General features: G+C 45.9%; 2 long non-coding RNA genes across 2 annotated transcripts; both read left to right on the top strand.

Moving 5' to 3' along the window:
* The first annotated feature begins 3993 nt into the window (after positions 1-3993).
* LOC135369283 (uncharacterized) lies at positions 3994-7886 on the top strand. The gene is made up of 4 exons (XR_010415047.1): positions 3994-4438; positions 4576-4670; positions 4794-4911; positions 5909-7886. It is a non-coding gene; the product is annotated as an uncharacterized LOC135369283 (long non-coding RNA).
* A 71276-nt stretch (positions 7887-79162) lies between these two features.
* On the top strand, positions 79163-142329 carry LOC135368054 (uncharacterized). The gene is made up of 4 exons (XR_010414649.1): positions 79163-79231; positions 109324-109394; positions 113441-113533; positions 142268-142329. It is a non-coding gene; the product is annotated as an uncharacterized LOC135368054 (long non-coding RNA).
* The last annotated feature ends 1850 nt before the right edge of the window (positions 142330-144179 follow it).

The raw sequence follows: 144179 nt of genomic DNA, 5'->3' as shown, positions 1-144179 counted from the left end.
ACTAAACAAATGACAATTTAACCAACAGAATAACAGATAAGAAAAAGAGGTTTTATATCTTCCCCCTCTCATTCTATTTCACAGGCAGCCCTACTATCATTCTGAGTTTGCCCATGCGTCCCTTTGAAATAACGTATCTTGGACAGAAGAAAATCTAACAGCGGACTTCTTACACATGCAACAGTCTTGAATATCTATAACCACTTGATATTTAAATGCAGCCTTGATCTCTGTGTTGTGGAAATTTAGATGCAGGGTCCCTGCCATATGTTGCCAAGTTTCTCGAGGACATCAAAAGTCTGTTCTTGGCTGCCTGTGTTTCACTATGGCTCTCAGATACAAACTACACCAATTCAACACAGTAGGAATCACAGATTTGTAAATAGCATGTGTTGATTGCACCGTACATAGTCCCCATACAAAGGATCATAGTGAACACTACATCTTGTGTGATAATATCAGGAACACAAGAAAGCTTGATTTGAAACCACTCTTACGTTGTAGTAGTAGTATTTGTGTGAAGCTACGTAATTCTTGTCCTCCAGATAATTAAAAGCATATGTTTCATCAGCCAGCGTGATGATACCTACAAAAGCAATTCTCATTTGGTTGGAACTACCGGTTCTGAAACCTACCCTGTCATGTCTAGCATCAGGGAGGAAAACAAAGGGCAGCTGTGGAAAAGACAAACACACACGAGCTATGTTCTCACTGTGTAACAGCTGCTCTGGCTACTAAAATGAACATGTTTCAAATAAATATAGCTGACACGACACGCCGGCGAAAGCTAAGAAATAAAATTAGTAGTTAAATGTACAATACATAAATACTTGCCAAAGTATGATAGTTTCCTTCCAGCATTCATGCCCTGTCATTCATCTCACTTAAAGGAAGTACTGAACTATATGATAGCATTACACGCTCGTTTGATAGAACTTGAACAACATTACATAGCATACGACAAAAGGAGAGTGAACATAATGTGCATCTTTCCATTCACGCTTAATGGCCGCAGCAGTAATGCATGAAGGCCACTGCCAAGTTCTGTTGAGAAACACCACTTTCTGTTTGCCATGTCTAAATGAAACCTACCTGAACTGATCGAAGGTAACCGTTCTGAGCCTGGAACACACACAGAGAAAAACACAACACACGCCGCAACATTAACAGATAGGCAAATGAGCTGTGGCGAGCTCCACTTTGGGACAAAGTCAACAAGTAATTCACCAAGGTCAATGGGTGCCTGAAATGTAACATCCCTGACTGGTAGCAGGACGGTCCACGTTCAATTCCTGGTGCTAGCACCGACTGGCTTTTTCATGAATTATTTGTTGAAGTTTCCATGTGCTTGAGAACATGAACCATTCATCAACTGCAGTGTCCTCATGAGGTGATGAGGGTTTGTCATCCCAAAGAGACTCCCTTTCTTGCATGTGTCCTTCTGCAGAAAAATAAAGGAAAATTATTTAATGACAAGAGATGGATAGTCATGTTTACTTTATAGTGATCCTGCACAACAGAAAGAAGACTTTCGCACAGAAGGCTGTACTTCTTCAGGTCTAACATCAAGTTGCAAAATTCCAGAATATATGAGACATGTTGTAAGGTAGACACTAAGTAGAGCGAGAGTTGGTACAAACATACAAATAAAAATAGAAACACAGTATAAGAAAACAAAAGAGGGTACGACGCCATCAGTTTCAAACAGACAAGGGATGAGTTGTGTAGCATAATACTTGAATGACCACGGCGGCCAGATAAGTATTTGGCACAAAGGCATTCACGGGCGACACATTCAAGAAACAATGCTATAGTGTCTTGTCAACTCATCCCCTGCCGACTTGAAAGTGATGGAGTTGTACCCCTTTTTATTTTATTATATACCATGTTTGTATATTTATTTTTATGTCTGTAGCAACCCCCGCTCAGTGCCTTACAACATGTTTTTGTATATTCTGGGATTTTTTAACTTCACGTTAGACAATAACAAGAGCAGCCTTGTGCATGAAAGTCTCGTCTCATTAAAATTTGGATGCACTGAAGAGTCTTCTTTCTGTTATGGATCTCTATCGCAAGATACCTGCAGATTGCTGTTCTACGTACTGTAACTTTGCAGTAGGATTATGGACTTTGGATAAAAAGACTGCACAGCACCGCTCAGGTATTTTTGCCTAGTGAACAGCATGTACGCAGTATGCACACAGTATTTGTGCAGTGGACCTACTGAAAATGTAATGAATATGGCATTGCCCACAGTAATGCACAAAATTCAACACAAGTATTCCAGAATCCAGGTATTTTATCTTGCATGCCAATCTAGTACCACTATCCAGTGTGACGTTGTGAAATTCCCATTTTTCTTATCTCTCAGAACACAGACAGTGAATAAATAAGAGTAGACAATGTTAACATCAGTTCTGGGCCGTTCTTCAATGAAAGATTCACAGATAATAAAGGCACCTTCCTCAATGGACGTTGATGAGAGTGAAAATTCTAAAACGTTATCAGAGACGACATTAGCTTCTGCGTGTCAGAGAGGATTTTATGTCCAACAGTAATCCAGCTAACAGTAACGAAAATGTGCAAAAGACAAATTAACTGAATTAATGTAACATTGAAAAATGACTAGGAAGCAAGCGAGCTGGTGAAGATGATGCATAATGTAATGTACCTTCTATATCAGACAGTGAAGCTTGTACCACCCCATCCACATGAACCAGTGTCCGGACAGCAAAAGTGCTTGAGCTGGGAGATAGCAGCTAGTGGAATGGCGACGTTTGTTTTCCACCGTGAAAGCACAGAATGTGACGTTGAGGGCACATTTAGGAGTGGTGTCGACATGTCTGCATGAAAGCGCCCATGAGAAGTGGAACATAGTGGAACAACATACTCAAATTATAACATCACATTGTCATACCTGTTGGTGGCAGCTAGAATGCTACTAACGTGTCAGCAATTTCTTCATGCACTAGATGCAAGCCAGATCCTGCTTCACTTCCGCCTTCAGCGTGCACCTGTGGTAATTCACAAGCTAGATTACCAATACTGCTGTGTTGTTAATACATAATAACATAACAGCTGTTCGCTTATGTACGATGCACAGAGGACGAAACTACAGAAGCCAAGCGGCCAAGCCAAGAGTCCATGCGAAGCCGAATGCAGATAAACCGAGGACAGTGACGTCGATGCGTCCGTGCGCCGGGTATGCCGACGGTCTGAGGGGCGGGCGTGGGAACTAACAAATATGCTTTTCTAAAAAAAAAAAAACTACAAACAGTTGGACCAAGATATTTCGCACACATATTCAGTGTTCGCTAATGAACACACAGCGCGAGTATCGCTCAGTGCTGCGGCACTTCAAAATCGGCACATGTGACCTTTAATAGCGTTTTCTGGCCATGTTGTACTGCCACGTGCTATGAGACAGAACGTGCACTAGTACTACTTGCAGACTGTTCTCCTCCTGCTTCTACAATGCAAAGATATAATATTAACCCTATCAGCTGGCTGCACAAGTCCCAATAGTTCGAATATCGTGCGAGCCGTGAGATTCCCTCATTAGTGAAAACATTATTGCCACACATATTACAGAAGACACCGTTACTACTAGTACTAGAGAGCAGAGTTGCAGAATTAAAATCCGGAACTAGAACGATTACGGAGTTATGCCCTGTTTTTACCACACCGGAACGGAATGAGAATGGAGTTAAAGGTCAGATATGCCGATTTTGAAGTGCCGCAGAACTGAGCGATACTCGCGCTGTGTGTTCATTACCGAACACTGAATATGTGTGCGAAATATCTTGCTCCAACTGTTCGTAGTTTTTTTAGAAAACAGTTTTTTTAGTTCCCACGCCCGGTCGTCAGACCGTCGGCAAACCCTGCGCACGGGCGCACCGACGTCACTGCTCTCGGTTTATCTGTCTTTGGCTTGGCATGGACTCTTGGCTTGGCTGCTTGGCTTCTTTCGTTTCCTCCTCTGTGTATCGTACATAAGCGAACAGCTGTTGTGTTGTTGCTAAGCCGGAAACAAAGCATGTGAATGTTTGTTTTTGGCACAGCGTCGTTTGGAAAGTGCACTTCCTTGTTCTGACCTTGCCTTTTATGGGCTGGAGCGATATGATTCGTAAATATGCCACGGCGAAGTTGTCGAAGATGCGAGAGTACTACGCTGTTAGAACAATTCATCGGTGCATTCAAGTGTTACCTATTATAAGCTGCCAAAAGACCAAGCAGTGCGAAGCTCTTGGCTGACAGTGGTGCCTGCTAATTTCCACTGCAAGGATTTCGTCCACGAATGTTATCATAGGTTACGCGCGACTCCAGAGGCAATTTGGAATCTCGGCACGAAATCGTCTGATGAAAATCTGAGGTGCCCGACGCATAACATTTTGAACGTGCCACGGAGGATCAAGGCAAAAAACGAGAGCAAAAAATGGTAAGTCGAGGTTCAAATATAAAAAATAGCAAGCTTAATGAATCGATTGTGCAGCTGTCCTACTGCGCTTACTCTGATATAACCACGATTAACAACACAATAGTACTATTGATAATCTAACTTCTGAATCATCACAGGTGCACGCTGAAGGCGGAAATGAAGCATGATCTGGCTTGCATCTGGTCATGAAGAAATTGCTGACACGTTAGTTGCAGTCCACCTCCACCAACAGGTATGACAATGTGATGTTATAATTTGAGTATTCATCTATGTTCAACTTTTCATGTGCACTCGCATGCAGACATTTTGACACCACTTTTAAATCTGCCCTCAAAGTTACAACCTGTACTTCCAGGGTGGAAAACAAAGATCGCCATTCCGATTAGCTGCTATCTCCCAGTTCAAGCACTTTTGTGTCTGGACACTGGTTCCTGTGGATGGGGTGTTACAAGCTTTACTGTCTGATATAGAAGGTACGTTACATTAGTTCAGTTAATTTGTCTTTTGCACATTTTTGTTGCTGTTAGCTGGATTACTGTTGGACATACAATCCTTTGACACACAGAAGCTGATGTCGCCTCTGATAACATTTTAGAATTTTCAGTGTCATCAACGTCCATTGAGGAAGGTGCCTTTACTATCTGTGAATCTTCAACTGAAGAATAGCCCAGAATTCATGTTAACATTCTCTACTCTTATTAATTCACTGTCTGTTTTCTGAGAGCTAAGAAAAATGGAAACTATTTATTTGTCACAACTTCACACTGGATACTGGTGTGGTACTGGCTTGACATGTAAGCTAAAATACCTGGATTCTACAATAATTGTGTTCAACTTGGTGCATTACCGTGGGCAATGCCACATTCACTACATTTTTAGTGGGTCCGGTGCGCAAATACTGTGTGCATACTGCATACATACATACTGTTCGATAGGCAAAAATACCTGAGCAGTGCTATGTAGTCTTTTTACCCAAAGTCCATACTCTTACTGCAAAGTCACAGTACGTAGAACAGCAATGTGCAGGTATGCTGCGATAGAGATTCACAACTGAAAGAAGACTGTTGAGAGCATCTAAATTTTAATGAGACGAGACTTTCGTGCACAAGGCTGCTCTTGTTAATGTCTAACATAAAGTTACAAAATCCCAGAATATATAAAACATGTTGTAATGTAGAGAGCGAGGGGTGGTACAGACATAAAGTTAATTATATAATCATATATAATAAAATAAAAAGGGGGTACAACTGCCCCCTCAACTCAACTCGACAACTCAATAACTCTACTTATTCTCTACCTTACAACATGTCATATATTCTGGAATTTTGTAACTTGATGTTAGACATCAAGAAGTACAGCCTTCTGTGCAAAAGTATTCTTTCTGTTGTGCACAATCATTATGCAGTAAATGCGACTATCCATTTCTTGTCATTAAATGCTTTTCCTTTCTTTCTTTCTTTTTTTCTGCAGTGATGAGCATCCATAAGGACACATGCCAGAAAGGGAGTCTCTTTGGGATGACAAACCCTCATCACCTCATGAGGATACAATGGTTGACGAATGGTTCTCAAGCACATCGAAACTTCCAACAAATAATTCATGAAAAAGCCAGTCAGTGCTAGCACCAAGAATTGAACGTGGACCGTCCTGCTACCAGTCAGAGATGTTCAGTGGCGTAACCACGAGGGGGCTAGGGGGGGCTCGAGCCCCCCCTACCTACCACGGACCGACCCACACAAATCGTGCAAATCCGAGAACATAATATATGGGGGGGAGGGGGACCAGTGTGACTATCGCGAAAGTTCTTGCAGTTCATGGCGTCTATCTAAGAAGCATTCTTGAATGGTTTTCAAAGTATGAGCTTTTCAAAATACTTCCAATCTCGTGACACCACTTCATTGGTCATGACAGCCTATACATGTAATCGTACTGTGAACGTCTAAATCAACTATTTTCGTTCCCTTTTTTAATCCTCAGTTTGAAGTGTGCACAAGTATGTGTGTGTTGTCGACACAGGATCAGCGGGGGCGGGGGGGAGTTTTCCTATCGAGCCCCCCTACCTTTGAGGTCGGGCTACGCCACTGGAGATGTTACATTTCAGGCGCTCATTGACTTTTGGTGAATTACTTGTTGACTTTGTCCCAAGGTGGAGCTCGCTACAGCTCATTTGCTATCTGTTAATGTTGTGGCATGTGTTGCGTTTTTCTCTTTGTGTGTTCCAGACTCAGAACGGTTAATTTGGATCAGGTCAGGTACGTTTCATTTAGACATGGCAAACATAAAGTGGTGTTTCTCAACACAACTTAGCAGTGGTCTTCATGCATTACTGCTACGGCCATTAAGCGTGAATAGAAACCTAGCCAGAGCAGCTGATACACAGAGAGAACATAGCCCGTGTGTGTTTGTCTTTTCCACCGCAGCCCTTGGGTTTCCTCCCTGATGGCTACACATGTCAGGGATAGGTTTCAGAACCGGTAGTTCCCGCTAAGTGTGAATTGCTTTTCAGGAGATCATCACGCTGGCAGATGAAACATATGGTTTAAATTATTTGCAGGACAGGAATTGCGCAGCTTCACACAAATACTACTACTACGACGTAAGAGTGGTTTAAAATCTATATTTTTTGTGTTCCTGACATTATCGCACAAGATGTAGTATCCACTATGATCCTTTATGTGGGGGTATGTACAGTGCAATCAACAGATGCTATTTACAAATCTGTGTTTTCTACTGTGTTGAAATGGGGTAGTTTGTATCTGAGAGCCATAGTGAAACACAGGCCCTCGAGAAACATGGCAACACATTGCAGGGACTCTGGATGCTGCCTAAATTTCCAGAACACACAGCTCAAGGCAGCGGTTAAATAACAAGTTGTTAGAGAAATCCAAGATAGTTGCATCCGTAAGCTGTCCGCTGTTGGATTTGCTTCTGTCAGAGATAATTTATCTCAAAGGGAACGCACGGACACACTCAGAATGATACTAGGGCTGCCTGTGAAATAGAATGAGGAGAGGGGAAGATATATAACCCTTTTTCTTGTCTGTTATCCTATTGGTTAAATTGTCATTTTCTTAGCAGCATATGTGTGTATATTCCAGAGTCTGCTAATAAATATATCAGTTTAGAGCTAGCAGTCGCATTGTAGATGTCTCATCCTGTCCTTGGTTGCTTGTGATTCACTATGGCCATGCTTCCTAATGCAAAAACAGAAAACAAAAAAAGACAATAGAAAAACACGGAAAGAGCGACCTAAAAAGCTGCCTGTTCTAGTGCTCACATGGAGGCAATGCAATGAGGTAACATGTTCCATTCATGAACTGTGCATAGTAGTACATATCACAACGGCAGATTTTTCTTGAAGTACTTTGTTTTTTTTTTAGCTTTGTTTGCACAGTCTATTATTGGAGCTTTATGTGATTCTCCTCTTCAGATACTTTAAGATTGCTGATGCTGTGCAGTTTGTTAATTTTGAAACATACTGTGCTGAGGTACAAAAACAGAATTGTCATATCTGCATTTGAGCACATAGGAATAATTTGTAAGTACTTTACTTGTTGACATTAATATTTGCACCAGGTCACAACATTGTTGATTTATGGAAAATGTAAATAAATATATTTATTTGCTTGCCAAACAATGCACAAATGTCTTCTTTTCTAGTGAGATATTCCCTGTTCACCAGACATAAATGTGGAAAAGTTAAAGGGGCACAATGATGGTAGAGTCTAGCGTTGCTTTTTGCCACTTCACATATATGCACTGTTATTCGTGTGCACATGTAGGAATAAGAAGGTAGAGGATGCGCATAAAAAATTTCGTATGCAGCCACACATATGGTTCAGAAGATTAATTAGATGATGTCCAAGCATATATAATTGTGCTTCATGTGCAATGGGTATGCTAACGGATTGCTTCCATGAAGCCTTTTTATTTATTTTTATAAATTCTTTTTATAAATGTTATTTTTGATTTTATATAAATTTCATATTACATATTGTATACTTATATTTTTATAAATTTTATACTAAAAACTCAAGTTACACGGCCCCTGTAAGAGTGCCCTTTGCAAATGGTTTGGTAACGTGTCTCGAACTGTAAAGGTAAGAGGCAATCGAGAATGCTGCAGACAAGGTTGCAAATTACATATTGCTTATCACGTCCTACATACAAAGTGCTTTGTACAATAATTCCTGAGCACGGAATTAATCCCGAGGCTGTCCAGTTATGTCACCCACGACGACAAGTCACATAATTGCCTTTAATACTTTTACACCCCATGGGCTGAGTTGTGAATTGAAAGAGCACTCTACAGAAGGATAAGGTGCACCTGATTTCTAGGATCTATGCTATGCCCTAACTCTTCAGACACCACATTTCTAAGTGGCAATATGTGCTCTGGTACTTCTTTTGCGTCTACATAGTGTGCAACCACATGGCTACTGGAGCTTTCGTGTGCATGATTTTGTGCGACGGTGTTCATTACAAACAATATCCAGATGTTAGACATAAAATGCAGTAGTTTGTAGCGTACCACACAACACAGCGTGACATGGGAGTGCGTGATTCAAAGAAAGCTTCTGGAAAATGCACAGAATCCCACAAAAAGTTTAAAATGTGATTTGTATTTCGTTTTACGTCTTTCGTCGTTACATACCATCGTCGACGCTGTTGCACATTGATAAATCGTACGTAAAACTTGTCCCATAGCAGTATGCGGTTTCTCAAATACATAGCACAATTTTCCTGCAGTAATAAAACGCTGTCGGCATTTTCTTGCTGACATGGCTGTCGAAACGTCAGACACTACAATGGGCAAGTGCTGTAAAGGGGCTAATGCAGACGCGACTTGATACAAATTGTACGTGCTCACAAAACACAAACGACGAATTCCAGTCACAACATCGCACAGAGGTTGGTTCGCGACTGAGTTCGCTGCTGCTGCACTGTTTACTTATCGCGGAACGGTGGAACCCGGCTGTCCGCCATCTTCAAGCACAGATACGTGAAGCCGCGAGGAGCCGTAGCTGAAATCCACTGACAAGTACGAAGGCGCGTACACCTCACAATGCCCGTTCGGGCGCATCTACGTCATAAAAATGGCTGCGCCCATGTGTGTTTCGGAATGAATTACCTATTTTTTTGACATGGTACTGTACCGAACTGAGAGAACGAAGGTGTATTTTGGGGAGAGCTGGATGTGGGCTTTCAGAATATCACAACCGTTTCTATTTGGGATATCGGCATAGCTGACCTTTAAGTCACCAGCTGCTGGGAATGGAATTTGAATGGAATTAGACCCGTTTGGGGCCAGAATGAAATGGCCAGCGAATGGTGTTACATTGCTTGCCTCCAGCACGCTGGGTTTTGAGCAGTGCCACTCAACGCAAGTGTCTGGCAACCATTCAGCAAAAGGCCGTCTATAGTTTCGGATTACAACGCAAGAAACATAAAGGCTCGTCGTGAAGCTGGTTCTTGTTTTAAGACGTTAATGTTGGAAAGAAAGGAGCATAAAATTCATCAAAATAAAGCAGTATACGATTTTGTTGTGCGTTGGCTGTTGGTGGGATATCTAGTATCCAGTTACATGTTTATTTTCTTTTTTTCTTTTGCACTGATCAGTGCACCAGTTAATAACTTATAGTGCACCACGTAAGCTCCGGAGTGGGAATGGGAATGTCCTTTTCTTGGGTGGAATGGGAATGAGTCTCACGTCTTCATTCCGGGGAATTGAAAGGAATGGAATTTCGACTCGCGACCACTCTTTGGAATGAAATTGGAATTGAATGGATCGACCCATTCCGCAACACTGCTAGAGAGTTTACTAATGCTAGTACTCTCGTTGCAGACCGGTACTTAAATACTACCAATGCTAGAAAGATGACGTTGAACTCACCACTTGAAGCAGGCTCCGTCATGCTGCTTTGACTGGAACTGTTATAGAAATACAGTATTTTATATTGAGAAAATGATACATGTGATATGGTGGGTGTTTACACCGCTAATCAACAAAGAAAGAAGCACTCGAAGCAGAAACTTTACAGGCGCTTATGTGAGGGACTGTTCATCTTCAACAGGCGCCAGCAAAGAGCGATGGGGACGAAATCCTGCACCTTGTAACATGTTGTGAACATGCCTAAAGATACAACCTGAATGGCATTACAAGGGCCACCGAGAGAGCAGGCGACGTCTATTCAGTCTCGCTTTGCTTTTTCACGTCGACGTTCCGGTATTTGCCAGCCAATAAAACTGATGGATAATTCTAGTTGGAGAGAACCACGACGGGCTACTGCACACGATATCACTGTGCTTAAATTTGTTGCGTTCCAGTCAAAGCCGTGTTATGTGCTGAAGTTATGTTTTAGCAGTGTAAGCCTTAGGCGCTTTCGTTTTAGATCAAAGCCGAGGCGAACTTGCATAATGTCCCTGTCCAGATAAGGTTCGTCACCGACATGTGAGGAATAGACGTGCGGAACGCGACGCCCTTTTTCCACTGTAGGATACCTGCCGTGATTTCCCCCTCCCGTTTTCGTTTTGTGTCATTGTTCCCCCGCCGGCGAGTTCCGGCTTGGACGAATTCGGGCAACCTGAGCGCTTCCTGTCACTCGTTAGCCCTGATACAATCTCCCTTGGGAACAAGCGTCACAGGAAGACACTTGAAATATGGACGTAGGTGACGAAGTCGGAGCAGACGGTCTCGTATATAATAGTCGACGGAGAAGCTCGCGGGACTACGCCCCTCTGACTCGTCCGTCCCGTCATGGTCCGAACCATGTCATAGCGATGCCATTGTTGCTGAGACGCTCGCGGCTGTAGAATTTAGAATCTAACTTTACCTTGAGAATCTATTTATGGAAGAACTAAGCAGTTATCCGGAGAGCAAATTGGCAAAATAGGGTGTCGGGGGTGAACATGATGGTAACAGTTCCATAGCCCTATGGATGCGACCGTCCCTTTAAGTAGCTGCAATCTTACTCCTTCTCGGGCGCTCCGCGTATCGAGCTCCTGGGGGAGTTATTAAACGGGAATTCGACGCTCGATCACGCTCACTGTGCTGCCATTTTCCGCTTTCGGTATTTTCTTCTTTCCATGCTCTGCTGCCTCCGCACATCCTGCGTCGTTTTCCTTCACTTTTCGTGGATAGAAGGGCAGAGGTCACGTGAAGGGGCACGATACCCCTTTTTTGCGCACCCGCCAAAAGCTGGGACAGGATGAGCGTGCTCGCGTACGAAACTCGGAGTACGAACGACCACATTACGGTGGAAGTGTCAAACTCTTACAAAGCGCTCTCACATAAAAACGGCGACTGTTCTCTTCAATATGTACTAAGTGAAACATTTCTTGCAGCAACAACTGCATTATTCGGAATCCATGCGAAATGTGTCAGAGATATTTACTGCTCGAAGCATCAACAAATCAGGGTAAGTATAACTCTTCACGTACGTTGTGCCATGAGAAAGCACCTTGTCGGTTTTGGACTCCATAAGAGGTCCAAACATTGTCAGTACTAGTGTGCTGTGCTTCATATTATAGGGCGCGTCTAGGGTTCCATATCATAGTAGAGCATGCCTCGTGTAATGATGACATAGAGAGCATTCTCAGACCCGGAGTCGGCGTTAAAAGCGATGTTACTATCCGTCCGATCCGATCGCAAAATCGATTAGGAGTTTTAATGGTCTATCAGAATATTTTGATGGACCATCAAGCAGACTTGACGACCCATTAGCAACTCCTAGTTGTCCGTAAGCACTCCTAGTTGTCCCACAAATAGTGTCCCACACTCCGTCAGCTGGGCTTAATGACCCACAAGACGGTCTGACGGTACAACAGGGTCCCTCGAGGTCCGACAAAAGATGCTTAACAGCTCATCAGGTGGGCTTAGTGGGCCCACAAGATAACCCAATGCTCCCTCAGCGAGGCTTGGCAGTCCAACAGATGACGCTTTGGAGTAGATCAGTAGACCCCAATCGGACATCAGAGGTGTGAAACAGCTTAAAATCGCTAAGACCGTAAATGAAAAGGAACAGTAAAGAACAAGACTACGAAAGTATATAAATGAAATATAATATTATAATTATACGAAATTATAAATTATAAGAAATTGATAACAAACTAGCCGACATTCTTACAGTATTCAATATAGCAGAACGCACTGTCCTGTCGGGCCCATAGACTGCCAACCGTGAGGCTGCTAATGGTCTACGCCGTCTGATTCATCGAGTCTCGGAATATTGCAAAGTTGCTTTAGGATTTAGTTGAATATGGTTCGTGACATATGACCCCATCAAACTGTCGCATTCGTGCTCAGAAACTGGAAGTGCCAGCGCGCAAGCGTGTATAGATGATTGAGCATCGCGTAACGCACGGAGACTACAACAGGCCAGGTTCCATTCGTCGTTAGAATAAGCATCCAGAAAACGATTGGGAGCTTCATAGATGGACGTCCCTGGTCGTATATCCGACGGATCTCGAGTGTCGGCAGCTTCAAAAATACTCAGAGTTCTCCGAATTCCCTGACAGAATAGAGCATGTCGATGTTGCCAGAGAGACAAAAAACGCGCGATTACACTGAGTTCGAAAGTTCGATTTTCGATGGAACTACAGAACGTCTCAGACCAAACACAGTCAAAAACACAGACGCTGTGTCGGTCTTGAGTTCATACCCCGAGCAATTTCTCACTTCAATATAACTTGTGTGAGCAAATGAAATACATTTAGATGCCTCTCTCTTGTATTTGACTGAGGCAGGAAACAGGACTCTCGCCTCGCGTTCAACGAAGCTCGGATGGGAAGCAATTTATGTATCTTTGCCTTTGTAAGTGACCTTTCAGGTGAGCTTGTATCGTTTGGTTTTCAAACCGCCGCGCGCATTGACCATTACAAAAACAAAGAATAACAGAAGCAAGAAGAAATAAAATATGCGGTGACAGAGGTTAGAAAAAGGGCAGGAAGGAAAAAGTATAGATTTCTACTAAGAACGTGCTTTTCGTATTGTGAATCTCACACCAAGCCATCAGACCATCAGGGCATAATAGTCCCATCAGACCATCAAACCACTAGGCTAGTGGAAATGCCCGATAGGCCTATTTACGTGATGGTTCCGTTAGGATTCGCTCCGATGGATTGTTCGATCGGAGAGTTTCGGCACAACGAGATTCTTGCTCTGGTAAATTCTGTTTTCACCATGTAGGCGAACTCATTTCTTAAGATAGTCTAACTTTTTATTCGCAGGGATCTCGCAAACCAAATTTCGTTCACGAAAAAGGTACAGGCGTGTTCAAGATTTCAATGAATAAATAAGATAAACTTAGAGTAGTTTTCCAGATCCGTGCGAATAGAGATAGTGGTTTTGTCGCCAGCTACCATTTTCTGCTTTGTGGCGCCATCACCGGGTTATCTCGATAGGAAACGTCGCTCTTCCGGTTACCTTTTTCTCCGTGTTCCGTTTCTCATTCCTTCGTCGTGGATGCGGAGACCGCAGGGGTCTCGTACGTAAGGTTTGGGCTGTGTGCATACATCTAAGCCGCTTCTCTGCGAGCTTGCTCGCCTCGGAGCCGCTTGTAGGTGCATCGTTTCCGGATGATTTGGTGGAAAGCTCGTTCTCCGGCGCCGGCGATTTGCGTCCACATTTTTTGTGAGGTTTAGTTGAGGAAACTGGTTCAGCGGGAATGATCTGTCCGACTGTCTCAAGTAGGAAGCACCAGGAGCTTCTTTTTTCTTGTGATCGCTGCTGTGGTGTAGTCGAAACGGAGCACAAATATTCGGGAGTTGCTGGTTTTTCCCAGGCTTAATTGGGCTCTCAATGGGTGGAACAGTCTACTTCGGGTGCACAAAGGGTAATAGAAATACGAAAGTGAAGTACTGAGCAGAGCGCCACCAGTTTGCAAATTCATTGCGTCCGCACCGGAACTTCTTCGCGGAAGCGGGGGGGGGGGGGGGGGGGCAAGACTATCCTCACCTTACCAATCGGAGAGCAATACGGTGCATGGTTCTGTTCAAGTAAGGCATTCGACGGAAAAGTCAGACAGCGGCGGGATTTTTAGACGTCTGTTTGTCCAACCTCAGGCCAGTTACTTTCCATCATGGTTTTGTGTTGAGAAGCGTGGTAAATACAAAAATGGCAGCCTTCGAGGCGTTTATTAGAAACGGCTCGTCCAAGCATGGACGCTGAGCTTTCCTTTTGCCGGGAGGAAGGAGGAGGCGCAGCGTGTTTCGGTCCAACAGCGAACGCAAAGTGTGTATGTGTGTGGGAGGGGTAACAAGAACAGGATTTCACCTATGTGCTCCTCTTTGTTATTCGAGCGTACCGTCGGGGCATCAGCGGACATCACCTCTGGACCCCTCATTTTTTCTTAGACCCCGTGAATTTCGAGATCGGGGATTTCCCAGCCGGGAATATGGAGGTCCTCCCGCAAACTACAGAAGTTCGAATGAATGTCTGAATACTAGCTCCCTCTGCACAGGGAGCTAGTATTGAGGCACCCTAGGAATGAAGTGTCCTGTGCTGTACGTATGCTAGCATACATGAAAAGAGGGTCCAGTAAGAAATTTTCCTTTTTCGAGCACACCACAGTTGCGGCTACATTACCTGAATTTGTTTTTTCTTTGGATACATTCCCGTGTGTGACCGCTTGGTTAATATTTTTAGGAAGTAGTCGTAGACATTTTACAGTCCGTAGAGTATCCTTATTCATGGTTCCGGCATTAAAAAGTGATGAAGAGGGCTCTGTGGTCGCTGAAATGAATCGTTGCTCATAGGGCGTGCACGGGCAAGACTAAATCTATGCACGATCCATGTCGCATATGTTATTCTTTACTTGCGCAACTGCAGGCTCAATATTTATTGTACATGTGTCCGTATTTCTGTTGGGGCTCGCACGTCATAGTTGATACTGTTACGAGCCGTTTTTCGGCCGGGTATGAAATAGCGCAGAACGAGATTGAGCAAGCGTTTATACTCGGGGTCTACACCTCCGGGATGTTTACACAGTGGCTTTTGGACGCGGCTGCTGGTGAGATAGGTCGCTTCGGCCAGGAGTGAGCACGTAACAGATGTCGCTGTAAAATAAGTTTTTTTGTCACTCCTACATCACATGCTGGAACGACATATATTAGGGATAAAATGTTCGGTATGTGAAGCTGCAACGGCATAAATTGGTTGGGATTCTGAGGGCGTGCTATCGTGTCCGGAGAGCAAGTATGATACAATGCCCAATTGTTCGTGACACATGTTTTGTGTTTTACAGATCCAGGGAGCCCTGCTTACCTGCTCCCGCAGGTGCAAACCTTACCAACAAGATTCGTGCTACCTAACCGAGCCGCAAAGGGAGCCTTGCCTCGCAAGTATACATTCTCTGCGATGTTATAGTTGTTGGTCAGGGCGTGTGAGCCTAGTACTCACCATGTGTCTGATTTACGTAGGTAACGCGAGGCGCATTAAGATAAAAATATTGTCTCTCTTTTCTTTCATTTGTTTCGTTTTTGTTGCACAGGAAGGAAATGCTTACATTTTGAACAGCTGCAGGCTTAAACTAACGTCCCGCGCAACGCTCTTCATCTTCATCTAGATCGGTGGTGCCGTAGTGCCGGTCCCTGGGCCGCATGCGACACGCTTGAGATTGCCATGCGGCCCGCGTGGTGCTCGAGCAAAAATTAAATAAATAGCTAACAAAAAGAAAAATATTCGTCCCATAACCTTCATAGACTGTAGTGTCGCAACTATTGGGCGCTGCACTTGACAGCTTACCCTGCGTTGGTTAGTGATAGCAAACTGTTGCCCAGGGAGCACACCAATATTGGGCCAATATTGGCTGCCTATATTGGCAAGCCCACATTGCCCACGTAGCTCGCCATTTTCTTTTTCTGATAACGCCAACGATGAATAATATCCACTACTAACAGTAATAACACTTACGTCTTCTTTTTTATTTTTCTGTCGATCTTTTAGATGGTCCACGTTGCATCACGTAAAAGAAAATCCCCAAAAAATCCGCGTCCCAAAAGCAAAGGACATGTGCCGTGCCTGTCTTTAGGGATTCGGGCAGTCCCAAAAACGTCGTATTGCAAACTTGGAAACGCAAAGGCCTACAGAGCGGCAACGGCTGCGCAACAGTCACGGACTGTTGCACCAACTGTGTTATCAAGAGGAGACAAGAGATCACTTCTAAATGAGCTCATTGAGCCACTTGCTCTCCAGCAGTGGAGTCGGGACATCGCTAACAGGTCTCTCATGTATTCGGTGGATCCAACTATGTTGTTCTCAGTTCCTGACCGTTTACCACGCTATTTTACGTCCCTCCTCCACAGGCTTCGTCTCAATGTAGCCTTCACTCCCCAATTCAAGTACCGAATTCGATACTGTAACAGCAGCCTATGCTCAAAATGTGGCGTCGTAGCGAACATTGAGCACCTCCTAATAGAATGTAAGCTCTACGAAACGGAGAGGCTGCAACTCTGCGCTCAGCTGAGTGGTGCTTGGCTAGCACTGCCTGTCGGCTAGCAGTGCTAGCCGACAGACGTTCAACCTGGCTGCAATTCTTGGCTCATGTCAGAGCCATGTGCAACACCGTCGAGGTCTTCTGATGTTCTTGAAGTTCCTCTTGGCTACCGGTTTCCTCCAGACGCTGTAGGGTCCTCCCCTGCATCTCAAGGACCACTGGCGCTTCTTTCATATGTTTCTTTCTTCCTTTTGTGTGACGTAGCGCGGCGCATCCAGTGGAGTGGAGTTCAAGAGTTGTACTTGCACATAACTTCATTTTCATATTTCACATCTCATGTTTCGCGTGTAATGGGGTAGTGTACTGTTCTCAAGTGGTGAATCACCCCAGGCCATAGTCATGATTTATTTGTTGTTGTTATTGTATTGCAAACTCAAGTATTGGACAAGCGCAACCATGCCAAAACACATGCCAAAACATGCGTTGTATTGTCATCAACATCCCTCACAAACCTTCATGGGGATTGCACTAGTATATATTGACGCGAGTAGACTGACTGGCGCTGAGACTGTCTTTAATGTCCAGAGAGAATGTTAGAGAGCGAGCCGAGGGGACGGTGCCACGCGCTCAGGAAAAACACCCACTCGTCTTCATGTAACAATATCCCCCTCACGGAGAGGTTGATCATCCTGATCAATTGCGGGCGAATGGTAGGGTTTCAGTCGGGAGACATGTACGACGTCTTCTTTTGAGGTTCTCCGGGATGACCGATGTGCACTCTCAGTAGCTTGGACGACGTAATTCACCGGCGACGTTTGACGAAGGATTTTGTACGGGCCGAAATAGCGCCGCATGAGTTTCTCAGACAGGCCAACTTTGTGCTCAGGTTTCCACACCCACACGAGGGCTCCTGGGTGATATTGGGTATCGGAGTGCGCGTCGTCGTAACGGGCCTTTTGGTCGGCTTGGGAGAGCATCGTATGTGTGCGAGTGAGCTGGCGGCTTTCTTCGGCACTACTCATGAGTTCGGTGACAAAATCAGTCCTGTGGCCGGCTTCGATGTAAGGAAACAATGTGTCCAAAGTGGTGTCGCTATTGCGGGCGAACACGAGGAAAAACGGGGTGAAGGAGGTGACGTCGTGTCGGGAGGTGTTATAGGCATAGGTCACGAAAGGGAGAACTGTGTCCCAGTTGGTGTGGGATGCGTCGACGTACATAGAAAGCATATCCGCAAAGGTGCGGTTCAGCCGCTCGGTGGCACCGTTGCATTGTGGGTGGTAAGCCGTTGTAGTGAGGCGGCGGATCTGGCAGGCTTGGAGGAGCTCCGAGACAATGGTCGACAAAAAGGCCGCACCTCGGTCACTTAGGAGTTCTCTGGATGCTCCGTGGCGCAATATAACCTGCTCCAAAAGGAAAGTGGCGATGTCAGGGGCGGTGCCGGTCGGAAGGGCCTTTGTCTCTGCATATCGGGTGTGGTGGTCGACGCAGACGACTATCCACCGGTTGCCATCGTTTGAAGTAGGGAAAGGACCAAGGAGGTCTACGCCAAGACGTTGAAAGGGCCAGCAGGGGGCGGGATAGGCTGCAAGGGTCCTTGTCGCGCGGACGGCAAGTGCTTGCGTCGCTGACACTCAGTACAGCGCCGTATATACGCGGAAATGAAACGTCTCATTCCAGGCCAGAAGAACCGCCGGATCACCCTGTCGTATGTACGTGCAAATCCCAAATGTCCAGACGTTGCGTCATTATGAAGAGGTCGTAGAAGAGCTGCCCGAAGATGACGCGGGATCACTATCAAATATGGCTGTCCGAAGGGATCGAAATTTTTCTTGTAGAGGACTGAGTCACGAAGGACGAAGTTTCGTGACCGCGGGGATTGCTGTCGAGAAAGAGGAGAGGTGGCTTCCAGCTTCTCGATGATCGACCGTAAAGCGGGATCGCGGCGTTGTTCCTCAGGAAGCTCGAGGAGGTCCAATGGAGTACAGTCCACCGATGATGAGATATAGGCGACATCCGGTAGGGCAGCGCGGGATAGGGCATCGGCATCAAGGTGTTTGCGACCGGCTTTGTGGACAATCTCAAAATCGTACTCTTGTAGCAAGAGTGCCCATCGGGCGAGTTTCCCAGATGGCGCCTTGATGCTGGCTAGCCAACATAGCGCATGGTGGTCTGTGACGATTTTGAAACGGCTCCCGTAGAGGTAGGGGCGAAACTTATGTATTGCCCACATGACCGCCAGACATTCTTGCTCGGTGACGCTGTAGTTCTGTTCTGCAGCAGACAAGCAACGACTGGCAAAGGCCACCGGGTGCTCAGCGTCGTCAGGACGTTGGGTCAACACGGCGCCAAGGCCGGTACTGCTAGCGTCGGTATGGATCTCAACTGGCGCTCGTGGATCAAAGCGGCGGAGCAGTGGTGAAGAAGTGAGAGCCGATTTCAAGCAGTTGAAAGAAGCCTCGTGGGCCTCTTCCCAACAGAATGCAGTGCCTTGCTTCAAAAGGTCGTTCAGAGGCCGCGCCTTACTGGCGAAGTGTTTAATGAATCGCAGGAAGTACGAGCATAAACCAAGGAAGCTCCGGACGGCCTTGATCGTGGTGGGCCGGGGAAAATTCGTGACAGCCTCCGTTTTCTTGGGATCTGGGCGAATGCCATCAGGAGAGACAAGGTGGCCCAGGACTGTCAGTTCTTGACACCCAAAGTGACATTTCTTGTGATTGAGAGTTAGTCCAGCGAGCTTCATGCACTCGAGTACTTGGCGTAGCCGGCTGTTGTGCTGTTCAAGATTGGAGCCGAAAACGACGATGTCATCGAGGTAGTAGAGACATGACGTCCACTTTAGTGGACCGAGGACGTTGTCAATCATGCCCTCGAATGTCGCTGGTGCGTTACATAAACCGAACGGCATCACTTTGAACTGATAGAGTCCGTCAGGTGTGACGAATGCTGTTTTTTCGGCGTCTTTCGGGTCAACTTCAATTTGCCAGTATCCCGAACGCATATCAATGGAAGAAAAGTAGCGGGCTTCCTGGAGGCAATCCAGGGCATCATCAATACGTGGCATCGGGTAAGTGTCTCTTTTGGTGATCTTATTGAGCTTCCTAAAATCGACGCCGAATCGCCAGGAGCCATCTTTCTTGCGAACAAGTACTGCTGGCGCAGCCCACGGACTGGCAGACGGGGCAATGACGTCGTCGTTCAACATATCCTGTACATGTTGCTGTATAACACGTCGCTCAGCGTGGGATATGCGGTACGGCTTTTGGCGCACAGGAGGATGACCCTGGGTGTCGATCGGATGTTGGACAAGTGCCGTACGACCCGGTTTCCGGTCGAAATCGAAGATATCAACGTAGTCCTGGAGAACGGAGAGCACGTCAGTATGTTGATTGGGGTCGAGACGGGAGTCGATCATCTTGGCCAGCCGGTCGCGTGCACCACACGTTTCAATTGCTTGAATAGAGAAGACAGGCCATTGCGAGGTCATGTTATCGACGGGTACACAAGTGAGCTCGGCGGAGTGTGGAAAGAAGCGAAACAAAGCGACGACGATACCATCGGGAAGAAGTTCGGGTCTTTCGCCTGTGTTCAAAATCCACAGTTTGGCGGAGTTCCCTTCAAGTGACGTGACACTGTAAGGCACCACGACGCCCTTTTTAGACAGTAGAGTGCACGCAGGTTCGGCGATGATGTCCCCGCAGGTGACCCTTTGAATATGACTAGGGTCGACAATTGCGAGTACGCGTACGGCCGACTTCGGCGGCACTATCGTCGTCTGTCGAAGTTTCAGCTTCCCAGAATGTAGGGCTGAATGGTCCTCCCAGAACAATGGGTGTGGGAACGGGGAAATGTGAAGCTCTTCGCCACCACAGTCAATAAGCGCAGCGTGTGAAGCCAGAAAGTCCATCCCCAGAATTACGTCGTAGGTGCAATTTTCGAGAACTACAAATTGGACTGGGACGACAGTGTTACGAAAGAAAAGCCTTGAGGTACAGACGCCGAGGGAGGGTAGCGGCTGGCGGTTGACTGTACGGAGATAGCGGGGCCCTAAAGGTGTAATAATTTTGTGGAGCTTTCGTCGGAAATAGTCACTCATAACAGAAATAGAAGCACCTGTGTCAATCAGCGTCGGAACGACAACATTGTCCACGGCAATATCTACAACATTGGTCTTCATGTGAAGGACTTCCGATGAAGGCACTTTGTCTGAAACACGTGGAGCGGCCTGGCCTTCAACTGTCGCTATCACTGGTTTCACTGTGGGGATTGGGGCCTGAAGGGTGGCGATGGGGTGCGGTCCCTCTTCGTTTGAGCAGGAGGCGACGATGGCGACTGTCGGCGGGAGGTGCGGATGCTGGGCGACAGGGAGCGAGGAGAGAAACTTCGTGGAGTGGTTGAGGGTCGTGTCCCTTGTTCTCGCGGTATTTGTGCACTGGGGTAGTTCCAGATGGCATTAGTAGTGCGACAGTAACGGCGAACGTGGCCCACACGACGACATCCGAAACATATGGGGCGGTCGTCTGCGGTGCGGCCATAAGGGGGAACGGGCGGGAGCTGTGCAGGCGCAGTGTGAGCAGTGAAGTCGCGTCTTTTGTAGCCCATAAGAGGAAGAGTGTGATCGCCAGTGCCGCGTATATTGTAGGGGGCGTTTCCAGGAAGGACAGCAGGGACACTGGTGTTGACGTGGGCAAGGGGCGCCGGGGAGACCCCAGTGGGAGGCAGTGAGGGCATTACCCGCTGGACTTCGTCGTGGACGGCGTTGTACAAATGGGGGACCGCCGGGGAGGCCGGAAGGACGTGGAGTAGGGCTGCCTGTACCTCATCGCGGACGATACGGCGAATCAGGGTCTCAAGGTCTTCGGACGTGTTATGACCGGCAGCTAAGGTGGGAACGACGTTAGGGAGTCTTGGGGGATGGACTGCAGCGACGCGGTTGCGGCGGAGCGCCTCAAATTTTCGTGTTTCCTCCACGAGGCCCTTGATGGAGCTAACATTCCGGATGGTCACAAAGTTGAAAACATCTTCGGCTATGCCCTTTAGCACGTGGCCGACCTTCTCATCCTCCGTCATGTCAGGGTTTACTGTGCGGCAAAGTTTGAGTACGTTTTCAATATAGTCTGTGCAGGTCTCGTTGACGAGTTGCGCCCGAGACGCGAGAATGGCCTCTGCTTCCTTTTTCTGATGGTGGCTATTACCGAAAATGGCCAAGAGCTGGGACTGAAACTCGTCCCAGGACTGTAGGGAGTCTTCATGGTTTTCAAACCAGATTCTTGCAGTCCCGGACAAATAAAATATGACGTTGGCAAGACGAAAAGAGTCGTCCCAACCGTTTACAGCGCTCACTCGTTGATATTCATGGTGCCAATGTGCAGGGTCCTCGCCCCGCTTGCCTGAAAACGTTGAGGCCTCCCTGTCCCGCCGCGGGTAGCAACGATGGGGCGGACTCGCCAGGACATCCGCGTAGGATTTTTCGCTGGCGACGGCAGATTGGGAGGACGCCAAGGGTCCGACGACGTCGTCACCGGTCATTGGGAATTCCGGCCGGAGACCGCGGAGGCGCCGACTAAACCGAGGCGGGGCCGTGGGGACTGTGTGGGGTAATCGAGCTCGCACCTCCACCAAAATGACGCGAGTAGACTGACTGGCGCTGAGACTGTCTTTAATGTCCAGAGAGAATGTTAGAGAGCGAGCCGAGGGGACGGTGGCACGCGCTCAGGAAAAACACCCACTCGTCTTCATGTTACAATATGACTCAGCAAGTTCCAACCCACTCCTGGAGTAGAAGGGAGCGAAGCACTCTCGCGACGGTTACAGACATACGCCGCAGCAACTCACACTGCCTGCAGTAACTTGAAAGCAGATAACATTACAGAAGAGACATCCTTTGCTATCAAACATTGTGTTTTTTTATTTGACCTGCCCCTTCCGTTGTCATTAGAGAAACCGGCGACATTTTAGCCCGAACGAAACGTCCGATCCGAGTGCCGCGCATGCGCATTAGTTGTAGGACGCGTGACTTCGCTCAAACGATCACGCTCTCAGTCGGTTCGACCGATTGGCATCACGACGCAAGATGGCGGCCGTTTGCAGCAAGTGGAAAGTTGACTCGTTGAGTTGCAGTGCATGCTGCAGTGGGAATGCCAGATATGTTGTCTGGTTGGAACAATGTGTACCATCTGTGGGAAGTTGTTGGGTGTAACGATGTATTGAGTTGGGCATTTCGCACTTTCAATCTTGCCGTATTAATTGGGCACGTGGTACAAGTGTCAATACGGGTACGTCCCATTTTCTGCATTTTCAGTCAATATGAGGTGCGCACGGGTAACATGTGACCCCTATTCCCGACATTTTCCCTATATTGGCCGAAACTTGGCAATATGGGGCCTATATCGCCGACAGTTTCCCCATATTGGTCTAAACTTCGCAAAAGTTTCAACCAATATGGGGAAAACCTGGCAAAACGGGTCCTATATTGGATCGGTATCGCCGATGGGCAACCAATATTGGTCCGATATTGTGTGCTGCCTTGTGTCAATCCGTGTTGAAAGCTGCAGACCCCGTCTAACACCAGGGGCTTAGGCTTATGCTCGGTGCATTCTGAATCTCTCCAGTCCAGAGTTTGTATATGGAATCACATGAATATTCCTTAAATAGAAGACGACCTTATCTCGGGCTGTCAAATGCACTAAGCTTAAGGAGTTGTCCGCAACACCCAGCACTTACTTATGTTAAAAGTACACGCTTCAAACAGCTCTTCATAACAGGCCCTCAGTACTCCCTCCTCTTTCTATGAGAATTGAATTGGATATTGAGCATCGCAATTTTTCTTCTTATAGATCCCAAGTTGTAGAGTGTGGTAAGATGGTCCTACCCTGGGAACCACGTTCAACGTATGATACCACATTGACGAAATACAGCAACACAAAGCCTCCACAGAAGTATTACAACAAGAATTTGATCACTTCAAAGAAAGCTCACACAATCAAATCTAGGGGTCGAAATCTAGGAGTGACCTTTGCCATGATTTCTGGCACATGTACGAGGTCACATCGTCCAAACAATATCATTAGCATCCCTAGGTAACACAGATGTATGCATTTTTGTACCGTTTTAAGTTTTGTGTCGTGTCATTTTTACCAGAAACAGACTAAGCCCAAGCCCGTTGTATGTGGCCTGCTTAATTCTTCCATGACTCAATGCGACTCGCGGTCACGAATGAGTTCGCCGCCCTGATCTAGATGGTCGCCCTGAGCATATATTAATATTTCCGTGTGACGACCGATATTATTAAGACGGAAACTGTTACATTACAGCTACGTGACAACCAGTTCGTATTTATTTGTAGTACTTCGTTGTGCACAACCAATATTCAAGTATCCTTACCGATATTCAGACCCAAATTCGTTACGAGTTGAACTTTCCCGATCGAATACCGTTCATACAGTGTACATCCGATTTGTTACATATTCCGATGGTCTCAGAGGCATACTGGAGTATATTGCACGTATTGACAAAGAAAGTGGGTTCGGGTGTGCATCAAAAGCATTGGTGTTCCAGATGATTGTCATATGGTTATACTCGGTACTACTGTGCAGTGCTCACGCCTCACTTTTGGCGAACTCTTGATAACAAAATCAAGTTTTCATTTCAGTAACTCAGAGCCGTCATGACAAACTTTTAATGCGTTAGCATTAGGAGTGTCATGGTGAAGCCTCACTGAGGCTGAGGTATAAGTGGACATACTCGTATAAAGGGAATGTCAATGGTGAATGTAAATGGAGCTAAATGATTTGAAATTGAAGCAGTCGAAGGTAATTAAGAGTACGATGTAAGGGTAATTGAAGGTAATTAATGTAATTAAAGGTAATTAACGTGAATAAATGAAATTAAAGTTTACCTTAGGTGAGCTGCGGTTACTTTCGGTAACTAAAGGGTAATTGAGGGTAATTGAAAGTTTTCAAGGCTAATTAAATGTTCATTAAATTGACTTACTTATAGTAATTGAAAGCGTCCAACCGGAAGTCAAGTATATAGACTGCAGTTGGACAACAGGAAGTGAGGTTAGGTCGGAAGTGGATACCGGAAGTCAAATATACCCGGGAAGTGGACATCCGGAAGTTGTGCCTAGACCGCTGGTGGATGCTGGGAAGTTTAGTATGGACCAAAAAAAAGCGCTTAATGCTAACGCATTTCTACCGCATTTACCGATAAATCGCCACTGCATCTTAAAAAAATTAACTACTTTTTTTTTCTGTCGCAGTGTCAAGTATGTGACCTTCGCATTTTGTCATTGATATTCTCAAATGAGCAACGTACTTGTGTAACTGTATTGATCAATATAACATTGTTATCGCACTACTTCTTTTCAGAATTTTGATACAGCTGACTTTGGAAAGTGCTACGGAGGAGTATGTTATGCCTCAAATAAGTTTGACGAACTGGCCGCGAAAAAAGGTAATTGTACATCCTAGGCTGAGTAAAGCTTCTGCCATATCTACACAATGGACACACTGTGGATGCTCATCTTCTGGAAGAACTTCCACATACACTGCAGTATTTTCGACAACTTTTAGCTCAAAATGAGCATCTTGTAAATTTTGCCGTTTCTGTGCCGGCTGGAAAGCGAATTATGGCTCCAAACAGTTTTACCTTTTTCACAACTACTGAGCCGTAATGTACTATCCCTATGACATATAATGTCATACTGTATAGGCAAGATAATGTAACCTCGTACTGTGCATTTTTTTGTTCTTTGGTCGTTATAAGAACGGAATCAGGAAACACGTAATTAATGACAAGTATAAACAAATTTCAAACAACATAGTGCCCACTACAGCACTATACAAGGTGTTTCAGTTAAGTCCCCGGGCTAAACAATTCGCGAAGGGGTGTACCAATCAAAGAACGTTCTCTTTTAGAAGTTACCTGTCCGATACCATTTACAAATTGCGCACTGTGCGAATGAGTGGGAGGCAGTCATTATTTACATAAAAATTCAAATGAGTGTCGTGAAAAACATAACTTCGAAAGCAGGGCGCCTTTGGCATTAAAATGGGTACTACCCTCTTTGGGAACTTCAGTGGACACCTTTTAGAGAAAAATCTGCCACCGAAGCGGGTCATTAGTTGGAGTAATTAATTGGCTTTGGTTTACATATTTTTGTCGCTGTCGGTCGAGGTGAAGAGCAAAGAGGATGCTCTTCCGCTCCCTTATCCATCGATGAATTACGTGTTCTTGAGCTTACTTCGCAACGGTGAGAAACAGAAACAACATGGCGGCTCCAACCCTCCCTTTTTGCCTCAGTGCCGATACCCTGAAGCGTAACTTATTCAGTGACACTAGCTTTAACAGCAGAAGCGAACTAGGTACCACGAGGAATGCCTTCGAAATATCTATGAAAATATGACCCGCTTATGATCCCTGAACGACAAAGGTGTATTAGCGCAACCTTTGCTGCACGTAATAAGTTGTTTATAAGTAGACTGTTGAAGTAGGTAGGAATTTCAAACCCCGCACGTGGAGGCGTGCTACCCGCACCCGACCCGCAAGACGCGTTTTGTGGGAAAAGAGACCAGCACCCGCCAATTGGCCAGAGTGTGCCTCGAAATGCTATCGAACAAAGTCACCTTTACGAATATTCGTTTATTTTGCAGGGCCCAACACCAAGATGCCATGCGAGCATGGACACGATTACTTGTATGTAAGTATTCATAAGTAAACTGCTAATTTTCCAGATTGGCCTTATTAGAGCAGTTCCGATGGGGGGAGGGGGGCGAGAGGGGCGGCCGACCTGGGGGACTTCGCCACAGAGGGCGCTGGACGGCAGGTTCCGGGAGCTAGGTTTGGCCAATAAGACGAGATTTAAGAGAATTTTGAGCTCGCAAGTGCATATGAGCTTTTTCTTCTTTGATTACAGGGCGTCTAGTTAAGGGAGGAGGGGGGGGGGGTGCTTGGCGTAATCGTGGCCCAGGGGGAAGCTGACCTCTGGACGGCTCTGGGCCTCATTGATACACGTAACGCGAAAAAGCGCGCTTTTTACAATTTTAATTCTTTCCGAAACATTTTCCACCCTGGATTAGCAAACACTACAAGTTCAGTGTCACTACAGTGAAAGCAATTGATATAATACGCTAATAGATTAGGTAGTTTGTTTTCTTCTAAAAATCCCCATCCTGCCCCATTATGCCTTGGGGTACTGGGCCGCACCTTACGTGACGAATCTCCTCATTCATTATCATTAATTTATTTGTTGTTGTTGTTGCTCTCAAAATCCAAATAGGAGATGTCACATTGCAGCGCAAAGGGACCATCATCTTCTTTGCATTTCTTTGTGCAGATCGCAGAGGCATGACATATCACAGCTAACCATCATTCACTTGCATGCAGAACGGCCGTGGAGCTTTTGGCTGCCACTTTTACTGCTGGCAACCCCCTCACCCAATCGCTAATCGTCCTGACGGCTACCCTTGCTTGGTAAGCAGAGTTAACGGCCACACTTTTCAACTATTTTCACATTCGCGAGTCCATTCTCAGAGCAGCATGACAACAATCTAAAATGCTACAGGAAAGCCCACTGCAGTATTTGGGGCGCAACGAAGTTCTAAAGCGTGAGAGCGGTAGTACGAACCCCATATTAGTGTGAAATTGCAAGGTGCCGTCCGGTGCACGGCTTCGACTTGGTGCTTTTCGTCACCATTGAGAAGGTGGCGCTGAAGACGGTTGAGGATTAAAAGAAAAGTGGGAGATGGGGGACTTCATACCGCAACTGGCACGTCGGCTAGAGCATAAAGCGAACATTTGCAGTTGGCATGGAGCGTAACCGCCGTTCATCTGTGACGCGTGGTGGTGGACATGTCTGAGCTGAGTGTGTGAGGGCTGCAGACTGGCAGAGCTAACTGAAATAAGAGAAGCGGCAACCAATAGTTGTCGGTTATCCCGTCTTCCATGACAGATACAAACTGAAAAGGATGACAAGTGTGTGACACAACGGTTCTCCAAGACAGTTGCTTCCGGAGAAATTCGGCCCAGGCCAGGCAAAAATCTGGATTGCTCCCAGTATGGTTCCAGTTGAATCTGGATGGTCCCGGAAAGGTTCCAGTTGAATGTGGATGGTAACCATCTGGATCCCAAGCGGGATGACTGGTTCCACTTTGGTGAAATCAGTGGTATTACTCTAGCCTCGGGTGGCTCCAGGAATACTAACTGGAGCCTCACAGGTACCACTGTGTTCCCAGAATGGTCAATTAACCCACTTGAGATCCCAGCTTGAGGGCAGCTTCTCGCTTTGTGATCTCATATAGGGGAAGAGTCTGCTGTTGTCATATACCCTTCTGGTTTTTGGTTGATCAATTACTTTGATCTATTTTATCATATACACGATCTCCTTTCGTTATCAGGCTGTATCTGCGGTACACTGTTAGAAATAAATCCGTAGAAAGACGGGAATTTTACTCGATATGATATTGCCATACATTTGACCGTTTTCTGATCAACGGAGCACAGTTTTTTCACGAAAACACATGTTCCGTTGCAAGGTGTTACGAAAGCCCTGTAGAAAAACCGATATTTTACCGATGCCGTACTTGCAGAGATTTGTGCGTCCTATGTTGTAGGGCGAGCTGTTTTTTTACCACACATGTTCCGTTATAAAATCTTCAGGTGCTCCGTTTTTTTAGTTGTGATTATTCCTTTATGTTGGATGTGCCAGTCTCTTTTTTTCTTTTTTTTTTCTACAACCATGCGAGTTTGAGCTTGCTCCCGCGCGACGCACTTTCGTTATACATCAGTGGTACTAGATTAGGCGGGACCTTTCCCATGTAAATGCTTAACGGGAACAAAATGTGCACAGAAATAGAACAATGGCATCGTAAGTCTTGGCTGAGACATGGTACCATTACCAACTGTTCATTTTGATCGAAGTTATGCTACATCTCTTTTGGGCTGGAAGGCCTACTTCATGGATACATCAACAATGTAATGTTCACTGCTCAGCTTCCTTGTCAACACAACAGGTGCAAGAACTGTGATTCTTAGAAAATATTTATTGAACAAGGTGCGATTGAAGGAAAGCTTATTTCTCTAGACGTAACAGCTCAATTAGCTTCAGTGCTTTTCTCGATTGAGACTTCCTCACTTGTTTGGTCCCCCGCTCCTCTGGCATGTTCATGATGTGCCTGCAGGGAAAAGAGGCACGAAGCATGTAATAACGAGACACATGTCATACGTAAAGGTGATACCGTACACGAGGGATATGAATTCGACCAAACTCACACAACACACACAACATCTAGTTGAATCATGATTTATATATATATGACATCAGAGATCATGACACTTGGTGTATAATTATTGACAAGTATTCCATGCATTTGCCCATGAACGTACCTTTCAATGAATTCCAGAGAAGCCCCTAAACATCGTGGATATTCCATGTTTAGAACGAAGTACGCAGCAAACATCAGCATCGCGGCATCAAGGAAGGTGCGAACAGCTTCGAACAGTATTACCCGTTCCACGACAACGAAAAAAATGTTGCGACTGAAAATGTCACCACCTGAAAAGCACAGTTTATATACATGAGCATAATGGTTGCTGTCGGCACATTACCAAGGACTCATATAATGGGGAATAGAAAAGAGTCCGTAAAAAACACCAAGACTCTAAAGACTCTATCCAAGTCTGTGAAGAAACATCAAGTCACATCAAGCTGACAGTAGCGTCCAATGTGTGCAGTACTTTCTAGGAATGCAAGAGGAGAGCCTGAAATTCGCAAGAAACATTTCATGTGCGATTTGCAATGCGAAAATCGGTATAGAGTTATATAACCACAAGTGATGTAAAGTCTGGTGAAAACTCTGAGGATGCTAATTTTGGGAAAGAGAAAGTGAACTGAAGAATGAGGAACCAAGTGTACTGCACCCTCCGCGACTCCAAAAATCTTATCTAAAACCATTCCTGCTGCATTGGAGGCATCATAGAGCAAGTGCCGCTTGTTCCACATGCTTTACTAAATGTCATTTGCCATGCATTATTCGTGCCATGCCTTAAAGAGGCCATCCCCAATCCAGCGTGCAACTTTGAGAAATAATCAGGTGAAATCCTAGAGCTCTACACAAGAAGTGAATATCAAAGTGGCAAAGAATATTGCCTACCTAGCATAACAACCACAGGAGTGAAGGGGAGCTGTTCAAGGCTGTCTGTGATGCTGTAGCCTTCCTGCAAGTAAGGAGGTATCTAATCAGCATTGTATTTCAGCTCAGGGTACGCTGACATAAATAATACAGGATACTACATTTATCCACAACACCATTTGTGCTTAACCGGTAGGTTAGTGGTGGAAGGGGATTGCTTACAATTAGTGCCAGATAATACGTACAGAGCAACCAAGTTAAGGTACTACTGCATATCAGCTCCATCCTTCATTTGAATAAAAAATAAAACACATGTATATTTATGGCAGCACTGCGGCAGATGAGAATGAGTACCATCTCAGCACAAAAGTGTAGACATGACACGCAGGGTAAGTCTCACTTACATCAAGTGTGTGAAGCACGTAGTCCTCATCCTCATTGAAGAAGTTTACGAGGAGGGGAAGTAGAATAGTTTCTTCAAGATCTTCAATCTGAGCATTCCGCTGTCGTGTGATGTCTAAGAGGGCAAGCCAGTGCTGGATCCGGGGCTTTCCACTATTCCCGAGTGCTGCGACTGCCTTATGGACATGTGCGCGTACTCCACTCCGAAACAATGCCTAAAAGGAAACAGGTTACAATGTATAAAAGTTTTAAAACAACAACATTATTTAGAAATGGAAAGTGGGGAGGTTCATCGCCAGAGGCGATACTCTACCCCATTGCTGGTGGGGAGGTGGGGAATAAAATAATGGCCCCCTTCACAATAACGATCGAAGTCCGATGGTTTCCAGAAATATCAAAAGAGTTTTGAGCGCAGATCGTTGCTGGGCTGGATTGGGCCAGGGACCAAGCAGGTTTTGTGAAAGTTTTGAAATCCCCTGCCCTTCGCGGTGCCTATTGCTTGCTTGCTTGCAAATTAGTGTAAGAGCGGGAAATGCAAGCCAAAAAAAAAAAAAAAAACAGTGTTCTGAAGTGTCACCCTGGTTCAGTAAGCTAAATTAGTGTGTGTGTTTTTTTTTTCGTTTTCTTTTTCTGTTCAGTGCTTCGTCGGCGTTGAGCTGCAGGTTTCGAACCTCTGATAGCCACACTTTACAGGAGAAAAACCATTAGCTCTGAGTTTCATTCCTGTGTAACTTTCCCAAAGTATGTAAAGTTAAAAGTTGATCGATAGATTTCAATGTACCCACCACAAAATCCTTGTGTGAATCGTTTAGGACAAGTTGCTGTGCGTGAGCAATGAAGAAGTTGTTCCTGAAAAGCATGGGCCATGCTTCTTTTATCTCAGCAGTGCTGTGGGATGGTTCTTGTGAGTTAATGAACAATCGCTGCGCAAAATATGTATCCTGCATAGCAAGAGATGCCGTTGCCATGCCAACAAGACTTTCTGGTTTTTGGACTCCTAGTTTCAGCCAGCCCTGGAGTTCTTCAACTCTTTCTTTTGTAATGCCGCTGGAGCAGGGCTGCCAGTTCTGACATCCGTACGCTGTTTTTGATTGCCGCTTAGGCAGCTTCCCATCACCCAATGCCTCTAATGCAGCCTTCTGTCCTCGTGAAACATTCTCTACACGGTTTCCTAGCTGCTGCAGAAGTGAGCTGTACCCACTCCCGAGGGTACGGCCAGTGATTGTGCGGTCTTCAAGTGAATGTGGATATTTCTGCACAAGGAATACAGCCACTTCTTGAAGCTTGCATCTTCTCGGTCTCACTCCTCTCTGCGTCAGCATCGCCACGATTACCCTAACAAACTCCAGTCTGTCCCCAGTTTGCATCGTGTTTCCTTTCAGCAATGCTTCTACTGTAGACGCTGACAGTGCGTCAAAAGGAACGTGGAACCCTCCAGAGCTCGAATCTTCAGAAGGTTCAGAAGTGCTAAGTACGGACTCATCAGGATACATTTCTGAAGTTTTGTCACGATCTGAATGTTAAATGCATAATGAATTACCACGGTGGCTGGTATAAGAGTTCAAGTAATTACCGTATGGGTTTCTCCATTCATGCGCAACAATGAAAATTGGCGGTGCGGATGTAGCAACGTGCAAAAGACTGGAGAATATGGGCTCTTCTACGTGAGTTCCGTCTTCGAGGAAAACCTGACATGTGTTTTACATATATAATGTATAACACGAAAACAACATTAGGACACAGATACCTTTGCATCTTCTGACACACATATTCCTTTTTCTAGCGACACACTCAGTGCTTCCTCATACGAGTTCACATTGACAAGCTTCTTGACTCGCAGGTCAGCGCTCCAGAGCTTTACTAGGCATATCTTGATGCGAATCTAGGAAAAAATATGTCTTGTAAAGCTCCAGCACTCAGTAATATTTCACGGCATAACTTTATTAATGGAACACAAAAATCAACATCGATGTACGCTTCAAACAAAATCCTGATATGAACACTTTCTTTGTCTGCGCTGATTTATTACATAACAGTCTGCTAGCCTTTTTAGATCAACAAATTATCAATGAACATATGCTTCAAGACGACAACCTCTTTCTTGAATAGCAAGTAGGTGTCGTAGGGGACAAAATGCCGAAGCTCTTTGCGACTCACACAGGTTAAGTGAGGACTGCTTTTGTCCAAAAGCTTATAAATGTCAAGCGACGCAACATGAACTCCTCTGACCGGACAGACAACAAAAGAAACAGAGTTGTCACAAAAATGATGTGCTTAATTTCACCAAATAGTACCTCTAATTTTGTGCCTGAAAGGAGCAGTACATTTTTTTTACTGAGCTGTGCCATGCACAGTTACTGCTGCACATGTCTGGAAACAGTCAATTCCAGGAAACCTTTGCTGAAGGCAAGCGGCAAGCTCAGGGGCACACGCACTGATGTCGTACACACTCAATTCTGTCAGGCTGATGTGAGGAGGAAACAGGCCACGTGCAGAAAGGAATGCCTGAAGCAACTGGTGTTTCTCGCTCAAAGATTCGGTTACATTGATGAAATTACCACTTGATCGAATGCATTTCTTAAAGTATGAATGTTTACTTTCAAATTGCATTGTCCAAACCCCAATAAGTGGCCCATATTCCTGAGTGAGCTGTGCATAGTGTATCATATAATGATGCTTAGGACGAAGAGGGTGCTCAGGAAAGGATTCATGACGTTGATATACGTAATCCTTGACAGCTACTGCTAAATATGCACATTGCGCATGAGATAGTATCGGAGACATGAGAAGATTAACAAGCTCACGAAGCCTGCAATATAAGATGCCAAACATCATCAGATGAGTCAGCCACTGCAACAAAGAGGGGTAGCAGGCGAAGGAAACACCGGTTCTGTGCGGCATGGCCGTTTAGCTTTTTAGCATTTTCAGGTACTTTTGGTGGCCTGTCCCTGCCATCAACTCCACAGTATGGAAATGAGTTAATCCTCCTATTGAGGTATGAGTATGTGAACTATTTCACATTTTTCACAAGATAGTGAATGTACAGAGCCGTGTCATGCCGCACGATTCCTTCTAGGACATCATGCGCAACACAAGGCGGCAGACCAGAATCACATGCGTGAAAGCTCTTGAGTACATTTAGAGGACACTGACACTTAATTCCGAAGTGCTCTTTCACTGTAGGGTTTTCTCGGAGGAATTCAATGACTGTATCATATTGCTCCTTCGTCCTCCTCTCTCCTACAGCTGTGCAATCTTCAAGAAATGTATCCCTTGTAATAAGGCAGAATCTACAAAAGTGGGTAGATGTGCTGAAGTTCTGCGTAAAGCCTCCGAGTGCATGACTTCTAAGGTTATCACCCGCAACGTAAGGCAGCTTTACCTCACACAACTCATTCTCAAATATGAGGCCTTCCTTCAGGTCATTTATCAGAACCTGAAGCACCTTTTCCTGTCCGAAGTACACATAGTCTTTTTCTAAACAAAGCAATACAAGCTGCAGGCTTTCCACTGTCCTTCGCGCATGCTTTGGGAGATTCCCAAGTGGCATGTACATGGCTTGAACTTTGAATTTATTCCTAGCTGAGCCTAGAGGGTTGACTATTTCGAAGGCGTCCTGATAAAATATGAGTCTGATTGTTTTTTTGTCTGTACAGAATAGCGGGTGATCTGAAAATAGATCAGAATCTGGTTGAGCTATTCTGCTGCTGCTAGGCTGTGGCTGCTGTAAGGCTTTACTTCATTCAAGCAGTACCTGGACAGTTTCACGGATAGGAACATAGTGAAAGACACGCTTTTTGTTGTCACTGTTGATTCCTAAGTTAACTTCCCTTGGAAAGACGAAATTAAATAGGCTTTTGTACATCCTTTGGCGCATGTAATTTGAACGCAAGCGCCCTGTATTTGAGAACATCTTGCTGAAGTGATCATCTGTCATCAGCTTACTTATACGTTCAGCATCTTCTGCTGTTAAACGACTGCCAAACGTTTCCATTATATTTTTTAATAGTCCCTCTTGGCTTAGGTCATGAAGGGTTTGCATTTCGCTTAGGACGCATTGAGCGCCTGTTGATGGCAACATATGCTTAGTTTCAAGCTTCAAGGTCAGCTCTGCTGCACTCATTTGAAACATGATAGTTTCATTATGGCATTCATTGTTTTCAACCCGCCCACTTGTACAGCTGTTTTCGGATCCATTACCCTCAAATTCACGTGCAAGACCCTTCCACGTGACAATGACTTCTTCTCTGACGTCCACAGAAGTTGTCGACGCTGAAATCTCCTCTTGTCTGTCTGCGTCGAGGGGTTGGTGTGAAACTTTGGAAGTAGAGTGTAGTGCTGTGTGGAAGCGCCACACGTGACTGCGTAAAGAATTTGCTGTGCTGAGTTTACTTGTACAGCCTGAATAAGGACATAACACTGGTCCCTTTTTGCTACTAAAATGACCACACAGGTGCGACACAAGCGTGCTTGCAGGAACTAATGAATCACACTGAAACGGCACACCGTTGTGCCTTCGTCTGCCTCTCCATGTTCTTTGTGGATCCTATTTAGGTGAGACACAACCGAAGAGTACTTCAGGAAGGTTGCACTACAGTAGTTGAAGGGGCACCGCACACCCTTGATGACACTTGCGTGATACCGCTGGTGCTGAAAGTACTTACTGAGGCTCTGAAAGCCCTTTTGACAAAAAAAGCATTCAAATGTCTTTTTCGGAGCCATTTGCTGTGAAAACCTTAACACCCTTCAAAGGCACTGGATGTCTAGCGGATGCCTCGCGTTTCCGCAGCCCACCTATTAAAAAAAAAAAGAATTACACTTACAAGTGCAGTAACACCGGTCGTGAAGGACAGGGCCCATTTCTGGCTCACAACTAGTAACTGACAAAGCGTTGGTGCACTTAAAGAACGACTCAATTCTATGCATTTACTGTAGTTGAGAATAAGATCACTTCAGTAATGCGAAAACATGCCACCAAATCAGACGCCGACTAAAGCTATCAAGCAGCGTATACGGCGTAATTGTTATTACCTTCGGTTTTTCGCTTTCTATCGATGATTCATTTCGTATTGAAAGCACGAAAATACCGAAACTTCTTGACATCCAAAGCAAGTAGTTGCGAATGCGATTAATAAAGAACGCGTCTCTCTGCGAAAGCAGAGCCTGCGTCTCTCTGCGAAAGTCACTGCGTCTGTTGCTTTTGGCCAGCATTTTTTACGATACATATTCGTGAGCACTGTGCTATTTCCGTACAATATGTACAAGGACAGTTACTTACCTTCCGTGGCACGAACACTGAAGAGGCCCGAGTATCTCACATAAAAAGAGTCCGACACGCGTCTCTCGTCTGTCACTGTCACCGCCGTTGGAAATTTGAAAAGCGGGGTAGGTCATGGGTCAACGACAGAACCACAACGGCAGCGCCCTCTAGTGGGGGAACTCCAAAGAGAAAGAGACTGCGAATACGGACGTCTTCCCGTTCTTGAAACATACGGACGAACGTGTGATAAACACACAGATAATTACGCTGTCAAAAAACTGCTTTTCACACTGTTCTCGTAGGAACGAACGTTATGCTCCGCTCCTACGGATCGGTCGAGCGTCCGTCAATTTTAACGGACAACCACTTTGTAATAACATTTTTTTTTAACAGTGTATAAAATATGTGCTGTAGCTTCGATTCGTACTCGTCTTGTATTCCAGGTGAATGTCGTAAGCGCCAGCAAAATGTCAATACACATATATTCCAAAAATCACAGAAACGAAGTTAAATAATTCGAAAGAGAAAAAGGAAAGAAAAAAGAAATGGCAATTGCAGAGGCCGCTGGCCGATGCTGTGACTGTGAGGGAGCCACGGTACAGCGTGCGTATTTGAATTCAAATTCAAACGGCATGGTGAGAGTGTCAGTAGGAACTTGGAAGCGGCGTCACAACGCCAACCCTCCTCAGATACCGGAGGATGCGGCTGTAGAATATGTACCACTGCGCCAACCTACAGCGTTGCAAGCTCATTGACCCAGACTACGTGCGCGCTCCGACTGGTCGACAATGTTTTGAAATCGCATTTTGTACGCGCGCATGTGCGTGCCGAGGGGACGGAACTCGAGAGTTCCCTTGCGGACTACGGTGAGGAGCTGTGAGGTTTTCGCGTCATGAAACGGCATGAAACGTCCAGAACTCGAAAGGGCTGACAGAATAGACAACTTTATGTTGAGTGAGTAATATACAAATGATACCGTTTTGTATTTTATATCGCTTTTATATGAAACTATACAACTTGATAAAACTGGAAGTACTGTACGAAGACTGTAAGTTGTACTCCGCTCAACCGACCTTGCCCGATCTTTCCCGGAACTCAAAAAAGATGGTGGCCGTCCCGTTCTACCACTCGGTTTCCCAAAATATTTTAGCTGTTGCTAAGAATTTTGGCAATAAGATTGTTTTGTCAAATGTCTGCAAATTAAGCAAGCTTTGCCCCTTCTCCTCTGTGAACCGTGCTTGTAATGTCACCCACCGTAATCCGTTTGTTTCCTGTAACCACTCAGTGGTCTATTGTATACCTCTTGCTTGTGGCATGTGTTATGTGGGTCAAACAGGACGCTGTCTAAATGACCGTCCTAGGGAACATGCCCTTAGCACAGAAAGGACCCACGTGTCAAGCGAATTAGTTCAACATCTCCGGGAATGTAACAACTGTGAAGCCCTCTTCGCGGAAACCTCTGTTTTGCGTAAGGAAAGAGTGACCTGGCGAAGAATGCTTTGTGAATCTGTAGAGATAGCCACACGAGGCAATTGTGTTAGTCAACCCTTTCTCATTCCTCTTCCTCCCCTTCGGAGGTTTTTGAATATATAGTGGGTTGTTGTCAATAAAATATTTGCTGTGTTTGAGAATTGTTGTGTCCGTCCCACTTTCCCAGCTTTCGTGGACAGCGACGCCTTGCGCCCTCTCGCGACCATTGTGTGAAACTTGCCGCCAAGACAATAGAAAAGTGCTGTAGCAGCTGTTCTATCCAAGGTATCGTAATATTCCCGAGGATACACGTTCAGACATCTATTCTAAGCTTATACAAACGAAAAATATCGCTATACATGAAATACATTTGGTTCCCGAGACATCCCGCTTTTCGGACCGTGAATACATGGGAGGTATGGGGATTTTCGCGCAGGAAACGATTTCATCGCTTAATATCTCTGGTAATGTATGATGCACTGTAATATTCCCGTGGATATGCGTTGTAGGGTACCTCTAGATTCAACATTTAGAAGAAGTTTCAGAGTCACTCAATCGTCTGCGGTTCCCCTGCATGGCAAACTTAACCGAAATGTCAAAATTCAGAAACAGTCAAAGTGGCTTCTCCGCGTTGCAGCGATGTGTAGCAGGGAAGTTACCTTTACGCGTCAGTTGAACTTTTCTCGGCTTATTTAGATTTAGTAACTGCTTTTGACCTCATTTCTTGAGTTAGATATAATTTTGAGAGCATGGTTGGTACATTATGAGCCCGCGGACGGAACACGAATTTTGAAGCGTTATCTCTTGTCATATTAATTATTAAGATGTCACTGTTCGATGAATTCGTTTGTGTTAACGTATTTGAGAAAATTTTAGCAGTGTACTTTTTGTTTGTCACCAATTGCCGTTCGGTTTTAAGAACATCTGACAACACAACAGTGCATGTTATATTGCACACACTGATAATAACTTCCCAAAGCATTCCCAGAAGTGCGGGACAGCTTCTTAAAGTTGGCTTGACCGGCGTACTCTCTGCCCTCCATTGAAGCAATGCATCCCATCTGGTTTTGTTAGAATATCTGTTGACCCTGAGCTTTAGAAAGAAATGCCCACACATGGGTGTTGTTGTCAGAGGCCCTTCGATGGCGTACAAGTGGAATGGAAGCGCAAGAACGTCACAATCAAGGAGGTGAACCCGATACAGGGGTGAAGCGCCCTGTCTCTTCTAAAGGACGTCACAGTTTTGTTCCTGGAGGACTTATTTTCGCCGTGTTGGCTTCGTGGCAGAATGCATTGGTGTGCTATTTTTCTCGTACTTGGCCAAAACAATGGGTTCTGCAGAAAATGTTTATGTCGGACATGAAAGGTGAAGTTGTCTGTTACGCTTTGCAACTGTGTGCCGCTTCAATGTTGTTCCCACGACAAAAGAAGTGTTGACAAGCTCAGTATGGCCTGCGAAGCGTCTGTATCTTCATTACTGAAAGTGACTGCAACGGGCGGTGTTGGCCCACTGGTAACGATTTTGGTTATAGCTTTCGAGGGCCGTGGTTCGATCCGCGGCCTGCTTAGTGTTTTTTTTTTTTATTATTATTATATCCATGTATTTTCTATTTTTTTATTTTTTGTAGTGGGATTTATGAGAGTAACGGCAGGGCGAGAGCGTCAGAGTTTTGGCTTAATAATGCCGTACTGGCTCTATGTCATACTGCATGCTGTTCGTTTTGACTTACTTCACCGTTACAGGAATTTCCGTTTTGCACAGTGCCGCGCGTTTTTGTTATAATGTAAATGATTGTCAATCCTCTAACATGAATTTCGAACTTTTGGCTTCAACTTGCTTTATTCCCCAACTCGCCGAAACTTTATTTCTCAGCATTGCGCAAGGCCGTAATCTCCTTACGGGTTAACTCGTTCTAGGTACCAAAATAATGAATATGTTAAAAATACATGCGTGCTTATTGTCATATACACAGGGTACGTGACGTAAGACCGAATACATTTTATTAAATCCGCTATTGACTTTTTTTTTCGCCAAAGCCGTTGAATATACCTATTCCTAGTGTCCTTCCTGGACAATGACCGGAAAACTGAATCCGATTGTTGGGTAGTAGTTACTTCTGTTCCATGGAATTCTACCCTGAGTCCGGAAGCTGAAGTCCGGATAAACGAGGGCGAAATACATGGGGAAAAATCTGTTCCATGCTTTTTTGTCCAGATAGCGCAGGATCCGGATAAACGAAGTCCAGATAAACGCGGGTCGACTGTACATCGTTATAGGAAGTCCCCTTACGAAGAAATTATGAGTTGACCTTTCATGTCGTCACACTTCACCCACCTTCGTTATCTTTTATTCGATTTTGCTCCATCTTTGTGCTATATTTTTGTTTTAGGAATAGCAATCCGACCTTCGGTCAGGCTGACCTTTCCGAAATAAACGTATATCCACCCTCACCCCCTCTGCAGAATGCCAAGGTGTTAACATTTCAGAACAGCAGCAGACAGAGCACCTTTAACCGCCATCGTTACAATAGCAAGGCGCGTGGGGTCGAAATTCTTGTTTCTCTTTTTAAATTGTGTTTGTTCACCCTTAACAATGTGCTCTCCTGCGCTCTCACAAGGCTTCCCGTGCATTTTAATCAAACTGTCATGTCAAGTCATGCACGTCCCACGGAGAATGCGGATTAAGCATTACAGTGCTTCCGAAGGGTGAGAAAACTTGTACTTGAATCCGCGTTTTTCCTTATCGCTTCTCGCATATTATAAAGTGTCTTCATATGGGACTGCGATAACTGTCGTTGCTTGCTAGTTGAAGTCTCTTATTTCAGGTCATTCAGGTTATCAATAGCAAGCGCATAAAAGCAGTTTTAGCAGACCATTTACAAGGTTATCATGCTTGTCGGTGCAAATTTGCAGTTATGTAGGGCTCAGAACCTTATCCACTGGCAAGCCACATTATGAACGGTTTGCTAAAACTTTCTACCATGTTCACCCCATTCCACAATAAAGCGAGTAGGACGCCCACAAAAATTCCAGAAGAATATCGATTATCTGCGGGAAACATCACGGACTTTTGCGCGACTCTACTCTTGGTGCGGCGAAGGGAAACTTTGATATGACGTCCGTTGCTCCCTACCATCTTATCTCCACAGTTTGCGATTGCACCTTTCTTCCTTTTTCTCGGTTTCTCGTACTTATTTGAGCAGAGTTTACCCAACACCTCCAAGATGAGGAGAAGGCCCGCGCCCTACGTCACACAGGAAGGCCGGCTGTTACTATTGTGGATGCTGCTATGAAGTAAATGAAAGAGCGAACGAGAAGAAAGCTCGAAGCAGATCGCAAAGTATAGGAAAGGCCTCCATAGGTGACGGTAGCGTGCAGCCTGACGCTATCTAGGAGCTGTTGGTTTACCAATCACTTTTTCTGTCGAACGAGACTGTGCTGCCTCCTATATAGATGTTCTGAAAATAAGCACTCTTCCGCTTGTTACTTTGTTTATTTTCATTTTTTTAGGGGAGGGCGTTGGTAGCCGACAAGCCTTCTTGATGGTGTCAGGAAGAGACTATAACACGCAAAATTTGGAATTAAGCATTGAAAGGTCCTCATGATAAGGCCGAGAACAACCTGAAGTGTATTGCCACGAATCATCATCGCGAAACTTCCAGGGCAGGCACGAAACGGTACATCTCATCCCGGCGCATGCTGAAGAAGAAGCAAGAAACTTCCAGGCACATCGCCTGCTCTCTGGCAACTGCACGTGCTGTTTCTAGACTTTTCGGCGCGACGCTTAAATGCTTGTGCGCTCCAAGCTGGAGCATTCTTTCTTTGGACTCAGTTGTGTTCAGAGAGCTATCACTCTTGTGTTTTGCTACCAAGTAGTCTAATAAACCGATCGCTGTTTATTCGACGACTCGCCGACCCATTTCGCTTCGTGACAGTATGATACAGTGATAACGGAGTAACAAGGTACAAGTAACAAAGTGAAGTGCAGTTACTGAATTCGTCTTAGTAGCCTATGGAGTATTTTTTTTTTCATCATAATGTAGGGTAATTTCTGAGGCTAATTTCTGAGGCTAATTTCCGACTCTGTCACACATACACAGGCACAGTTCCCTTAGAAGTCGGCCCAGGACGCACATTTCTCATCGTCGACGGCATCCCCATTTCCCACAGAGAGAACAAAAATGTATATTTACAAGCCTTACGAGTGCCGGTCATCCCGTTCCACACGCTACGAGTAGCAGCCCAGAATTATGAGCAGCAGTACAGCAAAGAAAGGATTGGCAAAAGTTATCAGAACTGATTATCACGTTTTCATTCTGCGTTAGGCAATTGCTGCTGATAGCCAGGCTCCGCGCGCGATATCTGATGGTCCCTTTCTCGTCTGCCCACACCTCTTTCCATCTTCCTTCTTCCTCACGTCATACTTTTCTTTCAACTTGGCTTTCCTACATGTTCTTCTGCTATCAGGCAGAACCTGCATCAAAGGAGGTGTCCCTGAATTCTGGTCATGATGTCCTCCGTGTCTCTGGTTCCTCCTCCTTCAAGTATGCACCAGCTTGTCAGCGTCCTCTCTCCTCTCCTCTCCTCTCTCTTTTATCAGTCGTTGATAAAACTGTCCATTTCGAGTGCCGTTTTGGAAGTGATTTTGTCAGACGCGACCTTTCAGGGTGCAACAGGAGAACAAGATACGGGGTCCAAACCCCGTGATCTTACTTTCACGTATACATATTACAAAATCAGCGGAGGACATCTTTAATATTACTTTTATATCAAATGATATTAAGCCCCGAAGTTGACGAAATTGGCCCCTTGGCCATTTTGAGTGCCGTTTTGGAAGTGATTTTGTCAAACGCGACCTCTAAGGATGCAACAGAGGCAAGATACGGGGTTCAAACCCCGTGATCTTACTTTCACATATACATGTTACAAAATCAGCTTACATCTTTAATATTATTTTTATATCAAATGATATTAAGCCCCGAAGTTGGCGGAATTGGCCACGTGGCCATTTTGAGCGCCGTTTTGGAAGCGATTTTGTCAAACGCGACCTGTCAGGGTGCAACAGGGAAACAAGATACGGGGTTCAAACCCGGTGATCTTACTTTCACATGTGCATACTACAAAATCAGCTTAGGATATCTTTAATAATATTTTTATATCAAATGATATTAAGCCCCGAATTTGACGAAAGTGGCTATTTTGCCATTTCGAGTGCCGTTTTGGAGGCGACTTTGTCAAACGCGACCTCACAGGGTGCAACAGGGAAACAAAATACGGGGTTCAAACCTCGTGATTTTACTTTCAGATATGCATACTACAAAATCAGCTGAGGCATCTTTAATAATATTTTTATATCAAATGATATTAAGCCCCGAAGTTGACGAAACTGGCCATTTTGCCATTTCGAGTGCCGTTTTGGAGGCGATTTTGTCAAACGCGACCTCTCAGGGTGCAGGGTGGTGCACGATTAAAGGGGTTTCCAACGTTTTAAAGCGGTCGATCTGCTGCCGAACGTTGCGGTATCCTCTGTTACAATCCCAGTACAAGCCGTTCATAGTGTCTTTTTGGCACCATGATACAAGTCATTTGAGTCATTGTGAAGGGCCCTGCTGCCGCCTTTTCCAAATTTTGCGGTGGTTTCTGATGCAATCACAGGAGAGGGGCATAACATAAGCCGTCGCGCCTTTATATGTGTGTAAAATGTCTGCCACCATGATTAAAGGGTTTTTTGTCCGTTTTAAAGGGCTCTGCTGGAACCATTTATGGAGTTTGCGGCCGCGTCCGTTATAATTCCAGTAGAATGGCAATAGCATAAACCGCTGCGAATATACGTATATGACTTTGGAACTATGACACAAGGGGTGTCGACCGTGTTAAAGGGCTCTGCTCCCGCATTTTCTGTATTTTGCGGTAGCCTCTGTTACAATCGCAGTAGAAGGGCATAGCACCAGCCATCGATGATATGTCATTGGCAGCATGATACAAGGGGTTTTGCTCGTTTAAGAGGGCTCAGCTGCCACGTTTTCCGAATTTGGCGATCGTCTGTGTTATAACTCCAGCAGAATAGCATTGCACAAGCCACTGATAACTTTCTTTCTTTCGCTCCATGATACAGGGAGTGTCGCCCGTTCTAAAAGGCCTTGCTGCCGCCGTATCCGATTTTTGCGGTCCCGTCTTGCGCAATCCCGGTAGAAAGGCAGAGCGTAAGCCGTCATGAATATGCCTTTGGTACCATGATACAAGGGGTTTCGTACGTTTTAAAGGACTCTGCTGCTGCGTTTTACGAATTTTGTGGTCGATTCTGTTGCAATCCCAGTAGAAGAGCATCATATGCCGTTGATAATATCTGTTTGGAACCATGATTAAAGAAGAAACTTCTTCTAAAAGGCTCTCCTGCGGTCTTTTACGGATTTTGCGGTCGCCTCCGTTACAGTCCCAGTGGGAAGGGCAGTAGCATAAGCCGTCTCGAATATGCCTTTGGCACCATGATACAAAGGGTTTCGCCCGTTTTAAAGGGCTCTGCCGGAGCCTTTTCCAAATTTTGCGGTCACCACTGTTAGAATCCCAGTACAAGGACCTAGTATAAGTCGTTGATAATTGCTTCGCTATGCAGAATACACGAGTGACTCTTTGTAGTGTAAGTATTCCGTGGATGCCCCTGCCATCATCGGGATTGCAGAAAGGTTACTTTTTAATTTTCTAAAAGAAGTTGGAAAGTGATGCAATGTTTCAGAAGGAGACTGTGGGTCATTTCTTGCAGGTAGACATGTAAGCAAATCATGGACTTATCTATGCGTGCTGCACTCCGAGAAAAAATTGTTGATTACCATGAACAGCGAAATTCAAACGGTTTCGTAACGGATATGTACTTTCATCTATGATGTCTTTTCCTCAGACTTTAGCACCAGTGCTCGTAGGTGTCTGTTGCCGTGTAAATGTTCAGACTGCCGGCGATTTGCCGTGCAAGTTCACTTTTGTGCCCCGTATCTTGGCAAGTTTTTTTCCCTTTTCCATATCGTCGCGGCTCTCACATGGTTAACTAAAACGGCAGGTATCAGCTTTCAGTCTTTTGCGCAACTCGTATCAGCGCCGAAGGGCTACGACAATTTCTTTTTTGTCATTGTTGTTGCAGCTGACACTATCATCAATGCGCATAGAAGCCAAGATGCGTTATCCGGCGTGATAAGATGTCTGCGTGATTTCGAGTGGAGCGAACCATAGGGGGTATATCTTTATGGATACATATCTATGGGTATATGTATTGGTGGCCAAGCTGTATCAGGAAATACCATGAATTACAGGGGGCGGTTGGAAAAATTCAGGGGGAGTGTACATCTCCCTCGGGGGGGGGGGGGGGAATGAAACCCCTGGAAATGACCGCAATTATAGCAAAGTTCCTTAGCGTAGACAGCTGAGCGGCATAGTTATTAGGCATTCGCATATACGACTCATCAATGAAAAACTTCACTTGACACACCAACAGAAACAAATGAGTTTCTTTTCCAAATGAGACACTGAAAATGTGAAAGGCGTTTCAAGTTCTTCGTATATAGTTCTTCACGAACGATTATCCCAACGTTCAGGAGCACTGAAATTCTCGGTTTACACACTGTATTGGTGATTTTGCTTGCATTTTCAACGTGAAAAAGAAAAAAGGAAAAAGAAAACAGGGAAAGAGAAATAATTAAAAATTTTCACACAATGACCCTCATACATAACTACTCCATTTCTATTTTTTTTTCTCTGCGCCTCTCTGTGCTCCGTATAGTTTTTCGCACATGATATCCGGAGAGGCTGCTGTTATGCTGCAAGTCCATAAACTTAGTATAATAATTAGGATGATGCCATTCTCTGCACTTGTCTCCACTATTACTTCTTAATTATCATATTACTTACAGTGTAGTTTATCGAAATGCATATTCAGACCAGATCGCTATAACTACTTCTTGAGGTTCATGAGTCACAACAACTGCTCGAATGTGAATGTATTTCGTAACTTCGACAGGAGCAGTACTACATCGAACAAGGGTAAAAACAATGCCTGAAAACCTGGTCATTCCATTCATTTCTTATTCTTCATTGTTGGGGGCGGGGGGGCAGTTTTATTCTATTTAGTGGTCAAGAGACCTCGGGGGACAGACTAGCTGACTGCTGCAATGTGCATGACTGCAAGCCATGCACATGCGGCCCGCGTGTGTGAGAGCCCTAATTACCCTGATCTAAGCATTGCTTGATCCTAAGCGCGAAATAAATATTGACTGAGGGTCCGAAGTTGGGGAAGTAGGTACATGACAAGTTCACACCGCCGCACCCACAAACACAGACAAAAGGCACACACAAAACAGGACGAACTGCAACTCACGAGTACTTTACTGTTGAATACACTTTACTGTTGTGAAATAAATAATGTACTCGAGGGCGCGTAGCACTTGTTTAGCGTTATCTCCGAATCTTCTAATGAACAACTTTAGTTTTGAAGTTGGTGTGTCTAATCGCCGCCGGCGATATTCTACCCTGTTCCAGTTTCTACTTCCCTATACAGGCTATACTCAATTCCATGCCAGTCTTCATGCCATGGATCCATACAACTGGTTATTGAAAATCTACAATAAACATTGGAGATCAAGGTTGAAGTGGGGATCAAGAAAGGTATAGGCTGGGACTGAAGGAACGGGTCGCACCATCAAACGCGTTATTGTTGTTCCATTTCAAGCTGATCTAAACTCGCTGATTGCTATGCAATTTATTTTTGGAGCACCTTACATTTTCCACGCATAACGTCAACGTCTGTACGGCGCTCATAGCCGCAGTTACTTCGCGGCGCTAACACGCAATAATAATAATAATAATAATAATAATAATAATAATAATAATAATAATAATAATAATAATAAAAAACTATACAAACATCATCATCAACATCAACACAACATCAACACAACATCAAAACAACATCATTCATACGGTGCATCCGATGCATCCTAGATTTGTAGTTGTAAGGGACGAATGTCGCCTCGGTAGAAATACTTTCACCCGCTGGATCACGTCACGGATATGTTTCCTTTCCAGGCGGCAGACGTGCATTGTCATTCAGAGATGCGATAACACACCACCGAACGCGTTTCAAAATGAACCCCCAGAAGAAAAGCTTTTCATGTAATTTTAGTTTCGTCACTGATTTTCCTTTCCCCTACTTAAGCCAATCAAAATTTCCTACCTGCGGAAGGCAAAATCTGACATGGGACTGCAACATCTGTTGTAATTGTCTGTTGTTGTGTTGTTGTAAATTGCCGTGTGACCTATCCACCTGCGACTATACCCGTAAGTATGGGTGAACAGTACTGTAAGTACACTAAAATAAAATTCGCTCAGTGTTCTCTACTTCTTCACCGCCTCGTGTGTCCGTGACCTTCTGTATTCCTACTCATTGCTGGGATTTGGGAATATACACGCCTTCGATCCTGAATGTATTTAGTTCTGCACCAAAATCTCTGGTTAAACGAAGTGGCGTTTGATCAAATCATTGCCACTCGCAGACGCCACCACTCGCAGACGCCAAATTGCCCATATATTTCATTTCATTTAGTAATAACTCTGGATATAAACGTGATATCGAAGATGTCATCATTTAATTGCGTAGTCTGTATATCCATGCTTAATAGGTATGAGTCTGCGGCCCATACGTGTTTCCCTTGCTACAGCCTGTGAAGTAGCGTTTGGTCAAATCGCTAATTTTCAAGCGACCAAAGAACAAACAGGAGACAAGATCACACAAAAGTCGCTCTGTTGTTGTTTCGTGTTTGTTTGGTCGCTTGTGGATTGATACCAACCAGCCAACTTGATACTGACGGTATCATCATAAAATTACGTAGTCTGTGTATCGTCTGCGGACCGTAGCTGTTGTCCTTGCTGCACCCTTAGAACTCGCGTTTAGTCAATTTGTCGGCCAGAAGGCTATCACAGGCGCCAACCTGACAATTTCATCCGGCAATCTCCCGATATGTGGAAAGTCTCATGCTCGTTCCCACAGTTGTACATCACGTCTTATTCTTTATCTTACGCGAAAGCAGGCGTGTTATCGGTGTGGTTATCAGGTCAGGGCGCGAAAAGGAAATTGTTCGCCTCAGATATGTCCTCCTCTCCCTGTCCAGATCTGTTCCTCCTCACGTACTCACGCACCACCCTGTAAACTTAGCTTCCTTGTGCAGTCCTCTGCTAACAGGTCAAGTCGGGTTTCGGGGGGTGTGTCCCGGAATGCTGCTCTTGATTAAGAAATGAACTGCGTTCGTCTTGCTTCAAGTTTGAACTTGGTTACAGTGTGTCAACGACGCAGTAGACTTTGTATTCACAGTGTACCCATGTATCGGATCTTTGAATCAGTGCTTTGTGTGTGTCAAATAAATATTTCTTTTAGCCAAAAGAAGCTTCAGTTATTCGGAATATCGGGTAACGGCGGTAGGCGTGAAATCCGGTAGAAGTCGATTGTAGCCAGGACCGGCCGAAAGGTGAGCCAAAGGTTAAGGATCCTGATTGGCCGACTGGCTGTGCATAATTTCTACAACGTTGCCCTCTCATTGGTCGTGTGCCCAGTGTTGTGTGAATTATCTCAAACTATGGGCTCTATGGGGAGCTGTAGGAGCCTGGCAACGTGTTGCATGTCGCAACAAGCTGGTTTTGTCTTCGTTTGGCAGGGATCGCGCATCTCTTGTGCAGTACTTGCATGTGTTATGGTGAACTTTTAAAACAATGCGATGACAATGATTCCCGGAAACGCATCGTCGATATCCCGGAAGAGTTTTGATACTAAGAAGACGTAGTCGGCGTACGGGGATGAAACGGACGATGAAATGGAAACGAACTGCACGTAGTGCTTGTTCTGATGTTAGCGGGTACGAGTGCTGGCCGTGATGCTTTGATGACTATTGATTAGATGCTTAAGCCAGAACGGACTGTTTGCAGGTTGCAGACAACAGCACCATACTTAATACTCTTTGCCATATTCTTCTGACAACTAAAAATAAATAAATAGGAAGCTACAGGTCATATGAACAACAAGCTAAGATACAAAATGAATTATATAACACATATAGAGTACTAACACCCACCACTACTACAACGACACCACTACAACTACATACTATTACTATTTCCTACTACTATCATACAAACTAACTACTACACTGTTAAAACAGAACTTCACCACATAGCACGCTCCTAGCCAACCATCATTCCGAATGATATTATTCTGTGCATTGATTTGGTGAAAATGGGAGGAGGCGCCTATCTGGGACAGATTATCTTGTCCCAGATAGGCGCCTCCCCCCTGTTTTGAACAAATCATGACAGAGAATGATATCATTCTGTATGAAGGTTGGCTAGGAGCGTGCTATGTGGTGAAGTTCTGTTTTAACAGTGTAGCTTAATCCACAACTCAAAACTTCAACTTACTCTAGGGAACATACATGCCAACGCTAGGAGTGTTTTACGTGTACAACAACCACTTTTCTATTTCTTTTTTGACACTAGACATAGATTTCAGCTTTTTGAGTTCATCCGATAGTTTGTTAAATTCATGGGGAACAACATAGTTCCTAGTACATTTGCCATCTGTTTTACAAAAGGGAATTTTATAATGTGTACTAGATCTTAATGCTATGCCTCTTTCTTCCAGTATCTTAAATTGGGTTAAAAAGTAATATTTCCATAAAATATCATATTTAAAAAATCGCTAAACTTTAATATTCCCGACTCTCCATATATATTCCGACCTGCATCATTATAACCGTTGTAGGGGACAATGTTTCGTAACATTTTCTTATGCACAAACTCTATTTTATTTTTTAAGTATTGCGCACAATTCCCATATAATGTTATTCACTAGTTTAATGAAGACATACCTAGCGCAAAATAAATAGATCTTCTAATACTGAATGGTGCATTTCTTTTAATGAAGTACAATTGTGCCAAAACGGAGCGGAGTTTCTTACAGCCCTTAGCAACCTGCGTATATGCCATTTCATGTTATAGTCTAGGTACATTCTAACGTACTTTATACTACCCACGTACTCAATCAGGGGGCAATTCGTACAATTACAAAAATCACCATGCATTTTTATGGGTAATTCCTTATATATTTTTCGCGGATGTCTAAAGACCATCACCTTAGTTTTTTCTACATTCACCGCGATTTGATTTTGTCTGTACCACGCCATTAATTTTTGTAGATCACCTTGAATAACACTCACTGCTTTTTCATAACTATGATTTGCGACCACTAGCGCTGTATCATCAGCAAACTGATATAATGTCCCCTGCAACGGTACCTTGGAAATTTCATACCTTTACCTATAGCGGTACCTTTCAATTTCGAGCACAGAGCCTTGCGGGACACCATGTGACAAAAGTAACTTAGGACTAAAATGTTATAAACAAAATACAGAAACCGACACTGAAGATTTTTGTTTAAGTTTAATTTGTACAAGCTTTCGCGTGGAGGTCCACGCTTCCTCAGGACCTCCACGACCTCCACGACCTCCACGCGAAAGCTTGTACAAATTAAACTTAAACAAAAATCTTCAGTGTCGGTTTCTGTATTTTGTTAATGTGATCTACAGGACTTGACTCCCCTCTTCGTATACGCTTCTGTTTCTTCGACTAAAATGTTGTAAATTTTCACTGATTGACATCTGTTTTCAAAATAATTTCTAAACCAATCATATATATTTCCTCTTATTCCAACAGAATATAACCTACTCAGCAAAATTTCATGATTTATCGTTTCAAATGTCCTTGAGAAATCTATAAAAAGAGAGATAGCATCATCATTAAAGTCTTCTAACAGATGAATTGTACTTTTCTTAGGCCGAAATCCATCTTGAGAATCACTAAGTATTCCTTTTTTTTTTTCCAATCAACAACTAACATATTTCTCCATGATATATATAACATATGAAATAAAGTGATGCTTACTTTCTGAAAACTTCCAAGAGACCCACAAAACACATAAATATAATTAAGTTTCCATTCCCGTGAAACACGCAAATGATCACCACTGCAAATTAGTATGATTTAATCACGTGAATGATCTACAAACGCTGTCACCTTCGGGAAAACGGGCGAGTGCTCCATTCTGCTATTTTCAACAGTTTCCCTGAGGTTGCCTCTAGTGATATTTCGTTGGAAACGCATCAGACAGCCCATCAGATGCTGATGATGACGGTGGTTATGGAGAATTCGGGTGGTCATTTCGTGGCAACATTTTTTGCCAGATCCAGAGCAGGAATGTTCGCTCGGTCAAAGCGAAGCGAACTCGCATGTTCGCGTGACGCTTTAGGAGCGCCCGAAATTTGCCAGCTAGCACTTTTTTTCGCTCGGTCTGAAAACAATCGAGCAGCGGGTTGCCCAACTGTATCTGGTGTCGTCACATCCCCACTGCAACTGTGGCGAGTGCCCTCATTGCCCCGCACATTGAAATCACGTGGTTTAGTAGACGACGGAACTCGAAGACGGGCGACCGCGATGCACCTAGCGCGATCCAAGTAACTAAAACCACTAGATTCCTATCACTCATGTTCGTGTGGCAACGGTCACGTGACCCAGCTCGGCACCCCACCTAGCAATTTCCCAGTGCTAGGCCGTGTTGCCACGAGATGGCCGCCCGAATTCGCCATCAGAGTCAGATGGCCGCCTGGTCACTCCTTTTGGCGGATCAGTATTTCCGCAACCACTCCATACGAATTACCCTCTCTGAGGGGCGCAGGTATTCACGGGAAAATTTCATGTGGTTGTGTAATGAATGTTGTTGGTGGCTATTCTGGTATTCCATATTGAATACTAGACGTTGGTATCGCATATTAAAAGCAGCAGAGCTGTACGAAATTCCTTCAACCATACTTAACGTTTCCTTTCTCGTGGTTGTGTTTCAGAGACCGGACACTGCAATCGAAGGCGGATGCAACTGGGGTGGCTGCAAAGTTGGCTACCAGCGCCGAAATTGACCGGGGACCAATTTCAAAATGATAATTCAATGCTGAGCATGATGTTCCTGCGAACTATAAAACGCAACATTCTGCCAAGGAATTGGTTCCTGTTTCTTAAAAAAAGCCTAGTCTTTCGCCCCTTGCTTTCGCATTAGACGTGCACTGCTTTGACTAACGTAAACCACATCACAATCCATTCATAGACTGATGAGAACCGACTTCAGGAAATATCGTAGCATCGAGTTTCTGCCTCATGAGTTCTCCGAAACGAAGGAATAATGTCTTCTTGGGCAAAATGTCTGTACATGATGACACGTGTGAATTGATTTTTTCCCATCGCGAAGCATTACTTATCATTGCGTCCCACCAGGGCACGTAAGGGATTAACGGTGAAAGATGGAAGTCACAGAAAAGGTTAGCCAGCTGTAGGATTCGAACCTAAATCTTCTTGATTTCCGGTCCAGGGCTCTACCAGATGACGCGTCCTTGGAAGTCGCAGGGGTGATGTGTTAGCTTAGCTTTTGAATTTGGACATAACAATTCTACAAGCACGTAAGGGCATCAGACAACGTTTCTAACCAATCTGGCGCTCTAAACGTCGCATAAGGCACAGCTTAAGTTGAGATATTTCCATCTTAAAGTATTTCATAGGAGGCATTAATGGTTCTTCATTCCTGCCAGCCATACGAAGTTTCCACAGAGAGTAGAAGGCTATAAGCATGACAGTATCGTACCTGACTGTTTTCCTCGGGTGTAATGGGAGAAACCGTGTGGTGCGTGGGTTAAGTCGAAGTCGAGTTTTCAAAACTTAAAGGTATGCAGTTTTCTCTTTAGACGTTTTGTAATGGCCGTCGGCGTTGCAAGCGTGTGACGTACTTCTACTTGCGTGTACTTGCTAATAAAAGGTGGACAAGAAAAAAGTGTTACCTTTCCTTTGCTACCCTTAAAGGTCAGCTATGCCGATATCCCAAATAGTCGAAACGGTTGTGATATTCTGAAAGCCCACATCCAGCTCTCCCCAAAATACACCTTCATTCTCTCAGTTCGGTACAGTACCATGTCAAAAAAGTAGGTAATTCATTCCGAAACACATATGGGCGCAGCCATTTTTATGACGTAGATGCACCCGAACGGGCATTGTGACGTGTACGCGCCTTCGTACTTGTCAGTGGATTTCAGCTACGGTGGCTACGGCTACGGCTTCTCGCGGCTTCACGTAGCTGTGCTTGAAGATGGCGGACAGCCGGGTTCCACCGTTCCGCGATAAGTAAACAGTGCAGCAGCTGCGAACTCATTCGCGAACCAACCTCTGTGCGATGTTGTGACTGGAATTCGTCGTTTGTGTTTTGTGAGCACGTACAATTTGTATCAAGTCGCGTCTGCGTTAGCCCCTTTACAGCACTTGCCCATGCATTGTAGAGGCTGACGTTTCGACAGCCGTGTCAGCAAGAAAATGCCGACAGCGTTTTATTACTGCAGGAAAATTGTGCTATGTATTTGAGAAACCGCATACTGCTATGGGACAAGTTTTACGTACGATTTATCAATGTGCAACAGCGTCGACGATGGTATGTAACCACGAAAGACGTAAAACGAAATACAAATCACATTTTAAACTTCTTGTGGGGTTCTGTGCATTTTCCAGAAGCTTTCTTTGAATCACACACTCCCATGTCACGCTGCATTGTGTGGTACGCTACAAACTACTGCATTTTATGTCTAACATTTGGATATTGTTTGTAATGAACACCAATGCACAAAAACACGCACACGAAAGCTCCAGTAGCCATGTGGTTGCACACTATGCAGACGCAAAAGAAGTACCAGAGCACATATTTCCACTTAGAAATGTGGTGTCTGAAGAGTTAGGGCATAGCATAGATCCTAGAAATCAGGTGCACCTTATCCTTCCGTAGAGTGCTCTTTCAATTCACAACTCAGCCCATGGGGTATAAAAGTGTTAAAGGCAATTATGTGACTTGTCGTCCTGGGTGACATCACTGGCCAGCCTCGGGATTAATTCCGTGCTCAGGAATTATTGTACAAATCACTTTGTATGTAGGACGTGATAAGCAATATGTAAGTTGCAACCTTGTCTGCAGCATTCTCGATTGCCTCTTACCTTTACAGTTCGAGACACGTTACCAAACCATTTGCAAAGGGCACTCTTACAGGGGCCGTGTAACTTGAGTTTTTAGTTTATAAAATTTATAAAAATATAAGTATACAATATGTAATATGAAATTTATATAAAATAAGAAATAACATTTATAAAAAGAATGTATAAAAAATAAATAGAAAGGCTTCATGGAAGCAATCCGTTAGCATACCCATTGCACATGAAGGACAATTATATATGCTTGGACATCATTCTAATTAATCTTCTGAACCATATGTGTGGCTGTATACAAAATTTTTTATGCGCATCGTCTACCTTCCTATTCCTACATGTGCACATGACTAACAGTGCATATATGTGAAGTGGCAAAAAGCAACGCTAGACTGTACCATCATTGTGCCCCTTTAACTTTCCCACATTTATGTCTGGTGAACAGGGAATATCTCACTAGAAAAGAAGGCATTTGTGCATTGTTTGGCAAGCAAATAAATATATTTATTTACATTTTCCATAAATCAACAATATTGTGACCTGGTGCAAATATTAATGTCAACAAGTAAAGTACTTACAAATTATTCCTATGTGCCCAAATGCAGATATGACAATTCTGTTTTTGTACGTCAGCACAGTACAGTTTCAAAATTAACAAACTGCACAGCATCAGCAATCTTAAAGTATCTGAAGAGGGGAATCACATAAAGCTCCAATAATAGACTGTGCAAACAAAGCTAAAAAAAACAAAGTACTTAAAGAAAAATCGGAATAATCGGTTGCCGTTGTGATATGTACTACTATGCACAGTTCATGAATGGAACATGTTACCTCATTGCATTGCCTCCATGTGAGCACTAGAACAGGCAGCTTTTTAGGTCGCTCTTTCCGTGTTTTTCTATTGTCTTTTTTTTTGTTTTCTGTTTTTGCAATAGCAAGCATGGCCATAGTGAATCACAAGCAACCAAGGACAGGATGAGACATCTACAATGCGACTGCTAGCTCTAAACTGATATATTTATTAGCAGACTCTGGAATATACACACATATGCTGCTAAGAAAATGACAATTTAACCAATAGAATAACAGACAAGAAAAAGGGTTATATATCTTCCACTCTCCTCATTCTATTTCACAGGCAGCCCTAGTATCATTCTGAGTGTGTCCGTGTGTTCCCTTTGAGATAACGTATCTCTGACAGAAGCAAATCCAACAGCGGACTGCTTACGGATGCAACTATCTTGGATTTCTCTAACCACTTGTTATTTAACTGCTGCCTTGAGCTGTGTGTTCTGGAAATTTAGGCAGCATCCAGAGTCCCTGCAATGTGTTGCCATGTTTCTCGAGGGCCTGTGTTTCACTATGGCTCTCAGATACAAACTACCCCATTTCAACACAGTAGAAAACACAGATTTGTAAATAGCATCTGTTGATTGCACTGTACATACCCCCCACATAAAGGATCATAGTGGATACTACATCTTGTGCGATAATGCCAGGAACACAAGAAAGCTAGATTTGAAACCACTCTTACGTCGTAGTAGTAGTATTTGTGTGAAGCTGCGCAATTCCTGTCCTGCAAATATTTTAAACCATATGTTTCATCTGCCAGCGTGATGATCCCCTGAAAAGCAATTCACACTTGGCGGGAACTACCGGTTCTGAAACCTATCCCTGACATGTGTAGCCATCAGGGAGGAAACCCAAGGGCTGCGGTGGAAAAGACAAACACACACGGGCTATGTTCTCTCTGTGTATCAGCTGCTCTGGCTACTAAGAACATGTTCCAAATTAATATAACATGGCTTGACATGATACGCCAGCGAAAGCTAACCAATAAAATTAGTAGTTAAATGTACAATACGTAAACACTTGCCATAACATGACAGTTTCCTTCCTGCATTCATGCGCTACCATTCAACCCACACAAACAGTGTACTGAATTTTTTTATAGCATTACAGGTTGTTTGACAGAACTTGAACAAGATTATATAGCACACGATAAAAGTAGAGTGAACATAATGTGCACAAAAAATGACTGCAAGCAAGCGAGCTGGTGAAGATGATGCATATGTAAAACCCCGAGACTAGGGAACACAAAGGGACATGTTTGTGTCTGTCCCTTCGTGTTCCCTAGTCTTGGGGTTTTACATCATGGATAATGTGCAGGTTTCTATTCACGCTTAATGGCCGTAGCAGTAATGCATGAAGACCACTGCTAAGTTGTGTTGTGAAACACCACTTTATGTTTGCCATGTCTAAATGAAACGTACCTGACCTGATCCAAATTAACCGTTCTGAGTCTGGAACACACAAAGAGAAAAACGCAACACACGCCACAACATTAACAGATAGCAAATGAGCTGTAGCGAGCTCCACCTTGGGACAAAGTCAACAAGTAATTCACCAAAAGTCAATGAGCGCCTGAAATGTAACATCTCCAGTGGCGTAGCCAGACCTCAAAGGTAGGGGGGGCTCGATACGAAAACTCCCCCCCCCCCCCGCTGATCCTGTGTCGACAACACACACATACTTGTGCACACTGCAAACTAAACTGAGGATTAAAAAACGGAACGAAAATAGTTGATTTAGACGTTCACAGTACGATTACATGTATAGGCTGTCATGACCAATGAAGTGGTGTCACGAGATTGGAAGTATTTTGAAAAGCTCATACTTTGAAAACCATTCAAGAGTGCTCCTTAGATAGACGCCATGAACAGCAAGAACTTTCGCGATAGTCACACTGGTCCCCCCCCCCCCCTATATTATGTTCTCGGATTTGCACGATTTGTGTGGGTCGGTCCGTGGCAGGTAAGGGGGGCTCGAGCCCCCCCTAGCCCCCCCGTGGCTACGCCACTGAACATCTCTGACTGGTAGCAGGACGGTCCACGTTCAATTCCTGGTGCTAGCACTGACTGGCTTTTTCATGAATTATTTGTTGGAAGTTTCGATGTGCTTGAGAACCATTCGTCAACCATTGTATCCTCATGACGTGATGAGGGTTTGTCATCCCAAAGAGACTCCCTTTCTGGCATATGTCCTTATGCATGCTCATCACTGCAGAAAAAAAGAAAGAAAGAAAGGAAAAGCATTTAATGACAAGAAATGGATAGTCGCATTTACTATATAATGATTGTGCACAACAGAAAGAATACTTTTGCACAGAAGGCTGTACTTCTTGATGTCTAACATAAAGTTACAAAATTCCAGAATATATGACATGTTGTAAGGTAGAAAATAAGTAGAGTTATTGAGTTGTCGAGTTGAGTTGAGGGGGCAGTTGTACCCCCTTTTTATTTTATTATATATGATTATATAATTATCTTTATGTCTGTACCACCCCTCACTCTCTACATTACAACATGTTTTATATATTCTGGGATTTTGTAACTTCATGTTAGACATTAACAAGAGCAGCCTTGTGCACGAAAGTCTCGTCTCATTAAAATTTAGATGCTCTCAACAGTCTTCTTTCTGTTGTGAATCTCTATCGCAGCATACCTGCACATTGCTGTTCTACGTACTGTGACTTTGCAGTAAGAGTATGGACTTTGGGTAAAAAGACTACACAGCACTGCTCAGGTATTTTTGCCTATCGAACAGTATGTATGTAAGCAGTATGCACACAGTATTTGTGCACCGGGCCCACTAAAAATGTAGTGAATGTGGCATTGCCCACGGTAATGCACCAAGTTGAACACAATTATTGTAGAATCCAGATATTTTAGCTTACATGTCAAGCCAGTACCACACCAGTATCCAGTGTGAAGTTGTGACAAATAAATAGTTTCCATTTTTCTTAGCTCTCAGAAAACAGACAGTGAATTAATAAGAGTAGACAATGTTAACATGAATTCTGGGCTATTCTTCAATTGAAGATTCACAGATAGTAAAGGCACCTTCCTCAATGGACGTTGATGACAGTGAAAATTCTAAAACGTTATCAGAGGCGACATCAGCTTCGGTGTGTCAAAGGATTGTATGTCCAACAGTAATCCAGCTAACAGTAACAAAAATGTGCGAAAGACAAATTAACTGAACTAATGTAACGTACCTTCTATATCAGACAGTGAAGCTTGTAACACCCCATCCACAGGAACCAGTGTCCAGACACAAAAGTGCTTGAACTGGGAGATAGCAGCTAATCGGAATGGCGACCTTTGTTTTCCACCCTGAAAGCACAGGTTGTAACTTTGAGGGCAGATTTAAAAGTGGTGTCAAGATGTCTGCATGCGAGTGCACATGAAAAGTTGAACATAGATGAATACTCAAATTATAACATCACATTGTCATACCTGTTGGTGGAGGTGGACTGCTCTAACGTGTCAGCAATTTCTTCATGACCAGATGCAAGCCAGATCACGCTTCATTTCCGCCTTCAGCGTGTACCTGTGATAATTCAGAAGTTAGATTATCAATAGTACTATTGTGTTGTTAATCGTGGTTATATCAGAGTAAGCGCAGTAGGACAGCTGCACAATCGATTCATTAAGCTTGCTATTTTTTATATCTGAACCTCGACTTACCATTTTTTGCTCTCGTTTTTTGCCTTGATCCTCCGTGGCACGTTCAAAATGTTATGCGTCGGGCACCTCAGATTTTCATCAGACGATTTCGTGCCGAGATTCCAAATTGCCTCTGGAGTCGCGCGTAACCTATGATAACATTCGTGGACGAAATCCTTAGAGTGGAAATTAGCAGGCACCACTGTCAGCCAAGAGCTTCGCACTGCTTGGTCTTTTGGCAGCTTATAATAGGTAACATTTGAATGCTCCGATGAATTGTTCTAACAGCGTAGCACCGTCGCATCTTCGACAACTTCGCCGTGGCATATTCATTTCGAATCATATCGCTCCAGCCCATAAAAGGCAAGGTCAGAACAAGGAAGTGCACTTTCCAAACGACGCTGTGCCAAAAAAAAAAACACACACACACATGCTTTGTTTCCGGCTTAGCAACAACATAACAGCTGTTCGCTTATGTACGATGCACAGAGGAGGAAACGAAAGAAGCCAAGCAGTCAAGCCAAGAGTCCATGCCAAGCCAAAGACAGATAAACCGAGACAAGTGACGTCGGTGCGCCCGCGCGCAGGGTTTGCCGACGGTCTGACGGCCGGGCGTGGGAACTAAAAAAACTGTTTTCTAAAAAACTACGAACAGTTTGAGCAAGATATTTCGCACACATATTCAGTGTTCGGTAATGAACACACAGCGCGAGTATCGCTCAGTTCTGCGGCACTTCAAAATCGGCATATCTGACCTTTAACGTGCGAGGGCTAAACGCGAAAAAGAAGCAATATCAGTTGAAACGTCTCCTTGACAGCTACCCGCCAATCAACGTTTTCACTCCCCGAGAGAGCAAGATGGGGACTGAACAGGGCATCGAGTAGATGCTGTCCCAATAGTTCATGGATCAGTATGACGTTGTTGTAAGCCACGCTGTTGGTCACTCGGCTGGAGTTATGCTTTTCGTACTAAAGCGCCTTTCCTATACTTGTGTCTACCATGCGGTATAGAGTGAGGGTAGGGCAGCTATGCTCGATGTCCTCATTGGAGGAGAGCTTAGGAGGATTTCAGCGCGCGTAATGACGTCAACACAAACTGTAACATGGTATTCATAGGGGACTTTAATTTTGTTCTGTCAGCCAATGACCGCAGCACGCCCCGGGGGATAGAAGACCCTAGTGCTGAGTACCTTAAACGCGTAGTCGAGGCATACGGTTTTAGGGACGCTGCCGAGCTCAGTACACACGCAACTATCCGTGTATTCACACGAGCGCCTTTTCTGACTGCGCAGCGACTGAAGGAGGAGAAGGAGGTATCAGCCTAATCACCCAATCATCCAACCATTCGGTGGCGGGCGAGGCTTCTCGTACAGCAGAATCGAGGAAGCACGCACGTTCTTACCTTATTTTTGGCGAGATATGAAAGAGCCTTGTGCAACATCACGTCACGTGGTTGACTTCTTTGAGGCGACAGGCCTAAAGGACTCATTATGACCCCAGCAGCGCCCTCGGACATTCCCACCATCACGATCACGTCCAGCATCGTCATCGCCACTTCGATCATTCCCGTTATCTCTTATCCATCACTCATCATTGTCACCACTCATATTAGACCCCTAGCTATGAGGTAGCGTTCCACTCCTAGAGTGGAAAACCTCCCCACTTCATCATCGCAATCTATATGCTGTTGTTGTTGTTGTTGTGCAACATCACTGCGCTCGGCAGCTCCGTCCATCAGAAAGAACCACGCGGATAGTTTGTTCGCGGGGCACAGAATCTGACGACTGACGCGCAGAGCCTTCTGGGAGGACGAAAAAAAAAACGAAGAAAAAGCCAACTTCTGTTGCCAATGCGACAAGCTCTTTTGTTTTTATCTAATACACCTTGTAGAGCAACACTCGATTTTGTGGAAACTTGTAGATGGGCAATACCGAAATGTACCACGGAAACATGCCATGTGAGAACAGATCGTTTTTGAAATGAAAAAGGGACACCTGGATGCCGAAGCAACGGTGTGTATGTACACCAAAGCACTTTTTGGGTCCCCATATTCACGGCGTAGTCCTTGTATCAGTTAAGAGATCTCTACATACTACGAAGCAGTCTGGCGCCACTTCAACACTGAAAGGCCCCCAAAATTAAATTTGTTCATGTTGACAATGTTCAGTACGGGACAAGATAGGATAACATAAGTTAAATGAAATATGTCATCGCCACATTATAATTTATACTTGTGTGACACCTGTACATACCTGAGACGTTGTGTCGAGCTCGTCACCTCGGTGAAGCAGAATAACTGGTTACTGAACGGCAGTTTGCTTGGGACGCTTTCGCAATTCGCCTGCTGCGGCATCTTCGTAGTCATCGGCAACAAAATGAGCTCAGCACATACGACACGACTGCTGTATCTAATAGCAGAGTGCTTCGAACCACATTCGTTTTCGAGCACTCTCTCGTGGAATCTTGTGGTAGAAAATGCCCGTCGTCGAAGATGGACGAAGATGATCTTTGCATCCCCGGACACAATAACTGCATCTGGCATATGTAAGTATCTCGAATACGTGACACAGCAGCGACAGAGAAGTCATTGACTTCCACTTTCTGCTTCACGCGACGAACATGACCACCCACGGCGTTCACAATGAACGCGATAACACAGACGGCCTTGGAGATGGCGCGGCGGATCGCAGCTCGTAGCGGCGAAGTAGCTGAATGCTTCGTTAATGTAGAAACTATGGAAGTGAGCGTCACTTTTAAAATGACGTTTAGCCGCAACGATAACGTGCGTCAACTTTGTTCTTTATAAAATTAACTCTCACGTGGTAAGGGTTGACCAATCTCTTGGGGCCTTGGCCCGAAACCTAAGTTGCTCTTTTTTGCCGTTCGTTGGCAGCACCGTCCATGTTCCGGCAATCTTCAAAATACGTAAAAAATATTCCGAATTGAGAAGTAATGCTGTTCGTGTGTTATCAAACAATGATGTTGTGCACGATAGTGGGCCAAAATATGGAGGATATTTTTCACTTTTCAGTCCCTTTAAGGGAATGAACTGATGAACCTAAATTAATCTCATGGTCATGCTCTGTGCTTACCTGGAAGTCACATTTTTAAGACTTTTCATTCTCTTGTCTAGATTAAGATTTATGGTAGCCTTGTATGAAATAACAGACACATATCAACACGAATGCAGCTTCTGCACATTAAAACCAGCCATGTAGAGTCAAATGCTTGTTTTTTTTAAATATTCTAGCCTATTCATGGTTGCTCTTCGCTTCTTGCAGGTTTACTCATTTCAGAAGCAAGAATTGTACCATTGTAAGATGAATGAAAATAAACTGACATCGACTGAGATAGGTGTTCCTTTTTGGCCAGTGACTGTAGGATGACTCCAAAACGTCACAACAAAGACAATATTCATCTAGCTCTCTACAAGTAGCTAACTCCGTATAGTAGCCTGCTTCACAGCAACATCAACACTAGCTTGTGGGGGTGTACACATTACACAATATGTTGCATTGTGCTGTGGTAGGATAACATACCGTTTGTCTCACAATATGTGCATATAAATGTGATAAGGGCCCTAAGGGCACACTGCATAGCTTATACTCTGCTGAATGTATATCCATACCTGGCTGCGACATTGCATATCAATGCAGGCTACTATACACATTTTGACATTTGGCTGCTATGAGACATCTTCGGCCATAATGAGACTAGCTTCGGCCGTATTGAGACTTTGACCGTAATAAGACACTTGGGGATTAAAGGATTATCGGCCGTACTGAGACTTTTGGCCGTATTGATGCATCGGCCATAATGAGATACAATCCAATCTCCTGACTACTGAGTTGTAACGATATCCCTGATTACACTCATACTGTGTAGTGCAAAGCCTTTTTTTTCTGCTTTCTATCTTTTTCCATATCAGAAGCCTTGTATGTCCGTATGCAAGCACAGCACGTGGGTCAGACTAAAACGTCTTCTAGGACGAGGTTCAGTAACTACCGACCGAATGTGACGAAAAAACCAAATCTTCCAATTTCCCGCCATTTCAGCCAGGAGGGCCATTCAATTCAAGTCGTTTCAATTTTTCTTCTTCAATCAAACTTCACTACCGATCGATCCCGAGAACAACGGGAATCACACCTTATCTACAAATTCCAGTCTGCCATAAACGAAGACCCTGGGGTGCTAGCATCGTGGTATCTTGAAACGCGAAGAAAGCTCAAAAAATGGGAGGGAGGGCAACCATTGGATGCTTTCCGTGGCCCACGTGAGCGCTCCTGACTGTCAATCAAACCTCAGGTCAAGGTTACCGAGACGCGCACACTTTGATATATTTTCATGACGTCAAAATGACGTCTTCGGTTGCCCGGGGGGATGCTGTCTTTGAAGATTTCACCAATGTAAGCAGTTCGGGAGATATGAGGAAGGACAGCCGTTGAACTGTTTCCCTGGCCCACGTGACGGCCCGTGTTGTCAATCGAACCAAAGTTCAAGGAAAGGCAAAATACAGATTTCGGCAGAACTTCCGTTACGTCAAAATGACGTTGCGCAACTTTTTTTTTTTTCTACCGAGAAAAGTTCAAGGGAAGTTGGTGGCGAACTTCGAAGTTTGTTAGAAAGATTGCGGCCGCTTTTATTGCCGCGCCTTTACTATTGCGCCTCTGACTCCACATTTATGATCAGTATCGTTTGAAATGCCAAACGAGGATTTTTGCCAGTGGCAGTAATTTTTGACAGTGACAGTCGGTAATTACCGGCTGTGCGACCATGTTGCACAGAGCTTTGAGCTTGAGTTTGAGTTTGAGTTTATTTGATGAAATTGTTATTTACCATATACATGAATGACGAGGAAAAAGCTGTTGAAACAGCTTGACTAGCCTCGCCTTTCAATATACTCTGGCAGCAAAAACAACAGCTTGCATGTGGTCAAACAAATATCAATTAATTAAGTTAACACAACAGAGGTACAAATAAAATAGATGAACATTGAACTATACATAGCATTTATACAAAAAATATGTACAGACAACCAACCATGATATACACACTCAGCCCTACGTATCATCGAGGGCTATTTACCAAAACGTACGTTTGTCTTATTTTTGTTTATTTAATAAGAACATCTGAAACATAGCGCGTTTAGATGCGCGACGTAAGCGTTCCTCAGTAAAATTGTATTTGTTTAGTACGCTAGGCAATTGATAATGTAGCGTCTGTAAGGCCGTAGTTCGTTCTTGGGCGCGGAACACACCAGTGTTCTGGATTTCTAGTTTGTCTGGACTGGGGCCTTTTTTGTAAGTTAGCACAGCTACGCAGTATTGCCTTATTCTGCCGAATCTCCGGCTTCACGGAAGCCAAAAGTTGGTATTCGTACAGTGAGCCCAGTCTCATAACATTAAAATTTAGAAAGAGACTGGAAGAATGATCGGCACGGGGAAGATTTTTCGAGCTTATACACTCTCAGAACAGAACTTCACCACATAGCATGTTGTGCGCCAACTACAAACACGAAGGATACGCTTATCGCTTCCGATTTGAAGAGAGAGGGGGACATACACATTTTTATAGCAATTATCATATATCCAAATTGCTATACGTCCCCCTCGCTCTTCGAATCAGAAGGGGTAGTCCTATCATTCGTGTCAATGTTTGAGGATAACGTGCTACGCGGTGAAGTTCTGTTCCGAGATTGTAGGATTCACGTAAGATACGGATCTCGTCACGGATAATGATATGATTGCACACAATATTGTTGTGTTCTCCACGTATGACACTGTAGCTCCCATGGCTGCAGGTTCCGTGATGTCCTCTTGTTTTCACGTGGTTTCCTTGCTGTACAAAAATTAGATTTTCCATTGAGACGCGGAGGAGGACAATAGCTTTTCTTCTGATTGAGAGGTGCATCCTAAATATAAAATGCACACAACAGAGACATGAACACTGCATGTGCAGGGCGTTGGAAAGCGTCGGTGCTTTTCTATGCAGCGGAGCAGGACCTCGAAATGAGCGCTTGCAAGTGCACGGACCCAGGGTTTTTCGTACATGCGACTTTTCTGTCCCTTTTACCATGAAGTGGTTGTGTCGTCGCAGTGTGCGCACTAGTCTGTTTATATGTGCTCAAAATTAAACAGGGTCATTTTGAAAAAGACTGACTCACTGAACTTATGTAAGCAAACCTGAGATATTCCTGATATTTTGTCTACCTGCGGTGCGCGTCCTCGATTAATTAAAGCGACACTAAAGTGCGTGTCTCTTCGCGATATGAAAGATTCCCTCCATAATGCAAAAAGGAATCAGATACTCGCGTCGAGATCCCAAACATTCTGATGTTCGCGCAGGCCCAAATATATTTGACAATGTATAATTTGACCTTAAGTCCTTCAAGGATGCATTGCTCTGCATTTCGGATAGATACCGGCCTCGGTGGCTGAGTCGGTAGCGTGTTCGCCTTCTGATCGCGGGTTCGAACCCGGCTGAGGAGGCCAGCAACTTGGTGGCAGGGTACAAGTTGCTTAGACACGCAGTCTTCCGCGAGGGACGTTAAATACGGGGTGCCGTGTGACGAGCTTTCATCGCACGTTAAAGAACCCCCAGGTGGGCAAAAGCAATCCACAGACCGACCGCTGTGGCGTCGCTCATGATCTCAGTTGTCTCGCGACGTAAACACCCAATTATTATTATTATTATTTCGGATAGAAGCGGTGCGCTTTCTCGTTCTTCATTCTATCACGCTCGTGCCAGTGGGCGGATCCCGCACAGACTGATTTTGATCGGCACTGACGTAGCCCAAACTTTAGTTGCCGGGAAAGGGAAATATTTTTCTTGAACTTCGGAAGTTCCAAACTCCTCCCCGCGCGACGTCATCTTTTGAACTTAGTTCTGCTTTGACGAGTCTAGCACCCCTGGTGTGCCGTCAACAATAACAAGTCTAGCTCCTTAGATAAGGTACCGCTTCTTTTTCTCTTTTCGTATCGTATTCATTTTTGCAATATGGAGGGAATCTTTCATATCGCGAAGAAACAAGCACTTTAGTGCCCCATTAATTAATCGTGGGCGCGTGCCGCAGGTAGATGAAATATCAGGAATATCTCAGGTATGCTCACATAAGGTCAGTGAGTCAGCATATAGCATAGAGAGATGAAACGTGTTAGCAGCAACAGCTTCTTAAAATTCCAATATTTTGCCTACTGTTAAGGAGAAAACACATCCCTCATTATAACAAATGAACCACCGGAACTTGCCGCGCGTTAAGAAACAAATTAAATAAAGAATGATGGTGTGACGTGCAACGTGAAACCTGTGGGTAGAAAAAATTACGTGTAATACACGTGCGTGAGGGACGGCTCACATTGTGATCAACAACTTAATGAGCGAAGAAGTAACGCTATACAGGGAAGAACCGCTCTCCGTATGCAGGTGCTTCTACATCACACGTCACACTGTATTTTGACATTTGAGATTATTGTCTCATTACTTCATCTGAACTCTTTTTTTTTGAAAAAGTTCCCGTTAAAGGAACAATCCCGATAGATGATGAGTATGTTCTCATATTTAATGCACGACGCCGCAAATTAAACAGCGCAGGTAATACACCCAGAAGCAAAAATGAATCCCACGTTCGTGGAGGGGTTCCTCATCTTTTTCGCGTGCCTGTGGCTCCGTAAGTAAAATTGCTATTTTTTCCTCTACGTGCGGAATGATCACGTGGCCATTTAGTTTAAGCCGGCCACGTCGTGTGGGAAGTTCGTTGCCTACCAGACTATACCGGGTGTTTCACGAAAATCCCCCGGATGAATAATTCGCGAACAGGTGGCGCCATCAAACAATTTTTGCAATTTTTTTTTGTAAAGATCCTTGGGATATCGGCCATCAACAGAGTAGTGAGCGCCTCATTTGCATGCGCTCACTAGGTAAATAAATACCCCAACTTTTAAATATTACTTCGCACGCTTACGCGATTTATGTTTTACGCATCGGAAGCTTCAGCAAAAAATATAACAAAAAAAACGCGCCGGCACTTACTGATTTTTCTGAGTAATTAATCGGTTTCGGTCTACATATTTCTTGCGCGGAGCAGTGCACCAATGCGCTCTTTGGATCAGCTACCCGGCTGTCAATTTCGTGTTCATCCGCGTGGTTCACGCACGGGGCCGACGGAAGATTAGGAAAGAGACGCTTTGGAATTCCTTCTCAAAGCGACTGGTAAGCGCTGCCGGTTCTGTCATTCCTTGGGCGGGATAGCGTGCTCTTATCATGAATGATGACGAATGCGCCGCGAGCGCTGTGAACTAGTGGGGTACACTCTTAAAAGCTAACTGCACCACGCAGCACAGTCATAGCCAACGATCATCTGGAATGACAACATTCTCGCTCGATTTCTTGAAAACTGGAGGCGGGATCTTGTTTTTTTTTCTTCTCAGGGACGGCATCATTTGTGCAAAAAAAAAAAAAAAAAGAAAGAAAGAAAAGACGTACGCCTCCCATATTTACCAAATCCAGAGAAAGAATATTGTCATCCGTGATGATGGTTTGCTAAGCCTAAGGAAAAAGCCGAGACAGTACAGCCGGTACCAGGATTCGAACCCGGGTACCTCCCAGCTGCAACGTGACATAGCCAGCACACTAACCACTAAACCACGGGGGCTGGTTCGGTTATCGGCGGTAGCAGTGCTTGTGGCAGTAGTGAACTAGAAGGACTGGTTATTTACGAGCTTACCAGAGGTAAATATACTAGTACATTCTAGTTCACCATACCTGTACAGCCTCGAGCACTGTTCTCTTCTAACGTTGATCATCGTTTATTTATCTTTTTTTCGGCTGGTCAGCGCGTACAACTTCGTCTAAGGTCCCACCTTGAGGGAGATGCGAGAATTGTGAGAATACCGCGCTCCACGCTGCACGAGCAGGTACGCCAGTCGATCCCCTGCGTGATTGGCACGCAACCGGTGGTTGGGTGCTCTGAACTTATCGAGGCAACAGCCGTGCGTACTCAGCGCATTGTGTGCTGGAATATTACGAGGTTGTTCACCTGACGGCCTATTCGAACTCGAAAAGTCGCAGAAAAGGGGTGCGGTACCTTCCTCGTCGCCTTGCTCGACGACGACAAAGAAGATAGCACAAAGACACCAAAGTTGCGGGTATGCCCGCACTTTAGTTCACCATACACGCACGAACTACTTGCACACGATTTGCGAATGCCAAATGTGGGGCTGTTGAGTCCGCGGTTGCATGTAAAACTACGCAGATTCTCAGAGAAGTTGGTTGCGAAATTATATGAATTCGAAGAGACCTCAGGGGGCTTGGGCACGCAAAAAGGAGAAACAGTCACAGCAGCTGAAATCGCCAACAACTTGAGTGCTGCTGTTTTAGGGAACTCTGTGTTGACCTCTGTGTTATCAGGCTCAGCCTTTCCCCAAACGTGGAACTGCCCCATATACTACTTACGTGGCAGCATTATTATTGTTCCTTTTTAAAATCCGGGTTGTCTGGGTGTGTGCTGTGTAATTTTTAATCTAAGGGTATCACGCGCCACAAACTGTGATCGTGTTTGTAGTCCGCGGAGTTGACTACAACGACCTGCAGGCCTTCAAAGGGTGCTCGAGCACCTTGACCAGCAAGGGGTGACAGTCAGCAACAATGATCACCCACAGGCACAATGAGGTTAAGTCCTTAATGAAAAAGACTTATCCCTCTCTGAATCATCGCTTTGACGCGTGGTACATTACAAAAGGTAATAACCCACTAGTGCACACCCTCGTAACATACATATGCGGTCCAGCCTGTGTATGTTGGTTGCCAACATATTTCCTACTAGAAGGGGTACAGTTGGGGGCAAGTTTTGCTGTTAACCTTGCTGATCACATGTGTAGCTTAAATGTATAGATGCGTTTTGGACACTTTTTTTTAGAATGTTAGCCTTAATAGGCCATAAATGTAGTATCTGTTTCTACTTACTGAGGCCCCAGGAAAAAGATACATGCACCACCACTGGTGAAGCGTGGATGTTTGGATCGTTACTTCACACAGTCATGAGCATCAAGGTCTTCATGCAAAATGCTTACATGAAGACATTGGAGCAGCTTTGGCTCCATAACGGTGGTTTGCAATATTTCAAGCTAGCAGGGCCTACTAAGCAATGGACCATTTCCATTTCTAGTCCACATGAGGACAGTGTGGAAGATCCAATCGATTATGTTCTATTGTACCAGCATGATATAGTAGGAATGTTGCGGGATCTGTATATACCTTTCCGATTTTATATGCGACTAATTTCGCATATGGTGAAAGCAGTAGGTGACAATATCACAACTAACATTGCATACATACCAACAACATCACAAGACATTCATAATCTTTCAGATATAATGGTTGCACTAAATGAGAGCTTTTCTGAACTCTCACAAAACTTGGAAAACTATCAACCAGCTGGTAGTGTTTTTTTTTTTTTTTTTCAGGGATGTTCTGGAACTTGAGGTAACGATCACCAAATTAAGGAGGAAGCGCATTGGGTGTAAAACAGCTATACCCTATGAGTTGAAGAAGCGGATCAGGACAATTACCAATGTGGACTCTCCTCCCAGTGCCCCGCACGAGTGCTTCAAGTATAATACATTGGCTTTGTTGTATCCTCAGAAGAGGCGTATAAATATTGGCAAACATATACCAAATACTTAAAAAATTGTGAGTCAAATTCTATTGGTCGCGTGAGGTGGTGGCCGAGGGTCCAGCAGTCTCATATTCTGATATAGATCTCTGGGAAGATCGTAATCAAATTGGTGTGTTTATTTACACGTATGAGGATGGGACATTACATGACTCTCCCATACCGAAAAATGAATTCACGGACTGTGTTAAGTTGTTGGAAGTGAAGGATCACTTTTTCGGTATAAAAAATTTGAACGCTCCGATGAGTCGTAATGGTCGGGTGCTCTGCGAGAAATGCACTCGTGAATTTTATAAAAATGATTCACTAATCAGGCATCGTCGTGTGTGCAGGAACTTGAAGGAAATCATCTTAGAGTTTCCACAACACGGCAAAAGCATAATAAAATTTAATCGATATTCCAACATGTTCGCTTATCCTTACGTGATAGGACTTGACACTGAGTCCATTCTGGACCCTAATACAACAGTCAAAAATGCTATACAACGCCACCTAATGAGTTCATTTTTCGCAGTTCTAGGACGAACTTACGACTCGCAGATCATTCCAAAAGATGTATACTTGGAACCTGAAGCAGGCTCAAAGTGTGTAGAATATCTCATGCTTCTACACGACACCGCAGCAATGTAGAACAGCGAACCAGCACCTATAATTTTGTCAGCTGAGCAAACGAGTAAACACAATGCAGCCACTCAGTGTGAGTACTGTGGTATTCTGTTTGATCAAGCTCACCCGAAAACTTGTAGTCACGACCACACTAGGTAGGTATAATTGCCCAAACTTTTTAGCCTCTTTGTGCAATCAATGCCATGTTGGTTGTGCAAATAAGGGCAAGATACAGGCGTTGGCTCACAATTTGGCCTACGACATTTCTTCTCTGCTTCGTGTCTTCCATACCATGAAGTCGAAAAAACCACCCAAACTTATTGCAACAAGTAGTGAAAAAATATGGAACTTTGAGTATGGTAATTCTATTTTCCGTGACACTACTCAGTATTTGAATCAATCGCTGTCCTGTCCTTTTGACAGCTTAATGGTTTCTGAGGGTGTTCAGGCATTCAAGTGTCTGAAACAAGTATAAATGTTGATTTTCTTCGTCTGACTCGGAAAAGTGTCTTTCCGTATTCCTACATTAATAGCTTCGACGTGTATAAAGAGGAAAGTCTTCCACCCATGGAAGCTTTTTTTAATGATCTTACTAGGACACCTGTGAGCGGCGACGCTTTTCTTGCAGGACCCTCGCCGATTACGACAACCCTTATTTGTTATGTGACACATAGTGGTTAATGGATGTAATGCAACATTCTATTTCTCTATCCTTGAAAACGAATGGGTTAGAAGTGCTTCGCTTTTTGAGTTTTCCGAGCTTCACCTGGCAAGCTGCTCTGAAGCACACTTCAGCGGAAATAGAGCTCTTCACTGATGAAGAAATCTACCGAACAATTGAGGGCTCCATTCGCGGGGGTATTTGCCAGCAATCAAAACGCTATGCTCGAGCTAACAATAAGCATTGCCCTGACTACATGAATAAAAACCATCCAGCTATTTAGCCTACTATTATGCCAAATCTTTGTATGGTGGTTGTCTCAGATAGTGCCTTCTGGTTGGAGGGTTCGAATGGGTGCCTGAAGAAAGGTTCTCAAGTATCGATTTTGTAAACCACCATGAGGATGCAGCTTACGGCATGTATGTGATCTAGTGTACCATACAGAGTTACATGAGAATACACGGTTTTTCCGGCTGGCGCCGAAGCAGAAGGTGGACTCAAGTTGGCTGTCAATGTACCAAGATCAACTAATTGAGCAGCTTAATTAGAGGACATCCACTCAGGAGAAGCTGCTTCTCACATGTATGGGCATAACCGAGTATGTTGTGCAGTATCGTTTGCAATGAGTGTATATACATTGGGAATGAAAGATAGCAAGATTCATAAAATACTACAATTTAAGCAGAGTAAGGTATTTGAACTATATATCACAATGAACATTGAGCGTCGTAGAGCAGCACAAACAGGGTTTGAGAAGAGCTTGATGAAACTCTCTATAAATAGTGTCTTCGGTTGAAGTCTTCTTAATCCTTCTCGTTTCAGGAACATTAAGGTAGCATTTAGTCTAGAGGAAGCTGAGCGGTATAGCAGTTCAAATGACTGTATTCATTTCGAAATTCTCTCTGGGAATTGCGTGCTGTATGTGATGAAACAAAAAGAACTATCGAATGTAACTTCCCATGGCAGATTGGATTCTGCGTGCCCGAGAACTTAAAGTATGTCATGTATGAGTTCCTCTACTGTATCCTACTGAGCAAGCTCTCCTGTACAGTCATTCCAATGTACACGGACACTGATAGTTTTATTCTGCAGTTGATGACTGACGATTATGAGGATGAACTGAATAATCTTGCAGATGAACATCTGGATCTGTCATCATATCCTGGAGGTCATACATTGTACAGTGACAAAAATAAGGGTGAGTTGTTTAGATTGAATTGCAATAGTCGAGGAGGTGGTTGCTCTAAAGGCTAAAATGTATTCGATAAAGTTGGTTTGTGATGATCAAATAGCTAGAGCAAAAGAAGTGAAGAAGGATATACTTCGTAAGCATTTGCTTCATGATGTGTATAAAAATGTGTTGTTCAATAGTGAAAAGGTATCTCATGTGCGAAGAAAACCGGTATGTTCTGTTCTCGCGTTTTAATTGTCATCCTGTAGCATCTTTGTTGTTTTGTATGTTTCTTCTATTTCAGGAGTGAAGGTTTTTCCGCTGGGGTTTCCTCCTTAACGCAGATTGGCAACACAATTGGCAACATAATTGGCAATCCCCAGCACCACTGGTTTTAAATTGCATTAATAGGCACCACTGGCTTTAATCGGCATTAATAAAATATTTTTCACTTGTACAAATGTTCATGTCTGTTGATTGCATGTCTTGAGGAGGAAAAGTATGCTATGTTTAGTTGGGATATAAAAAGACTCCTCGTTCGAGGACGTAATAAATGATGTGGAAAGGGAATGAGATGTACTTTGCATGCTGATGCATGTTCAAATGCGATAAGGAAAGCCCTCTCTGCGCGACGCGTGGCCGCAAAACTCGCGCGGCGGTCTTGGAGCGCGCTCCACCTTGGCGCGGGTGCTCCAAATCTCTCTGTATCTGGAGCGGAGGGGGATACCGATGGTCACAACTATCTCCCGATTTCAGGGGATACACTAAGTCTCATCCTATACGTGCTATTTCTGCACATTTCACCCTAGGTTCCGGAAGTGAAAGTTGTGGCTGTGGCCATCTCATCTGCTTGCCCTTCAGAAGCCATGAAAAAAAAAAGAAAATGAAGAAAAAAAGGAGCCCTTCTCAGGGCCACCCACTGGTTCACACAAAGACAAGTGTTGCTTCTTACCCATTTTGTGTGCTAAGAGGTCAATTTTACATATTCATACAACTAAAGCCTTGCAGCTCTGCCTAGAGCGCTTAGAAGTAAAGGTTCTAGATAAAAGAATGTATCACAGTAATTTACATTGTTTAAATTTTTTATGCGAGCCCTAGAGCACCTGAAATAATTTTCTAAGTATGAGAGTACTGGGACATTCACCAAGACAGGTGGCACCTAAGAGGAGGTCTCAGTTATCCCACTTTCATGGCTTTCATTATTTTATGTACAACAATTAATTACTATGTTCAACAGACTTCAGTTATGGGCAAAAGTTTACGGAACACGCTCCAGAGCATTCATTCGTCATAGTGATCCGCAGGCAAGGAATGGTACCGTGCGAACATGCAAACAAGAGACTGGGTTACCTAGACACATGTCTGCAAGTCCCACCTGCTGTTAGCATGGCACTCTGAAATGGGAATGCGCCGGAACGTGTTCCGTAAACTCTTATCCAGCGCTGTCCTAACCAAGTCAGATTAGTTCATTTCACTGTGCGTGCTGAAGTAAGCGTCATTCAACAGCCATATGTGGCATTGGGGCGGGCTTGCTAGTAGGGTAGAGAACTGTCAAGTGTAGCTATAGAAGATTAGTACAATGTTCCATATTTACCACAAAGCCACGTCTACGGATTTCGACAAAAGTTGCGACAGAACACGGGGTTGGCATATCTCTTCTTCGCATCCCTAGCTGCGAACAAGGAGGTGACACACTCAGAGGTGGGTGCCATGATCACCCAGGAACCTGTCTGTAATGGCATCCACCCCCGTAACTCCGTGTTCCGCAAGCTTTTGCTGGAATCCGTACTTGACCTATATGACTGTGACTGTAATGTCCTCTGATTGGTCTACAGCACACCCTGGAATTTGCACACTGTTTCTGGGGGCAAATGACTAATATGCTGTAAATCGCAGGCACCTGTTTGGAACAGGAAGTGCATGTGCTTATAGTACATGTATTTCCTCCTGGCTACTAAATTATCCGACTATTAACATAAAATATCTACCACCAAGAACTATACGGTATATATCGTGTACACAGTGTAGCTCTGATCATGACGAACTATAAGTCCATCGTTAGAACACGAAAGCTCCCGAAACTACTCCGGTGGACGCGAAATTATTACGTGCTGCTAATCTACCCTCTTTATCCGGACTTCATCGATACAGAAACCCCGCTATCGGAATATTTCCGTCGGCAAATGTGGTCCGGACAAACGAGGGTAGACTGTACTTCAGAGGCTATAACTTAAAAGTTTCTGCACCACTGAACCTGTTGCTCGTTGGATCCAGAAATCGCATCCGGTGGGCGCATCGCCTAAACGAGGCGTGTAGACTACCAGCAAATCTCTGAGAACGCAAAGCACGTTGAGGATCGGGAACGCTTCCGCTGTCACGCGGAGTAGATATCTGGAGCAGAAAACTGCAGTAAAGGCGCTTGTACATGCTTCCCCGGGATTACAGTGATCGCAGAGGCACCCATCATTGCCAAGTGAACAACTGCGAAGCTGGTGTGTGGTAAGTTTCGTCGTGCACGCCTACGATCTGGCCATGAAACGTACCGGAAACTGTCGTCGTGCAGCTCATGTCCAATATCGCACGTCAACCACGAGCAGGATTAACATGGTGTTCCAGGAAAATCCCAAGACCAAATAATTCGTGAACAGGTCGCGCCATCGAAGAAATTTCTTTTTGGTGAGGATCCTTGGGACATCGGCCATGATCTGAGTAGTGAGCGGGTCATTTGCATGCGCTCACTAATATATTAAACAAACATACTAAATTTTAAATTTTATTTTGCTCGGATACGGAGTCTCTGTTTGTGCGTCAGGATCTTCAACGAAAAATATTCCAAGGAAAAACGAACAAAAAACGTGTCGAGATTTAGTGATTTTGCCGAGTAATTAATTGGCGTCGGTTTACATATTTCTTGCGCGGAGCAGTGTACCAATGCGCTCTTTGGATCAGCGATCCGGCTGTCAATTTTGTGGTTATCCGGTTGGTTGCCACACGCAGGTGACGGGAAGAAAAGCTGCAAGACGCCATATTGACGCTTTCGTGTTCCTTCTCTTTCTCTACACTGTTAAAAATGAACATCACTACATTGCACTATTCTCGCGGATGACAACAATCTCTCCCTTGATTTGGTAACTATGGGAGGCGCACACATTTTTATTCCTCTTCTTTTTTTTGCACCAACGACATCGTACACGAGGAGAGAAAAAAGAAAGGACTCCGCCTCCCGTTTTCGAGAAGTCGGGCGAGAATGTTGTCATTCGGGATGGTGGTTCTCTATGAGTATGCTAAGTGGTTAGTTTATTTTTGAGAGTGTACCCCACTAGTTCACAGTGCTCGCGGCGCCTTCGTCATCATCCATGATAAGAATGCTGTCTCACCTACGGAACGACAGAACCGCCAGCGCTGTTTACCTGTGGCTTTGAGAAGAAATATCAAAGCGTCTCTTGCGTCTGTTCCTAATCTTCCGTCGCCACTGTGCGTGAACCAGGCGGATGAAAAGGAAATTGGCGCATTGGTGCACTGCTCCGCGTAAGAAATACGTAAACCGATACCGATTAATTACTCGGAAAAATCACTAAGTGCCGGCGCGTTTTTTTTTCCTTGCAATATGTTTCGATTAAGCTTCCGATGCGTAAAACAGAGGTCTTGTAAGCGTGTGAAGTAAAATTTAAAAGTTAAGATGTTTATTTAATTAGTGAGCGTATGCAAATGAGCCGCTCACTACTCAGTTCATGTCCGATGTACCAAGGACCTTTACGAAAAATAAGTTTCACCGCGCGAATTATTCATCCGGGAGATTTTCGTGAAACACCCGGTATAGTCTGGTAGGCAACAGATTTCGCACACACGACGGGGCCGGCTTAAACTAAATGGGCACGTGATCATTCCACACGAAGAAGGAAAATAGCAGTTTTATTTACGGAGCCAGAGGCACATGAAGAAAGTGAGAAACCCCTCCACTAACGTGGTATTCATTTTCATAGGTGTATTACCTGCGCAATTTAATTTGCAGCGTCGTGCAGTTTACGCCTTGCATTGACAATGGAACATACCCGTCATATAGCGGAACTGTTCCGTTAACGGGAACTCTTCCGTAACGATGTCAAATGAAGTAGTGAAACAATAATCTCAATTGTCAAAATACAGTGTGACGTGTGATGTGGAAGCACGTGCATACTGAGAGCAGTTCTTCCCTGTATAGCGTTACTTCATCACTCGTTGTTGAGCGCAGTGTGAGCCGTCCCTCACGAAAGTGTATTACACGTAATTTATTCCACCCATAGGTTCGTTCCAGGTAAGCGATATCATCATTTCTTTTATTTGTTTTTTAAGGAGCGGAAAATTCCGGTGGCCCATCTGTTATAATGAGAGGTGTGTTTTCTCCTTAACCGTAGGAAAAAATTTGAATTTTAAGAAGCTGTTGTGGCTAACATGTTTCATCACTCTATGTTACATTCTCACTAACTAACTTTATGTGAGCCAACCCGAGATATTCCTGATATTTTATCTACCCGCGGTACGCGCCTTCGATTAATTTAAAGGCGCACTAAAGTGCGGGTCTATTCGCGATATGAAAGATTCCCTCCACAATGCAAAAACGAATAAGATAGAAAAAGAAAAAAAAGAAGCAGTACCTTATCTGAGTAGCTAGAGTTCTTATTGTTGACAGCACACCAGCGTCTTCGTTTAGGGCAGACTGGAATTTGTAGATGATGTATGATTCCCGTTGCCCTCGGGGTCGATCCGTAGAGAAGTTTAATTGAAGAAGAAAAATTGAAAAGTCCTGGATGAAACATCCTGAATTGAATGGCCCTCCTGGCTGATAAGGCGCGAAATTGGAAGATTGGGTTATATCGTCACATTCGATCACTGGTATTTAACCTAATCCTAAAAGACGTTTTAGTCTGACCCACATGCGGTGCTTACATAGGGACGTACATGGCTTATGATATTGACAATGATAGAAAGCAGAAAAAAAAAGACGCAATGCATTGCTCTGCACAGTATAAGTGTAATTATGGGGGGTATCGTTCCTCTCAGTAGTCAGGAGATTGACTCTCCAGCCAGAAAATGTCGCTGAACAGAAAATGACGTGATGAAGGACGTATGACGTCACTCAAGGCCGCAACCGCTCCGCCCTCATATCAGTGAGGTCAGTGGATAAGATAGTTAATTCTTGATACACTATCATAGATAATCAATGATATGACATCATTGTTAGGATCAGTAAGTAGCAATAATGACGTCATGGTTGAAAACAACTAGGAATCGAACTTTGGCTTTTTGTTACCAGCCGAGCACTTTAAACCTCTGAGCCATAGGCTCAACTTTTTTATTTTCACCTTTTTGTTTTTGTTCACCTTTTTGACTTTTTATTGAGCCACGTAGACACAACCAGAAAACACAATTCAATACAGAATACAAATATAAGAATGGTTGTTAATGGCGTCCATTATACAGATGAATATGAATTATCTACAACAATTATATACAAGTCCCTTGAGAGGCTTAAAAAGTAGAGATGAACTATATAAACACAGAAATATACAAACTCAGCACACGTTTGAGCGTGCACATGAGCTCGAACCTGACCAAGGAATTATACACACTGTTACGTTTGAAAGAAAATTACATTACAATTGCCATTTGCTGCAAACAACTGTACTGGCCGTATTCAATAGTCAGTTGGACTAATAATTAACATATCAAGAACGCCATACCATGGAGATTCTACGCCGCATCCCATGCTTGAGAGGATGAACATGCAGAATGATGTAGTGTACCTCCTGAAGAAATGACAAGGTCCAACAGGAGGGTCGTTAGGATCATAAATGCGCCAAGAAACAGAGAAAGCGAACAGGTCCAGTAAGACAAGAACGTCCAACGGTAGCTCATTGACAGGTCTCAGAAGCAGGAAACGAATACTAGGCAGACATGCACTCTCGAAAAAAAAATCGGATAGTAAGAGTAAAAAATCGATGCGCTTTTTTACCCTTATCCCACGAGCAGCACGCCAATATTGGTCCAATATTGGACCCATGTGGGCTGCCAGGATTGCCAATATTGGTACAATATGGGGAGTGCAACCAGGCTCCATATTGGACCAATATGGGCTGCCCATATTTGTAAGCCCATTTTGCGCCAATATTTCTGTGATAACGCCAACGGGGAGTCCGTGTATAATAAAGCATTATGCTGTATAATATTCACAACTGATACTACTTTTGTCTGATATTTGTTTTTTACCTGCGGATCTAATTGATTCACGTTCACATGATTGAAAAAGAAAAAAACACAGCATTGCCCAAAAAACGAAAAACAAGTGCTACGCCCGCCTTGCTGAAGGGCACAAGCAGTCCAACTGAACTGCCAATGCAAAAGATCTAAGAAAACATCTTCCCAGAACAGCACCACAAGCGGTACTGCCCTGACGACCTTGTTATCGGCCGCGCGTTCAAAGACACGGCCCACCCAGGGGCAGTCCGCGTTATAAAGGGGCCCTTCACCAAATATGAAGGACCGGCTCCCTTTCGCCTCCCTCGACCGCGAAAGATCAATGCGTGGATTTGAAGGAAGACTAGAGCCAAAAAGCCTTCTGTGTATTGGCATCGGAGCGGAAGACCAGCCACACAGACTGGCTCCCTCTAACGTTTCACACGGACTAAACTAAGGCTACGTAGATGCCAACTCTAGAGCAATATGACCTCTAGATTAATATGTGTGCTGGACGTCACCATGCAACGAACGAAGACTCGCGGAAAGCTGCGAACGTGACAACGGCACACTGTACTTGGCCACCTAAAAGTGAAGCACATACGTACCTCTATCATCTTCAAAGAGGACCGAAGATGTCTGCCACCGTCTTGCAAAGTGCACAGCTCCCAGCACAGCTCTCTCTCTACGAAGAGCGCGACGAACCCCTGCTCGAACAAGATTTAGCACTTCTGCTACACTACGGATGCGGCCACCCTGTGCTGCAATGCAGCGAGAAATCCACACCTGGTAGTTAATCTCAACTGCCAGAAGGAGGAACTGTTTCCTATCGCGATGCGGGACGGGAGGCTGAAAGAGCGTTTGAATGACAGCCCACCGAATGTGTGACACACCGAACAGGACTTCAACTTTGTGCCATAGAGTATCGGGCACAAGGCACTGATGAAACGCGTGTTCCGCAGTTTCGTGACAAGCACAGAATGGACAGAAAGGAGTGGTGACTCCGTACCGAGCCAGACGGTCCCGAAGCGGTAAAACGCCGTGTGCCAAGCGCCATTGCAGGCTAGCCCGACGTGCGTCGAACCAGCCCGCGGTGACAAGACGCCAAGCAACCTGCCGGGGCACACCAAGGCCCACAGCCGGCGGAGGCATGGCAAGAAGCTCCAAGAGAGATTTGTACAGTCGCTTCACAGTCCAGGTAGAAATGCGTTCACCTGGGTAGGACTCGCGCAGGCGCCGCATGGAGGAGGCATACTCCCTGAGGTGAGGTGCAACAAACTCAGACCGAGGCCTACTCAGCGAAAAAGCCGAAAAAAACCTGACATCAGGACCCAGGAGGAACTGTAACAGATCATGGGCAGGGTGGCACGGCTCCATGAGCGCATCAAAAATACCTTTAAGACCAAGGGCGAGACACTTGGTCTTCATATGTGGAACCCATAGGCCACCTAACTCCCGCTGCAGGCACATGCGGGCGCGTGACACCCATTCCACGCTGCCACCCCAGATGAAACGAAAAGCTGTGCGAGTAGCAGCTACCAAGATCTGACGAGGGGGAATAACGACACTGCCATGGTACCAGTACTTACTGAAAAACCATGAGGCGGCAAGACGGGCTCGACACGTGATAGGGAGCACCAAACCTCTGAGATCAGCAAGAACGGGGACACTGCGCTGGTGCACCCTCAGCCATGAGGACGGCGACAGTCCGCAACTATTAAAGTCTAAAGAACTAAAAGCCTTCAGAAGCCTTCATAGAGATCATAATATTCTGTCTGTGAACAATCAATTTCCAGCCCGCTCCGAGAATAGAAAGGAGCGAAACACTTTTGAGACGGTGACGGACATATGCCAGAGCAATTTGCACTGCTTGCAGCAACTTGAAATCACCTAACTTTACAGAATAGCCATCCATTCCTATCACACATTGTGTTTTTTACTTGACTTGCCGCGATTTTGTTATCATTACAGCAACCAGCGACATTTTAGCCCTATGAAACGCCCGTTCGGGCTGTCGCGCATGCGTATTAGTTGTAGGCCGCGTGATTTCGCTCAAACAACCCGCTTGCTCTCAGTCGGCTCGACCGATTGGCATTGACATCGCGAAGGAAGATGGCAGCGACTTTCCAGACATGGAATGTTCAGTTGTCGAATTCTGGCGAACGTTACATTAGGATTGCCACGTACGTTGACTGTTTTGAACAATGTGTATCATCTGCGGGAAGTTGTTGGATTAACGATGTAGTGAATTGAGTATTTCACACTTTCAACATTCAATCTTGCCTTGCTGCTTGGGCATTTGTGCAACACGGGTACGTATTCCGTCAATATGGAGTGTGTGCGGGCAATATGGGGCCCATATTGCCAAGATTTTCCCAATATTAGCTCAAAGTGGGCATTATGGGGTCCATATTGCCAGGATTTTCCCCATATTACCTGAAACTGGGCAATATGGGGCCCATATTGCCCATTTTCAGCCGATAAGGGGAAAATCTTAGCGAAACGGGTCCCAGATTGGACCCGTATCGCCAATGACCAGCCAATATGGGCCCAATATTGTGTGCTGCTTGGGTTTATACGTAGGCGCAGTATGGATAGAATCAGTAACGGATATTAAAGGTGAAAAATCGAACCGTTTTTAAGTCTTATTTCAAGAGCCAGCGTTTGACTATTACTCCATCTGTCGTAACCTTACCCTGATACTAACGCTTATTTATCCCCCATATGCCTCATAGTAAGAGTAAAAGCGAAGGATGCTGTGAACGTCAAAAGGGCTTCGCTTCTTGACTGTCGTCTTAAGCGTGTGTTGGATAAGCAACTGTCGGGAATGCTATTATGAGGTGGGGGGACGGCAATGCCACATGGCACGAAACGGTTTCCCGTTTGCTGCTGTAGCTTGTGGCTGTTGTAGACGTGACAGCTGACTGTCAAGTACGCCACAATAGCTAGGAATACTGGATTGCAAAATCTTATGACACAGACAAACGCATCCATCACGTGAATAACTGATATAAAGACACGTTCTTACGCATAGCAAGCACTATACAAGAGTTCTTGCGACGGTCAAAAGAAAAATAAGAGGCAGGATAGCAGAACTTGAACCGGTTCGCCTTCTCATCATAGCCCGCGTACGGCGTTATCTCATGTAATCCAGAGCATCTGGATACATGGAAGTTTTTCTCACAGGGTTAGTAGCATAAATCTAGGCCCTAATACAACAAATATTCACCAAATGATTCCACTTTATTGGAGGAAAGAGGCCACAATAATAGATGCACGTGTCTATAGAATACTGCACCCCATAGCCAGAAAATATGCACTTGACTTAACATACAAAAAAAGGAACAGCATACTAGCCATGAACCAACAGATTACAATAACTGCAACATTAGACTAATAAAATATGAGATTGGTGCATCTTCACAACACTTCAGCATAACGAAATATAAATCGTAGACTAGCTATACGAGCTAGTAATTCAGTAGCTATACGAGTACATGAGCTATTTTCACGTTCATAATGTAAAACATGCCCTATATGACAGGATGAAACATCGAGGTACAGAGAGTATGGGACATATACTAAAAAAATCTATAGCAGACAGGTCATAAGCTAATTATTTATAACTGCGGTATAGTTCAGTGTATTCAGACGCAGCATTTATCGGCCAACGCAACATAATTCATCAAGTAGTCACAACTTACAAGTCATCTTTACAGTTGGGTTGTAATGGCAGTATATGCGTCACGGAGTAGAGTCCTGCGTATTTCATTAAACAGTGTGACGCACAGTTGAAATTTCTGGAACATTTCTGATGCAGCTGAGTGTGCATGTGGGGTATTGTGCGGTGCAGCATGCCCAGTAAGAGCGTGTACTGTTCCTGGGGCTGCTGGAAATAGAAGTTTATTGTCAAAAGTGCAAAAAAATATGCTTGCTGGTATTGCCAAATGGTTGTGCATGTCTGTTCAACTGTAGATTTCAAAGATATGATAATGTTTGAAGTATTTTAGTGAGAAAGCTAATCTCGAAAATATGCTAGTGCCGTAATAAATGATTCCAATGAGGTGCGCATTGCCAGACCTGAGTCCATCTCCGCAGAGGCCGCTTACATAACTGTCATAAACGTAGTTATAAATAGTCATAAACGACTTCAAAAACCACTTACTGTACTGGAAGCAATCTCGTCCTTAAACATAACATTTAATTGAATACTGTTAAACTCATAAATCATTATAGCTCTCTAAGAAATGGCATTCCACACGCTTTTTGCACCACCAGCACCACCACCTGCACTACGTTATCGAAAATCGTGACTGCTTTTTACAAGTAAGAAAATCCATGTGCTTCCTGTCAACACATCATGCTGCACTCTAATCAGCAATAATCATCCGAACTGCTATTACAAGAACGGACTGAGAAATCGTAAACACAGATGCTTCAACAACAACACCGAGAAAGGCACATCGAAGAGAAACAAAAGCGAAAAGAGCCTCACCTATGACAAAATGATCTGTTCGTAGATGACCATCACAAGTAAGCCAACAGCAGGTGGAGAATGGACGCAAAATATAAACTGACAGCGAGGGGATAGCTGGGCGAATCACAACTGTTTAAGCAGCGTCCGCATGCTTGGCTCACTACATCGCGCGACGTTGTCTCGTTCGATGTCATTTCTTCTTGCCATACGTTTCACACAAATGAAATCTGAAGCTCTACAAAAGTCAATACACCCAGCCCAAAATGTGACAACTTACATTGCTAGACGGTGCATGATATGAGACCATGAGAGTAGTAATTAATGACCACGACTATCAGGAAACTCACAACTTGGTCTAAACACGATTTAATTAGCAATTAGGGTTAATTGGGATCTCCTACAGTAATCAGAACCCTCCAGTGAGTCACCACACTAATTGGGGAGCATCTAACTCGTTCCCAGACCAGTTGCGATTTTCCGGATAGTCCTTGTCATAAAAAATAAAATATAGGTAGAGACAGATTGGAGAGAAGGAGTTTAGTTGAAGATCAATAATGCCATCTTGAAGAAAGTAGTCCAGAATGGCTGCTGACCATTGCTGGGCAAGGAAGCAGCCTGGGCAGGCTGCAAAAAGTCACAGCTGTGACCACCAGTTCCAGACATCCTGTGATGTCAGCTGTGACGTCATCATGGCATGTATGAGCAGGTTAGGACAGCTCTGGACATGCATGGAGAAAAACACTCATAATACAAAGGCTGTGAAAGAAAGAGTAAATATGCTAACCATCAATAGGCTAACAACAAAAAGAATCAGGCACACAAGCAAAGCAGCCCACAACAACAGTAGTCACAGGGAGTGCAGAACCATGCGACTGCTCCATCCGACAGCCAGGCAGAGAACTGACTTGTAATGCATTTTTCTCCTCTATAAAGTTCTGCGTCTGCGCCCCTTAGCGGTTACTTTCTCAACTGATCTCATGACAAAATTATTAAGAATCACGCCAGCTCTACTTTATCCAAGGCAGAAGAAGACAGAAAATGGCAGGGATGCCTGGACAACAGCAACCAGCACCTGACATGCACGCGCATGAAAATAAAAAATGGGGGACAAAGTTATCATGTGCGAAAGAATTAGTTACACAACAAATCAGCCCACCACAACAGGATTCACGGGGAGCACAGAACGATGCGTCTGTTCCATCCGACAGCCAGGCACAGAACTGAATCATAATGCTTTTTACTCCTTTATAAAGTCATGCATCTGTCCCTCTTGCAGTTACTTTCTGAACTAATTTAATCGCAAAATTATTAAGAATCATTCTGGCATTATTCCCATTTAAATCAAGGGTGCAGCAGCACTAGTGTCATCATTAAAACAAGAACGATCAACATGAACCTTTCGTGTCGAAAGAAGAAAAAAATACTGAGCGTCAACAAAGGAAAGCATGCAGGTCAGGGCATATCAGGACATTGCTCAATAAGCGCTGTGAAACGAGAAAAGATCACACGGCTCCTGGGCAACAGAGGAAATCAAACACAGAAAAAACATTTGAACAGAGTGAAAAAGACACTCACCATCATTGGACACGTACACTGCATTCTGTCATTGTAAATTCCCTCGACACAAAATCCACCATTCACCATTGACTAATCACACATTCGTACCCCATCAGAGGCAAACTGAATCGCAGAGAAGATACGCCACTAACTTTTCCACTAACGGCCAACACAATTGCTAGGAACAGAATTAACACGTCCACTCCTGTCAGTGTCCAAGACAGAAGTGAATCCTTGCGCCCTCTGCAGACCTTGCTCATTGGTCGTGAAGTTGTCTCAGGGCTACACTGTTCCTTTCCACTAATACTCAGCTAGACAAGGTCCACCTGAAACAACAGAGCCGCGGCATGACGTCATCACCCATGCATGCAGCTGCATGGTTCAAGGATGTGTATGCTGTAGACAGGGACCTGTAAGTCCTGACATGCCCTGACCTGCATGCTTTCCTTCGTTGATGCTTTGTATTTTTCTTTTTTGGATGAGAAAGATGCATGCTGATCATTCTTGTCTTGACGATGACGCTAGTGCTGCCCGGAATGGGAATAGCGTTACAGCGATTCCTAATTATTTTGTGATTAAATTAGTTCAGAAAGCAACCGCAAGAGGGACAGATGCACGAGTTTATAGAGTAGAAACAAGCATTACAATTCAGTTCTGTGCCTGGCTCTCGGATGGAATAGACGTATCATTCTGCACTCCCCGTGACTCCTGTTGTGGTGGGCTGACCTGTTGTGTAACAAATTCTTTCACACATGATAACGTTGTCCCCCTTTTTTATGATTTTCATGCCTGTGCACGTCGGGTGCTGGTTGCTGTTGTCAAGGCATCCCCATCATTTTGTCTGTTCTTCTGCCTTGGTAACGAGAGTAGCGCTGGCGTGATTCTTAATAATTTTGTCATGAGAATAGTTGAGAAAGTAACAACTAGGGGTGCGGCTGCTGGACTTTATAGAGGAGAAAGAAGCATTATTGTCAGTTCTCTGCCTGGCTGTCGGATGGAGCAGTCACATCGTTCTGCACTCCCCGTGACTACTGTTGTGGTGGGCTGCTTTGCTTCTGTGCCTGATTCATTCTGTTGTTAACTGTTGATGGTTAGCGTATTTACTCTTGCTTTCGCAGCCTCTGTATTATGAGTTTTTTCTCCTTGTATGTCCAGAGCTGTCCTAACCTGCCCACATATGCCATGATGATGTCACAGCTGACATCACAGGATGTCCGGAACAGTTGGTCACAGCCGTGGTGCTTTGCAGCATGCCTCTGTGCTCCATTGCCCAGCGATGGTCAGCGGCCGTTCTGGACTACTTTCTTCAAGATGGCATTGTTGATGTTCGACTAAACTCCTTCTCTCCACTCTATCACTATCTCTTTTCTTTTGATGACCATGACGATCAAGAATCTCACAACTTGTCTGGACACAAGTTAGGTGCTCCCCAATTAGTGTGGTGACTCACTGGAGGGTGCTGATTACTGTGGAAGTTCCAATTAACTCTAATTGCTAATTAAATCGTGTTTAGACCAAATTGTGATCCTGATAGCCGTGGTCATTAATTACCACTCATGAGACGCCAGAAGCCAGAGTGACTGTTAACCAAAACCGAAAGACGCTTTGCACACGGAACTGTACACGAGTTCTCAGAAGGCAGGGCCCTATAAAGAATACGCGTCAATATAGGCGTAAAGGGCTAATACTCCGACGTAAAGCGTCAGTTTATCTGATAAGACGAAATCGTATCTGTCGGAATATAAGTAAATCGTGTTCCCGGTGCCATTTACGCAAAAAAATCCGCCCTTTACGCTTACAGCAGGCGCGTTCGCGGTTACTAGGAATAAAACACAGCTTGACGGATACGTCGTCAGCCATTCTGTCGAAATTTACGCTTAGCAATTGGTAAGATTAGACGTAAGCGTGAACTTATCAGTTTCTTTCGCGAGAGTGTAAGTAGACATTTTCTTGAAAATTCCTAAGTAAACCAGAGACGTCAGCTGAACATCCATGTGGTATCCTGACTCGGGGGTCTGAACGTCCCAGGAAGCATGCCACAAATCCCACAGACATCATCTGTACGTCCAGGGGACAAAAAAATCCGTCCCTGTTGCACATTCCACGAACATCCCACAAACGTACAGTAGACGTCCGTGGGATATGGACAGCTTTGAGATCGAGACGCCGCATGGACGTTTTATTGGAAGCTTGAAGTTACTTTTATCATCTTCAAAGCTAGCTAGCTTCAGGGCCTTACTCAAATTTCCTACTAATAGAATGTATTGAAGCATGCATATCTTGAAACATTTGATAGGAGTTGTGGGTGGGCTGGTGTCGGCACCATTAACAGACCCATAAATATAGAAAGTGGCCACCACATAACAATTTCGTTCCCCGTTTCTCCTATAGGTTTCTCATCTCCCAAACAGGTAGTGTTGTGCATCCTATCTGGCTGAAAGTACTTGAGCTTGTTTTGTCAATCCCCGCGGAGTATTAATGGAATCCTGGCCCTCATGATCAACGGGCTGGTGGTCTGATCCCGGTCCTCTCTAATGATCTGATCCTGGTCCTCAAATCACACCCACACTTTTGAACATACTTCATTGAAGCATGTATTCTTGTGTCGTCACTCTCAATCACATACCGCATCTTGCATTGTAAATGACATCTACGTCTTGAACTGTAACAGTGTGAAATAAAACGTTCTTGAAAAAAAGTTTTAGTTCAGCTCAATTGGTAGAGCCCTGGACCAGAAATTAAGAAGGTGTAGCTTAGAGTCCTACAGCTGGCTAACCTTTTCTGTGACTTCCATCTTTCAGCTTTAATTTCTTAGGCAATTTGAGGGGAAATATGTTTAATGCAAAGTAACAACAAAGGAAAAGAAATGGAAGCAATTTGAGGGTTTCTATGGGTTTGTCCTTCTATGTTGTTCCAGCCTCAGAACATCAGTTTCACATAAGGGAGTTTTCCAAAAACGTGGAGGAGCTCTAGCTTCGTTCAGTACCGCAATAACCATGAAAATTCGTAGGGGCCATCAATATTTCTCTGCGAAAGCGCATTAATTCAAAAGCATGTGGTCTTAGATGACAGCTCACAAACATATTTCCGGGGTCCCTCTTATTCAAGCTACCTGGATATTAGAGTTTGCTCTCCCGATCTGGTTTCTCGCATGCACTGAAGGACGGATTTATATACACTAGGAAGTGATCACATACCTATACTCATCTCTTACTCCCCAATGGTTGCTGGATCACAACAAGAAAGAGTCAGAAACTGGAACGTATTCAAACGCAGGACGGAGAATCTTCTACAGAATGTCACCACTCTCGACAAATTCAACGAGGCGCTCCCTTCTAGCATTGCAGCTGCAACAAAACAGATATCGTGCCTGATCAAATATCACAGTGTAGATGTTGTGTTCGAAAGGTTGCGTCGTCGGGCGGAAAGAAGACTGCGATGATCGGGTTGTCTTGTGGATTATCACGAGGATTGCAGGCAACGATCACTAGTTCGCACTTATTTTCAACGTCAAGCGAAGCAGAGACGGAGAGCACTGAGTTCTACATTATCTCCATTCACACCTACCGGACATGCCTGACAGGTCATCAAGGGCCTAAGCTCCCTGGTTGAACAAATGAAGCCGTTTGTAGCACTGCCCGTTCAATAGGGCACGACCGAAAAATGTGTTTAGAAAGATTTTGTAGGCTTTTTAGTAGGCCCTCAAATGCCTCGTGCACAGCATCCCACAGGGACTCGTCACAAGGCGTGTGTAAGTTGCTTGACTTTACACGGCCAGCTGACTGATATATGACTAAGACTATATATGATATCAGACTCACATATGGACAGTGACTTCACTATACACGAATTGGACGCCGCCATCGACCTGTCCACGAAGCGGTCAGCTCCAGGGCCCGATTGAATCTCATAGAAAGATAGCCTCCTTGGGACCGACGTCGCGCACTTTACTTTTAATTTGATCAACGACTCTTGGAGACGCGGTTTTGTGCCCCCCGTCATGGAAGACATCGCAAGTTGTGCCAGTCCTGAAGCCTGGAAAATCACCTACAGAGTTGACGTCATCTCCACCCATGAGCCTTACGAGCTGCGTGTGTAAGACCACGGAAAGGATTATCCGAGGCCGTAGAGTGGCTGTTAGAGTTCCGGCGTCTCCTACCTCTCAAAATGGCAAGTTTCAGAAAGGCACAGACCTCAACAAACTGCATGGTCATCACAAGCTTGGTCACTCATATTAAGAAGCTAGATTTCGCGGTGAGCAGGGCCGGCGATAGGGTAGGCGAGTAAGGCGTCCGCCATAGGCCCCGCGCACGAAGCCCTCAACCAGGGATTACTTTTTTGTTTTAATATAAAGTATGCACTTAAACGCGCGCGGGATGTTAGACTAAAACAGAAATGAGAGAGGAATGTGTTATGTGAAGGGTTGCGGGTTTTGGATTTTATTTTTGGGCGGAATCGGCGTATGTTTTTCGATGTTTATTGATTTTCACGAAATTGGTGTTTTTCGATGTTTTTCCTGGCGTGTACCTGGTTTACCCGACAGCTATCGACGAATAGAAATCACAATGTAATTTCCGCGCGACGGTCAATCAACATGGCGTTGTGCGCTGTGGCGGCGTTTTACGGCTAACGAGAAAGTAAACGGATTGATTGCAAACGCACGTTTTTCACAACCATGGTATTTCGGTATGGTTTTCGGATCTGCATCAACAGCTTGGTGGGCACGTGCAGCAATGTATCTCTGTCATGTCCCGGAAGTTCCCTATGTATTCGCTGTTTTTCTATTAAAACCGAAAACGCGGAACCCTAGTTATGTGCCATTCCGTCATGTGATGAGAAAAAGTCCCACTTTTAAGAAAAATCCATCAACCCTGCAAGCTATACCGAGGATTTCGCACCCTTCTCTCCTGCTGTCAGTTCCCATACTGCTAAAATCTCCCACTGCGAAAATCTTATCATTTCTTATCCCTTCATTACTGCTGGTGTGAAACAGGCCCAGCGATGTGCCTTTGCCTCAGGCCCCGCACACCCGTAGCACAAGTCCTGGCGGTGAGCTTACCGCGGCTGTTTTTTTATATAAAACGAACACATGATACGACAAGCTACAACCATGTCCCTCACAAACTAATACAATTTCATCATCACTGGCCGTGCTCCTCGCTGGATCGCTTCTTTTCTTAATAGTTGGTCTGTTTTCGGGAGAACCAGGCATTGGAACCGGTATTTTTTTCGGTCCCGTTTGGGTTCAGGCATATTAGTTCGAATCGGGTTTACCTCCACTGAACCAAAATTATCAGATTGAACCGGTACAGGTATATCGGTTCGGTTTGGCTCAGAGAGAACCCCCCCCCCCACACACACAGACAAAAAATCAGTCAGCGGTTCAGCGGTAGGGACATTTACAGTCATTCAAACCGTTACTTTTTCGGTCCCGGTTTAACCGGTTTGTGGGCAGTAATTTTGCTACATAAGAGCGAGCTAACGCTTACCGTACACGGTTGTGAAAGAAAGGTGTGAGGTAACTGTTTCAGAAGAGTCCAAAAAAGATCGGTCAGCAGTACAATTATTTCACCTTTGAACCCATTCCCGAACCGGTGACCATATGAATCTTTTTCGGTTCAGTTCTAGTTCGGCTCAGGACAAGGAAAAAAAATGTTCGGGTTCGTCAGAAAAGAACGTTTTTTTTCCGATTTTCGATTCGGGTTCAGTCCTGGCTCCGATCCCTGGTGAGAACAGCAGAAGGTGATACAAATCTACGTACATTGTCAGCCGGTGGACCACAGGGGAGCTTAGTCAGTCCTTAACTTGTCAGTGTTGTCATGGTTGCCCTGCCTTGTCTCTTGCCCCGAGGGGCACTTAGTAGTCTCACCGCGAATGACATCTGCATATGGTCATCGGGAAAGCAATGGCCTCCTTTACAGCTTCGCCTTCAGACTACACTTGACCACGTAGTGCACTTCCTCCTGGAGAGCGTCATGGACCTGTCTTCAGAAAAGACGGTAATGCTGCCTTTTACTCGTCGCCATCTTAAGATATTGCAACTACATATTCGTCATCATCAGGTACGTTCTATACCACATCACAGTTTTCTCGGCGTTACTCTTGACCGGAGTTTGTCGTGTAGTGGAGGTGTATCTAAAAGCAAGAGCTGAGAGTCGCATTAATGTTCTTCGTTACTTATGCGGTTCCTGGTGGGGCACGTCTCCTCAGGCAATGCTCAGCGTTCGCCGATCTTTTATAAGTCAGATGGTTGCTCCCCCCCCATCACATTCCCCTGCTTGACAACCTACCTGTTTCCACAGAGAAAGTGTTAGGGTATACTCTGCAAAGGGCGTCAAACTTTCTCTTGGCCTTCCTGGACGCAAGAAACGTTCCGCCACTACATGCGGTTGGGAACGCGTCACCTTCACCATCCTCAGCTTCGATCCATTGAGTTGTCACCACTCTTCTTTTACCCAAGCAATCCAGAGACAACGTGGCCTTATTCCGAAGCACAAGCCAACTGCATTACCGGATATCCCAACATGGGTCCTACAGCCCTTTGACGTAAAAACTAATTTGCCTGTACTCCCGGGAAAGAAGGATATACTAACGTATTGTTAGGTAGAAAACGGAGACAGGTGTAGCCGATGGAGGCAGGGTTCTGTAATAGCAGCCGGAAAGGATGGAGGCCGAGACCAGAATGAATTGGGCGCGGTCTCGCGCGATGGTCAGAGCGATGAGGATGATTGCGATCAGTGATCTTCCTCACAGTATGTTCTTCGTCAGTTCAGTCTTGAGTTGCTATAGAGCTCCGCAGGCGGAATATATATTTTCACGGACGTCTCTACGACATTATTTGGCTCCTCGTGTATGTTTGTTATCCCGGAGGCGAATATCGAATGAGCTTGTGCTGTCTCACGTCACCTCTACGTCGGCCACTGAACTTTATGGAGGCCTCTTGGCACTAAGTTTCATCAACTAGCAATCTGCAGTTGCTCGTTGGACCATCTATAGCGACTCAAAATGTGCGTTAGAGAGCCTAGTTACCATGTTCACTACGGGATCTCTGTCGTCAGCACCACAAGATGTCTTGCACACATGCCACGCGGCTGTTTTAAAAGGTGATGACAACTTAGATCGCTAGCCACCATGCCATTGCAGCCAAAGGGGGGGTGTATGCTACTGCACGCCACGGGCTCTTCAACTCACAGGCGTCCAAATGATGCCCATTTATTTCACCAAGGGCGACGCGGGGCGCTCAACGTGCCCGTTAGACCAGCTGAAAGCCGATTCCTTTCCAGGTTTACTGGGGATTTACATTGTAGTGTAACCCCTCCAGGGCAACCCCTCTTGCAAATCCGAAGAGACAAGCGTACTCAAGGTCGCGGGCGGTCATAAATACGCCGGGGATACCGTTCTGCTGGATAGGCCATACCTTCACCTTATCAACCTCATATTCGCGTGATCGAGGAGAGCGGTATATGAAGTAATAAGAGCACTCATGATTATGCCTGCCGCGGCGAACCGCTTTACATGAAAACGCGCTGCCCTTGGCGTGCCATTTCATTAAGGCCTCCGGGATGAGTCGAGTTGACGTGGTAGATAAGGCAGCTTTCTTCCTGTTTACGTAAATTAGAATTGTTGAAACTCATCCCGGAGGTCTCGATAGAAATACTTATTTGAGGATTCTATGAAAGATGAAAGTCACTGAAAAGGTTAGCCAGCTGTAGGACTCGAACCCACATCTTCTGGAATACCGATCCAGGGCTCTACCAATTGAGCTAAGCTAACACTCCTTCTTCCATGGATGCGTCATCTGAAGGGACAAACCAGCCACTCTCTCTCACTCATCATCCTTTTACTCTTACATTTTTGCTCACTCATACACACATTCATACGACGGGATCGACGCAAGCGGCAACTGATGAGCACGAGAGAACTGATGTTCTGAGGCTAGTATAACACAGAAACGACAAACACATACAGAGTTTTGAATGTGTTAGTCCTTTCTGTGTTGTTCCAGCCTCAGAACGTCAGTTCTGTCTTAATAGAATTCGTGCTTGTCGACACGTGTTGTAACATGCCATCCTCTTACACGGATCTCGTGTTAGCCCCCTAGCGGGCTGGGCGAAATATACAACGTTTCCCGAAGTAGTAAGTACTGGACTCTCACAGTGCACAACGCTCAACTGTCCTGAACACGATTTAATTAGCAATTAGAGCTAATTGGGACCCCCCACATTAATCAGCAACCTCCAGGGAGCCACCAGACTAATTGGGGAACGTCTAACTCGTGTCCAGACCAGCTGAGGGTTGTGCACTATGAGAGTCCATAAAAAAGAAAAAAATAGATAGAGATAGAGTGGAGAGAAGAAGTTTAATTGAAGATCAACGGCGCCATCTTGAAGAAAGCGGTCCGTAACGGCCGCTGACCGTCGACGGAGCACAGAGGCAGGTTGCAAAGCATCGCAGCTATGACCACCAGTTCTGGACATCCTGTGACGTCAGCTGTGACGTCATCACGGCATGTCTGGGCAAGTTAGGACAGCTCTGGGCATGCAAGGAGAAAAGCACTCGTAATACAGAGGCTGGTAAAGCAAGAGTATGCAAACCATCAATAGCTAACAAGAAAATAGAATTAGTTACACAACAAATCATCCCACCACAACAGGAGCGCAGAACGATGCGACTGCTCTATCCGACAGCCAGGTAGAGAACTGACTCGTAATGGTTTTTTTCCTCATGTATAAAGGCCCACAGCTGCATCCCCTAGCGGTTACTTTCTCAACTAATTTCACAACAAAATTATTAAGAATCACGCCAACGCTACTCCCCGGTTCCCAAGGCAGAAGAAGATAGAAAATGGCGGGGATGCCTGGACAACAGCAACCAGCACCCGACGTGCACTGACACGAAAATCGCAAACAAAGCGGGAAGAAAGTTGGCGAAAGCATTAGTTACACAACAAATCACCTCACCACAGCAGGAGCGCAGACCGATGCGACTGCTCTCCGTGACAGCCAGCCAGAAACTGAGCGAGCGCGGGGAGCGCACGTCTGCTTTTCGCGACAGCCGGAGAGAAACTGACTGGGGCGCCGCTCCGCGGCCGCTACGCATACGCGCTCCTAGCGCCCTCTGGGGCGACCACCTCCGAGAGGCTAAGAGTGAAGAGCATTCCTGCGCCCCCTGCTGGCCGTTCTCATTGGTCGTGACGTCATCCTATTGTCTCAGGGCTACCCTCTTTTTTTCCACTAATGCTCCTTTGGTCAATCTGCAATGAAGCCACAGTATGACGTCATCATGCACCTGCGTGGCTCAAGGACGCGTACGCTCTAGACAGGGGACCTATTATTTATTGAATCACTATCCCATGATTATTTCCTTTATTCTTCTATAACGATTGAATAGCAAACTATTGCAGAAGAGCACCATGCATGAAAGCTGATCGTAGGAATTCCAAAGTCTTACTAAATGACACTTGCAAAAGAACAAAATATCCTAACACGTAACTCCATCAACGTCAAATAAGAGGACTAAGCACTCAACAAATCAACACAGAGTACGGGTAAACAGGAGCGCAGAACTCGGGGTAGCGCTATCGTCAAGTCAACAATGTTCGTTGTCAAAAAAGAAGAAATACAAAGCGTCAACAAAGGAAAGCATGCATATCGGGGCATGTCAGAACACGTCAGGACAAATTGTACGACTGCAGGGCAACAGAGGAAAACAAACAAACACTTGAACAGAGTGAAAAAGACACTCACCATCATTTTCCCGTTAACAGCATTCCCTCATTGTAAATCAGCTCGTCACAAAATCCACCTGCATCGTCGAACACCATTCACCAGTGACGAACCACACATCCGCACCCCATCAGAGGCAGACAGAACCCCACCGAAGCTACGCTCTTCCACTTACGGCCAACGCCAGGAGCAGAATTTGCGTGTCCAGACCCGTCAGTGTCCAAGAGAGAAGTGAATTCCTGCGCCCCCTGCAGGCCGTTGTCATTGGTCGTGACGTCATCCTATTGTTTCAGGGCTACCCTGTTTTTTTCCACTAATGCTCCTCTAGACAAGGTCAACCTGAAACAATACTGTTGCGGTATGACGTCATCATGCAGGTGCGTGGCTCAAGGACGCGTACGCTCTAGACAGGGGACCTGTTATTTATTGAATCACTATCCCAAGATTATTTCCTTTATTCTACTATAATGATTGCATAGGGAACTATTGCAGAAGAGCACCATAGACAAGAGGCGATTGTAGCATTTCATTCCCAAAGTCTTACTCTACAGGGAAAAAATAATGGTTCAGCAAGACATGTCCATCCCAGCCGAGAGCCATGCAGCTAAGTGAATAATGACGCTTTGTTCCTCCAGAATAAAGTCACACACCTGTCCCCCTCGCGGTTACTCTCTGAACTAAATCAATAGCAAATTTATTAAGAATAGCTCTACTCCCATTAAGGGCAGCACTATCGTCATCGTCAAGAATATTCCTTGTACAAAAAGAAAAAACTGCATGTAGAAGGAAAGCATGTCAAAACAGGCCCAGGCATGTCAGCGCATGTTTGTCAGACAACAAGGGGAAAAAAGCGAAAAGAAACAAAGAAGAAAACCAGCATCAAACTATTTCTAAGCACACGCACTCCTCTTATTCAAAAACAGTGCTCATCATAAATCCGTCCAGGGCAATACACACCATTTTTCTATTGCTACAATTTTTTTTTTTCCAGTAACGGTCAATGCATTGCTACAGACTGCGTGACGTCGTCACATCCTGTCTGAAGCAGAAGACAGCGGCAAAGACTCATATCATTCATTGAATCGCAAGATTATTTCCTTTGTCCTACTCTTAATGACATTCATTCTCTCGTTAAAATTCAACAAAAAAGCACCCTGCATATTAACGATTTTCACGCCAAAGGCTCATCATGGTCATTAGAATTACAGTAAACTACCACTGCTCTTTTAAAATAATAAGTGAGACCACTCAACATCACCTCCAGGCTTATGTAATACATGACCCTTTCTATGCTCACACATTCGTTGTCTGAGGCTACACCTGCGAGCAAAAAGGCGCGAAAGCCGGATGGGCAAAGTTCCATTCGCGCATTGCGTGCAAAAAGGCGCGAAAGCCGGGAGCAAAGTTCATTTCGCGCACGCCAAAGCCCCAAAGCCCCAAAGCGCCTCCTGCGTAAAAGCTGAATAGTGTTCTACCAGTGGAAGTGGGGTTGTTTGTTTGATTTTGTTGGGTGTTCGATATCTTGACGAAGTAATCAGTGCTTAATTTTGAAGGTTTTTGAGCAGAAATGCTGGTATCTGAGCACGGAGTAGAAATTTCTATATTTCTCTGCTCCCTAAGAAAATTTGTGCGTCGTTTTCCAAGCAGACCGCGTTTAGTTTACGCAAAATAGAAAAATGAAGTTGTGTATGCTCTATGATGATCCGTCGCAGGCTTAGGCCTTTTCCCCGATGAGCAGTGTTTTGTATGCGATGTCGCATGTCTGGACTTGTTCAGTAGTGTTGCAATTTTTACTCTTCGCTAATATCTTGTTGCTGTCGTCTTGGGTTAGACGTTGAGCTTCGTAGCGACGTGCGGTAACGCTACGATTATTCCTGAGCACACCGTGTGTTTAATGCGTTGTACTCTGTGCGTGCGTGCGTGTGCTTTTTTCCTGATTTGTGACGTCCTCGTGGCATGTCTGGACTTGTTTAGCAGTGTTGCAATTCTTCCCGCTGCTAGTATGTTGTTGGTGTCATGTTGTGCTAGCCGCGTGGCGATGTGAGGTGACCTGAGGTCTTAAGCCTTTTCCCTACTCACCTAAGGAAATTTGTGTATCCCTGTCCTGTGCTTTCTTTACGCAAGGGTAATGCGGCTGTGTATGTGGCATTATGCAAGAATTATCTGGTGACAGAAATGGGTGTCTTTTTCTCAGTTTATTGGCGTGCGCTACGGTTTCTTGCAGTTACAGCTATTGGAGCACAAATGCGTGTAATTTTTCGCGGTTCTTTTCTCCTTTCACTGCTTTTACTCAGAATGTAGATGAGGGGAAACAGTCAGCATCCAGGTAGAGCAGGAGAAAGCCGCTCGGCAGAGGAGAGTTCATGAGAATGGAATTTGTTTGTTTTTTGTTATATGTTGAGTGTCAGTATTCGCTTTACTCGATATGTTGAGGAAGTCAGCCGTTATAGGTATTTGTGCAGAAATGCTGGTATCTGAGTGTGTGGAGTAGAAATTCCTATAAAGCACCTCTCCTTGTGCATTCCTGAGCTGCTGTGTGTGCGCGCGTGCTTCTTTTTCCTGGTTTGCGACGTCATGATGGCATGTTGGGGCTTGTTTAGCAGTGTTGCAATTTTACCCGCCGCTATTATCTTGTTATTTGTGTTAGCCGCGTAGCGATGTCCAGTGACTCTGCTATTATTCCTGAGGTCTTAAGCCTTTTCCCTGCCCACCTAAGGAAATTTGTGCATCCCTGTCCTGTGCTTTCTTTGCGACAATGCGTCTGTGTATGTGGCACTGTCAGATACCAGACATGAGTGTCTTTTTCTTGGTTTATTGGCATATGCTTCAGGTTTTTTAAGTCAAGCACAAGTGCGCGCAATTTTTCGCTGCTATCTTCCTCAAATCACCGATTTTACGCAGAAGAAAGTCGCATGGTGCAGCTGAGAAGAGGGTTTCTCTGATTGTTTGTTAGATGTTGTTAGGAGCTCGGTATGTTGAGGCAGTCAGCTGTTAAAGGTATCCGTGAAGAAATGCTTGCATTTGAGCACAGGATAGGAATTCCTGAATTCACGGCACCCTCAGTGTAAATTAATGGTTTTGTATCTGAGTCTGCTTCACTGCATGACAAGGCTGAAATGGGAAGAGAGAAAAAATTGGAGCGCTTCATTAATAGCGATCCAAGTAATAGGGCAATTATAGTTTCGATAGAAAGTAGAATTTTAATGAGCTCCTAAAATTATAGTTTTGTAGTAGTGTTTCTAAACTGCAATGCAAGGTAGAAAATCATTAATATGGTAAGAATGCCATCATGTTCCCGTAAAGGCGTTCTGTCTTGTGCTTTGGCGTGCGCAAATGGAACTTTCCTCCCCGGCTTCCGCGCCTTTTTGCTCGCAGGTGTAGCCTCAGACAACGAATGTATGAGCATAGAAAGGGCCATGTATTACATAAGCCTGGAGGTGATGTTGAGTGGTCTCACTTATTATTTTAAAAGAGCAGTGGTAGTTTACTGTAATTCTAATGACCATGATGAGCCTTTGGGGTGAAAATCGTTAATATGCAGGGTGCTTTTTTGTTGAATTTTAACGAGAGAATGAATGTCATTAAGAGTAGGACAAAGGAAATAATCTTGCGATTCAATGAATGATATGAGTCTTTGCCGCTGTCTTCTGCTTCAGACAGGATGTGACGACGTCACGCAGTCTGTAGCAATGCATTGACCGTTACTGGAAAAAAAAAATTGTAGCAGTAGAAAAATGGTGTGTATTGCCCTGGACGGATTTATGATGAGCACTGTTTTTGAATAAGAGGAGTGCGTGTGCTTAGAAATAGTTTGATGCTGGTTTTCTTCTTTGTTTCTTTTCGCTTTTTTCCCCTTGTTGTCTGACAAACATGCGCTGACATGCCTGGGCCTGTTTTGACATGCTTTCCTTCTACATGCAGTTTTTTCTTTTTGTACAAGGAATATTCTTGACGATGACGATAGTGCTGCCCTTAATGGGAGTAGAGCTATTCTTAATAAATTTGCTATTGATTTAGTTCAGAGAGTAACCGCGAGGGGGACAGGTGTGTGACTTTATTCTGGAGGAACAAAGCGTCATTATTCACTTAGCTGCATGGCTCTCGGCTGGGATGGACATGTCTTGCTGAACCATTATTTTTTCCCTGTACAGTAAGACTTTGGGAATGAAATGCTACAATCGCCTCTTGTCTATGGTGCTCTTCTGCAATAGTTCCCTATGCAATCATTATAGTAGAATAAAGGAAATAATCTTGGGATAGTGATTCAATAAATAACAGGTCCCCTGTCTAGAGCGTACGCGTCCTTGAGCCACGCACCTGCATGATGACGTCATACCGCAACAGTATTGTTTCAGGTTGACCTTGTCTAGAGGAGCATTAGTGGAAAAAAACAGGGTAGCCCTGAAACAATAGGATGACGTCACGACCAATGACAACGGCCTGCAGGGGGCGCAGGAATTCACTTCTCTCTTGGACACTGACGGGTCTGGACACGCAAATTCTGCTCCTGGCGTTGGCCGTAAGTGGAAGAGCGTAGCTTCGGTGGGGTTCTGTCTGCCTCTGATGGGGTGCGGATGTGTGGTTCGTCACTGGTGAATGGTGTTCGACGATGCAGGTGGATTTTGTGACGAGCTGATTTACAATGAGGGAATGCTGTTAACGGGAAAATGATGGTGAGTGTCTTTTTCACTCTGTTCAAGTGTTTGTTTGTTTTCCTCTGTTGCCCTGCAGTCGTACAATTTGTCCTGACGTGTTCTGACATGCCCCGATATGCATGCTTTCCTTTGTTGACGCTTTGTATTTCTTCTTTTTTGACAACGAACATTGTTGAGTTGACGATAGCGCTACCCCGAGTTCTGCGCTCCTGTTTACCCGTACTCTGTGTTGATTTGTTGAGTGCTTAGTCCTCTTATTTGACGTTGATGGAGTTACGTGTTAGGATATTTTGTTCTTTTGCAAGTGTCATTTAGTAAGACTTTGGAATTCCTACGATCAGCTTTCATGCATGGTGCTCTTCTGCAATAGTTTGCTATTCAATCGTTATAGAAGAATAAAGGAAATAATCATGGGATAGTGATTCAATAAATAATAGGTCCCCTGTCTAGAGCGTACGCGTCCTTGAGCCACGCAGGTGCATGATGACGTCATACTGTGGCTTCATTGCAGATTGACCAAAGGAGCATTAGTGGAAAAAAAGAGGGTAGCCCTGAGACAATAGGATGACGTCACGACCAATGAGAACGGCCAGCAGGGGGCGCAGGAATGCTCTTCTCTCTTAGCCTCACGACCAATGAGAACGGCCAGCAGGGGGCGCAGGAATGCTCTTCACTCTTAGCCTCTCGGAAGTGGTCGCCCCAGAGGGCGCTAGGAGCGCGTATGCGTAGCGGCCGCGGAGCGGCGCCCCAGTCAGTTTCTCTCCGGCTGTCGCGAAAAGCAGACGTGCGCTCCCCGCGCTCGCTCAGTTTCTGGCTGGCTGTCACGGAGAGCAGTCGCATCAGTCTGCGCTCCTGCTGTGGTGAGGTGATTTGTTGTGTAACTAATGCTTTCGCCAACTTTCTTCCCGCTTTGTTTGCGATTTTCGTGTCAGTGCACGTCGGGTGCTGGTTGCTGTTGTCCAGGCATCCCCGCCATTTTCTATCTTCTTCTGCCTTGGGAACCGGGGAGTAGCGCTGGCGTGATTCTTAATAATTTTGTTGTGAAATTAGTTGAGAAAGTAACCGCTAGGGGATGCAGCTGTGGGCCTTTATACAGGAGGAAAAAAACCATTACGAGTCAGTTCTCTGCCTGGCTGTCGGATAGAGCAGTCGCATCGTTCTGCGCTCCTGTTGTGGTGGGATCATTTGTTGTGTAACTAATTCTATTTTCTTGTTAGCTATTGATGGTTTGCATACTCTTGCTGTACCAGCCTCTGTATTACGAGTGTTTTTCTCCTTGCATGCCCAGAGCTGTCCTAAGTTGCCCAGACATGCCGTGATGACGTCACAGCTGACGTCACAGGATGTCCAGAACTGGTGGTCATAGCTGCGATGCTTTGCAACCAGCCTCTGTGCTCCGTCGACGGTCAGCGGCCGTTACGGACAGCTTTCTTCAAGATGGCGCCGTTGATCTTCAATTAAACTTCTTCTCTCCATTCTATCTCTATCTATTTTTTTCTTTTTTATGGACTCTCATAGTGCACAACGCTCAGCTGGTCTGGACACGAGTTAGACGTTCCCCAATTAGTCTGGTGGCTCCCTGGAGGGTGCTGATTAATGTGGGGGGTCCCAATTAGCTCTAATTGCTAATTAAATCGTGTTCAGGACAGTTGAGCGTTGTGCACTGTGAGAGTCCAGTACTTACTACTTCCTGACATCCCCCACATTCCGTTCTTATATTCTGAAAAAGAGCTTTCGCTCGAAACGTCATCCCCCCATTTCTTTGCTCCCCTTTTCGGTACAGCAGTCCCCCCCTTTTCCCCCTGTGTACGTGTACCTGGCAGCCCTTTTGGATTTTCGCTCTCCAATGGGTTCCCGCCCATTGCGGTGTCGAAGGCAATGAACTGGCGGACAGTGCCGCCGAAGCAACTCTCTCGTCTCCGACACGGATGCGGATTGCACTGCTGAGAGGCGATCGGCGGTCCACACTTTGAAGCCTTGTGACCCCTCTGTCTACCCCCCAACGGACCGCCGACATACTACCCCCGCCATGCTGAGCAGAGTTGACCCAGCGCTCGCTTTCCGCATGCCAGCCCATATCCCTCGTCATGACGCCGCTTTAGTTCATCAAATACGCCTCGATGTGGCCTTCACAGCACAGTGGCACTACCGCTTGAGACAAGTTAACTCTCCCCACTGCAGTCACTGCGGTGCTGTTGAAGATCTCGAGCACATTCTTCTCCATAGCACACACTACCACCCTTCCCGCTCTGTACTCTCCGCCTCCCTCAACGAGCTAGATCCCGTTCCCTCTCCCTCACAAAATTGCTTGGCCCCTGTCCGCATCTAACCCTCCAACTCTCTGCCCTCAAAGGACACTTCGCGTTTTTGGACGCCGCAGGACTTCGATCCTCATTGGAGCGGGACCCATTCCTTCATTCCCATCATCACCTCAAGCAACAGGGCAGAGTATCGCCCCCTGCGATGTAACTCCCCACCCATCCTCCTGAAATAAAGTTGTTGTTGTTTGCTGCTTTTTTTTTCTTTTCGTGTCTTGTTCCTTTTGCATTATAGACGGAATCTTTCATATTGCGGAAAGATACGCACTGTAGTGCCCCTTTAGTTGATCGAAGGCGCGTACGGCAGGGAGATAAAATATAAGGAATATCTCAGGTTTGCTTACATAAGGTCAGTGAGTCAAAATGTAACATAGAGAGATGAAACGTGTTAGCAACAACAGCTTCTTAGAATTCCAATATTTAGCCTCCGGTTAAGGAGGAAACACATCTCTGAGTATAACAAATGGACCACCGGAAGTTTTCGCGCGTTAAGAAACAAATAAAATAAATAATGACGTCGCTCACCTGGAACGAACCTGTGCGTGGAATAAATTACTTGCAATACACGAGCGTGAGGGACGTCTCACATTGTGATCAACAACGAGTGATGAAGTAGCGCTATACAGGGAAGAGCTGCTCTGAGTATGCAGGTGCTTCCACATCACACTGTACATTCGAGACTATTGTTTCATTACTTCATTTGACCTCTTTATTGAAAAAATTCCCGTTAAAGGAACAATCCCGCTAGATGATGGCCATATCCTCCTTTAAATGCAACGGAACGCGTAAATTGCACCACGCTGCAGGTTGAACTGCGCAGGTAATATACACCTAGAAGCAAAAATGAATCCCACGTTCCTGGAGGGCTTGCTCGTCTTCTTCGCGTGCCTGTGGCTCCGTAAGTAAAATTGCTATTTTTCCTCTTCGGTGCAATGGTGACGTGGCCATTTAGTTTAAGCGGGCCACGGCGTCGTGCAAACCCGTTGCCTACCAGACTATAACGGGTGTTTCACGAAAATCCACCGAATGAATAATTCGCGAACAGGTGGCGACATCGAAGAATTTTTTTGGTAAAGATCCTTGGGACATCGGCCGTCAACGGAGTAGTAAACGACTGGTTTGCGTACGCTCACTAGTTAAATAAACATCTTTTACATTTTACTTCGCACGCTTACGCATCGGAAGCTTCAGCGAGAAATATTACAAGAAAAAAAGTAAAAACGCACCGGCACCTAGAGATTTTTCTGAGTAATTAATCGGTTTCGGTTTAGATATTTCTTACGAGGAGCAGTGCACCAACACCCTCTTTGGATCAGCTGTCCGACTGTCAATTTCGTCTTAATCCACCTGGTTCGCGTATGGGGCCGACGGAAGATTAGGAAAGAGACGCAAGAGACGTTTCGGTATTCCTTCTCAAAGCGACTGGTAAGCGCTGGCGGTTCTGTCGTTCCTTAGGCGAAATAGCGAGCTCTTGGAAGACGACGAATGCGCCGCGAGCGCTGTGAACTAGTGGGGTACACTCTTAACTACACCACGCAGCACACTCATAGCCAACCATCATCCGGAATGACAACATTCTCGGGCGATTTCTTGAAAGCGGGAGGCGGAAGCCTTTCTTTTTTTCCTTCTCGTGGACCGCATTATTTGTGCAAAAAAAAGGCGTACGCCTCCCATATATATGAAATCAAGAGAGACAACGTTGTTATCCGAGATGGTGGTTGGCTAGGATGGTTCTATGTAGTGAAGTTCATTTTTAACAGTGTAGAGGAAGAGAAGGAACACCAAAGCGTCTCCGGCTGTCTTGCGGCTGTTCCTTCCGTCACCTCCATGTGTCAACCAACCGGATGAACACAAAATTGACAGCCGGGTTGCTGATCCAAAGAGCGCATTGGTGCATTGCTCCGAACAAGAGATATGTAAACTGACACCAATTAATTACTTGGTAAAATCACTAAGTGTCGACGCGTTTTTCTTTTTTTCTTGCAATAATTTTCCCTGAAGGTCCCGATGCGTATAACAGATTTCGTACGCGAGCTAAAAAAAAATAAAAACTAGTATGTTTATTTAGTATATTAGTGAGCGTATGCAAGTAAGCCGCTCACTACCCAGATCACGGCCGATGTCCGAAGTATCTTTATCAAACAGAAATTTATTCGATGGCGCCACCTGTTCACGAATTATTTGGCCAGGGGATTTTCGTGAAACTCCCTGTACAAAGGACGAAGTCATCTTTACATAACCTGTTACGCACACGGTGACGAGCCACATCGTAAATCCCAATACACTGAGCTGCCATTTCTCGCTGACTTGTTGAAAGCAGATGAAAATTGCCACGCAGATTGGAAATGCCCCGGCTCTTAGCGTCGCCGACAGCCAAGTGCTATGCTGGGTGCTGAACGGCACGGCGCTTTATGGAAAATCCACAAAATCTGGACCATCAAGCAGCCTACAAACATGATCTTCATGTCGAACGATAGAAAATTTACTCCTCCGTCACAGAATGAAATTTTACGCGACTACATCAATCTGTGCCGGTGCTATCGTTCGAAATCTCAGCGACCTCGCAATCCAACCAGCAAGCTGTCTAACCTCTACTTGCAAGAAAAAGTACAGCTCTCGTCAACCTTAATGATAACACTGGAAACAAATGTGGTCTCCTTTCCAACCGCGATTACAGCAACCCTTGGGGACATAAGAAAATCTTAATTGAATGAAGTTCTTGTGTTAGTTTAACACAATGATTTTGTTCACTTAAGTACCCTCAATACTAGGGGTGGCTACTATCGCGCTCGGAAATGAGACTGAATTTATTCGAGTGTTATTATTAAGTTTGGCGGGAGCTGTACCTAAGTAAAGAACAGGTATATATCCATCACCAACTATTCATACGTTCTTTTTCACAGAACGCGAAAAAAAGATAAATAATCAATCAATAAATAAAGACATCATATCGCTCTGAATAAGCCCATTATTATGCAAGGCGAAGTAGTATGATCCTGAAGAAAACATCTTTCGAGTCGATTGTCCGCGATATCTCATTTCTGATAAGACGCGGGAGATATGCTTGGTGCAAAAATAAAACAAAGGGGAAAGGATACTGCCTGAAACGAGGTTAGATATGGATAAACTTGCGGGTGTGTGAACCAGCCCAAGCAGCACAATGTATTGAGTGTCGAGCGCAATAGGGGTGGACGGGTAGGTGGAAGCCCTTGAACAGACTCGTGACTCTAAAGAACATTGGAAAGACACATACACAGTGATGGGCACTAACTACTCCTACGGTAGTTTAACTATAACTACTAACAAGTTTGCGATGGAGTGGTTTAACTAGTAGTTCAACTACTTTTCTGGGGAGATAGTTAAAGCTACTTTTTTAACTACCACCATGTATTTTAACTACATCGATAACAACTTAACGTTGTCCATCAACACCAGTCCCATTCTATAGTGTTCTTGGACACCTAAATATGAATCAGAAGCAGCAATAAAAGTGAAGATTTAGTACGCATGCCCGGCACAATTGCTCTGCACCTCCGTTCTCATCAAACAAGCAGCTCGAGGTAAAAGTCGAAACCACAATCGTGCCGTAAAGCTTGCGGCAAAATCGGAAGTAGTCGGCGCCTGCAGTAACCTAACTACTGTAGTTAACTACACGAAATAGTACTTTAACTAGTAGCTGCCACTACATTTCTGCAAATAGTTGATGACTACTTTTAACTACAATCAGGTGGTTTAACTAGTAGTTTAACTACATGTAGTTAACTACTGGCCATCACTGCACATACGGTCCACCGCTATTGCACTCGACTTTCAGTACATTGTGCTGCTAGGGAGGCCACCTATCGCGCCACGTCACACCAATGTATCACGTGGTCGGAAAAGAGTGGGCCATTGGCAAAACAACTCCATGGGTGTGTTGCTGACGTGTAACTTCGTCGTTCTCGCCTTTCGTAACGTGGGAGCGGGGTAGTACATCTTCCTCTAACATTTTAGTGCGTAAGCACTAGGAAAGTGACAAAATGGAAAAAAAAGCTCTCTGTATGTGCGTGTGTCCGTGTATGAGGGTGAATATGTGTATCAGATGGTACAGCCTCTCCGAGGCAGGGGTATAAGTGGTATAAGTGAATATAAGAGGGTAAATGTAAATGGAGAAAATAATTTGAAATTGAAGTAGTGGAAGATAATTAAGAGCAGGAGGTAAGAGTAATTGAAGGTAATTAAACAAGAAAGTTGAGGTTAAAGGTAATGAATGCATGTATAATTAAGAGAGAAACTAAATAAAATTAAGCATTACCGAAGGTAACCCAAGTGCTCGCTGCTGTCGGCCTCACAGAGGCGGGAAGCCTACCTTATCCGAGCTATCAAACACTGAAAGTATCTCAGGACATTTTTCCTTTATCTCAAGCGACCCTATGTTTAAATTTGCCATGGTACGAGAAACATGAGATGGCACGAAGCGAGATGCTTGTAGGACCAGAACGGCGCAATGCGGGCGTAAGTATTGTACAATGTCGGCAGTATGCCCAGTGAGTAGAGGGGTGACCCTGTCCTTAGCTCTCAGAACACAGACAGTGAATTAATAAGAGTAGACAATGTTAACATGAGTTCTGGGCTGTTCTTCAATCAAACATCCACAGATAGTAAAGGCACCTTCCTCAATGGAGGTTGATGACAGTGAAAATTCTAAAACGTTATCAGAGACGACATCAGCTTCTGCGTGTCAAAGGATTTTATGTCCAACAGTAATCCAGCTAACAGTAACAAAAACCCTAGTAACACATATTGTGGCGTCGATGTTGCAGCAATGTTGTGAATGTTGTCCAATGTGGGGCAACGTTTATCAACATTTCACAACGTTCCTGCAACATTATCAAAAGTGGACCAACATTACTTGACATTCAGCAATGTTCAAGCAACATGGCAGGGCAACGTTTAAGCAACGTTGCGGCCGGACGTTCCTGCAGCATTGTCAGAAATGGACCAACGTTAGTTGACGCTCACCAATGTTCATGCAACATTGCAGAGCAACGTTGGAGCAACATTGTGAATCTTACGTTTCGTGAACGTTGTGTATTGACTTTCCAGCAACATAACACTGCGTAATACTCTTACCCACGGAGGAAACCTACCGGTTTTACAGCTCCAAACAGTAGGTAATCACATTAGATACGAAAGTCTGAATTAAAAACACACTATATGACAGTGAGGGATATCAAAAATGTTGTTGAGTACACTTGACTCTTGCAGATGCAAGGACTAACTTCAAAGACGCATCCTGGTCACCGTTGCAAACGTTGCACGCCCTGCTACACTTAACGGGCGTACCCCAACACTTTGCATTTTAGTATATGCTCCATCATATTCGTAAATAGAGGCTACTGGTTGGTAACAGTACCTCTATATCCAAACGGGATACCCAAGCGGTCCCCGTATAGCCCTACCCCATGATGCAGAGATTTGCGGAACTCAAGTCGGCTGCCAGTGGCGTACAAGTGCTTGCAGTCAGCATGCATCTGTGTTCCGACGCATAAAAAAAGAAAAGAAAGAAAGAAAGAATGAAATTGCGCACAAATACCTCCGCCAACCTCTTGCCAATGTTACATAAATGTCGTCATAACGTTGCCCTTTTGTGGCATGTTGTAGTTGTCATGTTGCAGCAATGTTGTAAGAACATTTTCTAGCAACGTTACTGGAACGTGGCCTGAAGAGGACATTAGCGACGTTTAGGCAACGTTTGTAGGAAACATCGGGGCAACGTTTCGGCAACATAGTGTGCTACCAGGGAATGTGCAGAAGACAAATTAACTGAATTAATGTAACCTTGAAAAAATGACTAGGAAGCAAGCAAGCTGGTGAAGATGATGCATAATGTAATGTACCTTCTATATCAGACAGTGAAGCTTGTACCACCCCATCCACATGAACCAGTGTCCAGACAGCAAAAGTGCTTGAACTGGGAGACAGCAGCTAATCGGAATGGCGACCTTTGTTTTCCACCGTGAAAGCATAGGATGTAACGTTGAGGGCAGATTTAGGAGTGGTGTCAAGATGTCTGCATGAGGGCGCCCATGAAAAGTGGAACATAGGTGAATACTCAAACTATAACAGCAGCCTGTTATAATATGCCTGTTGGTGGCAGCTAGAATGCTACTAACATGTCAGCAATTTATTCATGCACCAGATGCAAGCAGATCCTGCTTCACTTCCGCCTTCAGCATGCACCTGTGGTAATTCACGAATCAGATTATCAATACTGTTGTGTTGTTAATCATGGCTATATCAACGCAAGTGTATTAGGGCAGCTGCACAATCGATTCACGAAGCCTGCTATCTCTATACCTGTAACTCGACTTACATTTTTGCTCTCGCTCTTTCCCTTGATCCTCCGTGGCACTTTCAAAATTTGTGTGTCAGGCATCTCAGCTTTTCGTCAGACGACTTCGTGCAGAGATTCCAAATTGCCTCTGGTGTTGCGCGTGACCTATAATAGCATTCGTGGACGAAATCGTTAGAGTGGGACTTCGCAGGCACCGCTGTCGCTGTCAGCCAAGAGCTTCGCACTGCTTTGTTTTTGGCAACTTATAATAGATAATACATGAATGCTTCGACGAATTGTTCTAACAGCATAGCACCGTCGCATTCTCGACAACTTAGCCGTGGCATATCACATATCATACCACTGCAGCCCATAAAAAGCAAGGCCAGCACACGGAAGTGCACTTTCCAAACGACGTCGTGCCAAAAAATATTCACATGCTATTGCATTCACATGCTGAATATTCACATGCGTTTCCGGCTCAGCAATAACATAACAGCTGTTCGCTTATGTACGATGCACAGAGGACGAAATGACAGAAGCCAAGCGGCCAAGCCAAGAGCCCATGCCAAGCCGAAGACAGATAAACCGAGGACAGTGACGTCGATGCGCCCGTGCGCAGGGTTTGCCGACCGTGTGACGGGTGGGCGTGGGAACTAAAAATTACGTTTTCTAAAAAACTAGTTAGTCTAAAAAAAAGTTGGGCCAAGATATTTCGCACACATATTCACTGTTCGCTAATGAACACGCAGCGCGAGTATCGCTCAGTTCTGCGGCACTTCAAAATCGGCATATCTGACCTTTAATAGCATCGTCTGGTAATGTTGTTAATGCCACGTGCTGTGAGACAAAACGTGCACTAGTACCACTTGTAGATGGTATTCATCCTGCTTCTAGAATGCAATCATGTAATATTACCCCTATCAGCTGGCTGCACAAGATCCAATAGTTTGAATATCGTGCGAGCCGTGAGATATTTTCATTCCCTCATTAGTGAAAACAATATTGCCACACATATTACAGAAGACGCCGTTGCTACTAATACCAGAGAGCAGAGTTGCGGAACTAAAATTCTGGAATTGGAATGATTCCGGAGTGATGCCCTGTTTTTAGCACACCGGAACGGAATGGGAATGGGGTTAAGTCACCAGCTGCTGGGAATGGAATTTGAATGGAATTAGACCAGTTTGGGGCCAGAATGGAATGGCCAGCAAATGGTGTTAAATTGCTGGCCCCCAGCACACTGGGTTTTGATCTGAGGCCACCCAAAGCAAGTGTCTGGGAACCATTCAGCTGAAGGTCGTCTAGTTTCAGATTACAACGCAATAAAGGTAAATGCTTGTCGCAGAGCTGGCTCTTGTCTTAAGACGTTAATGTTGGAAACCAAGGAACATAAAATTAATCAAGATTGTTGTGCGTTGCCTGTTGGTGGGATATCTAGTATCCAGTTACATGTTTATTTTCGTTTTCTTTTGCACTGATCAGTGCACCAATTAATAACTTATAGTGCACCACATTAGCTCGGGAGTGGGAATGGGAATGTCCTGTTCTTGGGTGGAATGAGAATGAGCCTCACGTCTTCATTCCGAGGAATTAAAAGGAATGGAATTTCGACTCGCGACCACTTCTCGGAGTAGAATTGGAATTGAATGGACAGACCCATTCTGCAACACTGCTAGGGAATTTACCAATGCTAATACCCAGGTTGCAGACAACTGCCGGTACTTACATACTACCAATGCTAGAGAGATGATGCTGAACTCACTTGAAGCAGGCTCCGTCATGCTGCTTTGGCTTACACTGTTATTGAAATACAGAATTTTATATTGAGAAAGTGATACATGTGATATGGTGGGTGTTTACACCGCTAAGCTTTATTCGAAAGAAGCACTCGAAGCAGAAACTTTACAGGCGCCTATGTGAGGGACTGTTCATCTTCAATAGGCGCCAGCAAAGAGCGATGGGGACGAAATCCTGTACCTTGTAACATGTTCTGAACATCCCTACAGATACAAACTTAAGGGCGTTACAAGGGCCACCGAGAGAGGAGGCGACGTCTATTCAGTCTCGCTTTGTTTTTTCACTTCGATGTTCCGCTGGCCCGCACTTTTGTCAGTCACTAAAACTGATGGATAATTCTATTTGGAGAGAACCACGACGGGCTACTGCTAACGATATCACTATATACTTACTTTTGTTGCGTTCCAGCCAAAGCCGTGCTATGTGGTGAAATTATGTTTTAGCAGTGTAAGCCTTAGCTGCCTTCGTTTTGGAGCAAAGTCGAGGCGAACTTGCATAATGTCCCTCTGCAAATAAGCATCGTCACCGAAATGTGAGGAACAGACGTGCGGAACGCGACGCTCTTTTTTCACCGTAGGATAACTGCTGTGATTTCCACCTCCCGTTTTCGTTTGGTGTCATTGTCCCCCCAACGGTGAGTTCCGACTTGGACAAATTCGGGCAACCTTAGCGCTTTCCTGTTACTCGTCGTCCTGATACAATCTCCTTTGGGAAGAAGCGTCACAGCAAAACACTTGAAATATGGACGTAGGTGACGAAGTCGATGCAGACGGTCTCGGATACAATGGTCAACGGAGAAGCTCGCGGGACTACTGCCCTCTGATTCGTCCGTCGCGTCATGGTCCAAACCATGTCATAGCGATGCCATTGTTGCTGAAACGCTTGCGGCCGTAGAATCTAGAACCTAACTTTAGCTTTAGAATCTATTTATGAAATAACTAATCAGTTATCGGGACAGAAAATTGGCAAAATAGGGTGTCGGGGGGTGAGCATGATGGTAATAGTTCCACAGCCCTAGATGCGACCGTCCCTTTTAGTAGTTGCAATTTTATTCCATATCGGGCGCTCCGCGTATCGTGCTGCTGAAGAAGTTATTAAACGGTACTTCGACGCTTGATCACGCTCACTCTGCTGCCATTTTCCTCTTTCGGTGTTTTTGTTCTCTCCTTGCTCTGCTGCCGCCGCACGTCCTGCGTCCCTTTCCTTCATGTTCCGTGGATAGAAGGGAAGAGGTCACGTGCAGAGGCACGATACCCCTTTTCTGCGCACCCGCCAAAAGCTGGGACGGGAAGAGCTTGCTCGCGTACGAAACTCGGAGTACGAACATCCCCACTTAACGGTGGGAGTATCAAATTCTTACAAAGTGCTCTCACATAAAAATGGTGACTGTTCTCTTCAATATGTATTAAGTGAAACATTTCTTGCAGCAACAAGTGCATTATTCGACTGGCGATGTATGGGAGATTTTTCCTGCTCAAAATACGATGAGATAATCAGGGTAAGTATGACTCTTCACGTACATTGTGCCATGAGAGAGAATCTTGTCTGTTTTGGACTCCATAATAGGTCCAACCATTGTCAATACTAGTGTGCTGTGCTTCATATTAGAGTGCACGCCTAGGGTTCCACATTAGTAGAGCATGCCTCGCGTAATGATGAGATAGGGAGCATTTTCAGACCCGGAGTCGGCGTTAAAAGCGATGTTACTATCCGTCCGATCCGATCGCAAAATCAATTAGGAGTTTTAATGGTCTATCAGAATATTTTGATGGACCATCAAGCAGACTTGACTGCCCATTAGCAGCTCCTAGTTGTCCATAAAGGCTCCTAGCTGTCCCACAAATGATGTCCTACACTCCTTCACTTGGGCTTAATGACCCACAATAAGGCCTGACAGTACAAGAGGTCCCTCGCGGTCCGACAAAGGGTGCCTAACAGTTCATCAGGTGGGCTTAGTGGGCCAACAAGATAACCCAATGCTCCGTCAGCCAGGCTTGGCGGTCCAACAGATGACGCTTCATAGTAGATCAGTAGACCACAATCGGACATGACAGATGTGAAACAGCTTAAAATGGCTAAGACCGTAAATGAAAAGGAACAGTAAAGAACAAGACTACGAAATTACATAAAAGAATTATAAGAAATGAATTATAATATTATAATTATAAGAAATTATAGGCAATTTTAAGAAATGGATAAGAAACTAGCCGATTTTCTTACAGTATTCAATATGGCAGCACGCACTGTCTTGTCGGACCCATAGACTGCCAACCGTGAGGCTGCTAATGGTTCAGCCGTCTGATTCATTGAGTTTTGGAATATTGCATTGTTGCTTTAGGATTTAGTTGAATATGGTTCGTGACATATGACACCAAAAAAGTGTTGGATTCGTGCTCAGAAACTGGAAGTGGCACCGCGCAAGCGTGTATAGATGATCGAGCATCGCGTAACGCACGGGGACTACAACAGGCCAGGTTGCATTCTTCGTTAAAATAAGCATCCATAAAACGATTGGGAGCTTCATAAATGGACGTCCCTGGTGGTATATCCGCCGGATCTCGAGTGTCGGCAGCTTCAAAAATACTCAGAGTTCTCCAATTCCCTGACAGAATAGAGCAGATGTTGCCAGAGAGAGAAAAAACGCGCCATTACACTGCGGAAGTTCGATTTTCGATGGAACTACAGAACGTCTGAGACCAAACACAGTAAAAGACACAGACGTTGTGTCAAGTCTTGAGTTAATACCCCGAGCAATTCCTCATTTCAATATAGCTTCCGTGAGCGAATGAAAGAAATTTAGAAGCTACTCTCTTCTATTTGACTGAGGCAGGAAACAGGACTCTCGCGTTCAACGAAACTCGGATTGGAACCAATTTATGTATCTTTGCTTTTGTAAGTGACCTCGCTGGTGAGCTTGTATCGTATCGTTCTCAAACCGCCGCGTATATTGACGATTACAAAAAAAAAAGAATAAGAGAAGCAAGAGGAAATAAAATATGCGGTGACAGAAGTTAGAAAAAGGGCTGGAAGGGAAAAGTACCGATTTCTATTAAGACCGTTCTTTTCGTGTTGTGAATCTCTCACCATGCCATTAGACCATCAGGGCATAATAGTCCCATCAGACCATCAAACCACTAGTCTAGTGGAAATGTCCGATAGGCCTATTCACGTGATGGTTCCGTTAGGATCCGCTCTGACGAATTTTCCCTTCCGACAGTTTCGGCACAATGAGATTCTTGCTGTGCTAAATTTTGTTTTCATCATTTAGGCGAAATCACTTTTTAAGAAAGTCTATCAGGAACTTTTATTGTCAGGGATCTCGCAAACCACGCTAAATTTCTACACAAAACAGATACAGACATAAAACTCTCAAGCTCAACTAGGGAATGACACATTTTTGAAGGCCTGAAACGAACCATTGATCCTTGGTGAATTAAAGTTTGTAAGATTTCCAATACATGACAGTCTATGGGAGATGCAACAAAATCGTTTCTCACGGCACCCACGGCGGCAATATCTATGCCAACATGTGTCATTCCCTACAACAACAGTAAAAAATAAAAACAGAAGAAAACGATTCCAATAAATAAATTCGATAAACTTGGAGTAGTTTTCCAGATCCGTGCGAATATAAATAGTGGTTTTGTGGCCTGCTACCATTCCCTGCTTTGTGGCGCCATCACCGGTTTATCTCCATAGGAAAGGGCGCTCTTCCGGTTACCTTTTTCTCCGTGTTCCGTATCTCATTTCTTCGTCGTGGATGCAGAGACCGCGGGGGCTCGTACGTAAGGTTTGGGCTGCGCGCAAGCACCTAGATCCGCTGCTTGGCAAACTTGCTCGCCTCGGGGCCGCTCGCAGGTGCATCGTTTCGGGATGATTTGGTGGAAAGCTCCTTCTCCGGCGTCGGCGATTTGCGTCCACATTTTTTGTGGGGTTTAGTTGAGGAAACTTGTTCAGCGCGAATGATCTGTCCTACTGTCTGAAGTCTGAAACACCAGGAGCTTCTTCTTTCTTGTTATTGCTGCTGTGGTGGAGTCGAAACTGAGCACAAATATTCGGGAATTGCTTGTTTTTCCCAGGCTTAATTGAGCTCGCAATGGCTGGAACGGTCTACTTCGGGTGTACAAAGGGAAATAGAAATGCCAAAGCGAAGTACTGAGCAGAGCGCCGCCAGTTTGCGAATTCAATGCGTCCGCACTCTGGGGCGTCGGAACTTCTTCGCGGCAGCGGGAGGCAAAAGCAAGACTAACCTAACCTTACCAATCTGAGAGCAATACGGTGCATGGTTCTGTTCAAATAAGGCTGTCGTTGAAAAAGCCAGACAGCGGCGGGATTTTTCGACGTGTGTTTGTCTAACCTCAGATTAGTTACTTTCCATCATGGTTCCGCGTTGAGAAGCGTGGCAAATACAAAAATGGCAGCCATAGGTGCGTTTATTAGAAACGGCTCGTCCAAGCATACACGCGGACCTTTCCATTTTGCGGGGGGGGGGGGCGCAGCGTGTTTCTGACCGACAGCGAACGCAAAGTGTGTATGTGTGTGGGAGGGGTGACAAGAACAGGGTTTCCCCGATGCGCTCCTTCATGTTATTCGTGCGTACCGTCGGGGCATCACCGGACCTCACCTCTGGACCTGTAATTTTTCCTTATACCCCGTGAATTTCGAGATCGGGGATTTCCCAACCGCGAATATAGAGGTCCTCCCGAAAACATCAGAAGTTCGATTGAATGCCCGAATACTAGCTCCCTGTGCAGAGGGAGCTAGTAATGAGGAACCCTAGGAATGCAGTGGTTGGTGCTGTACGTATGCTAGCATACATGAAAAGAGCGTGCAGAAATTTTTCTTTTTCCCGCACACCACAGCTGCGGCTACATTACCTTAATTTGTATTTTCTTTGGATACATTCCTGTGTATGATCGTTTGTTAGTGTCTTTAGGAAGTACTCATAGACTTTTTAGAGTCCGTAGTGTATCCTTATTGATGGTTCCGGCATTAAAAAGTGATGACGAGGGCTCTATGGCGACTGAAATGGTTCGTTGCTCATAGGGCGTGCACGAGGTTGAGATTGTCGTTTGCAAAGACTAAATCTATGCACGATCCATGTCGCATATCTTACTCGTTACTTGCGCAATTGCAGGCTCAATATTTCTTGTACGCGTGTCCCGCATTTCTGCTGGGGCTCGCTCGGCACAGTTCGTACTGTTACGAGCCGTTTTTCGGCCGGGTATGAGATAGCGCAGAACGACATTGAGCAAGCGTTCATGCTCGGGGTCTACACATCCGGGATGTTTACACAGTGGCTTTTGGATGCGGCTGGCTGGTGAGATAGGTCGCTTAGCACAGCAGTGAGCATGTAACAGATGTCGCTGTAAAATAAGTTTTTTGTCACTCCTACATCACATGCAGAAACAACATATAGTGGGGATAAAATGTTCTGTATGGGAAGCTGCAACGGCATAAATTGGTTGCGATTCTGACTGCGTGTTATCGTGTACGGAGAGCAAGTATGCCCGATTGTTCGTAACACAGTTTTGTGGTTTGCAGCACGATGGATCCCTGCTTACCTGCTCCCGCAGGTGCGATCCCACCAGTGCGCGTTCATGCTACGAAATCGAGAAGGAAAACGACCGTTGCCTCGTACGTATACTTTCTCTGCGATGTTGTAGTTGTTGCTCAGGGCGTGTGAGCCTAGCATTCACAGTGTGTCTGATTTACGTAGGTAACGCGAGGCGCATTCAGAAAAAAATAGCGTCTTTCTTTTCTCCCTTCTTTCTTTCCTTTTGTTGCAAAGGAAAGAGAACATTTCAACTCTGCAGACTTAAACTAACGTCCTACGCAACGCACTTCATCTAGATCAGGGGAGCCGTAGCGGCGATCCTTGGGCCGCATTCGACGCGCATGAGATTGCCGTGCGGCCCGCGTGGTCCCCGAGCAAAAAATAAATAAAGCTAATGTGTAAATTTATTTTACGTTAATTATGTTATATGTTTTGTAATATGTTATATTAATGTACAAATTAATATAAATGTAATAAATTAGCTAATACAGCTAACTAAACAAAAATATTTGTCCCAACCTTCATAGACTGTAGTGGCGCTTCAATTTGGCTTTGCACTTCTACAGCTTACCCTGCGTTGGTTAGTGGTGACAAACTGTTGTACAGGGAGCACACCAATATTGCCCCAATATTGGCTGCATATATTGGCAAGCCCACATTGTCCGTAGTGCGCCATTTTTTTCTGGTAACGTCAGCAATGAATCTGGGTAATAATAAAGCATTATCCGGTATAATATCTGCTATTAAGGGTATTAATACTTCTGTCGTCCTTTTTTTCTGTCGATATTATGTCGACGTTGCATCAAGTTAAAAAAAAAACAACAACACTGCCGCGTTCTAAAAACAAATGACAGGTGCCGCGCCTGTGTTGTAAAGAATCGGACTGTCCAAAAACATCGTATTGCCAACTGTAGAATGGGACAAGCGCAAGCTTGGCCAAACACATCCCTTGTGTGGTCATCAACATCCCTCACAAACCTTCTTGGGGATTGCACTACTATATATGACTCAGCAACTTCCAACCCACTCATGGAGTACAACAGAGCGAAGCACTTTCGCGACGGTTACGGGACATACGCCACAACAACTTACGCTGCCTGCAGTAACTTGAAAGCACCTAACATTACAGAAGAGACATCTTTTCCTATCAAACATTGTGTTTTTTATTTGACCTGCCGCTTCCGTTGTCGTTAGAGAAACCAGCGACATTTTAGCCCGAATGAAACGTCCGATCCGAGTGCCGCGCATGCGCATTAGTTGTAGGACGCGTGACTTCGCTCAAACGACCACGCTCTCAGTTGGTTCGACCGATTGGCATCGCGAAGCAAGATGGTGGCCATTTGCAGCAAGTGGACCTGTGCGCCGATGCCATTTTGACCGGCGGCGGCGTAGAGCCGGTTTTGCCTCCGGCGTCGGCGGGCGAGGGCGTAAACGCGTCAGTCGTCCACAAGCGTACGCAAACGCTGGTGGCCTGCGAGGTGTACACTGCCTAGACTATAGTCGAAGCCACATCCTAAAAAGGCTCCACTTTTATTTGAAAAAAAAAAAGGACTAACCGTAACACATTTATCACAAACAATAGATCTACTTCGATCACATGTTTACTAGAACAAGCCGTGAAAGCCCGCAATACGTGCGCAGTAACATGGTTGCACACGCGTTGTACCCTCAGAGAGAATTTTTAGAGGGGATAGTTGTCATGCACAAAAATCAACCCGACCAGCGTGAGGAGGAGGGGCAACGGTCCCCTTTCCCCCCTTCGCGGTGCCCATGTGGATCAACCTAATACCATCACGAATGAATGAAAACAACAACAATGATAATGGCAGTATCAGAGCCACAAAGCTCGAGCGTTTTCAACACGTCCCCTTTTGCCAATGTGTTGCATTTATTCAGCAACGGTGTACCAACATACTCACTAATCGAAGGGCTTGTCTCCACCCTTCTCTTTTGCGTTTGTCAGGCACTCCACGCAGAAGAAATCACAGCTAATGTTCCGCTTCTAGTCACCGTCTTGCAAAACTTAGGTGCCACAGTAACGCCACACGCGCTCGTTTTAAATGCATTTGATTTCTTATCAACAGAGAACAACGACACACGCTTCAAAAACGGAGATCCAGTCTCTGATGCCATGATTTCAATACACGCGAGGCCAAGACTGGCAGAAGTGCGCGAAACCACTTTGAGCTTCCCGCTCCCCCCACGGCACCGACCAGAAAACGGAACGCGTGCGGGATATCGGCGCGCCGGGGTGGCGCTAGCGGCGGGCAGAGGTGCAGTAAGTGGAAAGTTGACTCGTTGAGTTGCAGTGCTTACTGCAGTGGGATTGCCAGATATGTTGACTCTTTTGAACGATGTGTATCATCTGTGGGAAGTTAATTGTTGGATGTAACGACATATTGGACGACATAACGGCATTTCACACGCTTCAACGTTGAATTCAATCTTGCCGTATTGATTGGACACTTGGTAGTATTGCCAATACGGGTACGCCACATTTTCTGCATTTTCAGTCAATATGTGGTGCACACAGGCAACACGTGGGCCCTTGTCGGCATTTTCCCTATATTGGCTCAAACTTGGCAATATGGGGCCCATATTGCCGACATTTTCCCCATAATGGTTGGAACTAGCAAACGTTTCAACCAATATGAGGGAAATCCTGGCGAAAATGATCCTATATTGGACCGGTATCACCAATGTCCAGACAATATGGGTACAGTATTGCGTGCTGCCTGGTTAAAATCCGTGTTTAGAGCATCAGACCCTGTACAACACCAGGGGCTCAGGCTTATGCGCGGTGCATTCCGAATCTCTCCAAACCAGAGTTTGTATATAGAATCACATGAACATTCCTTAAATAGCAACTGCTTAAATAGCAGGCGATTTTATCTCGGGGTGGCATATGCACTAAGAGTAAGGAGTTATCCGCAGCACCTAGCACCGACTTATGTTAAAAGCACACGCTTGAGACAACTGTTTATTAACAGGCCTGCAGTACTGCCTCCTCTATCTATGAGAATTGAATGGGATATTGAGCATCACGATTTTTCTTCCTATAGTTCCCCAGTTGTATAGTGTGGTAAGATGGTCCTACCCTCGGAACCGCCGCCAACGTATGATACCACATTGACGAAATACAGCAAACACAAGGCCTCCACAGAAATAATACAACAAGAATTTTATCATTTGAAAGAAAACTTTGGGAATCACACCGAAATTCACACAGTCTTATCTAGGGGTGAAAATCTAGTGCAGGAGTGACATTTGTCATGATTTCTGGCACATGCACGAGGTCACATCGTCCAAACAATATCATTAGCATGCTTAGGTAACACAAATGTATGCATTTTTGTACCGTTTTAAGTTTTGTGTTTACAGCGCTATAAAATAGCGCTCAAAATCTTGAGCTGTTTTTGCGGTTGCTGTTCTCATATACTACCGTGCACAGAGCGCTATCCTGCTGCAGTCACGGGATATCTCGTTGCGACGTCATGCCATGCACCGGTACTACCGTGATTGTTTACTGTACGCGCCGGATATCCGTAGGATGAATGCGGGTGACCCCATCGACGCTTTGATCGCGATAACGAACTATAGTAACCAAACGGCCATGAATTGGAAGATGCACGGGCAGATGAAACTCGTGGCCATTTTCACGTCGTCGTCGCCTTTGCGCCTTCGAGTGATCGGAAGCAAAATAAACAGCAGCTTCCGCGACGTCACTGCTCGAAGATGCTCACGTTTGGTTAACACGAACTCCCCTCTAAATATATCGCTAGAAAAGTTGACCGGGCTCTACATCGGCAAGAGCGATTTTATAGCGCTTCGTAGCAATGCGAGAAAGGTTTTTTCCAATTTTTCTAATTTTCCAGCGCAATGTAGGGAAGCGCTATATGTGGGAACTGGGCTTCAGACCACACCGACTCGACCACGTCACACCACTGAAAACCCTACGCGCAGTCGATCTTGCTGTGTTCCTCACGCTGAGCGGAAAGTAATTCGTGATCATGTCACCCACATACTCTCTAAAGGAATTATTCAGGAGTCCTCGAGTCCTGGAGTCAGGAGGGGTCGTCACCCATTGTTTTGGTCAAAAAGAAAGATGGCAACTGGCGTTTGTGCTTCGATTATCGGAAACTGAATAGTGTCACTGTAAGAGATCAGTACCCTCCCCCTAGGATCGATGACACTTTAGACTGCCTTCATGGAGCGTGTTATTTTTCTTCTATAGATCTCCGTTCCGGCTACTGACATATAGCCGTAGACGAGCCCGACAGAGAAAAAACAGTGCTCGTTACACCAGAGGGCCTGTATGAATTCCGTGTAATGCCCTTCGGGCTGTCTAACGCGCTTGCAACCTTTGAACGTATGATCGAGACGCTACTCCAAAAGTTTTCCGCTGGACCTTTTTCTTATGCTACTTGGATGACGTGCTCGTTTTTCTCGCATCATACAGGAACATATTCACCACCTCAGTGATATTTCCGCGCTCAGCAGGTCTACAACCGAACGCGAAAAAGTGTGAGTTTGCCAGTAAGAAGCTCCTTGTTCTTGGACACCTCGTCGACAGAAAAGGCATTCACCCTGATCCTGACAAAACAAGGGCAGTCAGAACTTTCCTCGTCCGAAATACACCAAAGAGCTTTGTTGGTTCTCGGGCCATTGTTCCTACTTACGTCGCTTCATCAAAGGATATGTGCACATTGCAGCTCCTATGCAGGAAATGCTCCGCAAGCACAAGTCCTTTGCCTGGGATGCTGAGCTCGAAGAGGCCTTTATGGAATTAAAGTATGCCATGACTGCGCCTCCAGTCCTCGGCCACTTTCGGAAGATGAGCCAACAGAAATTCATACAGATGCTAGTGGACATGGTCTTGGTGCAGTCCTATGCTACAATCTTGGAACAGAAAAGCTTCCGTAATCGCCTACGCTAGTCGGTCTCTCCCATCACCAGAGCGCAATTATCCATCACTGAAAAAGAATGCCTTGCTGTCACACGAGTGATATCGAAATTCAGGCCATACCTCTATGGTCGTCCATTTCGTGTAGTCATCGATCACCACCCTTTATGCTGGTTGGCTCGCCTCAAGAGCCCTATCGGTCGACTAGGAAGATGGGTTCTTAAGCTTCAAGAGTATGACTTCACAATAGCGTACAGGTCTGGTACTAAGCACACAGAGCAAAGCTGGGCAAACTCACTCATGAGGGCCCTCATGACTGCCCCTCCCCTCACATCGCGCCTTTTAGGTGAGGGTGAGTGCGGACATGCCCGCGACGACGCCATCCGTGAGTGCACTCATGAAGTTTTACCCTCACGGGGTCTCCTGTGAGTGCACTCATGAGGTTTTGCATCTCACTAGGCCGCGGCAAGGACCACTTTGTTATGCTTTCAGCGCAGCCATCTGAAAAGTTCACATATAAGCATGGCGCAGTTTAAAGGGGTTGTGTGCACGTTTTTAGCAATTTCGTCTATGTCGCGCTGGGAACACGGTGAGGCGTCCTGAGCCGACTGATTACTTGGTGATATAGTTCCACCTACACAGCTACGATTAGGGTGCACGTTAAAGGGCTGGTGTGTACGTATTTAGAATTTCGTCTACGTTGCGCTGGGAACACAGCGAAGCGTCCTAAGCTGACTGATTACTTTGTGATATGGTTCCACCAATACAACTACGGTCAGGGTGCACGTTAAAGGGCTGGTGGGCACATTTTCAGGAGTTTCGTCTATGTCGCGCTGGGAACACAGCGAAGCCTCCTAAGCTGACTAATTACTTGGTGATATGGTTGCACCAACACAACTACCCTCAGGGGGCACGTTAAAGGGCTGGCGTGCACATTTTTAGGAGTTTCGTCTATGTCGCGCTGGGAACACAGCGAAGCCTCCTAAGCTGACTGATTACTTGGTGATATGGTTCCACCAACACAACTACCGTCAGGGTTCACGTTAAAGGGCTGGTGTACACATTTTTAGCAATTTCGTCTGTGTCGCGCAGGGAACACAGCGAAGCGTCCTAAGCTGACTGATTACTTTGTGATATGGTTCCACAAATATAACAAGTGCACCCTGCAATATAAGTGCACCCTGCCGGTAGAGGTGTCGCTAAAACCATATCACCGAGAATCAGTCAGTTCAAGACGCTTCGCTGTGTCCCCATCGTGACATAGAGGAAATTGCTAGAAGCGTACACACAAGCCCTTTAAAGTGCACCCTGCCCGTAGGTGTCTCGCTGAAACCATATCACCAAATAAGCAGTCAGCTCAGGACGCTTCGCTGTGTCCCTATTGCGACATACAGGAAATTGCTAGAAACGTACACACCAGCCCTTTAGAGTGCACCCTGCCCGTAGGTGTCTCGCTGAAACCATATCACCGAGTAAGCAGTCAGTTCAGGACGTTTCGCTGTGTCCCCATCGCGACATAGAGGAAATTGCTAGAAACGTACACTCAAGCCCTTAAAAGTGCACCCTGCCGGTAGGGGTCTCGCTGAAACCATATCACCGAGCAACCAGTCAGTTCAGGACGTTTCGCTGTGTCCCCATCGCGACATAGAGGAAATTGCTAGAAACGTACACTCAAGCCCTTAAAAGTGCACCCTGCCGGTAGGGGTCTCGCTGAAACCATATCACCGAGCAACCAGTCAGTTCAGGACGTTTCGCTGTGTCCCCATCGCGACATAGAGGAAATTGCTAGAAACGTACACTCAAGCCCTTAAAAGTGCACCCTGCCGGTAGGGGTCTCGCTGAAACCATATCACCGAGCAACCAGTCAGTTCAGGACGTTTCGCTGTGTCCCCATCGCGACATAGAGGAAATTGCTAGAAACGTACACTCAAGCCCTTAAAAGTGCACCCTGCCGGTAGGGGTCTCGCTGAAACCATATCACCGAGCAACCAGTCAGTTCAGGACGTTTCGCTGTGTCCCCATCGCGACATAGAGGAAACTGCTAGAAACGTACACTCAAGCCCTTAAAAGTGCACCCTGCCGGTAGGGGTCTCGCTGAAACCATATCACCGAGCAACCAGTCAGTTCAGGACGTTTCGCTGTGTCCCCATCGCGACATAGAGGAAATTGCTAGAAACGTACACTCAAGCCCTTAAAAGTGCACCCTGCCGGTAGGGGTCTCGCTGAAACCATATCACCGAGCAACCAGTCAGTTCAGGACGTTTCGCTGTGTCCCCATCGCGACATAGAGGAAATTGCTAGAAACGTACACTCAAGCCCTTAAAAGTGCACCCTGCCGGTAGGGGTCTCGCTGAAACCATATCACCGAGCAACCAGTCAGTTCAGGACGTTTCGCTGTGTCCCCATCGCGACATAGAGGAAATTGCTAGAAACGTACACTCAAGCCCTTAAAAGTGCACCCTGCCGGTAGGGGTCTCGCTGAAACCATATCACCGAGCAACCAGTCAGTTCAGGACGTTTCGCTGTGTCCCCATCGCGACATAGAGGAAATTGCTAGAAACGTACACTCAAGCCCTTTAAAGTGCACCCTGTTGGTAGGTGTCTCGCTGAAACCATTTCACCCAGTAATCAGTCAGCTCAGGATGCTTAGCTGTGTCCCCATCGCGACGTAGAGGAAATTGCTAGAAACGTACACACCAGTCATTTAAAGAGCACCCTGCCAGTAGGGGTCTCGCTGAAACCATATCACCCAGTAATCAGTCAGCTCAGGATGCTTCGCTGTGTCCCCATCGCGACATAGAGGAAATTGCTAGAAATGTACACACCAGCTCTTTAAAGTGCACCCTCCCGGTAGGGGTCTCGCTGAAACCATATCACCCAGTAATCAGTCAGCTCAGGACACTTCGCTGTGTCCCCATCGCGACATAGAGGAAATTGCTAGAAATGTACACACCAGCTCTTTAAAGTGCACCCTCCCGGTAGGTGCCTCGCTGAAACCATATCACCCAGTAATCAGTCAGCTCAGGACACTTCGCTGTGTCCCCATCGCGACATAGAGGAAATTGCTAGAAATGTACACAAAAGCCCTTTAAAGTGCACCCTCCCGGTAGGTGTCTCGCTGAAACCATTTCACCCAGTAATCAGTCAAATCAGGATGCTTCGCTGTGTCCCCATCGCGACATACAGGAAATTGCTCGAAACGTACACACAAGCTCTTTAAAGGGCACCCTGCCGGTAGGGGTCTCGCTGACACCATATCACCGCGTAATGAGTCAGCTCAGGACACTTCGCTGTGTCCCCATCGCGACATACAGGAAATTGCTCGAAACGTACACACCAGTCCTTTAAAGTGCACCCTGCTGGTAGGTGTCTCGCTGAAACCATTTCATCCAGTAATCAGTCAGCTCACGATGCTTCGCTGTGTCCCCATCGCGACATAGAGGAAATTGCTAGAAACGTACACACCAGTCCTTTAAAGTGCACCCTGCTGGTAGGTGTCTCGCTGAAACCATTTCATCCAGTAATCAGTCAGCTCACGATGCTTCGCTGTGTCCCCATCGCGACATAGAGGAAATTGCTAGAAACGTACACACCAGTCCTTTAAAGTGCACCCTGCTGGTAGGTGTCTCGCTGAAACCATTTCATCCAGTAATCAGTCAGCTCACGATGCTTCGCTGTGTCCCCATCGCGACATAGAGGAAATTGCTAGAAACGTACACACCAGTCCTTTAAAGTGCACCCTGCTGGTAGGTGTCTCGCTGAAACCATTTCATCCAGTAATCAGTCGGCTCAGGAGGCTTAGCTGTGTCCCCATCGCGACATAGAGGAAATTGCTAGAAACGTACACACCAGTCCTTTAAAGTGCACCCTGCTGGTAGGTGTCTCGCTGAAACCATTTCACCCAGTAATCAGTCAGCTCAGGATGCTTAGCTGTGTCCCCATCGCGACGTAGAGGAAATTGTTAGAAACGTACACACCAGTCATTTAAAAAGCACCCTGCCAGTAGGGGTCTCGCTGACACCATATCACCGCGTAATAAGTCAGCTCAGGACACTTCGCTGTGTCCCCATCGCGACATAGAGGAAATTGCTAGAAACGTACACACCAGTCCTTTAAAGTGCACCCTGCTGGTAGGTGTCTCGCTGAAACCATTTCATCCAGTAATCAGTCAGCTCACGATGCTTCGCTGTGTCCCCATCGCGACATAGAGGAAATTGCTAGAAACGTACACACCAGTCCTTTAAAGTGCACCCTGCTGGTAGGTGTCTCGCTGAAACCATTTCATCCAGTAATCAGTCAGCTCAGGAGGCTTAGCTGTGTCCCCATCGCGACATAGAGGAAATTGCTAGAAACGTACACACCAGTCCTTTAAAGTGCACCCTGCTGGTAGGTGTCTCGCTGAAACCATTTCACCCAGTAATCAGTCAGCTCAGGATGCTTAGCTGTGTCCCCATCGCGACGTAGAGGAAATTGTTAGAAACGTACACACCAGTCATTTAAAAAGCACCCTGCCAGTAGGGGTCTCGCTGAAACCATATCACCGCGTAATAAGTCAGCTCAGGACGCTTCGCTGTGTCCCCATCGCGACATAGAGGAAATTGCTAGAAACGTAGACACCAGTCCTTTAAAGTGCACCCTGCTGGTAGGTGTCTCGCTGAAACCATTTCACCCAGTAATCAGTCAGCTCAAGATGCTTCGCTGTGTCCCCATCGCGACATAGAGGAAATTGCTAGAAACGTACACACCAGTCCTTTAAAGTGCACCCTGCTGGTAGGTGTCTCGCTGAAACCATTTCACCCAGTAATGAGTCAGCTCAAGATGCTTCGCTGTGTCCCCATCGCGACATAGAGGAAATTGCTAGAAACGTACACACCAGTCCTTTAAAGTGCACCCTGCTGGTAGGTGCCTCGCTGAAACCATATCACCCAGCAATCAGTCAGCTCAGGATGCTTCGCTGTGTCCCCATCGCGACATAGAGGAAATTGCTAGAAACCTACACTCCAGCCCTTAAAAGTGCACCCTGCCGGTAGGGGTCTCGCTGAAACCATATCACCGAGCAACCGGTCAGTTCAGGACGTTTCGCTGTGTGCCCATCGCGACATAGAGGAAATTGCTAGAAACGTACACTCAAGCCCTTAAAAGTGCACCCTGCCGGTAGGGGTCTCGCTGAAACCATATCACCGAGCAACCAGTCAGTTCAGGACGTTTCGCTGTGTCCCCATCGCGACATAGAGGAAATTGCTAGAAACGTACACTCAAGCCCTTAAAAGTGCACCCTGCCGGTAGGGGTCTCGCTGAAACCATATCACCCAGTAATCAGTCAGCTCAGGATGCTTCGCTGTGTCCCCATCGCAACATAGAGGAAATTGCTAGAAATGTACACACCAGCTCTTTAAAGTGCACCCTCCCGGTAGGTGCCTCGCTGAAACCATATCACCCAGTAATCAGTCAGCTCAGGACACTTCGCTGTGTTCCCAATGCGACATAGAGGAAATTGCTAGAAATGTACACACCAGCTCTTTAAAGTGCACCCTCCCGGTAGGTGCCTCGCTGAAACCATATCACCCAGTAATCAGTCAGCTCAGGACACTTCGCTGTGTCCCCATCGCGACATAGAGGAAATTGCTAGAAATGTACACACAAGCTCTTTAAAGTGCACCCTCCCGGTAGGGGCCTCGCTGAAACCATATAACCGAGTAATCAGTCAGCTCAGGACACTTCGCTGTGTCCCCATCGCGACATAGAGGAAATTGCTAGAAATGTACACACCAGCTCTTTAAAGTGCACACTCCCGGTAGGTGCCTCGCTGAAACCATATCACCCAGTAATCAGTCAGCTCAGGACACTTCGCTGTGTCCCCATCGCGACATAGAGGAAATTGCTAGAAATGTACACAAAAGCCCTTTAAAGTGCACCCTCCCGGTAGGTGTCTCGCTGAAACCATTTCACCCAGTAATCAGTCAAATCAGGATGCTTCGCTGTGTCCCCATCGCGACATACAGGAAATTGCTCGAAACGTACACACAAGCCCTTTAAGGGGCACCCTGCCGGTAGGGGTCTCGCTGACACCATATCACCGCGTAATAAGTCAGCTCAGGACACTTCGCTGTGTCCCGATCGCGACATAGAGGAAATTGCTAGAAATGTACACAAGAGCCCTTTAAAGTGCACCCTCCCGGTAGGGGTCTCGCTGACACCATATCACCGAGTAATCAGTCAGCTCAGGACGCTTCGCTGTGTCCCCATCGCGACATAGAGGAAATTGCTAGAAATGTACACACCAGTCCTTTAAAGTGCACCCTCCCGGTAGGGGTCTCGCTGAAACCATATCACCGAGTAATCAGTCAGCTCAGGACGCTTCGCTGTGTCCCCATCGCGACATAGAGGAAATTGCTAGAAATGTACACACCAGTCCTTTAAAGTGCACCCTCCCGGTAGGGGTCTCGCTGAAACCATATCACCGAGTAATCAGTCAGCTCAGGACGCTTCGCTGTGTCCCCATCGCGACATAGAGGAAATTGCTAGAAATGTACACACCAGTCCTTTAAAGTGCACCCTCCCACTAGGGGTCTCGCTGAAACCATATCACCGAGTAATCAGTCAGCTCAGGACGCTTCGCTGTGTCCCCATCGCGACATAGAGGAAATTGCTAGAAATGTACACACCAGTCCTTTAAAGTGCACCCTCCCGGTAGGGGTCTCGCTGACACCATATCACCGAGTAATCAGTCAGCTCAGGACGCTTCGCTGTGTCCCCATCGCGACATAGAGGAAATTGGTAGAAATGTACACACCAGTCCTTTAAAGTGCACCCTCCCGGTAGGGGTCTCGCTGAAACCATATCACCGAGTAATCAGTCAGCTCAGGACGCTTCGCTGTGTCCCCATCGCGACATAGAGGAAATTGCTAGAAATGTACACACCAGTCCTTTAAAGTGCACCCTCCCGGTAGGGGTCTCGCTGAAACCATATCACCGAGTAATCAGTCAGCTCAGGACGCTTCGCTGTGTCCCCATCGCGACATAGAGGAAATTGCTAGAAATGTACACACCGGTCCTTTAAAGTGCACCCTCCCGGTAGGGGTCTCGCTGAAACCATATCACCGAGTAATCAGTCAGCTCAGGACGCTTCGCTGTGTCCCCATCGCGACATAGAGGAAATTGCTAGAAATGTACACACCAGTCCTTTAAAGTGCACCCTCCCGGTAGGGGTCTCGCTGAAACCATATCACCGAGTAATCAGTCAGCTCAGGACGCTTCGCTGTGTCCCCATCGCGACATAGAGGAAATTGCTAGAAATGTACACACCAGTCGTTTAAAGTGCACCCTCCCGGTAGGGGTCTCGCTGACACCATATCACCGAGTAATCAGTCAGCTCAGGACGCTTCGCTGTGTCCCCATCGCGACATAGAGGAAATTGCTAGAAATGTACACACCAGTCCTTTAAAGTGCACCCTCCCGGTAGGGGTCTCGCTGAAACCATATCACCGAGTAATCAGTCAGCTCAGGACGCTTCGCTGTGTCCCCATCGCGACATAGAGGAAATTGCTAGAAATGTACACACCAGTCCTTTAAAGTGCACCCTCCCGGTAGGGGTCTCGCTGAAACCATATCACCGAGTAATCAGTCAGCTCAGGACGCTTCGCTGTGTCCCCATCGCGACATAGAGGAAATTGCTAGAAATGTACACACCAGTCCTTTAAAGTGCACCCTCCCGGTAGGGGTCTCGCTGAAACCATATCACCGAGTAATCAGTCAGCTCAGGACGCTTCGCTGTGTCCCCATCGCGACATAGAGGAAATTGCTAGAAATGTACACACCAGTCCTTTAAAGTGCACCCTCCCGGTAGGGGTCTCGCTGACACCATATCACCGAGTAATCAGTCAGCTCAGGACGCTTCGCTGTGTCCCCATCGCGACATAGAGGAAATTGCTAGAAATGTACACACCAGTCCTTTAAAGTGCACTCTCCCGGTAGGGGTCTCGCTGAAACCATATCACCGAGTAATCAGTCAGCTCAGGACGCTTCGCTGTGTCCCCATCGCGACATAGAGGAAATTGCTAGAAATGTACACAAGAGCCCTTTAAAGTGCACCCTCCCGGTAGGGGTCTCGCTGACACCATATCACCGAGTAATCAGTCAGCTCAGGACGCTTCGCTGTGTCCCCATCGCGACAAAGAGGAAATTGCTAGAAATGTACACACCAGTCCTTTAAAGTGCACCCTCCCGGTAGGGGTCTCGCTGACACCATATCACCGAGTAATCAGTCAGCTCAGGACGCTTCGCTGTGTCCCCATCGCGACATAGAGGAAATTACTAGAAATGTACACACCAGTCCTTTAAAGTGCACCCTCCCGGTAGGGGTCTCGCTGACACCATATCACCGAGTAATCAGTCAGCTCAGGGCGCTTCGCTGTGTCCCCATCGCGACATAGAGGAAATTGCTAGAAATATACACAAGAGCCCTTTAAAGTGCACCCTCCCGGTAGGGGTCTCGCTGACACCATATCACCGAGTAATCAGTCAGCTCAGGACGCTTCGCTGTGTCCCCATCGCGACATAGAGGAAATTGCTAGAAATGTACACACCAGTCCTTTAAAGTGCACCCTCCCGGTAGGGGTCTCGCTGAAACCATATCACCGAGTAATCAGTCAGCTCAGGACGCTTCGCTGTGTCCCCATCGCGACATAGAGGAAATTGCTAGAAATGTACACACCAGTCCTTTAAAGTGCACCCTCCCGGTAGGGGTCTCGCTGACACCATATCACCGAGTAATCAGTCAGCTCAGGACGCTTCGCTGTGTCCCCATCGCGACATAGAGGAAATTGCTAGAAATGTACACACCAGTCCTTTAAAGTGCACCCTGCCGGTAGGGGTCTCGCTGACACCATATCACCGAGTAATCAGTCAGCTCAGGACGCTTCGCTGTGTCCCCATCGCGACATAGAGGAAATTGCTAAAAACGTACCCACCAGTCCTTTGAAGTGTACCGTGCTGGTAGGTGTCTCGCTGAAACCATTTCACCCAGTAATCAGTCAGCTCAGGACGCTTCGCTGTGTCCCCATCGCGACATAGAGGAAATTGCTAGAAACATAGACACCAGTCCTTTAAAGTGCACCCTGCTGGTAGGTGTCTCGCTGAAACCATTTCATCCAGTAATCAGTCAGCTCACGATGCTTCGCTGTGTCCCCATCGCGACATAGAGGAAATTGCTAGAAACGTACGCACCAGTCCTTTAAAGTGCACACTGCTGGTAAGTGTCTCGCTGAAACCATTTCATCCAGTAATCAGTCAGCTCAGGAGGCTTAGCTGTGTCCCCATCGCGACATAGAGGAAATTGCTAGAAACGTACACACCAGTCCTTTAAAGTGCACCCTGCTGGTAGGTGTCTCGCTGAAACCATTTCACCCAGTAATGAGTCAGCTCAAGATGCTGCGCTGTGTCCCCATCGCGACATAGAGGAAATTGCTAGAAACGTACACACCAGTCCTTTAAAGTGCACCCTGCTGGTAGGTGCCTCGCTGAAACCATATCACCCAGCAATCAGTCAGCTCAGGATGCTTCGCTGTGTCCCCATCGCGACATAGAGGAAATTGCTAGAAACCTACACTCAAGCCCTTAAAAGTGCACCCTGCCGGTAGGGGTCTCGCTGAAACCATATCACCGAGCAACCAGTCAGTTCAGGACGTTTCGCTGTGTCCCCATCGCGACATAGAGGAAATTGCTAGAAACGTACACTCAAGCCCTTAAAAGTGCACCCTGCCGGTAGGGGTCTCGCTGAAACCATATCACCGAGCAACCAGTCAGTTCAGGACGTTTCGCTGTGTCCCCATCGCGACATAGAGGAAATTGCTAGAAACGTACACTCAAGCCCTTAAAAGTGCACCCTGCCGGTAGGGGTCTCGCTGAAACCATATCACCCAGTAATCAGTCAGCTCAGGATGCTTCGCTGTGTCCCCATCGCGACATAGAGGAAATTGCTAGAAATGTACACACCAGCTCTTTAAAGTGCACCCTCCCGGTAGGTGCCTCGCTGAAACCATATCACCCAGTAATCAGTCAGCTCAGGACACTTGGCTGTGTCCCCATCGCGACATAGAGGAAATTGCTAGAAATGTACACACAAGCTCTTTAAAGTGCACCCTCCCGGTAGGGGCCTCGCTGAAACCATATAACCGAGTAATCAGTCAGCTCAGGACACTTCGCTGTGTCCCCATCGCGACATAGAGGAAATTGCTAGAAATGTACACAAAAGCCCTTTAAAGTGCACCCTCCCGGTAGGTGTCTCGCTGAAACCATTTCACCCAGTAATCAGTCAAATCAGGATGCTTCGCTGTGTCCCCATCGCGACATACAGGAAATTGCTCGAAACGTACACACAAGCACTTTAAGGGGCACCCTGCCGGTAGGGGTCTCGCTGACACCATATCACCGCGTAATAAGTCAGCTCAGGACACTTCGCTGTGTCCCCATCGCGACATAGAGGAAATTGCTAGAAATGTACACAAAAGCCCTTTAAAGTGCACCCTCCCGGTAGGGGTCTCGCTGACACCATATCACCGAGTAATCAGTCAGCTCAGGACGCTTCGCTGTGTCCCCATCGCGACATAGAGGAAATTGCTAGAAATGTACACACCAGTCCTTTAAAGTGCACCCTCCCGGTAGGGGTCTCGCTGACACCATATCACCGAGTAATCAGTCAGCTCAGGACGCTTCGCTGTGTCCCCATCGCGACATAGAGGAAATTGCTAGAAATGTACACACCAGTCCTTTAAAGTGCACCCTGCCGGTAGGGGTCTCGCTGACACCATATCACCGAGTAATCAGCCAGCTCAGGACGCTTCGCTGTGTCCCCATCGCGACATAGAGGAAATTGCTAGAAACGTACACACCAGTTCTTTAAAGTGCACCCTGCTGGTGGGTGTCTCGCTGAAACCATATCACTCAGTAATCAGTCAGCTCAGGACGCTTCGCTGTGTCCCCATCGCGACATAGAGGGAGTTGCTAGAAACGTAGACACCAGTCCTTTAAAGTGCACCCTGCTGGTGGGTGTCTCGCTGAAACCATATCACTCAGTAATCAGTCAGCTCAGGATGCTTCGCTGTGTCCCCATCGTGACATAGAGGAAATTGCTAGAAAGGTACACACCAGTCCTTTAAAGTGCACCCTGCTGGTAGGTGTCTCGCTGAATCCATATCACGCAGTAATGAGTCAGCTCAGGACGCTTCGCTGTGTCCCCCATCGCGACATACAGGAAATTACTAGAAACGTACACACCAGCCCTTTAAAGTACACCCTGCCGTTAGGTGTCTCGCTGAAACCCTATCACCGAGTAAGCAGTCAGCTCAGGACGCTTCGCTGTGTCCCCATCGCGGCATAGAGGAAATTGCTAGAAACGTACACACCAGCTCTTTAAAGTGCACCCTGCCGTTAGGTGTCTCGCTGAAACCATTTCACCCAGTAATCAGTCAGCTCAAGATGCTTCGCTGTGTCCCCATCGCGACATAGAGGAAATTGCTAGAAACGTACACACCAGTCCTTTAAAGTGCACGCTGCTGGTAGGTGTCTCGCTGAAACCATTTCACCCAGTAATCAGTCAGCCAAGATGCTTCGCTGTGTCCCCATCGCGACATAGAGGAAATTGCTAGAAACGTACACACCAGTCCTTTAAAGTGCACCCTACTGGTAGGTGCCTCGCTGAAACCATATCACCCAGTAATCAGTCAGCTCACGATGCTTCGCTGTGTCCCCATCGCGACATAGAGGAAATTGCTAGAAACGTACACACCAGTCCTTTAAAGTGCACCCTGCTGGTAGGTGTCTCGCTGAAACCATTTCACCCAGTAATCAGTCAGCTCAGGAGGCTTAGCTGTGTCCCCATCGCGACATAGAGGAAATTGCTAGAAACGTACACACCAGTCCTTTAAAGTGCACCCTGCTGGTAGATGTCTCGCTGAAACCATTTCATCCAGTAATCAGTCAGCTCAGGAGGCTTAGCTGTGTCCCCATCGCGACATAGAGGAAATTGCTAGAAACGTAGACACCAGTCCTTTAAAGTGCACCCTGCTGGTGGGTGTCTCGCTGAAACCATATCACCCAGTAATCAGTCAGCTCAGGACGCTTCGCTGTGTCCCCATCCCGACACAGAGGAAATTGCTAGAAATGTACACAAAAGCCCTTTAAAGTGCACCCTCCCGGTAGGGGTCTCGCTGAAACCATATCACCGAGTAATCAGTCAGCTCAGGACACTTCGCTGTGTCCCCATCGCGACATACAGGAAATTGCTCGAAACGTACACACAAGCCCTTTAAAGGGCACCCTGCCGGTAGGGGTCTTGCTGACACCATATCACCGAGTAATCAGTCAGCTCAGGACGCTTTGCTGTGTCCCCATCGCGACATAGTGGAAATTGCTAGAAACGTACACACCAGTTCTTTAAAGTGCACCCTGCTGGTGGGTGTCTCGCTGAAACCATATCACTCAGTAATCAGTCAGCTCAGGACGCTTCGCTGTGTCCCCATCGCGACATAGAGGAAATTACTAGAAATGTAGACACCAGTCCTTTAAAGTGCACCCTGCTGGTGGGTGTCTCGCTGAAACCATATCACTCAGTAATCAGTCAGCTCAGGATGCTTCGCTGTGTCCCCATCGTGACATAGAGGAAATTGCTAGAAAGGTACACACCAGTCCTTTAAAGTGCACCCTGCCGGTAGGGGTCTCGCTGAAACCATATCACCGAGTAAGCAGTCAGCTCAGGACGCTTCGCTGTGTCCCCATCGCAACATAGAGGAAATGGTTAGAAACGTACACACAAGCCCTTTAAAGTGCATCTTGCTGTAGGTGCCTCGCTGAAACCATATCACCAAGTAAGCAGTCAGCTCAGGACGCTCTGCTGTGTCGCCATCGCGACATGAAGGAAATTGCTAGAAATGTACACACCAGCCCTTTAAAGTGCACCCTGCCGGTAGGTGTCTCGCTGAAACCATACCATCGAGTAAGTAGTGAGCTGGGGACGCTTCGCTGTGTCCCCATCGTGACATTGAGGAAATTGCTAGAAACGCACACACCAGCCCTTTAAAGTGCACCTTGCCCTTAGGTGTCTCGCTGAAACCATATCACCAAGTAAGCAGTCAGCTCAGGACGCTTTGCTGTGTCCCCATCGCGACATGGAGGAACATGCCAGAAACGTACACACCTGCCCTTTAAAGTGCACTCTTCCGGTAGGTGTGTCGCTGAAACCATATCACCAAGTAATTAATCAGCTGAGGACGCTTCGCTCTTCCCCATCGCGACATAGAGGAACTTGCCAGAAACGTACACACCTGCCCTTTAAAGTGCACCCTTCCAGTAGGTCTGTTGCTGAAACCATATCACCAAGTGATCAGTAAGCTCAGGACGCTTCGCCCTGTCCCCATCACGACATAGAGGAACTTGCCAGAAACGTGCGCACCTGCCCTTTAAAGTGCACCCTGCCGGTAAGTCTGTCGCTGAAACCATATCACCAAGTAATCAGTCAGCTCAGGACGCTTAGCTCTGTCCCCATCGCGGCATAGAGGAAATTGCTAGAAACGTACACACCAGCCCCTTAAAGTGCATCCGGCCGGTAGGTGTGTCGCTGAAACCATATCAGCAACTAATCAGTTAGCTCAGGACGCTTCGCTCTGTCCCCATCGCGACATAGAGGAAATTGCCAGAAACGTACACACAAGCCCTTTAAAGGGCACCCTGCCGGTAGGGGTCTCGCTGAGACCATATCACCGCGTAATAAGTCAGCTCAGGACACTTCGCTGTGTCCCCATCGCGACATAGAGGAAATTGCTAGAAATGTACACAAAAGCCCTTTAAAGTGCACCCTGCTGGTGGGTGTCTCGCTGAAACCATATCACCGAGTAAGCAGTCAGCTCAGGACGCTTCGCTGTGTCCCCATCGCGACATAGAGGAGATTACTTGAAACGTACACACCAGCCCTTTAAAGTGCACCCTGCCGTTAGGTGTCTCGCTGAAACCATATCACCGAGTAAGTAGTCAGCTCAGGACGCTTCGCTGTGTCCCCATCGCAATATAGAGGAAATTGCTAGAAACGTACACACCAGTCCTTTAAAGTGCACCCTGCCGGTAGGGGTCTCGCTGAAACCATATCACCGAGTAAGCAGTCAGCTCAGGACGCTTCGCTGTGTCCCCATCGCAACATAGAGGAAATGGTTAGAAACGTACACACAAGCCCTTTAAAGTGCATCTTGCTGTAGGTGCCTCGCTGAAACCATATCACCAAGTAAGCAGTCAGCTCAGGACGCTCTGCTGTGTCGCCATCGCGACATGAAGGAAATTGCTAGAAATGTACACACCAGCCCTTTAAAGTGCACCCTGCCGATAGGTGTCTCGCTGAAACCATACCATCGAGTAAGTAGTGAGCTGGGGACGCTTCGCTGTGTCCCCATCGTGACATTGAGGAAATTGCTAGAAACGCACACACCAGCGCTTTAAAGTGCACCTTGCCCTTAGGTGTCTCGCTGAAACCATATCACCAAGTAAGCAGTCAGCTCAGGACGCTTTGCTGTGTCCCCATCACGACATAGAGGAACTTGCCAGAAACGTACACACCTCCCCTTTAAAGTGCACCCTTCCGGTAGGTCTGTTGCTGAGACCATATCACCAAGTGATCAGTCAGCTCAGGAGGCTTCGCTCTCTCCCCATCGCGGCATAGAGGAAATTGCTAGAAACGTACACACCAGCCCCTTCGGCTCGACCCTCGAACAACACAACGCTCGCCTACGCCAGGTCCTGAAGTGCATGACTGCTGCTGGCCTCACCCTCAACCACAAGAAATGTCGCTTCGCCTGCCAGGAGCTTACCGTCCTGGGCCACCTCGTCTGTCCGGATGGCATCCGCCCGGACCCGAAAAAGACCGATGCCGTGACGTATTTTCCCCGCCCAACTACAATCAAGGCCGTGCGCAGTTTCCTCGGGCTATGCTCTTACTTCCGTCGCTTCGTGGAGCACTTCGCAACCAAGGCGCGGCCCTTACAAGACCTCTTAAAGAAAGGCGTCACCTTTCGTTGGGAGGACGAGCACGAAATTTCCTTCAACCGTCTCAAGGTTGCACTCACTTCGTCTCCGGTACTGAGGCACTTTGACCCCAACGCACCGGTCGAGATCCACACAGACGCCAGCGGAACTGGCCTTGGCGCCGTGCTGACACAACGCCCCGATGACGCTGAACACCCCATCGCCTTCGCGAGTCGTTGCATATCCGCACCGGAACAGAATTATAGCGTCACCGAGCAAGAGTGCCTCGCCGTGGTGTGGGCAATAAACAAGTTTCGTCCCTACCTTTACGGCAAGCCCTTCAAGGTCGTGACAGACCACCATGCCCTCTGCTGGCTGGCCAACATAAAAGCGCCATCCGGGAAGCTCGCACGGTGGGCATTACTGCTCCAAGAGTACGACTTCGAAGTTGTCCATAAAGCTGGTCGCAAGCACCTGGACGCTGACGCCTTGTCCCGCGCTGCTCTCCCCGACATCGCTAATATTACGAACTCCGTTGACACGATTCCATTTGACCTCTCGGACCTCCCCGCTGAGCAACGTCGTGATACATCGTTGCAAACCATCATCGAGATGTTACAGCCACACACCCCGCTTTCACGGCGTGACGCTCGACGCTCCCAAAACTTTGTCCTTCGCGATTCGGTCCTCTACAAGAAAAATTTTGATCCCTTCGGACGACCCTATTTGATCGTTATCCCTCGCCATCTTCGCCGCGCACTCCTTCAGACCCTGCATGATGATCCAACATCTGGACACCTCGGCTTCGCAAGGACGTACGACAGGGTCATCAAGCGCTTCTTCTGGCCTGGCATGCGGCGATTCATATCCGGATACGTTCGGCGATGCACCGATTGTCAGCGCCGTAAGCACCTGCCGTCCGCTCCCCAGGGTCTGCTTCAGCCCATTCCGCCCCCCGCGGCCCCCTTCCAACGCCTCGGTATCGACCTCCTTGGTCCCTTCCCGGTCTCTGCCGACGGAAACAGATGGGTTGTTGTCTGCGTAGACCACTACACCCGGTATGCTGAGACCAAGGCCCTCCCTACGGCCACAGCACCCGACGTTGCCTCTTTCCTGTTGGAACAAGTCATATTGAGACACGGCGCACCGAGGGAATTGCTGAGTGACCGAGGGTCAGCTTTCCTGTCAACGCTTGTCTCAGAACTTCTCCGTGCCTGTCGCGTACATCGTCTTACCACCACGGCATACCATCCACAGTGCAACGGCGCCACGGAGCGGCTCAACCGCACGCTCTCCGACATGCTTTCTATGTATGTGGACGCGTCCCACCGAAACTGGGACACTGTTCTGCCGTTCATCACCTATGCCTATAACACCTCCCGCCACGAGATAACTTCCTTCAGCCCCTTTTTCCTCCTGTTTGCCCGTTCCAGTGACACGACTTTGGACACCCTTTTTCCCTACGTTGACGCCGGTCACAGAACAGACTTCGTGACCGAACTAATGAGCCGCGCCGAAGAAAGCCGCCAACTCGCCCGCACCTACACTCTGATCTCCCAATCGAACCAAAAGGACCGTTACGACTCCACGCACTCGGACCCCTTGTACCAGTTGGGCGACCTCGTCTGGGTGTGGAAACCGGACCGTAAAGTTCGGCTTTCCGAGAAACTCATGCGACGATACTTTGGCCCATACGAAGTGCTTCGCCAATCTTCGCCCGTAAACTATGTCGTCCGCACGGCTGACAGCGCGCAACGCCGAACTCACAGGGCTTCAAAAGAAGACGTCGTACACGTGTCGCGCATGAAGCCATACCACACTCCCAATCATTGATCAGGATGATCAATACCTCCACGGGGGGGATAGTGATACGTGACGAAGTGTGGGTGCCGCGCGGCTTAGCGCGCGAAGATTCATTCTCTCGGTTGCCCGGCTTCCGGCTGCTCATTAAAGCTTGTTGTTCCTTTATCCTACCTATCCTACAACTCGCGTCAATATCACCAAGTGAGCAGTCAGCTCAGGACGCTTCGCTCTGTCCCCATCGCGACATAGAGGAACTTGCCAGAAACGTGCGCACCTGCCCTTTAAAGTGCACCCTGCCGGTAAGTCTGTCGCTGAAACCATATCACCAAGTAATCAGTCAGCTCAGGACGCTTAGCTCTGTCCCCATCGCGGCATAGAGGAAATTGCTAGAAACGTACACACCAGCCCCTTAAAGTACATCCGGCCGGTAGGTGTGTCGCTGAAACCATATCACCAACTAATCAGTTAGCTCAGGACACTTCGCTCTGTCCCCATCGCGACATAGAGGAAATTGCCAGAAACGTACACACAAGCCCTTTAAAGGGCACCCTGCCGGTAGGGGTCTCGCTGACACCATATCACCGCGTAATAAGTCAGCTCAGGACACTTCGCTGTGTCCCCATCGCGACATAGAGGAAATTGCTTGAAATGTACACAAAAGCCCTTTAAAGTGCACCCTGCTGGTGGGTGTCTCGCTGAAACCATATCACTCAGTAATCAGTCAGCTCAGGATGCTTCGCTGTGTCCCCATCGCGACATACAGGAAATTGCTCGAAACGTACACACGGGCCCTCTAAAGGGCACCCTGCCGGTAGGGGTCTCGCTGACACCATATCACCGAGTAATCAGTCAGCTCAGGACGCTTCGCTGTGTCCCCATCGCGACATAGAGGAAATTGCTAGAAACGTACACACCAGTTCTTTAAAGTGCACCCTGCTGGTGGGTGTCTCGCTGAAACCATATCACTCAGTAATCAGTCAGCTCAGGACGCTTCGCTGTGTCCCCATCGCGACATAGAGGAAATTGCTAGAAACGTAGACACCAGTCCTTTAAAGTGCACCCTGCTGGTGGGTGTCTCGCTGACACCATATCACCGAGTAATCAGTCAGCTCAGGACGCTTCGCTGTTTCCCCGTCGCGACATAGAGGAAATTGCTAGAAACGTAGACACCAGTCCTTTAAAGTGCACCCTGCTGGTGGGTGTCTCGCTGAAACCATATCACCCAGTAATCAGTCAGCTCAGGACGCTTCGCTGTGTCCCCATCGCGACATAGAGGAAATTGCTAGAAACGTACACACCAGTTCTTTAAAGTGCACCCTGCTGGTGGGTGTCTCGCTGAAACCATATCACTCAGTAATCAGTCAGCTCAGGACGCTTCGCTGTGTCCCCATCGCGACATAGAGGAAATTGCTAGAAACGTAGACACCAGTCCTTTAAAGTGCACCCTGCTGGTGGGTGTCTCGCTGACACCATATCACCGAGTAATCAGTCAGCTCAGGACGCTTCGCTGTTTCCCCGTCGCGACATAGAGGAAATTGCTAGAAACGTAGACACCAGTCCTTTAAAGTGCACCCTGCTGGTGGGTGTCTCGCTGAAACCATATCACCCAGTAATCAGTCAGCTCAGGACGCTTCGCTGTGTCCCCATCGCGACATAGAGGAAATTGCTAGAAATGTACACAAAAGCCCTTTAAAGTGCACCCTCCCGGTAGGTGTCTCGCTGAAACCATTTCACCCAGTAATCAGTCAAATCAGGATGCTTCGCTGTGTCCCCATCGCGACATACAGGAAATTGCTCGAAACGTACACACAGGCCCTCTAAAGGGCACCCTGCCGGTAGGGGTCTCGCTGACACCATATCACCGCGTAATAAGTCTGCTCAGGACACTTCGCTGTGTCCCCATCGCGACATAGAGGAAATTGCTAGAAATGTACACAAAAGCCCTTTAAAGTGCACCCTGCTGGTGGGTGTCTCGCTGAAACCATATCTCTCAGTAATCAGTCAGCTCAGGATGCTTCGCTGTGTCCCCATCGCGACATACAGGAAATTGCTCGAAACGTACACACAGGCCCTCTAAAGGGCACCCTGCCGGTAGGGGTCTCGCTGACACCATATCACCGAGTAATCAGTCAGCTCAGGACGCTTCGCTGTGTCCCCATCGCGACATAGAGGAAATTGCTAGAAACGTACACACCAGTTCTTTAAAGTGCACCCTGCTGGTGGGTGTCTCGCTGAAACCATATCACCCAGTAATCAGTCAGCTCAGGACGCTTCGCTGTGTCCCCATCGCGACATAGAGGAAATTGCTAGAAACGTAGACACCAGTCCTTTAAAGTGCACCCTGCTGGTGGGTGTCTCGCTGACACCATATCACCCAGTAATCAGTCAGCTCAGGACGCTTCGCTGTGTCCCCATCGCGACATAGAGGAAATTGCTAGAAACGTAGACACCAGTCCTTTAAAGTGCACCCTGCTGGTGGGTGTCTCGCTGAAACCATATCACCCAGTAATCAGTCAGCTCAGGACGCTTCGCTGTGTCCCCATCGCGACACAGAGGAAATTGCTAGAAATGTACACAAAAGCCCTTTAAAGTGCACCCTCCCGGTAGGTGTCTCGCTGAAACCATTTCACCCAGTAATCAGTCAAATCAGGATGCTTCGCTGTGTCCCCATCGCGACATACAGGAAATTGCTCGAAACGTACACACAGGCCCTCTAAAGGGCACCCTGCCGGTAGGGGTCTCGCTGACACCATATCACCGCGTAATAAGTCTGCTCAGGACACTTCGCTGTGTCCCCATCGCGACATAGAGGAAATTGCTAGAAATGTACACAAAAGCCCTTTAAAGTGCACCCTGCTGGTGGGTGTCTCGCTGAAACCATATCACTCAGTAATCAGTCAGCTCAGGATGCTTCGCTGTGTCCCCATCGCGACATACAGGAAATTGCTCGAAACGTACACACAGACCCTCTAAAGGGCACCCTGCCGGTAGGGGTCTCGCTGACACCATATCACCGAGTAATCAGTCAGCTCAGGACGCTTCGCTGTGTCCTCATCGCGACATAGAGGAAATTGCTAGAAAAGTACACACCAGTTCTTTAAAGTGCACCCTGCTGGTGGGTGTCTCGCTGAAACCATATCACTCAGTAATCAGTCAGCTCAGGACACTTCGCTGTGTCCCCATCGCGACATAGAGGAAATTGCTAGAAACGTAGACACCAGTCCTCTAAAGTGCACCCTGCTGGTGGGTGTCTCGCTGACACCATATCACCGAGTAATCAGTCAGCTCAGGACGCTTCGCTGTGTCCCCATCGCGACATAGAGGAAATTGCTAGAAACGTAGACACCAGTCCTTTAAAGTGCACCCTGCTGGTGGGTGTCTCGCTGAAACCATATCACCCAGTAATCAGTCAGCTCAGGACGCTTCGCTGTGTCCCCATCGCGACACAGAGGAATTTGCTAGAAATGTACACAAAAGCCCTTTAAAGTGCACCCTCCCGGTAGGGGTCTCGCTGAAACCATATCACCGAGTAATCAGTCAGCTCAGGACACTTCGCTGTGTCCCCATCGCGACATACAGGAAATTGCTCGAAACGTACACACAAGCCCTTTAAAGGGCACCCTGCCGGTAGGGGTCTCGCTGACACCATATCACCGAGTAATCAGTCAGCTCAGGACGCTTCGCTGTGTCCCCATCGCGACATAGTGGAAATTGCTAGAAACGTACACACCAGTTCTTTAAAGTGCACCCTGCTGGTGGGTGTCTCGCTGAAACCATATCACCAAGTAATCAGTCAGCTCAGGACGCTTAGCTCTGTCCCCATCGCGGCATAGAGGAAATTGCTAGAAACGTACACACCAGCCCCTTAAAGTGCATCCGGCCGGTAGGTGTGTCGCTGAAACCATATCACCAACTAATCAGTTAGCTCAGGACGCTTCGCTCTGTCCCCATCGCGACATAGAGGAAATTGCCAGAAACTTACGCACCAGCCCTTTAAAGTGCACCCTGCCGGTAGGTGTGTCGCTGAAACCCTGGCACCAAGTAATGAGTATTGTTTTGGAATTGCTTCAGTGTTTAACCGTATCGGTGGGTGCACTCACCATAGGCCTCATGCCTCGAGTACCGTCAACAGGATTAGCGTTCGTGAACTCCTCACGTGTGAGTGCCTTCGTAATCGTAAATCGTCTCGCATGCGTCACTTAACCTCATTTCTGAATGCGCTCATACTGACCTCACACCTTTTGGAGGTCACCAGTGACTTTACTAATACGGGCCTGGGTGCCCCTCAGACCTCATAATTGCACTAACAGGAGGCCTCATGAGGGTAAAACCCTCATGAGGCCTCATTTATAAAACCCTCACTCATGAGGGTAAAACCATCATGAGTGAGGGCCGTGAAGGTGAGGGCGACTGAGGGCATGTGCCCGTGAGGGCGGTGATGGTGAGGGCAAGTGAGGGCCGTGATGGCGAGGTCAAGTGACGGGATGTGCCCATGAGGCCGTGAGGGTGAGGGCGAGTGAGGGCTTGCACTTGTGAGGGCCGTGAGGGCGACGGCGAGTGATGTTTCACAAAAATGCCCACCTATGCACATACCAGAGCTGTATGTAACGCGTTACTCGTTTTGCGACTAAATAACGACTTAGTTACTTTCTAAAAATATGACTAGGAACGTACTTAGTTACAAAAACGGGCAACGCGTTACTGGAAGTTACGCGTTCCTCTTTTCTTGTTCTTGTTCCTCAATGTCACCAACCACGCCCGCCAACTGTGTTTTTTCCCGCCCACATGGCGGTATTCCATGAGGCACAAGCATGCAGAAAAATCTCGAGCGAAGAGAAAAGGATATCAGAGAGCAACCCCTTTCTCATTGCTCTATAGTGTCCACAGTGTTTCAGAACCACTTAAAGTGTTGCTTCTTTCAAGTATTCACTGTGTTCAGGGCGTTTAGTGCTTTGTCTCTCTATCTCCTACTCGGTAACTCATGTCAATGATCATATGAAGGCTTCCTTGTGAATGAACTCCGTTATTTTCCACAAAATCCCTCTTAAGGATCTCGCCTTCACCCTCTTCTGTGTATGGTGTACATTTAGCCTTGGGCTTATTTGATGCAAGCGCGAGTCGACAGTGTACATGAGATAATACAACATGCAAGACAACATAGGTAGGCGATAGGCGATGCTTTCGTATCTCTGCTGCCTGGTATGCAAATGTAACGTATAGAAGAACTCGTTCTTTTTATTTGTTAGTAACGGGTAACGTATTTAGTTACTATTTTTTCTAACGTATTTACTTCCTTTTTTGGGGTAACGTGCACATATCTGTCACAGACGTCGACGGATAGTCACGTAATCCTCCTCCATCTTTGTCAGAAATGATGCCGGGACTTGTGGCCTCACCTTTGGAATTTATAAACATTGGATAAGAACAGCATTCTGATCCTACCCTGACATCGCTCTTTCGAACGCTGGCTCACGACCGACTTGCACATCTTCCACTGCAAGGTAGTTCGTCGTTGTTGATGGCGCCCTCTACAAGCGTAATTTTCGCAACTACGGTTCTCCGCTGTTACTAGTCGCTCCAGCACGACTGCGACACGATGTCATTTCTGCATGCCACAACGACCCAACATCCGCTCATTTGGGCATCTACAAAATCGATGGCCGGCTGCGGGATTTTATTGGTCCAGCAGGTATAAGGCAGGCGATAAGTATATACGGTCCAGCAAGCCCTGTCAGATGAGGAAAACCCTGACTGCTGCCCCTGCCGGTTTTCTTTAACCACTGGCACCCACAGAAGCCCCATTCGAACGGGTCGGCATTGAGTTACTGGAGCCCTTCCCTGCGTCAGCTTCTTCAAACCGATGGGTTATCGTCCTAATTGATTATTTTTCCCGGTACGCCGAAACTAAAGCTGTTCCGTCTGGCACCTCCATTGAAATAGCCCCGTTCCTGCTCTACTCCGTTATCTTACGTCACGGAACGCCAAGTAACTCTTCTCAGTGACTGCGGTGCAGAGTTCCTTTCCCATGTTGTCATGAATCTGCTGTCCTTCAGCAGTACGGTTCATCGCACTACAACCGCTTACCATCCTCAAACTAACGGCCTGACGGAACGTCTGAATCGCACCTTGCCCAAATGATATCCATGTACGTCACTGCTGATCATCATTGTTGACCGATGTTCTCTGAGGCATACCGGAGTGTATTACACATATTGACAAAGGAGGCGAGTTTGGGTGCGAATCAAAAGTATAGGTGTTCCGGGTGTCTGACATATCATCATACTCGGCACTGTTGTGATTTGTTCACATCTAAATTTGGGCGAACTCTTAATAACAAAATGAAGTTTTCATTTCGGTAACTCACAGCCGTCATGAGAAACTTTTAATGCTTTAGCATTTGGAGTGTCAGGTGAAGCTTCACTGAGGCTGAGGTATAAGTGGACATGTAAGGGGAATATAAGAGGGTGAATGTAAAAGGAGGAAAATGATTTGAAGTTGAAGTAGTCTAAGGTAATTAAGACTAAAATATTAGCCTAATTGAAGGTATATAATATAATTAAAGGTAATTAGCCTCAATTACAGACGAATTAAGGGTGATTAAATAAAAAAACGTATTTGAAAGGAATTCAATGAAATTAAATATTAGGTGAGCTGCAGTTACTTTCGGTAACTAAAGAGTAATTACAGGTTAATTGAAAGTAATGGAGGCCTATTAAAAGTTGGATAGCTCAGTAAATTATAGTTATTGAAAGTGTGGAATCTGGAAGTCAAGTGAGACCGGAAGTGGAGAACCAAAAGTCGAGTTAGGCCGGAAATGCATATCGGAAGTCAAGTATAGCCAGGAAGTGGACATCCGGGAATTGGGTTTAGATCGCAAGTGGATCCCGGAAGTTTAGCATGGACAGGAAAAGGCGCTTAATGCTAACGCATTTCTCCCGCATTTACCGTTAAATCGTCACTACATTCTTTTAAAAAAAGCTTTTCTTTCTGTCGTAGTGTCAACTGTGTGACCTTGGCATTTTGTATTTTATATTGTCAAATGAGTAACGTACTTGTGTAATAGTACTGATCAATATAACATTGTTACCGCACGACTTCTCTTCAGAATTTTGAACATGCTACGTTCGGAAAGTGCTACGATGGAGTATGTTGGGCCTTAGATAAGTATGGCAGCCAGACCGCTGGAAAAGGTAAGTGTACATCCTAGGCTGAGTAAGGCTTCGCCCATATCTACACAATGGACTCGCTGTGGCATACTCTATGACATATAATGCCATCTTGTATAGCCAAGATATAGTAACCTTGTATTGTGCATTTTTCGTTCTTTGGACGCTATAAGAACGGGATAAGGTAACACAAGGACAAATAATCAATGACAACTATCAACAAACTTTAAATAACATAGTGCCCACTAGAGCACAATAAAAGGTGTCTCAGCTAAATCCCCGGGCTAAATAATTCGCGAACGGGTTCACCAATCAAAGAAAGTTCTCTTTTAGAAGTATCTGTCCGACGCCACCCACAAATTGCGCACTCTGCAAATGAGTGAGAGGCAGTCATTATTTATATAAAATTTTTAATGAGTTTCCCGAAAAAACACATAACTTCTAAATTAGAGCGCCATTGGCATTAAAATGGGTACTACCAGTTTTGGGACACTTTTTAGAGAAAAATCTGCCACCGAAGCTGTAATTAATTGGTCTTGGTTTACATATTTGTGCCGCGACCCGTCGTGGTGAAGCGCAAAAAGGCCGCTCTTCCACTCCCTTATCCATCGATGAATTACGTGTTCTTGAGCTTACTTCGAAACGGGGAGGGCGGAAGTTGCTCACAAATATCCTGCTTTTAAACACTGTCATTCGCAGACCTCGCGCACAGAAGCTTTGACTTTGCGATTTCTGATGTTGCTATTGTGGATGTTGAAACATGGGAGTTTGCACGTTGGGAGATTTAAGTTGAATGTTACTGATGAAACAGCACTCAGTTAGCGCTATCCGCTATGACGCCGAGATATATACATGCACCTATCCATTTGCTTCAGTTCAGTTCATCCATTTGCGCAGTTTCATGTCCCACTGTTCGCACATCATATTAGTCTGTTATAAGCATGCTGGAGCGCATCCTCCTCAGTCTTCTCTATAGAGAAGGCTATAGAGCACGGTATAAATAGGATGATGACCCTTAGCGATAGGCAATAACGAATTAGGCCCGATAACCCTAATTCCTCCTCTATAGAAGAGGCTATGACTGGAGATTAGTCATGTCAGAACTGTCCTTAATTCTCCGGGAAATGGCACAGTCATAAGCAAAGAAACGTGCAGTTGAGGAAACAGAGCGAGGTCATTAATCTGAACTAAGAAGAGCAGCACATTGGTATGTCATTTGAGTCGTGGCCGTAGAGTCGTTGGTGCTGCGACCGATCGGCTAAGAAGTATTCCAACCAAGTCGGCATATATTAGCCATTGTTGCGATTACGTAGGTTTATCTAGAGTCACTAAATACGCTTCAGAGTACCGACACTGAGGCAAGAGGGAGAGTTGGAGCAGCCATGTTGTTTCCGTTTGACCTCAAGCGCCATCCACGGAGCGCTCTTGGAAGTGTTGCTTTCTTCCACTGCCGAACTTCAACTTCATCTATTTCTGCTATCGAAGTAGAGGTGGGGCTGGAGGTCAAACGGAAACTACACGGAGGCCCCAACCCTCCCATTTGCCTCAGTGCCGATACCCTGAAGCGTAACTTATTCAGTGACTCTAGGTTTAACAGCAGAAGCGAACTAGGTACCACGAGGAATGCCTTCGAAATATCTATGAAAATTTGACCCGCTTGTGATCCCCGAACGATAAAATGGATTAGCGCAAACTTGACTGCACGTAATGTTGTTGTTTATAAGTAGAGTGTAGCGCGGGTGGGAACTTCAACCCCACACGTACAGGCCCGCGACCCGCACCCGACCCGCAAGACGCGTTTTGTCCGAAGAGTGACTAGTAAGCGCCAATTGGCCACAGTGTGCCTCGAAA

The sequence above is a fragment of the Ornithodoros turicata genome, chromosome 9 (assembly GCF_037126465.1).
Source record: "Ornithodoros turicata isolate Travis chromosome 9, ASM3712646v1, whole genome shotgun sequence".
Taxonomy (NCBI): domain Eukaryota; kingdom Metazoa; phylum Arthropoda; class Arachnida; order Ixodida; family Argasidae; genus Ornithodoros; species Ornithodoros turicata.
Note: the sequence above shows the minus strand (reverse complement) of the source record. Positions and strands in the feature narration are given on the sequence as shown.